This window comes from Camelus dromedarius, chromosome 9 (assembly GCF_036321535.1).
Source record: "Camelus dromedarius isolate mCamDro1 chromosome 9, mCamDro1.pat, whole genome shotgun sequence".
Taxonomy (NCBI): Eukaryota; Metazoa; Chordata; class Mammalia; order Artiodactyla; family Camelidae; genus Camelus; species Camelus dromedarius.
This window is the reverse complement of record NC_087444.1, coordinates 14,641,429-14,782,507: the sequence shown is the minus strand read 5'-3', so window position 1 is coordinate 14,782,507 and position 141,079 is coordinate 14,641,429. Positions and strand designations below refer to the sequence as shown.

At 46.8% G+C, this 141,079-nt stretch overlaps 6 protein-coding genes, 1 long non-coding RNA gene and 1 other non-coding gene across 13 annotated transcripts; 4 read left to right on the top strand and 4 right to left on the bottom strand.

Moving 5' to 3' along the window:
• Positions 1 to 26,105: 26,105 nt before the first annotated feature.
• EPS8L3 (EPS8 signaling adaptor L3) lies at positions 26,106 to 36,605 on the top strand. Its single transcript, XM_064489969.1, has 18 exons — positions 26,106 to 26,235; positions 26,391 to 26,455; positions 28,194 to 28,352; positions 28,617 to 28,766; positions 28,863 to 28,918; positions 29,313 to 29,455; positions 29,543 to 29,658; positions 29,903 to 30,020; positions 30,102 to 30,163; positions 30,437 to 30,511; positions 30,852 to 31,000; positions 33,693 to 33,774; positions 34,009 to 34,043; positions 34,501 to 34,714; positions 34,928 to 35,056; positions 35,354 to 35,427; positions 35,926 to 36,058; positions 36,312 to 36,605. Exons 1-18 carry the CDS (start codon positions 26,205 to 26,207, stop codon positions 36,321 to 36,323), a joined length of 1,803 nt encoding a protein of 600 aa, XP_064346039.1. The 5' UTR covers positions 26,106 to 26,204; the 3' UTR covers positions 36,324 to 36,605.
• Positions 36,606 to 38,713: 2,108 nt separating this feature from the next.
• On the top strand, positions 38,714 to 41,798 carry GSTM3 (glutathione S-transferase mu 3). Of its 2 annotated transcripts, XM_010975924.3 has the most exons (8): positions 38,714 to 38,843; positions 39,220 to 39,295; positions 39,639 to 39,703; positions 40,420 to 40,501; positions 40,589 to 40,689; positions 41,024 to 41,119; positions 41,210 to 41,320; positions 41,602 to 41,798. In XM_010975924.3, exons 1-8 carry the CDS (start codon positions 38,793 to 38,795, stop codon positions 41,698 to 41,700), a joined length of 681 nt encoding a protein of 226 aa, XP_010974226.1. In that variant the 5' UTR covers positions 38,714 to 38,792; the 3' UTR covers positions 41,701 to 41,798. The 2 variants fall into 2 exon arrangements, with proteins under 2 accessions (XP_010974226.1, XP_064344873.1); XM_064488803.1 differs by lacking the exon at positions 39,220 to 39,295 and having other exon boundaries at positions 38,783 to 38,843.
• Positions 41,799 to 47,189: 5,391 nt separating this feature from the next.
• Positions 47,190 to 64,364, top strand: LOC105085650 (uncharacterized). Of its 2 annotated transcripts, none has more exons than XR_010382220.1 (4): positions 47,190 to 47,827; positions 55,527 to 55,697; positions 57,777 to 57,920; positions 63,107 to 64,364. It is a non-coding gene; the product is annotated as an uncharacterized LOC105085650 (long non-coding RNA). The 2 variants fall into 2 exon arrangements; XR_836844.3 differs by having other exon boundaries at positions 63,059 to 64,364.
• LOC105085651 (glutathione S-transferase Mu 1) lies at positions 56,318 to 68,542 on the bottom strand. Of its 2 annotated transcripts, XM_010975918.3 has the most exons (8): positions 68,398 to 68,493; positions 68,043 to 68,118; positions 67,548 to 67,612; positions 67,165 to 67,246; positions 66,966 to 67,066; positions 66,225 to 66,320; positions 66,027 to 66,137; positions 56,318 to 56,868 (listed from the first exon to the last, which is right to left on the bottom strand). In XM_010975918.3, the coding sequence occupies exons 1-8, from the start codon at positions 68,431 to 68,433 to the stop codon at positions 56,779 to 56,781; spliced, it is 657 nt and encodes a 218-aa protein (XP_010974220.1). In that variant the 5' UTR covers positions 68,434 to 68,493; the 3' UTR covers positions 56,318 to 56,778. The 2 variants fall into 2 exon arrangements, with proteins under 2 accessions (XP_010974220.1, XP_031313624.1); XM_031457764.1 differs by lacking the exon at positions 68,043 to 68,118 and having other exon boundaries at positions 68,398 to 68,542.
• Positions 68,543 to 72,835: 4,293 nt separating this feature from the next.
• Positions 72,836 to 78,608, bottom strand: LOC105085652 (glutathione S-transferase Mu 1). Its single transcript, XM_010975919.3, has 8 exons — positions 78,457 to 78,608; positions 78,120 to 78,195; positions 77,620 to 77,684; positions 77,236 to 77,317; positions 77,035 to 77,135; positions 76,143 to 76,238; positions 75,945 to 76,055; positions 72,836 to 73,366 (listed from the first exon to the last, which is right to left on the bottom strand). Exons 1-8 carry the CDS (start codon positions 78,490 to 78,492, stop codon positions 73,277 to 73,279), a joined length of 657 nt encoding a protein of 218 aa, XP_010974221.2. The 5' UTR covers positions 78,493 to 78,608; the 3' UTR covers positions 72,836 to 73,276.
• A 7,252-nt stretch (positions 78,609 to 85,860) lies between these two features.
• On the bottom strand, positions 85,861 to 107,124 carry LOC105085653 (glutathione S-transferase Mu 1). 3 transcript variants are annotated; one of them, XM_064488801.1, is made up of 11 exons: positions 106,935 to 107,124; positions 99,597 to 99,726; positions 97,893 to 98,210; positions 96,870 to 97,063; positions 96,532 to 96,607; positions 96,039 to 96,103; positions 95,656 to 95,737; positions 95,457 to 95,557; positions 94,583 to 94,678; positions 94,385 to 94,495; positions 85,861 to 86,392 (listed from the first exon to the last, which is right to left on the bottom strand). In XM_064488801.1, the coding sequence occupies exons 1-11, from the start codon at positions 106,986 to 106,988 to the stop codon at positions 86,303 to 86,305; spliced, it is 1,317 nt and encodes a 438-aa protein (XP_064344871.1). In that variant the 5' UTR covers positions 106,989 to 107,124; the 3' UTR covers positions 85,861 to 86,302. The 3 variants fall into 3 exon arrangements, with proteins under 3 accessions (XP_064344871.1, XP_031313622.1, XP_064344872.1); XM_031457762.2 differs by lacking the exon at positions 106,935 to 107,124 and having other exon boundaries at positions 98,135 to 98,210; positions 99,597 to 99,898; XM_064488802.1 differs by lacking the exon at positions 106,935 to 107,124 and having other exon boundaries at positions 98,135 to 98,242; positions 99,597 to 99,880.
• GSTM4 (glutathione S-transferase mu 4) lies at positions 106,609 to 112,241 on the bottom strand. The gene is given in 9 exon segments (XM_010975923.3): positions 106,609 to 107,131; positions 109,662 to 109,770; positions 109,850 to 109,953; positions 110,739 to 110,839; positions 110,939 to 111,020; positions 111,322 to 111,386; positions 111,820 to 111,857; positions 111,859 to 111,890; positions 112,157 to 112,241. Coding segments are annotated over 9 exon segments (657 nt in total). The 5' UTR covers positions 112,193 to 112,241; the 3' UTR covers positions 106,609 to 107,041.
• An 8,913-nt stretch (positions 112,242 to 121,154) lies between these two features.
• On the top strand, positions 121,155 to 121,227 carry TRNAD-AUC (transfer RNA aspartic acid (anticodon AUC)). The gene has a single exon. It is a non-coding gene; the product is annotated as a tRNA-Asp (tRNA).
• The last annotated feature ends 19,852 nt before the right edge of the window (positions 121,228 to 141,079 follow it).

The following is a 141,079-nucleotide window of genomic DNA, read 5'->3' as shown; positions in this document are numbered from 1 at the left end:
CTGCTGCCCCAGGACATGCCTGGACAGGGACCAAATCTCAAGCCAAAGAAGTGATGAGACCATCTAAGCTTCAGCTCTGGGCCCAAGCTGTCCCCCACCCAGCAAGCCCAGCATCCCCCACTGGTGTGAAACTTCAGTGTCACCAGACGAGCAAGCCAGCCACACCTTCTGCAGAGCTCAGGTTTCAGGAACACCTTTGAGCACCTACTGTGTGCCAGGCACTGTACTAGGCACTGGCCTCACCGCAGTGGACAAGGCAGATGTGGCCAAATCCCAGTGTCTCTCCAGGCCCACTGCCCTTGCCTTCACTCATGTTTTCATCACAGACTGCTTGGATTACACTCTTGGTTCCCCTCTCCCAGCTGTGTGATCTTGAGCAAGTTTCCTTACCTCTCTGGGCCTCCATTGCTTCACCTATAAAATGGGGGCAAGCTAATACCTACTCTATTGGGATATTAAGAGAGGTAAATGAGTTCAGGTATATAAAATGTTTAAGACAGTTCCTGGCACAAAGAATTCAATGTGTGTGTGTGTGTGTGTGTGTGTGTGTGTGTGTGTCCCTGACTCCTGACTCTGTTTGCTCAGGCTGTCCTCTACCTGGAATGCCTTTCCCTTTTTCTGCAGAAACCTGTAATTTCAGACTTGGTAGTTTCTGCAAGGGAGACCAACAAGGAGCAGGCGTAGGTATTAGTGAGGACCACCAACACCTGCGGGGCATTTGCCTGTTTGACGAGGGTTTTACACAACCCTGTGAGGCAGATTAGGGGAGAGGGCTCAGGGAGGTAAGACACCTGCCCAAGATCGAAGCTCTAGTCAGTGTAAGAACTGAGCGTGGAGCCTGGGTCTTCTGACATCAGGTAGCACTGTGCCTGCCCCTCCGCTCAGTGTGGTCCCTGGGAAACTTCACATACCCCAAGGCTATCTCCAGGATCTCAAAGCTCCTCCAAGGCTCAGTGTCCAGAGGACAGGGTCCTCCTGTCCCTTCAGAGACACTGGAGTCAGTAGGCTTTGTCCTTCGAGCCAGAGGGGGCCAAGGAAGGCCTCAGGACCGGAGATGCCAGCTTCAGGACAGGGGGTGCTGGCCTGGCAGAGCCCTAAAGAGGGCCCTGCAGGAAGAGCTCAGCCCAGGAAACTCTGAGCAACGCAGGCAGACCACAGGGCCCCCAGGCTTCCTGCCCTCTCCACACAGGCTGTCCTGTCAACGTCAACGGGTTTGTGAAACTCTGCCGGGCGGGCAGTGGGAACTCAAGGGGCCCCAGGGTTCACTGGCTGTGGTCACCCTGTTCCTTTGCAGCCCAGGAAAAGGTGGCTTTCTAAAGATGGCCGTCCACGCTGTAATGGGATCCAGCTGCTGTGGGAGACAGGCACCTGACAGTGGCCCCATCATGTTAGGCCCTGGGCCTCCAGACCTCAGGGCTCCTCCCTGCAGGCCCAGATCTCCTGGGCCCCCGCAGATTCAGGGAACCCCTGGACATATCTGTAGGGTGGGATCTGTGGTTGAAGGACTTTGGAGCGAGAGATAATGTGGGTTACAAGCCCAATTCATAGCTTTGCTAGCTGTGTGACTTCAGGCAAGTTGGTTAACCTCTCTGTGCCTCAGTTTCCTCACATGCAAAATGGTGATAAAAAAAGTACCTACCTTGTCAATCAATCAATCAATCAATCAATCAATCAATATAAAGGACTCTCTGGTCAACTCGGAAAAAAAGCACCTACCTATTTTGAATATTAAATAGAACCATGTATGTAGAAGTTTTGGCACAGTGTCTGGCCCATAGTAAGCTCTTGAAAGATAGAAGTTGTTGTTTTAGTAACCACTACGAGTGGCAACAGAAAATTGAGGTGCAAATACTATTGCATTTCTTTGATTTGGGAATTTTAATTAAAACCATCCAGACCCAAACTGCTATACTTGAAGGAAGTCTATTCCTTCCTCTTGAAGCTTCCTCTCACTTTGAAATGCCCCAGAATCCCAAGTCTTGCCTGCTCCAAAGGGGGAGGTAGAGGGTCCAGCTCCCCAAAGAGGGGCAGAAGAGCTGTGACTCTGAACAGTCCCTCTGCCTGGCGACATTATTCCCACGTGGTCAGGAGGAGAAGCTGGTCCTGTGCCACCTAGATCCCTGCAGGGCCACATAGATCTTCCGGGGGGGGGGTGACTCCAGGTACGGCCCAGGGTGCCCTCAGTCCTGCTCCCAGAATTACTACCGACACTCTTGCTGTTCACATCCACATGTGGCCATTCCTAGTGCTGAGTCCGTGGGGCTCCTGGCTCCACTCCCCGCACACCAGATTGGAGTTTAGTTCCTTTCCCTTCCTTAGGATCCCCAGTGGGGCTGGGGCTGCTTTTCCTTTCCAGACGCTAAAACATAAACTATCTCATTACTCCTCTGTGTCTGCACACCTCGGCCACCCTCCACGGTTAGCCTCAGTGCTGATTCACCTGCCCGCAGACCACCAAGGTAACCCTCCAACAGAACAGAGAGAAAGTGTTCTCCCTGGGGCATCCTGCCAGATCACTCCTCTTCTCGGTGACTAGACAGCAGGGAGAAGCCAAAGTTGAGGCCAGGGCAGCAATGGAGCCCTTTTCTCTTTATGCTCCAGGAGCACCAGATGTGAGCGCCTGAAACAGGACAAGAGGGCTGCGATCTGGTGTCCCCTCGGCATCTGGCTCCAGAGCCTGAGCTCTTGCCAGTATGTCCATGAGTGCTTGTTGACTGACTGACTGACCAACTGAGAGCCAAAAGACCTATCTGAAGGAGGGGGATGAAGCAGAGATGCTGGGTTGGACAGAGGAGGGGAAAATGGACCAGGGAAACCAGGGCAATGGGGAAGTGGATGGGTCTGCACAGGGAGGTGGGCAACCTTGTGGGAGCAGAGGAAAGAGGATGCGTTTCTCAGGCAGCCTAAGAGTGAAGGGCAGTCAGGGTGGCCCCAGGTTTACTGAAAGGCCCAGGAGGCATCTCTGGGAGATCCCTGGACTCCTCCAGGGGTGTAGTGGGGTTGGGGAGCCTGATGGCAGCACCTAGTGGAGGCAGCAACCCCAGAAGGGGAGGTGTGTGTGAACTACTCCCAGGCAAACATCAAAATTATAACTCCTCTCTCTGAGAGGACCGTTGGGCACGGTTCAAACTGTGACTCAGCAACAAGCATAGTGCCCCTGACAGTGTCTGGAGCTCAGGCTGTTCAAGAGAGGGGCTACCACTGCCCAGAGGCCACTCCAACATGCTCTGGGTCCGCTCCGTACCCTGTGCTAAGATGCAGGCCTCCCGAGGCCTCTGGGCCTTGAGCAGCCTGGAACTGAGCTGGGGTCCCCCAGAAGCAGCAGACACAGGGAGCATCTGAGGGGAGCAGGAGCAACAGCCAGGGCCCACTGGACCACTGGAGTCACAGCCTTTAGAGCCCAATAACCTGGGTCCAGAAGCCAGCTCTGCCACCTACCAGCCGTGCGATGCGGTACTCTCTCTGAGCCTCAGTCGTGCACGGTATCAACAGCATGGACCTCATGGAGCTCTCTGTGAGGATTTAGCACAAAGTCTAGCCCAGGGCACATTGGATGATGGTGCCCTCACTTGGTAGGGTGCTGGTACAGGTAAGGGGGATGGGGACTTCTCCCAGCCTCATGCCTTTCTAAGAACCTACTTGGCATCTCTCCCTCCACCAGTTGGGGCTCCAGGCCCAACTGGAGGAGGCTGGGCCTTGGCCCAGGAGCACGGGAGGTTTCTCACCGTGGCAGGGAAATTGCTGGGTTGGGGGTGTGGGCAGCCACAGTGACCGGCTCTGTGCAGGACGGATGCGGCTTTGCTGACAGAGAGTCTGCGGCCTGGACATGCCAGCGGTGCAGGTTTGAGGTCAGCAGTGGGGAGCCGGCTTTGCCGCTCCCGCCAGGGCCCCACCAGGTCAAGGCATCTGCTTTCAATCAACTGCCCCTTGGCCCAGGGAGGGGGCAGGGGGCTGAGAGCTCTTCCCCAGGCCCAGTTTCTCACCACACACAATGGACACTGAGGGCAAAGGCAGGGAGAAGCTCCAGGGACCCAGGACAAGGAGAAAGGATGGGAGATGAGGTTTAGCGTTAGGTTACTTTAACAAAATGCTTCGCTAGCTCCTTTTTGCAAGGCGGTGCCTAATCCAGCCTGTTGGTACCCCCCACCCCTCCCCCTCCCCCTCCCCTTGCCCTGTTGCAGCCCTTTGGCTCCTTCCCTACTCCAGGGCTTTGCACTCACGTCCTATACCTGAGGGCCCTTCCCTGCCTGTATACGGCTGACACCCTCATACTTCAGCTTAAATCCCATTTCCTTAGGAAAACCTCTCTGACCCCCCACCCCATTTGGTCCCTATTACACAGTCTCGCAGGACACAATCCATTTTGTACATATGTATTTATCTGTGTGGCTGCTTCACACCCACCTCCCTCTAGACTGTGAGCCCCATGCAGGTCGGCACTGTGCCTGTCTTCCTTGGGACTGTATCCTAAAATCCAGTGCATGGCCTGGCCCAGAGTAGGTGCCAATAAATACTTGTTGAATGAATGAAGGAATCATGCCTGGTAACTTTTCTAGCTATTTCCTTCTTTAGTTTTCAATTTTTGATCTCTTCTAAGTCCCTGCAGGATAGTCAGTGGTTATGCCCATTTTATAGGCCCAGAGTCAAGGTCACAGGTGAGTTACTGGACCGTGGCTCCTAATCCAGTGCTCAGCCCTCGTCTAGGAGGAGAAGGTGGGGGAGGGGGAGTGCCATGGACTCAGAGACGGGAGAGAGGGCTGGGTGAGGGCCTGAGGAGGGTGGGGGCACTGTTGGACCCCTCCAGCAGCCAGGTTCTCCCACAAATAATGCATCAGTTGACCTGAAGCACTCCTCATTTCCAGAGGGAGTCCAGGTAGGTGCCACCAGGGCATGTGTCTCAGCAGCCTCCCAGCTCTCACACCCCACCCCCCTGAAATGACCACACCATAAGGAGGAGCAGGGGGAGGGGAATGGCCACCTCCACCACCACCTCAGACTGGCCCTCAGCCGACCCCCAAGCCCCCAAGGCCTCAACTCCATGAAGAAAGTGGGCTTTGCGTTCAACCACCCTGGGGTCAAAACTAAGTTCTAAAAGATGCAGTGAGAAACTCCAGAGGAGAAGGGGGCTTACGACCAGAATCGGGGCACAATCCAGAAAAGACCCTGCATTGGAGGCCCCGTGGAGGGCAGAGGACTGGCCCAGGGCTGGAAGGGTAGCCCCAGGGCCCACAGAGCCAGGAAAGGATGCCTGGGAGGGAACTGGAAAGTTAGCTGGACCTCAGCCAGGAGGTGGGGATGGAGGCGGAAGGAGGCTTAGGAACTGGGAAAAAAAGACACAAGCGTGCAACTTTGAAGGCCGGAGCCCTCAGGGTGCCTGTAGGGCTCTCAACTAGGACGGAGCCCCACCTCTGGGTGTCCTCTTAGCAGCAGCGCCCAGAACACAGCCTGCTTGGAACATGTGTCCAATCAACATTCAGCAAATGAATGAATAAAGAAGAGGGAGATTTTTCTATCAGCTTCTTAGTGTCTCTGCTTCCCTGCACCCTGCCTTCCTTACAGCCATCTCCAAAATGCCACCACAGTGGGCAGGCTCTGACCTGTCACGCCCACTCGGAACCGGCAGCCCCCACCCCCACACCGCAGACAGGCATTGTACCCCCGTGGCCCCTGAGCCAAATCAGGATCACAAACCTTTCCTGTTTTTGTTTTGTTATGTGTTAAATTTGAATTATGGCTAACATCTAAAAATAAAAGTGTCCACATAAAAATCTGGGTTTCTAGCTTCTCTGAAGACTTAGTTGGGTGGCATATCAGCTGGGTCTGCTGGCCCACCGGGGGGAGAAGTCCTGCCCTCCGCAGAACAACCTCTTGCCCCGGCGTCTTCACACCCTCCCCTCCCACCCTGGCCCTGCAGATGGCTGAGTGTGCGTGACCCCTGCCATAAGCTAAAATCCAAACTCCTCTGCCAGGCCCCTGAGAACTCAGTGATGTGACCCTCAAGATGAGCATCTCCATCTGTCTGTCCCCGCTGTCTTTGTCCCCAGGATCTGGCTGCAGTATGCTACCTCTAGCCCTCTGGCAGACCAGGCTCTTTCACACCCCTGGCACAAGTGGGACCTCAGGCCACGGTGCCTGTTGCCCATCCCCACCGCGGGGACCGACCACGCTGATGCCCATCCGGTCTTCAGTGCAGGCCCAAGGCCACTTTGGTAGTAGCACCTCCTGCTGCCCATCCCAGGCAGAGCAAGCAGCCCCCCTGTGCCACCACAGCCAGAGTACCCAAGCTATCCCAGCACGGGCCCCGTTCTCTGCGTCGCACCACTGGCTGCGGGCTCAGGGGCCGTAGGAATCACATCTTATTCTCCCTTTATCTCTGGGCTCCACAGGGCCAGCCTCTGACCTAGAGTATGTCTCCAGGGCCCAGCTTGCTACACTCCTTGAGGAAATGAATTAAATAGAAGTCCTTGAGTTCAGAAGTGGCAGGGGCATAAAAAGATCCCACAGAAATTGGGAGGCCTTTGTCGTGGCCTTATCAAGAGCTGCATTTTATCACATCTACCCTAATGTACACACGCTGCCCTGGCAGTGCCGGAACAGACCCTGCCCCAATCAGGCCCACTCTAGAAAAACAAGAAAATGGGACAAATGTAATTTTTAAAGACAGATACACACAAACACACACACACACACACACACACACATACACACGTGCACACACATCCATGTCAACTACCCGCCGGCACCTCCTCTCTCACCGCCAGCTGAGGGCTCCATGTTCTAAGCCTTTCCTGACACCCCAAAGGACCCACCTTTCTTCCCCCAAGAATGGCTGTGTCCTGAGTTCTCAGCCTAGGCCAACTCCTTGGACCCAGCCTGCTAAACTGATCATGGAGTTGGACAGCCCAGGCGGGGAGCTAGTGGTAGACACAAGTATGAGGCTTGAGAACTGAAAGGAACTTCAAGACAAGCCCATGTTCTGGATGAGACCAGCCAACCTACGGTCAGACTCAGAGGGGCCTGGTGGGCAGGGCCTGGCTGAGAGAGAGAGCTCACCCCCCAGCCCTCCGCTGAGCACTGCACACCGGGAGATGGAGCGGGGCATCCTGCCCGGCCCCACTGGCAGGTGTGAACCCAGCCCCACAAAGCCAGCCCTGTGAGGCAGGCCTGGCTCCTCATCTGTCTGGTTCTGGCTCTGAAGCTGCCATCTTCACCACCATGTTCCCAGGGTCACTGGTACCTGAAAACTGGATTCGCCTCTTGGTAGGTGTCAAACCAAAAGACACAACCAAGCCAAAGATTGGGAGAAGGAAGGATTTATTACAACTTGCCGTAAGCAAGGAGAACACCAGGGGTCTGCCCCCAACGCAGTGCTTCCCCAAGAGCAAAATCGAGGAGGTTTTAAGCTAATACTACATGCATATTCACAAAGGGGCCTCAGCACAGGAGAATTCAGCATAGCACTGGGGCAAAGGTCGACAGGGTCCACACCTGAGCTGATTGAAGTCAGGAGAGTCACCAATCATCCTTCCATCCTCCACCTGCGCGAGGGCCTTAGTCCCTGCAGATCTCAAAAATTTGCATCAGGTTGTCATGTGTATCCTTGAGGAGGAACTGGGACTCTGTATTATTACTGAACTACTGTTTCTTGATGGCTTTTCCTTTGTTCCTGCTGTCCCTTAATTCCCTGAGGAGCATTCATTACTAAGACCTGTTCAAGGGCAAGGATTGCAGCCAAGCTTAGGTCACAAAATGGCTTAGGTCAAAAATGGCTTCCCTGTGTCAAGAAAGCCATGCCTGGTTCTCTTCCTTTGGGGACCCCTGTCTTGTAAGCTGACGTCATCCCTGGCTGTGCCAGGCATGACAGGGAACCAGAAGCTCACACACCTACCGAGCTGTGCTGTGCACGGGAGCAGCATTCTAACTTGTCGTCATGGCAGTTTTGTGTATTTATTCAGTGAGATAATCTTCTGCAGATCAAAGTAAACTGTGTGGAAGAAGGGGCGGGGCTTTCCCACTGCCTCCTCAGAGACTCCATGGGGGCCCAGGCCTCATTGGCCAAGACAGCCCACGAGATAAGGAGGTTTAAGGAGAGTGGAGCCAGGCACTATCTGTAAGCCACCTCCTGGTCCTGTTTTCAAGAGGAAGCTGAGGCTACAAGGGGTGAGTCACATGCCCCAGGCGCATTTCCAGGACAGAACCGGGGTAGGCCTGGCTCTGGCCCTGCCCTGGCTCTGTCCCCTCCTAGTCCTGGGTCTGCTCGCCAGACAGACAGCAGGGCCAAGCCCTCATGCCCTGGCAGAGGCAGGGGAACTTCTCCTCCACCTTGGTGCAGATTTCCGGGGCTGGGTGCTGGCTTCCTCAGAAATGCCCATCCCCCCAAGGCACTGGGAATCTGGGGCTTTGGGGTGTCAACTCCGTTCTTCTTGGCTTCCTCAGCCTCTGTCTCCTACCGCTCCCGCTACCATAGCCAACCCCATTAATCACCTTCCCTCGCCAGTCCCCCAGGAATGTGGCGGTCTCATTAAAGTCAGCCCTGGGTTAAACAAACTAACCAATCTGGAGGCTTCTAAGTCAGCTGCAAGGCTCCACCAGGTCTCTCCTCCTCTGCTCTGCCTGCAGCCCCCTCCCCTCTCCCTGCACTCAGCTCCCATTGGGATCTCAGAGCCACCCTCCCACACACACCCCAGGACTAGGAGGGAACAGTGTCACCCAGTAAAACCACCTTGAGATTGGAGGGTGGGTGAAGCCTGAAAACCATGTCCCCCTGCCCAGAGCCTCCCCTCCCCACCCCAACCTGTGTCCCCGGCTCCTCCACAGGGCACACCGGTCCATATGTGGTGTCTAGCACCCCACTCCCCAATCTTAGGCTGTGCAAACCACCTCTCATTCTCCCAGGGCTCTACACCCACCCTCAAGGGAGCAGGACGTGGCTTTGGGGAGATTTCCTAAAGGAAGCAAAGAGGCCAGAGGGGGTGGGCCAGCTGGAAGCCTCTTCCTGCCCTCCTCCATCTCCTCCTCCATCCCCAGGACTCAGCAACAGTAAACGTTCCGTTGGGTCTGGCCTGGGGCAGGCTCAGTCCCACCTCAGGGACCTTCTGCTGAAGGGAAGAGGGACCCACACCCCTAAGTGCTGATAAACAAAGGGGAAAATATGCAAACACTCAGCCTACTCATCAGAACAGAAGAATCCACAGCTGGACCGAGGGAGGCGCACAGGTGCAGACCACACTGCTGCTAAGGGGGCTGCAGCTCCCACGCCAGGGTCCCAGATCCTAGGGTTCCTCAGGCCACTAAAATGTTTCAGGAAGCCAACCATTTAGCTGCAGTGAGGCTTCTGGGATTAACAAAAAGTCTAAGGCTTTGCTTTTGGCTGGAATTACATTAACTCAATGCAGACCCTGCTGATAAACATTCTGAGGGTCTGTATACCAGAATTAGATTGAGAAAATGGAGAAAAAACTAATAACAAACATTCTTTAACACGTTTTTTCCAAACATGGAGTTTATAGCAGAGGAGATAATAAAATGGATCTTAGATGCTTTTTCCTTAATATACAAATAGCTTCTAAAAATCAATGACAAAAAGATGAATAGCCCTCCCTCAAAATGGTCAAAGGCCAATAACATAGGATTCACAAAGAGAGAAGAAAGAAATTCAAATAGCCAACAAATACAGTAAAATATGCTCAACCTCACTCTTAAAGACATTTCAAAATTTTTAATGAGATATCATTTTCACCTGTCAAATCAGCAGAGATTTAAAGGTTTGATAATACCTGTGTTGGTGCTGATGCAAGAAAATGGGCATTCTCGTACACTGTTGGTGGAACCGTAAATTGTTACAGTGGTTTTAGAAGGCAATTTGGGAACGTATATTCAAATTTTAATCGGCTGGCAATTAATCTTCAAATACAGTTGTTCATCTCAGCACTGTTCGTAATAGTAAAAACTGAAAGCAGCTTAAATGTCCAAAAAAGGAACTGGTTACTCAAGTCTTTACAAAGGACTTTGCAGTCATTGCAAAGAATGGGTAGGTCTATGGATGTCGACATGAAAAAGATGCCTGAGATATGACATTAAATGGGGAAAAAAAGTAAGCTGAAAAACAATATGGCTATGATATGATTCATTTGTATTTTTTAAAAAACCATATATAGTTATGTGTAGCTATATATGCTTGTCTATAAGGAACATATCTTAGGGATAAATAAGAAATTAAGAGTGGTTCCCTGGGGAATAGGAGGGGGCAAGGAGGAAGGGTGAATAGAATGCTGTTAATTTTTATATGCCTTCCTCTGATCTGATTTATCATAAATTTTATAATTTTACAAAGTATAAATTTTATGAAGTATAATTGACATATAACAAATTAGTTTCAGGTATACAACATAATGATTCCATATACATATATAAATTGATTTTTTCAAGGGGCCTCTGGCAAGAAAAAGACAAGAGAGACCCCAGTTTAGAAGCCCTGGGGGATTACAAAGGAGGGGTCATGGGAGGATGTGAGGGCAGCTGTCCTGAGGCCCAGAGCGGAGCCCTGTAGGAGCAGACCTCTCTTTCATCTGGCAGAGGAGGGAGGTCTGTGGACGGAAGTCTGCCCTCTCAGCACCTCCATGCCACTTAGGCAGGGGAGACAGAGGCAGCCTGGGGAGAGAAGCCAGCCCTCAGGCAGCAGTATGAACCTCGTGGGGGCAGGCTGACTTGCCCTGGGGTCTGGCCCAGCCCCTGCTCCTATCACTCCACCCCAGGGCTCCTCCTTTATTTTCTATCTGACCAAGGCCTGGACAAAATCTCTGACCCACCAGAACAGAATTTGCATAAGAACTTTTCTGAAAGAGAAAGTGGAAAGGCCAACAAATTGTTGGTTGTTTGAGAACAGATCTCTGCCCGGAAGATCTCACAGCCTGGCCAGAGACGCTGGGGCAAGACGGTGGGGTCCTCTGGGGGAGGAGGACTTTCCTGGTCTTTGTGGGATTCCTCTGACCCACCCACCCCCAACTCCAGTCCTGTGGGGGCAGGGTGGGTCACGTGGTCCTTGACTGGGATGTCACCTTGCTTCCTTGACCCTCAGTCTCTTCATCTGTGAAGTGGGGATCATAGCACCTTGAGGATTGATGTGAGAATTAGAAACATAATATAAATAAATATTATAACACAATGATTGCCATACAAGAAACACACAGTTAACTAACCTTATTGTGGTAATCATTTTTCGATATATCCATATACCAATTCATTATGTCATACATCTTAAATTTACATAGTGTTAAGTAGCAATTATATCTCAGTAAGGCTGGGGAGGTGGGGAGCATATGTAACCATATCTGTTCATCAGTATTCTCTAAACACAGCCTTACCTCTTGTGCCTTTGCTCTGCTGGTTCCCCCATCCCAGATGTCCCCCCCCTTTTCTCCATCTGGCAAAATCTTGCTCGTGTTTCAAGGCTTAGCTCCAGTATCACCTCCCTCATCAAAACTTCTGCAGTCCTTGCTGAGCAGAAGCACCCTCTCCTCCTCAGGGCTTCTGGGCACTTTGTTCCTAGCCCCTCAGCCTTCACCCACTAAGTCATGGGAGCCTTTGGCCCCATGCCCTGGGGGCTCTGGGCTGCGATGCTACCTTGCCTTTGTGTCCCTGTCTTTGACACGAGGCCACTGGATAAATCTTTGTCAAATGCCCATGCGAATGACTTCTGCTAATCCTGACCACCTTCTCTGGTCCTTTTTAGGGAAGGGAGTGAGCAGAGGAATGGGACTTCTTTCTTCCTCATTGCTTCTCTGGATTTGTTTGATTCCAAAGGAGCTGGGCTGCCCTGAAGAGCTCAGTGCAGAGACCTCATGATGCTGGGACTCCCTCACTGGGAGGGAAGGGCCAGGGAAACCAAGGGGCACAGCCGGGAGCTGGACTGGGCTGGGACATATGCCCAGGAAATGTGGGTGCCTAATCCAGGGCTGTCCCGTCAGGTCACCAGACCTAGCAGCTTCAGTGGCCACACACTGGCCTTTTGAGTAAAGGAGCCCGCCTCCCTCTGTCACCCCCACCACGCACACCACACGCACATACACAGAGCTGTGCACAGCTGGGCTGTTCCTTCTGGGCCTGCTGCTCCTCCCTACTCCCAGGAGGGCCAGAACTGTGCTAAGGAAAAGTTGTGGGTTGGTCCTGCCCCCTGCTGGCCTCAGAGGGAATGGCTCCTCAACTGACAGCCAGGAGGAAGTGCCCAGGGCTGCACAGCCACCCCACGTGATATTGTTCCGGAAAACAAAGACCACCCCAGCCTCGGGTCCTTCCCATTGTCCTGTGGGTCTCACCATACGTCCCTACTGTTCAACTCCGAACCCCCTTGGCCCGGCAAGGTCCTTCAGGACCCTTCCAAAGGTCCTGATGTCCCTTTCCAAACTGATTTCCAACCAGACCCTCCCAAAACCCTGGCCCCAGGTAAAGCATCTATTCTTTGTCCCTAGAACACACTTGCCAGTGTGTCCTGATCCCCAGCCTCGACACAGGCTATCCCCTTCTCCATCAAAGCTCTTACCTTTTCTCTCTGCTTCAAGATCAAGTTCAAGTCTGCTGACTGCCTCAGCTCCTGGCACCCTCGCTCTGCCGAATTTGTCCTCTAGTGCTCAGCTGGAGCTCATTCCTGTCCCCTGCGGCTTGTGCTTGCCTTAGTCTCATCTGCAACTAGACCAAAGGATGGTCACATTGGAACGTGCACAAGCTCAGGCGTTCAGCAAAGGGCCTTGCACACAGTTGGCGCATAATCAGTGCTGGGTGGGGAAGGTGATCAATCCAGTACCTCATGCTTCCTCCTACCAGCCCCAAGGACTTTGGGGAGGCTGGCAGGGTCCCTTGGGAAGGAGAAGGTTGGTCTCAGTTTAATGTGTAGGTCCCTGATCATTTTTCAAGTCCGTTGCCCTCACAGAACTAGTGTCCCGGCGACACCAGCTGTCGGGAAGATAGGAAAGAGGGGGAGGCCCCCTCATATGCAGCTGAATGTGGGAGAAATTTGTGTCCAAGGGGCGCCTTCATTCATTCACTCATTCATTCACTCAGTGATCCTCTATTAGATGTGTTGTGGGTATTACACAGAAAAGACACAAAATCCTGTCCTCAAGCATTTCATCATCTAGTGGGAGGGAAAATCAAGATGTTCACCAATACCTTGCATTAAGGTTTCTGACAGAGATATAAGACAAGGCATGTCTTCTCAGATCACAAACCCTGAACCAGCTGAGAGGCAAGGAGAATCCAGGGAGCCTTCCGGGAGGAGGGCATGTTGAAGGTGAGACAGGGAGGAGGGGTAGGTGTGAGGTAAGAAAGGAGGGGAGGCAGAAGGTACAGCAATGTCTGGAGCTCAGGGTACTTCTTTGCAGATGGGTTTGGGGTGGGAAGAGTATGAACTGGAGAGAAGGCAAATCTCAAAGCTAAGGAGTTTGATCTTTTTCCTTAAAGCAATGGGAGTAACCGATGGATTTATAGGCAGGGAAGTGAGGTGTATAGATCTGAATTTTAGAAAGATCTGTTGGGCAAAGGTGGGGAAGCGTCAGAATCCCTGAAGAGGAGACATCGTGTGAGAAGTGGGGGAGGCTGTGGTGGAATAAGGGGTGGAGGGGGAGGATATCTGAATTAAGTCAGTAACAGCAGGATTGGAAGACCATGAGCAGATTCTGGAGATTTAAAGAAACCACAGGACTCAGTGCCTGGATGTGGGGAGTGTATGGTGGGAGCACAGACGGAGATGAGGACACAGCAGGAGGAGCAGGTGGGGGCTGTGGAGAGAGCGAGCTCAGTTTGGAGCATGGTGAACTCAAAATGTTTGGGGACACTGGCCAAAGCTGACCAAGAGATGGACATCTAGCTGGGGCAAAGGTGCAGAGAGACCAGAGTCTGAGCCATCGATGGAGGTATTTCCCAGACTGGGAGTGGCTGCACTCGCCCAGGGACAGTGGGTTAAGAGAGAAGAGGTGGAGATGGGAGGTCCCGCTCATTTTAGAGGTTCTTTAGATAATCACTGAGGGACAGGGACAAGAACAAACTAGAGGCAGTGCGGTTAGTGGAAAGGCATTCACATCAGAGGACATGGATTCATATTCCAGCTCTTCCAGTTACGTGACCATTCCCTTATGTCTCCAAGCCTCCGTTTCCCCTATCATGAAATAGTCTTAATTATACTTGCTTTGTAGGGTTATTGAAAGAACAAAATAATAATACCCATAAAGCACATCACACAGCTCTTGGCACTAACAGAAAGCTAAATGTTCTGCTTTGAATGGGACATGTTTGTTTTCGTCAACAGGAGTGGCAAGAGGATGAATGAAGGAATCCCTTTTTTTTTAACTGTGTTCCTATAAGGGAGATGTCTGCCTTCTGGATGAAGGCATGCGATTGGCCATTTACCATAGTGTCCTTTAAAAAGATGTGTTCAATAAATGGAAGCCACTATCATGAAAGGCAAACACAGAGGAGCTGCAAAGCTTCCAGAATCTTCCAAGTCGGCTAGTCCTCCTGACCGGAAGCCCCTTTGGACCTCTACCTGCCAATTTTGTTACCAGGTGGATAAGCAAATCCAGGCAGGACATCTGTGTCTCTGAAGCTCCCACTTGTGTCCCTGAGGGGACAAGCTGGGACACCCAGCCCTGTGGGGCCTCTGTCCTCCCCTGGGGGTGGGGGGTGGGTTCTGGATGAACACCACAGCCCGCCACTCTTGACCCTTGCCTTGCCCTTCAGGATCTTCCCTGGAACTGCAGCTTGCTGGTGGAAGGGCACAGCAGGGGCCTCAGTCTCTGCCCTGGGTCTGATTCCAAGTCGTCACCTTTCCTGTCTGCAATTCACCTTCTTGCCAGCAGAAGGAGCCCGCACCTCTTCCCAGCCAGCCTGGAGCCAGGACCCTGGAGGAGGCTGAGTCAGGAGACACTAAATCAGGCTGTGCAGGGCATGTGACATTTTAGTGCAGTGCCTGGCCAGGGAAAGCGTTCCATAAGAAGTAGCCGTGGTTGTCTCCATTTTGCAGATGAGGAAACTGAGGTTCCAAGAGTTAAACTTGAAACCAGGTGTTCAGGTGTTGATAACTACCTAGACAGCTCCAGGAGGGCACGATTCTGGCTCTTAATCTGTGACAAGCTTGCCTTAAAAGAGGGGGCACACTGGGTGGATGTTCCAGGAATGCAGGCCTGATGCTGGCCTGGGGAAGAATGTTCTAACGGTCAGGGCTGGCTGGAACAGGGACTGCCTTGACTGTCTGAGGGAGTGTTCCAGGGAGTCAGGAATTAAGGGTGGTGGGTCTTTCTAAGGCCTCCTCCAGCCCAGGGGACCACATTCTGAGAGGACTGAAGGGCAACGCGCAGTGGGTGCCTGCCTGGAATCACAGAGGCCACTGTCGTCCTGGGGGCTCAGCTCCCCCGGGACCTTGCAGCTGTCCACACTGTCCCTGGGACGTGGTCGGCCTCAGGGCAGGAGAGGCCCCGTATCTTCTCTGCAGGCCTCTGGATCCCAATCACAGGCCAAAGGGCAGCCCCCCACTGCCTGTTCCACAGCTGGCCCCTCCCTCTGAGGCTCATTCTGGAATCCAGGGCAGGCCTCTCAGGGCAGGGTCTTTGGTGACCTGAGTTCTGCGCTCTGTTCACAGGGCTACAACCCCGCCTGCTGGGGAGGGCAGCGGAGCCACAGATCATGCCCATCAGGCTCATTCTGGGAGCCCTGCGGGGCTGTCTGCTCAGGCCTCTCTGTGGACAAATATTCTGGGTCAGAGTTGGGGAGGCAGGGGCTCCTGGCTCCAGAGTAGAGCACAGCAGGACACTCCTCTGGAAGGACATGCCTGCCTGGGCACAAGCACACCAGCGGACTGAGTGGGGAGGGCGGGAGGCAGCCTGAGGGACAGCCTCTCAGGTCCAAGCCGGCAGGGCGGCAGCCTAGCACTGGTCTCTTCTGGGTGACACGCTGAAGGCAGGACGTTGCCAGCTGGAGGGCGGTGGAGCACTGGCTCCCATCAGAACCCCTGGGGAGACTGTAAAAATTTGGATTCTGGGACTCATTCCTGGACTCCCCATGGATGGATCTAGGGCTTTGCATGTTCAACCAGGCTTCCCAGGAATCCCTGTGGAGCGGGCATTTGAGACACAGCTCTGGAGAGACCAAGATGGCAGCCTGCCTGGCACCGCGCTATCCTGGGATGGCTGAGGGAGCTGGAGAAGGCCCGCTGGGGGAGAGATGCTGTGGAGCTCTCAGGTCTACTTTGAGTGGCTCCGCAGGGAGAGCTGGGAGCGCAGGAAGGACTTACAGGGAGCTGATGATGGGGAACACACTGACGGAGCCCTCCCCTGCTCCAGACGCGTGACCTGTGTTGTCCTGAGTAACCCTTATGGTCATTGTCAGCGCTTTTGACATGCAGTGAACCTGAACGAGAACTCGGGTTCCAAGGGCACACAGCTGAGAGCCAGAGCTAGGGCTCAAACTGAGTGTTTCGACTCTGAGGCCCTTGCTCTGTCCTGTGTAGGGTCCCACACGGCTGCATTACTGGGGAGGTAACGAGGGCCTGGTCACTGAGGGTCCCAGTAGTGTCCGGGTGCTAGAGAAAGGAACCTTGCTTCGCGTGGAGGAACAGCGTGGGGTGGGCACATGTGACAGGCTTTGAGGGTCAAGAAACCAAGGAGAGGCCTCCAGACTCCTGGGCTGGCTCTGTGTTCCCCTCCACCCCACCCCCTCACACCCCTTCCCAAGGCTCAGGAAGGACCGCACAACGTGTCCCGCACCTCTCAGAGCCAACCAGGGTGTGCCCTGGCCCCAGCCCAAATGCTGGGTGGCCTCCTTGGGGGAGGCCCAAGATTCCTCAGCGGCACAGCCCAAGGCCTCTGGACCCTCAGCGGCCACGTGGCACAGAGGGCAGGCTGAGCCCTCCCGCTGGCCTTCCCAGTGAGGGGGGCGAGGGGGCCAGGCCACCCATCTCACCCTCCAGCAACCACCCCTGAGCAGGACTGAGTCCCAGGGCTGCAGGAGGCATACTTTCCTGGGATGTTTTGATCTTGTTTTGTTACTTTAAAAGTTGCCATTTATTTTGCATGGGGTGGAGGGGGAATGGAGACGCACTGATTACAAAAGTAACATGATCTGTGGGGAAAAGTTGGAAAACAGAGAAAAGCACGAAGAAGAAACCACACAGAACCCTCCCCCGCAAGAGCCCTAGAGATAACGGGCATCACTTCTTTTCATTTCTTTTCTTCAAAACAAGCTGCTAGTTTCAAAAGGCACTCCTGCCGCTTACTGGCCGCGTGACCTAGGATAAATTACCTCTCACGTCGTTGTGCCTCAGTTTCTTCATATGTAACTTGGAGATGAAAATAACAGGACCTACTTTAAAGGGTTGTTGCGAACGTTCGACAGGTGTCTGTCACAGAACACATCCTGAGCAAATGTTTAGATTCACATGGTGACTTTTTTTCTATGTTTAGATTTTCGTGATGACAATTTTATTCTATTTTATTTTTTTTTTTACAAAATTGAGCATTACCATTTGTAACAAGCCTTTTCCACCTAACACCACATCATGACTATTTTCTAGGTTTATAAAGAGTTACATGATTGCAATGTTTTCTGTTTCGATTCATGTGATCACAAGTTTTGTTTATTTTTTTTCTGTTTTCACTTACATGATTTCAATTTATGTATTTTTTTGTTTGTTTATTTTACAGAACTAGGATCTCACAGGACCTACATTTTGTAGCCTGCAATTTCCATCTAATGCTGTGCCGTGAACTTTCCCACACATCACTGAATAGACTTACACACAGTTTGAATGGCTGCATTGTGGTCACCTTGGGCAGTGGATTAAAGTGGAAACAGGAGCAGAGGGGCATGATGGAGGCCCTGATGGGGTTGGGCCACCTCCCCTGCACACCCATGGCAGTTGCTAGGCCAGGCCCAGAGGGACAGTGAGCTGGGCCTATGTCAGGACCCTCCCTTGAGACCACCAAAGGCAGGCCCTTGTTAAGAGGCTGCCCCAGCCTGGCCAATGGCTCCTCTCCACCTTGGCTTTTCTGGAAGCCTGCTCTGAACCACGGTCCGAGGTCTGGGCCTCTGGCAAAGGGCTTTCCAGACATTCCTGAGGGCCTCTCCTCCAGGGCTGTCTAGGGAGGGGAGGCTGGGTGAATCTGGGCCCCTGGGACCACCGACCTCCCTGGATGAGCGGTGGGATGCAGAGAGGAGGGGAGGAAGGAGGAGGCCTGTGTGAGAGTCGCCCAACGGATCCAAGGCTGGGCGGAGGCAGAACCAAGTGCCTGGAAGTGGGAGGAGGGACACTGAGAATGTCCTCTACAGGGACATCCTGCTGCCAGTGACAGTTAGGAGGAGGTAGGAGAAATAAGGCTCTGAATTTAGGAGACTGTGGGACTCGGGACGAGCTAGGCAAGGTGGGGCAGGCCTGAGATTCTAACCCCAGTCTCCCAGTCCCTGGATGGGGCGGTTTCCAGGAGCACCTAAGGCCCAGCCTTCTCTCCTGAAAACTCAAGCCTCCGACACCACACTGGCCCCAGAGAATTGACCGTATGTCCCCACATCACCCGCTCCCAGCCTCCTCCTGCTGCCGGACACTTTCCTTCCCCTGCCCGTATGGGGAGGGGGGACTGGGGGTACAGTGGAGTCACCCCAGGGAACGAGGCCAGAGGCAGTATGTGCAGGAGCCCCAGCTGGCTTCTGCCCTTCTCTCAGGGAGGCCAGCCCCTCCGTCTACACCCAGGACCCCACTCTGTATCTGTCTGCTTCTCCTGCCTCTGGAATGTAAGCTCCAAGTGCAAGGACGTCACCACTTTTGTTTACTCCTCTGGCCCGCAGAAGCACCCCGCGCTGGGTGCCAGGACCGGGGGCAGCAGGGGTGGGGTCTGTTTCTGTGACTCCCCAGCAGCCCTGGTGCCAGGCATCAGACCCTGGCCACGGCCACCGTGACTCAGGCCCCAGCCCTGAATCTGAGATGGAGGCCGTGGCCCATCCGTGCAAAGTACCAGTAAGAGCTCGCGCTGGACCTGCTCTGGCACACATCCCCAGTGCTCCTAGCGGGCACCTCGCCCCTGGTGGCCTTTCAGCCACAAGCAGGCCTCTCTCCCCAAATACCAGAGCCCTGCCCTGCCTCCCCCACTGCCCTTCATGAAAGCGGAGCTCTCTTTTCTCAGAGCCCTTCAGAGTGTCCCCAACACTGACCTGGGCCTGTTCTAGAGTTTCCAAGAGGCCTGGGCCTGCTTCTGGGGCCAAGCCAGGGTAGCCTAGAGGGGTTCAGCCTGAAACCTGTGCATCTCGGTCCACGCCTACACCCCATTCCTCAGCGGCCTCTCCCTGTGCTCTGAGAACCAGCAAGTGGCAGGCCGTCCCAGGAGGCAGGCACCGGCAACACCTTTGTCACAGCTTTGTGCAAAGTCATTCAGTGACTCCACTTAGAACCAAATGATAAAGATACATGTATCCTCTGTCCCCTGCCACCACCTTTCCCCCACACTGACACACACACAGGGTTCGTGCTCTGTCCATACCCAATTTCTCACCACACCGTTTCACCCACCATCCAGCAGGACTGCTACTCTCTCCACCTGGCATTCCCTTCCCGTGTCATCTTTGGGCCAGATTCCTACATGATTTTTAAGGGCTGGCCTCAGCATCCCTTCCTCTGGGAAGTCTTCCCTGATGCCCCCGGAGTATGGTCCTTTGTGCCTGGACTGCCTTGGGGCATGTATTTATCCTTAGGTCCTTCTCTCCCCTAGATTGTGGCAAAACACTATCCTGGGGCCTCAGGGAGCCTAGTCTGATGGGGACAGTCCCCTCAATGTGATACACACAGTAGTGGAGGGATGTGTGGACAAGGTGTCTGGGAGCCAGGGGTCAGAGTCCCCACAGTCCCGGGCGGTGGGAGGGCTTCCAGAGGAAGCAGAGCTTCCGGGTAGACACGGAGGAGAGGAGGCGTTTCCCACGGGCAGAGAGAATGGCAGGTAGCCAGGCACCCAGGCATGACACGTCAAGGACTCACAAATCGTTCTCTGAGCTGAGTGTAAAGTACAAGGGGCAGGGAGTTGGGGGAGATAAGGCTGGACTCAGAGGCAGAGGCCTCAAATTCCTGGGGCTCCTACTCCTTTAAGCAGGAAATATGGCGTGACTTACTACGTTCGGGTAAGAGTGAGTACGCATCTCCCATCTAGCCACGATTTCATACGATGCTGCTGACTAATTCATCAAGGCAATGGTTCCGGGGCAAAATGATGCTCAAAGTGATCCAAGTCCCAGTTAAACAAAGAATGTAATATTGAAAGCTTTTAGAAGGAATTCTTTCTAAATCCTTTGAAATCGAATTCCTGGGACTTCTAGGGTTCCTAGAGTTAACAAGAATTTATCCAATAAATTGTTAAATATCTTCAAAGTTTTAATAAATTTATGCATCTTTTTTAACTGCCAGGATAAGGCATTTGGATTTGGTCCTGAAAGCAGCGGGGAGTTAGTGACGGGTTTTCGACAGAGGAGTGGGTGTTCAAATTTCCAGTTAAGGAAGTTGCCCTCTCTGCAAGGAAGACAGAGGACTAAAAAGAACAAGACTGGAGGCAGGGAGGGTTAGAAGACTGCTGCGCAGTTACAGGTGGACAGTTTGACAAAGGGCTGAGTCCAGGCTGTAGCATTGGGCTGGCAGACGGGTCTGTAAGAACTTGCTAAGGAGGCAGGTCTGACAGGATGGGTGATGGGCCAGGTGTAGGGGCTGAGGGAGGACTTGGGATGGCCCCAGTGCCCTGCTTGGATGCTTGGCTGGTGTTGGTGCCTTTGCTGAGCTGGGAACACGGGAGGAGGGGCTGGGTGGTTTGGAGCGGGATACTGAACTCAAGCTGAGTTCCAAGGTGTCTCCCAGCATCTAGCACAGTGCCTGGCAGACAGGAAGCCCTCAGTATACAGCTATGGGGTGGATGAATAAGTGAGTAAGTGAATAAATGAATGAATGAATGAGGTCCCACAGCCTTCACAGCCTTGTAATTCAAGAAGATGCCTTTTGAGTCCCTACTTCCTTCCCCTCCCACCTGTGTCCTGGCTCCCTGTGCTCCAGCCAGGACTACTTTGCCAAAGAATTGTTTTGACACCTGGAGCTTTCTTTGTGCAGAAGGATCAGTTACGGTCCCCTAATCCCCAGGGGTGAGTGGCCTGGCCTTTCCTCTTCCCTGGGGTGGCTCACAATGCCTGGCACTGAGGAAGCCCCAGCCCCAGCCCAAGCCAAGCTGCAAAGGGCCCCTGTCTGAGGAGACCACATTGCTCCCAAGGGCACTCCTGCAGGGCCCTGCAGATACAGGATGCTAAGGAGGAAGGCGCTGCTCCTTGTTTCTCTGCCTGAAGATTTCACACAGGTCTCTGCAGTGCGCTGTGCCCCTCCCCCAGCCCCTGCCCAAGTCCTCCATCAAAGTGCCCACTGTGCTTGCCCTGGCTCGGGGAGAGGCCTGTGGGGAGGACAGGGCCCGGCCTGAGCTGGGCAGGGACATGGTATTGGCTGGGCACCCGGGCCAGAGATGGGGCTGGAATGTGGCTACAGCTTTGATGAAGTTGGGGCTGTCCTATCCTGAAAGAAGCTAATAGACCAAGAAACTGAGACCCAGGGAACAGAGCATCCTGGGAGGTCAGGAAGGCTGTATCCATGAGGCCATGGCTGGGGGCTGGCCCAGCGGGCACCTGATCCCTGGGCCTCTAAAGCTGGCTGCCCACTGGACTCTCTCAGGTGGGGAAGGCCCCTGGCCAGAATCCCACCCCTGGACTCCAGACGTTTCAGGCAGTGTGGTCTGGGGTAGGGGCAGGGGAGTAAGATGAGATCACCTGGGATGGCTCCAAGGAAGCCAAGGGTGAGGGTGCAGAACATAGGCTCCCCACCCCAGACCGCAGGACTCTCCATCACAGATCCTAACACGTATGGGGCCCGAGCCTCTGCCACCAGATCACTACCACACCCGCACTTCCCTCCCACCTCTCCCCTCCTGCCTTGCTATCTTGGTTTCTGTTTATGTCCTACCTCCCTTGTTAGACTATGAGCTCCCAGAGGGCAGGCAAACTGGGTACCAAGGGAGGTTTTTAAGTAAATTGAAGCACAAAAAATGGGTAGGTTCATGAACAGGGACAGAGGCAGGCCTGAGTTTCCCATCTTTGCTGAAGCCAGCCAGGTTCAACCAGAGGTCTGAGAGCATGGGGCAGGGTGCAGAAGGAAAGAGTGGAAGAGCAAGGATGGTGGGGGAGAGGGGTCCCCGCAGGGCGGGAGGGGACAAAAGAAAGGGCAGAATGAGGTGGCCCGCGTCAGGGAGAAATTTCTGCCCTCCACCTAATGCCCACTGGGGTCCCAGTTACCAGCGCCCATCTACTCTTACAAGATCTACGTCCTGCTCATAGGCACCACCTGGGCACACACACTCATGCACCTACATGCACACATGCACATACAGGTACACGCCAGCCCACCAAGCCACATCCAGCCACCTGTACCCTGACCACAGAAGCCAAACTGTCCCGAGGTGAGCCGTGGGTGTCTCTCCTTCTAGTCCCAGCCCTAGGGCCTGAAGCTGACCTGGGGCCTCCGAGGAGGTACCCTAAAGGCAGAGGGAGAGGGGGCCACACACTAATGCCAGAGGCCAGCAGAGGAGGAAGCTGGAAAGCGGAGGTCCCTGGCAAGGTTTGGGACGCCCATTGGCGCAGGCACTGCCATGGGTCCAGGCTTTAGTGCTGGGCAGGTGGTGGCCCAGGAGCCCTCCCCACCCACCAGAGTCCAAAGAGCACAGGTGTGGCTGCCTCATGGCCTCATCTCCATAAGGCCTGCCTGCTCTGTCGGGGCCTCTGCTGTGGCCGCGCCACTAGCAGAGAAGCCACTGCCTTCCCACCGCCAGCACCGGACCACCAGCTCAAACACTTGCCCCTTCGGGGGACCAGCCACTGAAACCCAGGTAAGGGCCTGGCCCTCGGGCAGATCAGGGCCCAGCCGAGCCGCGGGGGATCGCAGGGCAGTGGGGGCAATTCAGTTGCTTCCTGGCCAGGGTCTCTGGCCCATTCTCAGATGTCGCCAGGAGGAGAAAGCCCACGGAGGGCTTGAGACTCAGCTGTCGGCTAGCTGGTAGGAAGCGGGACAGGGGGAGGCCGGGTTCCAGCTGCATCTCTGGGCTGCTTCTCCCAGGGTCCGTGATGTAGACACGGATGCCTTCCCTGCTCTAGGCCCCAAAATTTGGGGACAAATTGGGTAACTGGGCTGTCACAGACACCCCCTCAGGGGAAAGACAGGTCAAAGCCAGGCCCCGCTCCTCCAACTCCCAATCCTTCATCCCCCCCACCCCCACCCCCACCTTGAGGATTCCCTCCCCTCTCCCCCCCTACTCTCCACCGGATTGTTGGGATCTTGAGCAGCAGGTGTTTCCCTGGACCTGCCCACAGAGACCTGCAGGGACCATCCTGAGGTAGGGGCTGGTGCATGGGGAGGGGTGCTCATTTTCCCTTCTTTGTCTTCCGGATGGAGAAGCAGGAAGTGTTGCAGCCTGAGGGGTGGAGCTGGGGAGAGGGAACAGGCTCTTAGTACCCCTTACCCTTGCAGGGGAAAGGGGTCCTCCCAAACAAGGAAAATAGAGACCCAGCTGCCTCCCTTAACTGTTTACTAGCAACTCATTTCCCCAACACTGAGTCATCTTATCAGATCCTCTGCTATTTTCGTAACAGTACTAATAACAGGGGTGTGGGCTTCTCTCTGACACTTTGCCCGGGATATTCCAGGGTTTCTGTACAACTCAGATGCACCACGCAGAGGCAAGGACACCCATGAAACTGACACCCTATTCATGATGCATACGCCCCTCATTAAAATGACACATACACTTGACCCACACGCTCAGCCAAGTCCTGCCGCACCCTGCACATACGCACACGCTGCATTTACCTCCATTCCGTTTCAACATAGATGTATTTTAGACCCCCTCTGTGCCAGGAAGGCACGGGGTGGGGGACAGCGGTGGTAAGATAAGTCTGCCTCAGGAGGCACAGCCCAGTGACAGAGACACACAATTAAACCGCTGAAGCATGGAGTTTGCAGTCAGACACAGCTGGGTTCATTCTCTGTCAAATACTTGAGACGTCAGTCCTGTTACCCTCTTTGAACCTCAGCTTCCTCATCTGGTAAATGGAACATAACAGCAGCCACCCAACAAGGTCGTTTTGAGGATTAAATGAATTGGTGGAGGTCAAGTCTGTAGAACAGTGCTGAGCACACAGAGCTAAAGAAGTATAAGCAATGGTAGGTGCAAATTAAACTCTATAATGTTTATAAGGGGCCTGGCACCAGGCTCACAGCACTAACCAGGGTAGTTGTTGTTAGAGACGAAGGTACAAGATTTGGCCTGGCACTGGGGGAGCGGGCAGGGTAGAGTGGGGTAATCAAGGAGAGCTTCACTGAGGCAGTGATCCTTGGGCTGGAATCTGTTTATTTAGATTCATTTGCTACTGAGGTAACCTTGGTTTATAACATTATGTGAGTTTAATGTGTCTACGTTTCTATTTCTGTATACCCTCCAGCGTGCTCGCCACCAAAAGTTTATAGTTTCCATCCGTCACCATATAGTTGATCCCTTTTACCCATTTTGCCCTTCCTTTCTGGTAACCACTACTTTGTTCTCTGTATCTACGTTTTTATGTGATTTGGTTTGTTCATTTATTTTAGTTTTTTGTTTGTTTTTTATATTCCACATATGAGCAGAATCATACAATATTTGTCCTTCTCTGCCTGGCTTATTTCATTTAGCATAATACCTGCACGGTCCATCCATGTTGTCAAAAATGGCAAGATTTCATCTTTTTTTTATGGCTGACTGGTATTCTATTGAATATACCACATCTTCCTTATCCATCCAACTTGGGTTGTTTCCATATTTTGGTAATTGTAAATAATGCCAAGATGAGCGTAGGGGTGGATATATCTTTCCCAATTAGTGTTTTCATATTCTTTGGACAAATAACCAAACATGGGATCGCTGGATCATATGATAGTTCAATTCTTAACTTTCTGAGGAATCTCCATACTGTTTCCCACAGTAGCGGCACCAATTTACATTCCCATCAACAGTGCACAAGGGTTCCCTTTTCTTTACGTCCTCACCAAAACTTGTTATTTCTTAACTTTTTGATGAAAGCCATTCTGACAGCTGTGAAGTGATACCTCATTGTAATTTTGACTTGCCACTTTTTTTTATTATTGAAGTATAGTCAGTTATAATGTGTCACTCTCTGATATACAGCATAATGTCCCAGTCATACATATACATACATATATTTGTTTCCATATTCTTTTCTATTAAAGGTTATTACAAGACATTGAATATAGTTTCCCGTGATAGTCAGAAAAAAATTTTTAATCTGTTTTTATACATAATGACTTGCTACTCTTGCCCTAGTAATTAGTGATGTTAAACATCTTCTTACATGCCTGTTGGCCATCTGCATGTCTTCTTTGGGAAAACGTCTGTTACTTTGAGCTGGAATTTAAAGGGTTGGGTGGGAAGGGACTCTGGGCTGAAGGTTCAGAGTATGGAAAGGGAAAGAGAGAGAAGATTTGGTAAGACATTTGGGGGAGGGCAGATCACTCACACATCCTACAGAGCCCCATCATAAATATGAATACACAAATGTGTGCAGGTGCACACACATACATCCCCTCTGAGCAGGTTCCCAGCACAAGAGCCAACATTGGCCACTTCTCAATTTGCAGAATTGAAACAGGCTTGGACAAGAGGCTTGCTTCATCAGGGAAGGCTGCCGAACTTAATACCTTCCCTCTAAAAGCTCAGCACACCCCTCTGGCATCTTTTACACTCAGGCCCAGGACAGGATCTGGTCCCAGTGCCTGTCCACACAGCTTCCCCAGGCCCATCGGAATGAGCTTTATTGGCCAAATAATGGGAGGCTGGGAGCCTGCCTGGGGGTCTCCCAGGCCCAGCCAAGATGGAGGGCTTCTCAGCGGAGGGCACAGCTGGAGATGGATCCAGAAAGACCCGTGGAGCCAGGAGCTTTGGGAGTGGTCTTGGAGGCCCCAGGTCAGCACCTGGTCCAAGCCTAGGCCGGAGTCAGGGGCAGGCTGTGATCACAGCTCTCCAGCCCGGCTCTGCCCTGGCATCCCTTGCCCCAGCCCTGACGGCTCTCTCTCCCATTCAGTCTGGGCTCTAGGGAGACATCTCAGCAGCGTCAGCATGTCCCGGCCCAGCAGCAGAGCCATTTACCGTAAGCTCTCCCTCCAGTGCCCTCTCCCCTTCCCTCCCACTGAGCTCCCGAACCCCCTGCCCTCCGATCTCCCTCCCCATGCCAACCACCCCCTACAGTTGCTTATGTCTCACCTCGTCCTTTGGCCCCCACCCGCTTGCTCTGTGCCATGGCAGTGCACCGGAAGGAGTACTTACAGAGCCTCGCCTTGGAGCCCGCCTATCTGCAGCACAGAGTGGAGGTGAGTAACCCTGAGGTCCCAGACCGTTTCCTGGTTCAACCCAAGTTCTCCCATGTGCCCACCGCCCTGACAAAAAAAACAGATGTCTTAGACAAGACTGCCACTGGAGCCAACGGCCTGACCCAAGCTAGATCAGGTGAGCTTGGGCCCCATGAGTCTAACTGAGCATCTGCTAAGTGCAGGGAGGTGTGGGTGCGGCCGGTAGGAAGACAAGGCAACTGGGCATTGGCAGAGGCCAGCCTAGAGGTTCAGCCGGGGAATGTCCTATCCCCAGACAGGGACAAGTAGCTGAGGGATGGGTCCAGAGGCACCTGCCACCACCCCCGCCTATCTCCAGGCCCACCCCCTGCCCCAGGAACTGCTCTTTGCCCAGGATCTGGCACAGCTGTAGGAAGGAATGTGTGAGGTCAGCGGTCCCTGCGAGAACTTGAAAGGACTGCTGTCTGAGAGGGGAGGTGTCTGGGCCTAAGCTCCCAGGGCAGGCTTGAGCAGCTTGGAGGCTGGAATGGAGGCTCTGGCCCTGCCTAGGAGGACAACACTGGCACTGCCAGATCGAGTTGCCTGAAGAGATGTTGACACCACGGTGAAAGCTCAGACTGGGTGTGGCAGGAAAGAGCAGTCACATGGTCAGGTTGAAGATCTTGGGTAGAAGCCACTCCTGGGCAGCAGCAGATTTAGGGCTCTTGTGGAGAAGCCAGGAGGGATGCTGGAGCAATGGTCTGGAGGCCCCAGAGGACAGCAGAGTCAGACTCCACCAGCCAGCTGGGTTGGGGCCAGGAGCACTAGGCTTCCTGGAGGAGGTGGGGGTTGGGAATCGACTTCATTTATGTCCAGCAGGCAAGAGCAAGAGCTGGCATCTTCAGGATGCCAGGTCATTTGCTCAGGATGTCAGGGGCCCCTGAACATGCCAGTTGTGTGAACTGGGAGCTTTGCAGAGGGCAGGGTGGTGGGATCAAGGGGCATGACGCAGACCACATCCTCCCAACAAGGGCCTGGAGGGGAGGGCGAGGGGCAAAACTGCGACTTGTGAAGGCAGCATTTGGATGGGAGAAGGGAAAGGTCTCCTGCAGGAGGGAGAATAGCAGCAAAACCTGCTGGAATGATCAGACTAGCAGGGGACAAGGGCCTCTAGCAGGCGACAAGGGCCTGCGTGGAGACTGAGGTCAGTATGGACCTCTCCGGGCAAGAATCAGGGAGGGGAGGGGGCTTGACTTCTTCCTGAGGGGCTGGGAGGTGATCGATTAGCAGAAGTGGGAAACGCATTCCGGGCATGGGGAACAGCATGAGCAAAGGCACGGAGACTAGAACGTAAGATTAGTGAGGACCAGGCTGGAATGGTGATTCCCAAAGAGGGCCAAGGAATTGGGGGACAGAATTTGAGCATCCCATATCCCACCCAGTTCAGACTTCATTGGTTGGGTAACTGAATCCCACATCTACCACCATGTAGCCTTCAACTGGCCTGGACTGTTAAAGACCATGACTGTCCTCCCTCCAGAGTCCTAAACCCCCTCCTGTTACAGCCCATCAGCCTCTGACTTGGAGGCCCCATCCTAGCCTGACCATCTCTGGCCCTCACATTGGCCCTAGAAGCCTGCTTTATGGGGATTGCCTGTGACCTTCCCCACAAGGGTACCAGGGACATGTCTTCCTCCTCTGCTGCCTTTCCCCCACCCCCACCTGTGATGCCCCCTTTCCAAACCTTCTCTCAGTCCTGGGTCTCCTCCTCTCCCCTCAGCACCTGATGACGTGTAAGCTGGGGACTCAGAGAGTCCAGGAACCCAAGGATGCCCTGCAGAAGCTGCAAGAGTTGGATGCTCAGGGCCGGGTGTGGAGTCAGGACTTGCTTCTGCAGGTCAGGGATGGCTGGCTTCAGCTGCTGGACATCGAGACAAAGGTCAGCCTCCCAACATTTCCCACAAAGGGTCATAGCTAACCTAGCCTGTACACCGGGCATGAATGCCATCCCCCCATGCCCCACCTGGAAGCCACCCCTCCCCATAGACAATACCCACCCCACATACCCAGGACTAAGAGGAAACCGAAACAAGAATCGGGGAGATGACACCTCACCCTGGGCCACTAGAAGGATGGGGCAACCCAGGTCAGGAGCCACCCTGGCTCTCAGTGACCTCACAGCCAAACTCTCTGCCTGGTCCAGGAGGACCTGGAGTCTTACCGCCTGGATAGCATCCAGGTCATGGATGTGGCACTCAACACCTGCTCCTACAACTCTGTCCTGTCCATCACCGTGCAGGATTCAGGCCTGCGAGGCACGAGCACTCTGCTCTTCCAGTGCCAGGAAGTGGGGGTGAGTAGCCAAGGCTGGGGCTGGGTAGAGAGTGGGTGTGGGATCCAACGACCATCACCTCACCCCCACCGCCTCCCTGATAACTGTTTCCTCCAGGCAGAGCGACTGCAGACCAGCCTGCAGAAGGCTCTGGAGGAGGAACTAGAGCAAAGGTAGGCAGCCTCTGCCTAGCCCACCCGCAGGACCTCAGAGCTCAGGCCTGGATGGGCCAGACCCTGTCCCACATCTAGGGGAGTCCAGGGCCTGTGGTCCAATAATGTAGGCATTGACCTGGGGAGGGGCCAGGCTGGAGCCAGAGCACAGATGGGCGTGGGGAAGGGCTAGGGCTGGGGCTAGGCCCAAGCAACACTGGAAACTGTCCCCAGAGACTGACATGGGACCAATGGGTCCCAGAAAGCAGTAGGTGAGACAGGGGAGAGTCAGAGAAGGGTTCAGATGGAGATCAGGGAGCAGGGCTGGTGGGGCTCCTGGGTCCTGAGTCAGAAGTGTGGGCAGAGCCTCTGTTCCAAGAACTTTATCAAGGCTGTATCCCCATCATGTGCTCAGCAGACCACAATTTGGAGCCCTTCGCCCAGGCCAGGCCAGATGGAGGGAGCCTCCTCTGGAAAGGCCACTCCCTAAGGAGCAGGTACCCACTCCAGAGCAGGTGCCCCTTCCAGAACGGCCCTACTGGATGACCCCAGAGCACAGTAAGTTTGGGCGTGGGAGCCGGTGGGAGGAGAGGGTTCTAATCAAAGAGCAAAGAGGCTCTGAGCCATGGTCCCGTTCCACTGCAGGCATCCCGCCATCCCCAAAGCCCCTGCCACACCGCTCCAGCGGCAGAGAGCTCAGCGCCTTCACTCTGCCTCCTCTGAAGCGGTCCTCATCCCCCGAGGACCCAGAATCGGATAAGGTAACTATAGATTGTCTTGGGCTTGCTGAGGCCTGGCTGAAGGACACTAGTCATCCCTCACAGCCCAAGAAACCGGGTCCCAGGACAGCCAAGGCAGGCCCCAGGCTGAGGAGGGACACAGAAGCTTGGTCAGACCCTGAGCTGGGTCTGAAGCTCAGGCCTGTGGTTGGGAGGGGCAGGGTGGGGTTGTGAGTTCCAGGGTGGGCATAACTGCCCACTCAGGCCATGGGTTGTTGGGGTCCAGGAGGTGCTGGACCATCTCCTAAGGGATATCGAGCTATTTGTGGGAAAGCTGAAGGAGGCCCAGTCAAAGACCAGTCGTAAGAAGAGACTGGGGAAAAAAAAGAAGAAGAATCAGGCAGGTGAGTGCTGAGGGCAGGGGAGGGGTGGGGGAGAGTCTTGGGATGATTTGTGACCCACCACCTTCTCTCTTTTCTCTGTAGGGATAACAGAGGCACATTACATCGACTGCTTCCAGAAGATCAAGTACAGCTTCAACCTCCTGGTATGTGGCTTCCCAGCCCCTTTGCCTGCTCTCCCCCCTCCCCAACCCTGCTCCCCGTCCCCCTCCCTCTCCCAGCAGGCCCCTCCTCTCTGGTCTCATGGACATCCCAAGCTTCTCTAGTTTCTTCCCCTGGAACCCTCCCTCCCCACTCTTGGGACTTTTTGGAGAATATTAGGCTCCCAACCAGGGCCCGGAACAATTTTGGGACCCTGGGGTCCTGGTGAAGGTTGGGTGGGAGGAAGGGTGGTGACAGGGTTCACCCTGTGTCCCTAGGGGAATCTGGCCATCAGGCTGCAGGAGACAAGTGCCCCTGAGTTCGTGCACATCCTCTTCCAAATTCTGAATTCCGTGAGTTGGGCAAGGCCAGGGTGGGAAAGAGGGACATGCTGAAACTAAGATGGGACAGAGGCTGGGGGGTAGGCAGGGGGCAGAGGGAGGCTATGGGTCTGCCCTTTGCTCACCCGAATACACACTGGTTTTTGACCCCAAGACACCGTATCCACTGTGCATAGCACCCCTTCAGCAGACTAGACAGGCCAGGGTTGGAGCCAAGGGCACCAGTGGGGAGGAGGTGTACGTGGTAACATGGCATTGCAAACGTGGGAAGCCAGGGACCCTTGGCCCTTTCCTACTCCTGTTTGGCCCTGCGGGAGCCTAGGCTTCCAGACACCTTCCATCCCTCCCCTAGATCCTGGCCCAGTGCCCTGAACCTAACTTAGCAACCCAAGTGATCTCGCCGCTCCTCACCACCAAAGCCATTGATCTGCTGCAGTCTTGTCTAAGCCCACCTGAGAGGAACCTCTGGAAGGGGCTGGGAGTGGCCTGGACCACCAGCCGGTGAGTGACGACAAGGCCTGAATGAATCGGGGGCAAGCGGCAGAGGGGCATAGGTCAGGACATCAGAGGTGGCAGGCTCTACATTGTATCGCAACACAAACAGAAGTTCTGTACCCATTAAACAGCCAAACAAAACTCAGCCCATTCCTCCCTCTCCCCAGCCCCTGGTAACTTCTAGTCTACGAAATATCTCAAAACAAGTTGGGGGACTCCACCTGGAGTTCCCAACTTTATATTAAGCTAAGTATAAACAATTTAATTCCCACCACCGAAGGAAAGCATTATCTCAGAAAAAAGAGCAATCCATCCCAAGAGGGGAGAGTTGGCAACCTTCTACTAAAATATTTTCTCATTTTGTCAAGGACAAAGTGAAAACTTTGTCTCAGTCCAGTTCAGATTTTAAGAATTACTGACGTAAGAGATGCTGCAAATATAACATCAATAAAGAGTCACAACCAACCAGCCGAGGAGCTGAGAGAGAAAGAGATATTGTTCCACGTGGGTATAACCGTGAGATGGGCAGCCGGGCAGCGAGCCCCACTGATGGGAGCTGTGGCGGGTGGAGGGGGATGAAACCAACTTGGATGTGCTGAGCTGAGACGTCAGCAGAACATTCCACAAAGACAGATAGCCTGGCCTTCAGGGGAGAGGTCCGACCTGGCTACATGGGTTTGAGAACAGTCAGTAGAGAGGTGACAGCTGGGGCCACCTGGAGGTAAGCACTGCAGTGGGAGCCCCAGAGCTCACTTTAACAAGCACACTCTGCTCTCCCCATGAGACGGGCCTGGGGAAACTTCTGCATGTAGGTGGCGAAAGGAAAAGGGGTGAAGGAGGCAAAGAGAAATTCCAGAGTTAAAAGGAGAAGAAAAAAGCAGAAGCATGAAATCCAAAAAAGGGTTTTAGAAAGAGAAATCAACTGGGAAATAAGTCACTAGTTCTAGAAGTTTTTTTTACCTAATGATTTTTTTTTCATGCAGCCCCATTAAAGGATTTTTATGTCCAATCCACCTAAAGATATGAATTATAATTTAATGTAATCTATTTCTCTTACTGTGGTAGAATATACGTAGGATAAAATTGACCATTCTAACCACTTTTAAGTGTATAATTCAATGACATTAAATACATTAACAAGGTTGTGCAACTATTACCACTGTTCATTTCCAGAACTTCTCAGCATCCTAAATAGAAACTCTATATCCATTAAAAAATTAACCAAAACTCTGTCCCCATTCCTCTCTTTTCCCAGCCCCTGGTCACCTCTATTCTATTTTCTGTCTCTATTTATTATTTTAAATACAAAATTAAGTCTGATGTACCCTAAGATGTTTTCTAATTTCTTAAAATAACCAAAAAATGAATGAATGAAAAGAAAGACAGAAACAGGAAATAAAATAACTAAAGAGATGGAAAAAACCTCGAGAGTTGAATTTCAGGCAAATTAAATTCAGGTGATGATTTTAGGCAAATTGACCCAAGGCTACAAATAACACTAAATTCTGTGGTAATCCAGAGGCGTGTAGACCATACAAGGCCATTGGGTTTGGCAATCAGGAGATTATATCAGAACTTTGTGTTTTTTTCAGTGGAGGTACTGGGACTGAATCCAGGACCTCACGCAGGCATACACACTGGGCACACGCTCTATTACTGACCTATACTCCCCCCTGCCCCAATTAGGACTTCAGAAGAACTAGTTTCAATAGAGAAACGGCAGAGGTAAAAATCAGGTTGCAAGGCATAATGAAAGAACTAGAATTAAGAAAATATAGGCAGGGCATATGGACATATTCTCAAAAAATCTGACAGAGAAGGTAACAAAACAACAGCTTCAAAGGAGTAGTAACAAGGTCAAGGGGAGACTTGAGCACGTTTTTAGGGCAAAGAAAAGGAGCCAATTAAAAAGATTCAGAAGGGGGAATAATTTCTTTGTCCCCACTGCTACATGCTTATTAGCTGCCTCCTCTGTACCATGCACTGTAGTCAGGATACAGCGCTCAAGGAGTTCAACAGAGTAAGAAACGCAGACGTGTGAGAATCACGTGAGAAGAGCAGTAATCCAGGGTGTCTGGAGATCAGCAGCCAGGGGGGGAGGGGACTTCCTCAAGGAGGGGAGTTGGTGTTCCCCAGGCTGGAAGGGCAGGATAACCCAAGCAGAACAGGGAGGCCACAAATAGCACCACTCCTCCTGGGTCCTGGGCAATGAGGAGGCAGGGAGGCTGAGAGGCAAGAAACAGCCTGCACGCTAGAGGCAGCCAGAGGGCTCTGCTGTGATCACAAGGCAGAGTTCCCCACACTAGCTGGCTAGAAAGAGATCTGCTGCTGGGAAACTAAAAACAAGTTTAGAAAAATACCGCACGGGACCCCAGGGTGGGGTCTTTCAGTCCTACCACTCTGTGGTTCTACCGCTTTAATTCAAACCGCCTGGCTCAGTGAGATCCAGTACCCAGCGTGTTTTTATGGTGTTGATATATCTGCACTCTCACGGGCAGAAGTGAGGCTGGCCCACAGGTCCCTGCACCATGGGATTTGTTCATGCTTGGCTCTTCGCTCCTATGTGGGTGTCCCGGAGCCTTTCCTTTGTGCAGGGGGGCCATGTCCTCCATTCTCTAGAAGACCCCTGGGGCTAAGCCCCATCATCTCCCTCTCCACAGCCTGGCACAGAGTGGACTCAGTTTTGTTCTCTCCCCAGGGCCAACTGGACAGGCAGTGAGCCCCTGCCCTACAAACCCACATTCTATGATGGTTGGCAGCTTCCAGAACCTTCCTACCAGGTAAGGGGAGCTTAGCACAGAGCCCTATTCAAAACCCTAGTCTCTGGCTAGTTTCTGCCCTCTCAGTCCGAACCATAGTCACATGACAACTACGTGGTAGGTGGGTATGTGCGGTGGGCAGACAGGAGAGGGGATATGAGGCAGCCATGTGCAAGTGGGTCTGGGGTCTCACACCTCACCTCCCGATCACCACGCTGGCTGACATCCTGCTCTTCCTCTATTTTGCCCCTGCAGGCACATTCGAGATACCAGGACCCTGATTCCCTCCGGTATGCCCTGGCTTATTCAGGACTGTGTGGTTCTGGGCAGGGAGGGACAGGGCTGATCCTGTGGATCTGTGGATTTGACATCTCACTGCCCCCCGGGCTCTCTTTCGATCCAACACATACATATACAAGTACATCCCTCCCCTACTTTGGATGAAAAGGCAGTTTTTTTACCTTCCCAGGCTCCAATCCCTTCTTCTCTCAATACTCCCCATACACACCTCTGATTTCCCAGAGTTTGGGTATAAAATGCTCAAATGTGAACTCAGATACAGAAAATCCCACTCCCGGAAGAGTCTTCAGAAATCCACATTATTTCAGATCCCTTCTGCCTATAGAAACTCACACTCCAAGCCCAACTAACAATGACCTTCCATTAAACTCTGTGGAATCCCAAAGTCATCGCCAGACTCCGGGTGGAAGATAGCTGGGGCTCTGGGGCTGAGGCCCCACTCTCCAGCCATCCTGACTCTGACTCTGGGGGTGGCGGGATGGGAAGCCCTAGGTTAGGGAGCACCTCACACTTTGCTCAAGAGGAGACAAACAACCATGGCCCCGACCTTGTGCCATCCAGACCCGGATCTGTCAAGCCAACCCTGAAAATGCAGGTCCTATATGAGTTTGAAGCTAGGAACCCACAGGAATTGACTGTGGTCCAGGGAGAGGTGCTTGAGGTGAGGCTGGGGCTTGAGCCGAGAAAAGGACATGGTGGTTGGTGGGAGCTACCGGGAGCCTGGGGTGGGTGCCCGGGTATGGGGCTGCTGGGGTGGGTGGCCTAGAGGGGGAAAAGGACTACAGGGAAGGGCCAGGAGGGAGAAAGCCTGGTGGGGGAGGGGGAAGGCTGACTGGACAGAGGCTCAGGTGACTGATGTAGTGACTCTCGGCAGATTCTGGACCAGAGCAAGCGGTGGTGGCTGGTGAAGAATGAGATGGGGCAGAGTGGCTACATCCCCAGCAATATCCTGGAGCCCCTACAATCGGGGACCCCCAGGAGCCAGAGCGAGTCACCCCTTCAGGTACTACCCGGCAGAGACTATTCAGAAGCTACAAGGCCCAAGTCAAAATTAGGGGCAGGGAGGATTCAGTGACAAGTGGAGGAGATGGTCCTTGTTCAATTTAATCAGTATTATCGCATGCTTACTGTTTGCCAAGCTTATCATGGGGCCAGGGCAGAGAAAAAGCCTGCCAGACAAGCAAACCATGGAGTGAGAAAAGGGATTTGATGGAAGCCCAGAGAAGGGACCCAGATGACAGGGGGTTGTGGGTGGCTCTGAGATGAGATGGCCTCTGACCCCCAGTTCCCCTGATTCTAGGCTCCAGTGCTTCGACTTAACTCAAGGCCTGAGGAGGTCACTGCCTGGCTGCAGGCAGAGAACTTCTCCACTGTGTGAGTGCCTAGACCCACGGGGTGCAACGGGAGAACCTCTGTAAAGGGCTCAGATAATGGCCCAGGAACCCCGGAGACCCAGAACATACAACCTGGTCTACACGGTGCAAGAAAGACCCACAGGTGCTACCGTGTGGCAATGCTACCTCGGCTGAGTTAAAGAGAGTAGAAGAGGGGACGATCCATGCCTCCATCAGTGCACTAAATTAGGAGCCCAAGCTGTGGGGAAGGGAGCAGGGTTGGAGCCAACCCCAGCTGCCAACCACTCTTCCCCACCACAAGAGTCTCTTCCAGGGCACCTATGTCTTCAACCCTAGGAGTTCTGAAATTGGTTTAAGCCAATTTGTGTATCTTACTCCCTCACCTCCAAATACCCTATTCCACGAATTCTCCTATAACCCCAGCCCCAAGCCCAAACAGCCCCTTCTCCACCCAGATACCCAGGCCTGGGTCCTCCTACCCTACCACTGACAGTTTCTGCTGGGTTTTTGCCCCCAGCACGGTGAAGACCCTCGGGTCCCTGATGGGGAGCCAGCTGCTTCACATGAGACCCGGGGAGCTACAGATGCTGTGTCCACAGGAGGCCCCACGGGTCCTGGCACGGTTGGAGGCTGTCAGAAGGACGCTGGGGGTGAGGACACCCTGGGGTCCTGACCCCCCACTGGAAATGTGGGGTACTCTCTGAATGAGAGTGCCAGGCACACAAGCCAGCAGGCCCAACCCTGGGGTGGCACTCAGTGTGGCAGGTCTGGGCACAGGAAAGTCCCCCAGAGGCTTGACTTCATGTGCTCAGGCACACCTTGAAGCTCGCAGCTGATTGTTAGCATGAGCTCTGGGGTCCCTCAACCGGCACCAGCCTCATCCCAATCCTTTTCTTTCCTCAGATGAGCCCTTAAGCACCACCTCAGGCACCTCAAAGACCAAGGCTCTCTCACAAGCAAGATGGTGGATCTGATACTCTTTAGAGCTCTACGAATTCCTCTTTCAGGTCCCCAGGTTGCAGCAAACCCCATACTCCAGCTCATACAGCAAAGAGGATGAGAGCCTAGATGTTGAGACAAATGGTGCCCCTTCTCATTGTTGAGAGCTCTCTCCAGTTACCACCTATTTATTGCATCTTTTTTCTGAGCCTGGAGCACTTATGCCTAGATTTGTCAGGATTCTGTTTAGTCCCTCTCCTCCCCAATAAAAGTATCTTCAAGTTTGTCGTGTGCTTCTCTTGCAGCCTCTTCTGGCCCTAATGGAGGCCAGAGGCAGGGAGTCAGGAGGAGCTGGGACATTGGGCATGAAGAGCAGCAGTCCCACATCCACCACTGGGCCAGAATGTTTGAATGTGAGTGGGAATTCACTGGAGCTGAGAGTCAGAATCTGAGAATTATGGCCCAAACACTCCAGACTTTCTAAACTTCAACATAAGGCTATACTCCACATCTTTATCCTCCTTTGTACGTGTCTCCCAGTATATTCCATGGCACCCACCACAGCTGAAGGCACCACCCTTCACAGGAGCAAAGAGTACTGGGACTGACAGTGGTCAATTTTGATCAGCTGTACCGGCTAATGATCCACAGAAGCACTAAAAAGCACAACATGTGGTCCAAGATCTACTTGCCAACTTTCTCTTTTAATCCTTTTGTCCCCTCCTATTAGGTGAGCTAACTTTGAGCCCTTTCCCCATCTTGTCTCTTTAGTGGCAGAGCATAGAAAATATTGGACTGAAAGTTGACCGTCCACCAATCTGACAAGCTGTTTCACTCTCCGGGTCCGTTTTTTCAGAGGTTAAGTGACAAGTGTGGACTGTCTGTGGCTTCAAATATTTGGCATACATAGCCTTCTTTAACCTCATAACTGTCGGAGACTCCCCTCCCCACATAACAGAGACTACTTTCATTGATTTAATCTATAGATAAGGCTTAATGTACCTATGGATTGAGGGCCTCTTGAGGATTCTCAAGATGTTCCCCTAAGTCTCTCTTAGCTGAATTTGTCCATGACCGTAACACTGTCATGGGCCCTAGAATATCCTATTTTTCCACTACCTATCATTCCCTCAAGTTCCTGCTCTCAGAAAAATCACCTCTCCTAGCTGGTAACACTAAACAGGAAAGTAAACATTTTTCCTTACAAAACAGAACAAAGGTGAGACCCTTAGCATCTGACTGTCAAGGGCAAAAATTAACCAGAAAAGTTAATTTGGGGGGATGGAGAGAAGAGATATAGACATATTGCCTTCTGGGGCTTCATGGAGGTGAAGCAGTCCTAGAAACAGGGAAACCTTCCAGGACCAGAAAAACAAAATGTTTTAGCCACGTGCTTGCTCCTCAGGGTTCCCAGTAAAGACTGAGATGATATGAGGCTGCCTGGATATCCAAGTGCAGGGGAACCAGCACAAATTGTGCCATTAGACAGACCTAGGTTTGAATCCTAGACCACCCATGGGAACTTGAGATTAGAAAGACAACTCACCCAACCTCCTGACAGGCTTCGCTAATCCTCTATAAAATAGGCATAAAGCCTACTTCACAAAGTTGTTGTTAAGCTTAAATTGGAATAAACTTGCTAACATATATGAAATACCTAGACTAATTGCCCAGTATACTGCTTATATATCAGAGTTGTTCAGTAAGTGTTAGTCTCATATTCCAAGTTAACTCATGACTGGACTGTTGTTATCCTGGGAGAAATCCAGGCATTATAGATTCACTTGTCCTTATGGGTTTGTACTTTTTTCCCCTTTCTTCTCTACATGAAAAGTCCTTTTAAAAAGTTTCATCTTTGCTCCAGCCAAAATAAAGGGGAAATGTAATTTCCCAAATCTAGGAGAGGGGGCCTAGGGGCTCCGTGTCCTAAATGGCCATGCTGTGGAGGCCAGGCCAGAAATCTACTAAGTACTGCAGACTCCTCCCCCATCCACCCTCCGCACACACGCCGAAGATAGAGATTCCCTGGTGGTCAGTCTCAGTAGATCCCAGTGCTTGTTCACCTCCCCCAAATCCCCTCACCCACGATCCATAAATACATATGCCTGAATCCCACTTTTCTCACCACCTGGGCTGTTAGCGCTCACCCTACCCTAATTGGCACTATTAACAAACAGTGCGGCTTCACGTGTGGAGAATGCAAAGCCCCAGACGCAGGCCTTAGGCTCACCAGCCTCTCTCCTCCCGCCTCGGGATCGCCCATCCCAACCCCAGGGCCTACAGAAGTCGCGCCCGTACCTGCCGGGGCGGACACGCAGAAGGAGCCACGAGGACGTGGGGGCGGAGTCAGGAGCATACGTTGTCCCCGCCTACTTACGTTGGTTATAAAGCTCTGCCCGTGGGGGTTCTACTGCCAGTTCTCGCCGGGACCCAAGCGACCTAGGCATGTCGTCGTGCAAGTCGGCTGTGGTTTTGGGTTACTGGGATATTCGCGGGGTGAGTGAGGTCCCAACCGTTGAGCCGCCTGTCGGGAGACGGCCGCGGAGGTGGTCGAGGCCTATGGTCAGCGGTCTCAGAGAAGCGGCGCCACTCGGGAGCCAAGCCTCTTTCGCCGCGATGCGCTACGCTGTGCGGCCGGTCCCAACCAAGTTAGCTCCCGAGAGACGGAGGCCGACCCCTGCCCCGCCTCTGGGATCGCAGGGCCCGCGGGCAGCAAGCCGCCGGTCGGTCTCGGGGGGCCGCTTAACGACCGCTTAGATGGGCAAGATGCAGCCCTGGGCCGGAGGGGGGCGGGGACGTTGGCGGCCGGGCGTTGTGGGGACGGTAGGAGCCGCGCTGGCGCTGACGAGGGGCGGGGGCTTTTCTCCCCAAGCTGGCTCATGCCATCCGCATGCTCCTGGAGTTCACGGATACATCTTATGAAGAGAAACGTTACACGTGCGGGGAAGGTAATGCCGCTCTGGCTGCCCGTGCGACGCCGAGCTAAGCCAGGCAGGCCCTCCAACTGACCCTATCTTTTGTGCCCTGAGGGTGGCGTCACCCTGGTCTGGTGGGACTTTTGCCACAGTCACCTGGGAGCTCACTGCTGTGTCCTGTGTGTCAGCATCCTTTATCTGGAGATGGGGATTCTCCGTCTGCCGTAGCCCAACCTTGTCTTAATACTTAATGGATAATGGTTAAGCTTTTAGGGCCTGGGTATGTGAGGTATTGGAATTAGGTTGTGTCTTCATATCTTTTCACTCTCCTCAGGTGGGATATTGAGGTTGGACCTCATTTCATTCTTTCTTACAGCTCCTGACTATGATAAAAGCCAGTGGCTGGATGTGAAATTCAAACTAGACCTGGACTTTCCTAACGTAAGTGGCTTTAGGAGAAGAGGGGGTGGAAGGGAAGGCCTTCAAGTATATCCTTGCTTCTTTTCTCTCTACTCTTGGTGGAAATCTAGAAAAGGGGCTCTTAACCTGAGTAGAATAGATAGAATTCAGGAGTCCTTGAACTTGGATGGAGAAAAAAGTGACATTTTCATTTCCACCAACTGCTAACTAAAAGTTAACGGTTCCTTCTGCTGTGAATATAGTCAGTAAGTGACATTGATTATTAGCCATACCTATGACTTTGTCACTAGTAGAAATTGGATATTTTCCTATTGTATTACATGTGTTGCAGATACTATAAATGTTATTTACATTTATCATACTTTGAAATTATGGCAGTTATTACATCTTGTTATTTAATGTATTCATAGTCATTTATTATGCTTAAAATTTTGTTCCTTTAATGTTTTATAGGTTGTGTAAAGATATGTAACTTGCTTTATGCATTTAGAAACTTTATGCTGAGAAAGAGTCCTTAGCATGCACATACCCATACACACACGCAGATTAAGCACCCCTGTCTAGAATTAATGGGGATTCAGTTGCTACCTTCTGCTTATTTTCTTCTTTCTCCTAACACAGCATCTTTTCTCTACTGTTCACTTCCCTACAAGTCTTGTCTTCCCCTGGAGAGAGAGGCAGGGAGGCAAGAGAGAGCCAGGTGGTTTTCTCTCCTTTTCTTGTCCTTTTCCTTCCAGCTGCCCTATCTCATGGATGGAAAGAACAAGATCACCCAGAGCAATGCCATCTTGCGCTACATTGCTCGCAAGCACAATATGTGTGAGTGGGGGTGGGGCTGGTGAGGTGAGGGCTGCTCACCTGGGTGTGGGTAATGCCAAGGGTGATTTCTTGTCCTTTGGCCTATAGGTGGTGACACTGAAGAAGAAAAGATTCGAGTGGACATCATGGAGAACCAAATAATGGATTTTCGCATGCAACTGGCACGAATCTGCTACAGCCCTGACCATGTCAGTTTCCTTAGCAGGAAGGCATCAAGAAAAAGGAACATTTAGGGACCTATTAATTCTGCTCCATTCTGCTGCTGCTCCCTTCCCACCAAGTGTGTCAGAATAGGAAACAAAACTCTTATTTGGGGGGGGGGGGGATTTGTTTGTCATATAACCTTGGTGTTAGCCCCTTTTCCTTTCCAAACCCCTCCTTTCCATCCTGCCACCCCTACCTGAATCAGTGAGAGGAAAGCACCTAGAGAAGGGGCCACTAAGTGTCTATCACTAACTCATGCCCTGATTCACGTGTAGATGCTGGCAGCTGTTCTCACTTTCTCTTTTACCTCTCTCCCAGGAAAAACTGAAGCCTTCATACTTGGAACAGCTTCCTGGACAACTGAAACAATTCTCCTTGTTCCTGGGGAAATACTCATGGTTTGCAGGGGAAAAGGTAGGAAGAAAGGGAAGGGAGGGGAATCCCTTTTTATCTCTGCAGGTGTTAATGAACTCCCCCCACCTAACCATCTTCTTGTCCCTCTAGCTCACCTTTGTGGATTTCCTCACCTATGATGTCTTAGATCAGAACCGTATCTTTGAGCCCAGGTGCCTGGATGAATTTCCAAATCTGAAGGCTTTCATGTGTCGTTTTGAGGTGATGCTCCCTGCACCTTGGTCTTACAAAAGGGGACCCCATTGTGGTAGATTCTTGCCCAATACTAGCTTTTGCCTAAAGGGATCAATAATTGGGCACCTCTAAACCTTGACGTCCTGGGAAGGTCCTGGCTTCTATACCCTGAAGGCACTGTCTACAAGAAATGGCGAAGATGGGGGATATGGAGGGGGAGTCAGGCAGCATGTGAGTGTGGCTGTTTTGTAATGGGTCTGTTAGACTGGGTTAGAGTCTTTGTATGGTTTGGTGTGCTTTCCCTTCAGGCTTTGGAAAAAATAGCTGCCTACATGCAGTCTGACCGCTTCCTCAAGATGCCCATCAACAACAAGATGGCCCAGTGGGGCAACAAGAGAATATGCTGAGCAGGAGGCCGACTTGCACTGCTTGTTTTTGTTCCATCCTGTCCCTAGGGGACCTGTACTCTCTCCTCTGCTCTTTTCAATAAATAGCACTTAGGCTACTGGTGTCCAGCTGGATTTCTGTTGGGAGTAAAGGCTAAAGGAGAATAAGGACATATGAATTCAATCACTGCAGTACTGATATTTCCCCATCCCACAGCTGGGTTCAAGGGTTAGAGGTTCTCGCCCAGACCTGGAGAGTGAGCACTAGAAGTAGAGGTGAGATTGCACAGCTGTAGAGAACGGGTGTGTTAAATGAGACTGGAGCCCCTGTGAAGACCTGGTGAAGATAAGCAAGTGAAACGGTGTGGTACTGTGGACGTAGCAGAACTGGAGTTCAGAAACAGATTCTTACGTATGTGGGAATTTAGTGTGGTAACGATGACATTTCAAACTGGTGGACTAACAGTAAACAGGATTGGGATAATTACTTAGCAATTAAAAATACATCCCTACCTCATACCATTCGTTGAAATTAGTTCATCTAGAGTTTAAGGCCCAATTTTTTTGTTAATTTTTTGTTTTTTCATCTTTTTTTAATTGAAGTATATTTGATTTATAACATTGTGTTAGTTTCAGGTGTACAGCAAAGTAATTCATTTATATACTTTTTCAAATTCTTTTCCATTATAATTACCAGATATTGAATATAATTCCATGTGTTATACAGTAGGTCCTTGTTCATTTTATTAAGGCCCAATGTTAAACACAAAGCCGTATAAGTATTAGTGAAAATGTAAGACTGTAATCGTAAGGTAGGAAAAGTTTCAGACATTTTAAAAAGCTATAAAAGGAAAGATTTATAAATTGAACTATCAAATTCTAAAAATGTTATATGACAAGGGACAATTAAGCAAAATTAAGTATCAAGTGTGATAAAGGACCAGTACAGACTATATAAAGAACACTTGTAAACTATTAAGGCAATTCAGTTTTTTTTTTTTAATGGACAAAAAAACCTATGAACAAATGATTTTTGGAAGTAGAAATATTGATGGTCAAAAGAAAAAAGTTAAAAAGATGTTTATAATCCAAAAAAATGCAAATTATACCATAATTTGCTGCAGTAAGAAGTCATTTTTCCATGTATCAGACGAACAAATTTAAAGTTTAGGAAGTGTTGGCAAAGCTTGGGAAAGTGATAAGGGTTTCTTGATGGTGAACTTATAAATTGGTATAGCTACTTTGAAGGACGATTTGTTAACATTGTCTAAAATTCAAATTACATCTTGCGACCCAGCAATGATGAGCTTGCTTCCTCGAACCCAGTGAGGGAGAGAGTCTTCTGGAAAGAAGGACACTATAGTCCTATGTAATATAATCATGGAAATGACATCCCATCCTCTTTGCTGTATTTTGACAGCAGCAAATCACAAGTCCTGCCCACACTCAAGGCAAGAGGATTTCACAAGAGCGTGAGTACCAGAAGGTGGGATTATGGGGGCCATTTTAGAGTCTGTTCACCTCAGGGAAGAGGCAAGGAAATGGGAAATAGGCCCTGCAGTCCTCTGCAAAAAGAATCCGGGGATAGACAGATGACACCATGGCAACTGGAAGGAAGAGGTTTAAAAAGCATAGGTCTGTATTTCACATGAATTCCAGATAGATTATAGAAAAATCATGTTCCAACTTTTTCTATTATGTTTGTTAGAGAAAATCCATATAGCAGTTAACCTAAAACCAAGAAAGCAGTGAAGGCCACTGAGGAACAGATCAATTCCATAGGAGATGTGGCTCCCCGGGTCCCAACTGCCCCTAACTCTAAGATGGGTGGAAGAGAATGTTGACACAAGGGCTACCTTCAAGCAAAGGAGGGACGTGGATGCCCTATCATCCCAGAGACACAAAGGCTTCACAGATGTTGAGAAACTAGTATACTAGATGGGTTTGGGCGAGTAACATCAGTAAGATGCTAACAAAAAATCTGTGATAGGTGCATTAAATTTGGTGGAGCAGTTCCCCAAAAAGTATTAGGGAAACTCAACTGCATTCATTGTTGAAGGCTGAACAACTGGATTAAGGCATTTCTGCGTCAGAAGGTTCAGAACTTCCGTGATTCAAGAAAAATATGTTGTAGAGTTATTTCATTGATGGGATGGGTGAAGTAGGGGACCCTGATGTGTTTAGGATATGGATCTGCCTTTAAAACCAGTTTAAGGGCTTATGAAACACGTGGGTCATACAGAGAGTTCACATTCCTTATCCTTCCACAATGAGCCACACGGATACTGAAGGATTTAGGGAGTTCAGTTGGATGGTAGGGGAGAGGGAAGGAAGTGACATTTAGCCAGTGATTTATCTACTGTTTAAGTTTGTTCATGTCGCTCCCCTGCTTAAATATGATAAATGGCTTCTTAGACCTCAAGAGAAAGACAATCTCCTCCAAATCCTTCATAATCTGACCTCCATTTCCTTTCCAGCTGCATCTCTTGACAGGTTCCCCACCCCCTGCCAACCCTTGCCCTGGAGCATTGGGTTCCAGCCTTTCTGAATTCCCTACTCTAGAGTCAGGCTGCTTAGTGAATGATCCTGGCTCTGCCACAGTCAACTCCGTCCTTCTGTGCCTCCGTGCCTTCTCTGACAAATGAACACCCTCTCACTGCGACCTCATGAGGAGTAAGCCAGTATTTCTCCAGCACTTTAAACAGACCAATGTTATATAAATTTATAAGCATAAATTATCGAAAAGCACCATGTTCTCTTTTACCTTCATGCTTTCGGACTTTCTGTTTCCTCTCCTGGAATGCTTTTGCCTCAACCAGCTAAGCTGCCTAATGCATGCTCATCTCCTCAGGTAAGCTGAGCTGTCCCTACCTGCAGATGGTCGCAACAGATAACCCCTGTGGAAACTGTCAGTGATGCTCACCAAAGCTTTCTGATTGTTTTCCTTTTGGGAAAGCTTCACTACCCTTGTGAACTTACATGTAGCCTTCTGACTTGCTTTGGCCAATTAATGCAACTAGAAATTACACATGTTTTCCAAACAGAAGCTTTAAGAACCAGTGTGGGAGTAGCCATATCCACTTTGGACCGCTGTCATGACACAGAGCGGGTGCCAAGTGGAAGTCTGCATCAGACCACGAAAACCAGGGCCTGTTGACCACGGCAGACATGAAGCACGAGTAAGAAATAAATGTGCATTAAGCCACTGAGGTTTGGTTTATCCCAACAGACATTCCTCCACCTCCCCCTTGCTAATTGAAATGCACTGATTTTAAACCTTTGTTCCTATAGGATTCCATGTTTTCCTCCATCAGCACTTACAACACTGAACTCTAATTACTTGTTTAAATGTCTGTCTCTGCCACTAAACTATACATTGCCTGAGAGCAGGGACTGTCTTAAACCAATGTTTATATTTAGAGCTTGTTTGTGTACGTCTGAATTTCCAGTAAATAGGTGCTGCTGTGGAAAGGACACTTGGAAGCAGACGGCCAATGTGAGGTTACTGTCATTAGAGGGGGTGTTTACAGTGGTGCAGAGGGATGGGAAAAGAACAAACAGGATAATGTTCATGGTGTGAGAGGAGTTTGAAGGAAAATTAGAATAGGTCTGTATTTTATCCTCTGTGGTGTAGTGTTTCCAATTGTACTAACAGATAATCTTTTTGTACTGTGATTGAAACCCTATCTGCTTCCTTCCAAAATTGTGTTTCACATGGGAAGAGAAGTAGAATATGTAGGAAATGCAGAGTGGCTGTTGGGCCTTTTGGACAGGACTATGCTTTACCTGGGGACTGGGGGGCTACCCGACCAAGCAGAGTCTGTTGGGAAAAGCCAGATCTGATTAAGTAGGAACATGACAGTGGGCATGTTCAGGAAGACTTGTTCTGGAATCTACCAGGACTGGACCCTCTTCTCTGCTTTCAAGTCTTGAGTTACCATATAGGGCAGGCTGGTCTCTGTGTGTCTGTCATCAATCAAGTGGTAGGCTAACAAAGTGGGATGACAGTGAACCTGAGAGTAGGGTCACTAGAGACGTGGAGACAAGAAGCGATCCAGGGAGTAACTTTAGTTACTAGGTATCAATGTTTGTAGATATCAATGTTTAGTATAAAAGCCTTATTATGCAGGACCTCTTTAGAATCCTCTGACCAAAGAAGGAAATCCTGTAAGCATTGTAGATAAATGTAAAATAGCTTATGTGCAAATCTGAGTGCAGGCTGTTTTCTATTACATTTTAGAGCTCACCTAATTTTCCCCCTTTTCCACCTCCCATTCCCTTACTATTTCACGTAGGGTAAATTGGGAGTCCCTGACGTTATGCTTTTTGTCTGTCATTTTCAAAATATTAATCTGAATGTTACCCAGAGATGCCAAACTTGGAACTAGATGCAGTAGTTGATGACACTTTGGGTTGTTCCTGTTTTGGAAGAAAGAAGGTAGATGTGTTTTTGTTTGTACAGGGATAGTTGCATTATGTTAGGCAGGAGCTTCTTGTGGTGGCGGCTGTAGTGATGACTGTTTGGAAATGCACACATGGAAAAGAGTATGTATCTGTTATACATCTATACTCTGCATCTTTTTTTTTAAACAGTTTCGGTATTCATTTTTTTTTCTGTGACATAAATTTAAAAACAATTTTTTTTACTTGAAGTATGGTTGATTTACGTATCCTCTGCATCTTTTTAAATAGCCTTCTTATACATGAGGAATTTCTCACATTATGAGCCCCACCTCCCCAAAGTAGAAGAGTTGACTCTCAATATCCATCTCCCCTGTTATCACAGAATCTCCACTTCTGCTAGGCATGTTACTTCCCAGTCAAAAGATGTCATTTCAAAAACAATTTCCGTTCTAGCAATGAAATATAAATAGAAGTGTTATATGTTACTTACAGGAAGTTTCTGTAAGAGGGAAAGAGCAATCCTCATTCTTCTTTCTCCCTCCTGTTGTTTACCAGGGCCTGTTTTGTGGCCTAATGTAATCTATCCTGGAGAATGTTCCCTGTGCACTGGAGAAGAATGTGTATTCTGCTGCTTTGGGATAGAATGCTCTATATTTGTCAATTAAATCCATTTAGTAATATGTTACTTAAAGCCTGTGTTTCCTTATTGAGTCTCTATCTGGATGATCTGTCCATTGATGTAAGTTGGGTGTTAAAGTCCCATACTGTAATTGTTTCTCCCTTTATTTCTGTTAATATTTGCCTTATATATTGAGGCACTCCTATGTTGGGTACATAAATATTTACAATTGTTATAGCTTCTCCTTGGATTGATCCCTTGATTATTATGTTGTGTCCTTCTTTGTCTCTTCTAACAGTCTTTATTTTAAAAGTCTTCTTTGTCTGATATAAGTATTGCTACTCCAGCTTCCTTTTAATTTCCATTTGCATGGAATAAATTTTTCCATCCCCTCACTTTCAGTCTGTATGTGTCTCTAGATTGAAGTGAGACTCTTGAAGGCAAAATATATACAGGTCTTGTGTTTGTACCCATTCAGCTATTCTGTGTCTTTTGGTTGGAGCATTGAGTCCATTTACATTTAAGACAATTATTGACATGTATGTACTTATTGCCATTTTGTTAATTGACACGGTTGGGTTTGGGGTCTGGGGTGCCCTGAAGGTTGCATTGGCCTGCTGGTCCTGCTGGGCAGGACCAGGGCTCAGCTGGCCCCAGGGTAGGGATTGTCCTGCTCTTGGTGGACTTGGTGTGCAGGCTGCAGGATCAGTTTTCTTCCTTTTAGTGTCTGTCCCCTGGCGGGTGAGGTTAACGGAGACTTCCTGGTAGGAAGGGTCAGTACCTGCCCACTGGGTGGGGCTGGAACTTGGCCCTCTGGAGGGCAGAGCTGTATTTATGGGCATGTCTAGAAGTGGCTATGGGTTCAAGAAGTCTTTAGGCAGCTGTCTGCTGATGGGTGGGGCTGTGACCCACCAAGTTAGTTATTTGACCTGAGGCATCTCAGCACTGGTACCTACAGGCTGTTGGGTGGGGCCAGATCTTGGCACTAATAAGCCACAATGGCAGCCACCAGCAGAAGTGTTAATTCAGTTGAATGTTTCCAAATAGGTCTGTCACTACTGTCTATGTCCCCAGAGGGAGCCACAGCCACTCCCCAGTCTCCAGGTGGCTCACCAAGACCAGCAGGTAGGTATGGCCAAGGATCTTATCATATTACTGTTTTTCCCCTGGTTCCGGGTGTGCATGAGATTTTGTGTACGCCCTTTAAGAGTGAAATCTCTATTTCCCCCAGTCTTGTGGGGCTGCTGCAATTAAACCCCACTGGCCTTCAAAGCCAGATGCTCTGGGGGCTCATGTTCTTGGTGCCAGACCCCAGGCTGGGGCACCTGACGTGGGGCTCAGAACTCTCACTCCTGTGGGAGAATGTCTGCAGTATAGTAACTCTTCAGTTTGTGGTCACACACCAGGAGGTTATAGGATTTCATTATATTGCAAGTCTGCCCTCCTATCCATCTCACTGTGGTTCCTTCTTTTTTTTTTTTTTTTACATTTTTTATTGATTTATAATCATTTTACAATGTTGTGTCAAATTCCAGTGTTCAGCACAATTTTTCAGTTATTCATGGACATATACACACTCATTGTCACATTTTTTTCTCTGTGAGTTATCATAACATTTTGTGTATATTTCCTTGTGCTATGCAGTGTAGTGTATTCTACAATTTTGAAATCCCAGTCTATCCCTTCCCACCCTCCACCCCCCTGGTAACCACAAGTCTGTATTCTCTGTCTGTGAGTCTATTTCTGTCCTTTATTTACGCTTTGTTTTTTGTTTGTTTTTGTTTTTGTTTTTTAGGTTCCACATATGAGCGATCTCATATGGTATTTTTCTTTCTCTTTCTGGCTTACTTCACTTAGAATGACATTCTCCAGGAGCATCCATGTTGCTGCTAATGGCATTATGTTGTCGGTTTTTATGGCTGAGTAGTATTCCATTGTATAAATATACCACATCTTCTTTATCCAGTCATCTGTTGATGGACATTTAGGCTGTTTCCATGTTTTGGCTATTGTAAATAGTGCTGCTATGAACACTGGGGTGCAGGTGTCATCCTGAAGTAGATTTCCTTCTGGATACAAGCCCAGGAGTGGGATTCCTGGGTCATATGGTAAGTCTATTCCTAGTCTTTTGAGGAATCTCCACACTGTTTTCCATAGTGGCTGCACCAAACTGCATTCCCACCAGCAGTGTAGGAGGGTTCCCCTTTCTCCACAGCCTCTCCAGCATTTGTCATTTGTGGATTTTTGAATGACAGCCATTCTGACTGGTGTGAGGTGATACCTCATTGTAGTTTTGATTTGCATTTCTCTGATAATTAGTGATATTGAGCATTTTTTCATGTGCTTTTTGATCATTTGTATGTCTTCCTTGGAGAATTGCTTGTTTAGGTCTTCTGCCCATTTGTGGATTGGGTTGTTTATTTTTTTCTTATTGAGTCGTATGAGCTGCTTATATATTCTGGAGATCAAGCCTTTGTCGGTTTCACTTGCAAAAATTTTCTCCCATTCCGTAGGTTTTCTTCTTGTTTTATTTCTGGTTTCCTTTGCTGTGCAGAAGCTTGTAAGTTTCATTAGGTCCCTTTTTTTTATTCTTGCTTTTATTTCTTCTAGGAGAAAATTTTTGAGATGTATGTCAGATAATGTTTTGCCTATGTTTTCCTCTAGGAGGTTTATTGTATCTTCTCTTATGTTTAAATCTTTAATCCATTTTGAGTTGATTTTTGTATATGGTTATATACAAATATATATATTTGTGGAGTGTTCTAGCTTCATTGTTTTACATGCTGCTGTCCAGTTTTCCCAACACCATTTGCTGAAGAGACTGTCTTTATTCCATTGTATATTCTTGCCTCCTTTGTCGAAGATGAGTTGACCAAAAGTTTGTGGGTTCATTTCTGGGCTCTCTATTCTGTTCCATTGGTCTATATGTCTGTTTTGGTACCAATACCATGCTGTCTTGATGACTGTAGCTCTATAGTATTGTCTGAAGTCTGGGAGAGTTATTCCTCCAGCCTCTTTCTTTCTCTTCAGTAATGCTTTGGCAATTCTAGGTCTTTGATGGTTCCATATGAATTTTATTATGATTTTTTCTAGTTCTGTGAAATATGTCCTGGGTAGTTGGATAGGGATTGCATTAAATCTGTAGATTGCCTTGGGCAGTGTTACCATTTTAACAATATTGATTCTTCCAATCCAAGAGCATGGGATATCTTTCCATTTTTTAAAGTCTTCTTTAATTTCCTTCATCAATGGTTTATAGTTTTCTGTGTATAATTCTTTCACCTCCTTGGTTAGATTTATTCCCAGATATTTTATTACTTTGGGTGCTATTTTAAAGGGGATTGTTTCTTTACTTTCTTCTTCTGTTGATTTATCGTTAGTGTAAAGAAATGCAACTGATTTTTGAACGTTAATTTTGTAACCTGCTACCTTGCTGAATTCTTCAATCAGCTCTAGTAGCTTTTGTGTGGACCTTTTAGGGTTTTCTATATATACTAACATGTCATCAGCATATAATGACACTTTTACCTCTTCTTTTCCAATTTGGATCCCTTTTATTTCTTTCTCTTGCCTGACTGCTGTGGCTAGGACTTCCAGGACTATGTTGAATAGGAGTGGTGATAGTGGGCATCCTTGTCTTGTCCCAGATTTTAGTGGGAAGCTTTTGAGTTTTTCACCGTTGAGTACTATGCTGGCTGTAGGTTTGTCATATATAGCTTTTATTATGTTGAGATATGTTCCCTCTATACCCACTTTGGTGAGAGTTTTTATCATAAATGGGTGTTGAATTTTATCAAATGCTTTTTCTGCATCGATTGAGATGATCATGTGGTTTTTGTCCTTTCTCTTGTTGATGTGATGTATTACACTGATTGATTTGCATATGTTGAACCAGCCTTGTGTCCCTGGGATGAACCCCACTTGGTCATGATGTATAATCTTTTTTATGTGTTGTTGGATTCTATTTGCTAAAATTTGGTGAGGATTTTGGCGTCTATGTTCATCAGTGATATTGGCCTATAATTCTCTTTTTTTGTAGTGTCTTTGTCTGGTTTTGGTATCAGGGTGATGGTGGCTTCATAGAATGAGTTTGGGAGTATTCTCTCCTTTTCAATCGTCTGGAAGAGTTTGAGAAGGACTGGTATGAGTTCTTCTTTGTATGTTTGGTAGAATTCCCCGGTGAAGCCGTCCAGTCCTGGACTTTTATTTGTAGGGAGGTTTTTAATTGCTATTTCTATTTCCTTTCTAGTGATCGGATTGTTCAAGCGTTCAGATTCTTCTTGATTCAGTTTTGGTGGACAGTATGTTTCCAGAAACTTGTCCATCTCCTCTAGGTTATCCAGTTTGGTTCCATATAGTTTTTCATAATATTCTCGTATGATATTCTGTATTTCTATTTTGTTTGTTGTAATTTCTCCATTTTCCTTTCTTATTTTGCTAACTTGTGCTCTCTCTTTTTTCTTCTTTGTGAGTTTGGCCAGAGGTTTGTCGATTTTATTTACTTTTTCAAAAAACTAGCTTTTGGTTTGGTTGATTTTTTCTATGGTCTTGTTAATCTCTATTGTATTTAATTCCTCTCTGATCTTTATTATTTCCTTCCTTCTGCTGCTTTTTGTTCTTCTTTTTCTAATTCATTCAGGTGGTGGGTTAAATTATTTATTTGAGATTGTTCTTCTTTTTTGAGGAAGGCCTGTATCGCTATAAACTTCCCTCTTAGCACTGCCTTTGCTGTGTCCCATAGGTCTTGAGTGGTTGTGCTTTCATTATCATTTGTCTCAAGGTATTTTTTAATTTCAGCTTTGATTTCCTCATTGATCCATTGTTTTTTCAATAACATATTGTTTAATCTCCATGCTTTCCTTTTTTTCTCCTTTGTTTCTCTGTTGTTGATTTCCAGTTTCATGGCATTGTGGTCAGTAAAGATGCTTGAGATAATTTCTATCTTCTTAAAATTGTTGAGGTTTCTTTTGTGCCCAAGTACATGATCAATCCTGGAAAATGTTCCATGTGCACTTGAAAAGAATGTATATCCTATTTTGGGGGGGTGTAATGCTCTGAAAATATCCACCAAATCTAGTTTTTCTATTGTAGTATTTAATTTCTCTGTTGCCTTGTTTATTTTCTGTCTGGAAGATCTGTCTAGTGATGTTAATGCAGTGTTAAAATCTCCAACTATGATTGTATTCCCATCAATATCCCCCTTTATCTCTGTTAGTAATTCTTGTATGTACTTAGGTGCTCCTATATTGGGTGCATATATATTAACGAGTGTAATATCCTCATCTTGTATCACTCCTTTAATCATTATAAAATGTCCTTCTTTATCTTTCTTTATGGCCTTTGTTTTAAAGTCTATTTTGTCTGAAATCAGTACTGCAACACCTGCTTTTTTGGCTTTTCCATTTGCATGGAATATCCTTTTCCATCCTTTCACTCTCAATCTATATGTGTCCTTCTCCCTAAAGTGGGTCTCTTGTATGCAGCATATTGAAGGTTCTTGCTTTATTATCCAGTCTGCCACTCTATGTCTTTTGACTGGAGCATTTAGTCCATTAACATTTACAGTAATTAATGATAGATGTGTGTTTATTGCCATTTTGAACTTATCTTTGCAGTTGAATTGGTATATCCTCTTTGTTCCTTTCTTCTTCCTTTTGTGGTTTGGTAATTTTCCTTTGTATTATCATGGATTTTATTTAACTTTTGTGACTCCTTTGTAAATTTTTGGCTTGTGGTTACCCTTTTTTGTAAATCTATCAACCCATTGCTATAACTGTTTTTATTAAACTGATAGTAACATGATCTCAAACCCATCCTACTGTTAAAAAATTTTTTAAAAAGAAAGAAAAAAAATTCTATATTTCCCTGCCTCCCTCTCCCACTCTCAGTGATTTGTATGTCTTCTTTTATAATTTCATGTTTACTTTATTTGTAATTCATGAGTTATCACCTTTCCAGTTGTGTGTTTCTCATTTCTGTAGCATCCTGCTGCTTTTCTATTTAGAATAGCCCTTTCAATATTTCTTTTAGCATGGGTTTAGTGTTGCTAAACTCCTGCAGGTTTTTTTGTCTGTGAAACTCTTTATTTCCCCTTCTATCCTCAAGGATGGCCTTGCTGGATAAAGGATCCTAGGCTGCATCTTTTTTTCATTCAGGGCTTTGAATGTATCTTGCCACTCCCTTCTGGCCTGTAGTGTTTGTGTAGAGAAATCAGCTGAGAGCCTTATGGGGGTTCCCTTGTAACTTACTCTTTGCCTTTCTCTTGCTGCCTTTAGAATCATTTCTTTATCCTTGACTCTGGCCATCTTGATTATGGTATGTCTTGGTGTGGGTCTATTTGGGTTCTTCCTATTTGGGACCCTCTGAGCTTCCTGTACTTGGATATCTGATTCCTTCTTTAAGTTTGGGAAGTTTTCAGTCATGATTTCTTCAAAAACCTTTTCAATCCTCTTTGATCTTTCTTCTCCTTCTGGGACCCCTATTATGCGAAGATTGGGACGCTTTATATTATCCCATAGGTCCCTTATGCTATTTTCATTATTTTTTATTTGCTTCTCTTGTAGTTCTTCTGAATGGGTACTTTCTATTGCCCTGTCTTCTAGATCACTAATTCGTTCCTCTGCAATATCTAGTTGGCTTTGCACAGCTATTAGATCATTCATCATCTCTGTCAATGAGTTTACCCATTCTACTTGGCTCTTCTTTATAGCTTCAATTTCATTTTTGACATATCTTATATCTCTAAACACTATCTCTTTTAATTCCTTCAGCAATTCGATCACTCCTTTTTTGAAATCTTGATCTAGTAGGCTATCGATGTCTATTTTGTTGATCTTTCTTTCAGGGGATTTCTCTTGTTCTTTTAATTGGGAAAGGTTTTTCTGCTTCTTCATCTTGCTCATACCTCTTTGGCACTGTGGTTTATGGAGTATCAGTTGTTTATTTTGGTCCTTAAGGATTTTATCTATCTGATGCCTATTTAGGAATAAAACTTAGGAAAAAAAGAAAAAAAATAAGAGAGAGAGAGAAAGAATTTTAAAAGAAGGGAGAAAGAGGGTTTGAAAACAGTGTATAATGACTAATAGAAGAGTGAGTTGAAGCAGAGTATTAATCGGGTTGAGACGTCCTTTTAAAACCTTTACCAAAAAAGGGGGGGAGATGAATAGATATATTTGAAACCTGTGTCTAATCAATAGCAGGACATCAAAACCCAAGAGAAATAGAAATGAATTAAGAAGTAAAGATTAAGAGAGTAATAGAAAATAGAACAGGTAAAAACATTTTTTTAAAAAGGGGGGGGGGCGGTTTGTCTGTGTTCTCCTGGAGTCTGTGTGCTTTTAATGTGAAGTCTATCTGTCTTCGTTCTGTTTTGGAAGCTCAGCTTGCTGTATTCAGAGGCCCTCTGTTGGCGCCCTCTTCTGTGCTGCTCCCAGCACCTGTCGGCAAGCAGATCGCGCCTCCTCCTAACACTGGGTCAGGTGCAGCTCTCTGCTGTGGGCGGGCAGGTCGCTGCCCCTCCGGATGCCGCAGTCAGATGTTGCAGACTGGCCGGGTAGGAGGGCGGGTCGTGCCCCCTCCCAGCATCTTGGTCAGGGGCTGTGTTCCTGCCCAAAAGGCGGGGGGCTGCTCTCGCTCTACCTGCGCCGCCGGTAGCTCCGCTGCTCTGTGCGGCTGCGCGCTCCGCCCTGGTCGGCGCTCCGCGGGTGGGCTCGGGGAAGACCGAGGGACAGCCCTGTCCCTGCTCCGAGCCAAAACCCAGCTCCTTGTTTGTCTTTGTGGAGCAAGTTCTCTGAGGGACCAGGATGGAAGGATCCTATCTGCCCCGGGCTGCAGGCCAGTCTCAGTCTGGCCTTTGAGGCTGCTAAGCCCTTCGGTGTGGATGCAGGTTTCGCCCCCGCCCCCGCCCGAGTGCTCAGCGCGAAGGATATGGCGGCTGTGCCTGAGCCCCGCCTCTCTTCCCCCGAAAACTTTCCGCGGGTTTTCAGAGATGGGGGTGTGCACCCTTCCGCCGAGAGCACATCAACTTTGCTGTTTTATGGAGGGCCCAGGTTGTTCTGCCCTGTGCACCCACAGCCACGGCGCGCAGCCCCTTGCGTTCCCCCGGGGCTGCCTCCGTGCAGCCACTTCCGCCCTCCGCCCGGCTTGTGCAGCCTGGCCCTGCCCGCCGCTGCCGGCCTGCATCTCAGGCTGGGTGTTGGGGGGATGCTCTGTGCCCGTTTAACTTCTGTTAGTCAGGGGCTGCTCTGTACAGATCCGAGCCTCGGAGGCTCCCCCTCCGTCCCGCTGGCCTCTCAGTTGGAGAGGGGAGACCCAGCGAGCGAGCGCCAGTCCTCCTTTGCCGCTCCCTCCCCGCGGGACCCATCCAGCGCTGCTTTGCCTTTTATTCTTTCTTTTTTCCTTTTCTCCTACCAGATTTTTGGCGTCTTTATCTTTTGAAGAGGGCGATGTTCTGTCAGAGTTCCTCAGGTGCTCTGGTTGGCTGAGTGGGTCTGTAGATGTGGGTCTTGGTGTATTTGTGGGAGAGGGTGACCTACGAGCGTCCTTCTACTCTGCCATCTTCTCCGTCCTCCCTCTGTGGTTCCTTCTTTATGTCTTTAGTTGTAGAAGATCTTCTATGGTAGGTTCCAGTCTTTTTCATCAATGGTTTTGCTGCAGATGGATGTGATTTTGTGTGCTTGTGAGAGGGGCTGAGCTCAGGGTCTTTGTACTCTGCCAGCTTGGCTGCTCCCCTAAGGATTTCATCTTACCAATTTTATCTTTTTAAAATAATCATTTATTTTGTAAAGACCTTTAACATTATTCCTACTGTTCCCTTTTTATTTAGTAACTGCAAGAAATGGCCATCTGGACAAATGCCCAAAAGGACTCTTCTCTAAAGTTTCTCCCTGTTTTAAGACTCAAGGCCGTGCCTTAAGGAGGCTCAACACCACTATCCGGCCACTATTTAAGTGACCTGCTAATCAGATGGCATTCTGAAGAGTGCTACAATTTGCAGGTATTCTAATATAAAATTACAGATAGAGTGTGCAGCCAGGCTACACTTTGGCCCAGCAGACTAGGCCCGCCCATTTCAGATCAAGTTATCCAGTGGCCTGCTACAGCCTACTAAATGCTTAAGTTAGAGGGAGCTAATGGCTTTCCCCCATAGCTGTAGACTTAAGTCTTCTGAACCTTGTTCTGTATCTCCAATGGCTGAGATAACTATATCCAGAGCACTTCATATAATGGCTGTAGTCCACCAGGAGCCCACACTAGCAGAGAACTCCTTGCTCACCCCTTTCGCCAGCACCCAAAAGCCCCCGGAACCATGACACAGAGTACTACAAGCCTACAGGAGGTGTCACATGATGCTGAATTAAGGAAGGAACCAGACATAGAAGCCCCCTCACCCAACCTTCTGGAGAGACCCCATGCTAAGGAACAGAGGTACATGAAGCAAAGACAGAAATGAGCAGGAAACATTATAATCCTCTGTCCCCTGTCCCCACCACACATGCATCCCCACCCATGGGGCCCATGAAATGGACAACAGAAGGAAAAATGGACATGCACACACACCCAACACAGTCAGTCATGAGTCCAGAAAGCCAGGAAGGAATAAAAAGACACAGAAAATATGAATAAGGCTTTACTGGGGTCAGACAGGGCTGGGCAGGAACTACACTGGGAAGCAGGCCCTGCACACAGGCCACTACTGGTCCTCAGGGCAGTGCCGGGAGCTGAGAGCAGGGCTCCATGGGCCTGGGGTCTGCTTGGGCTTCTCATACCAGAAACCACCGTGGAAGGGGAGGATCACGGGTTGGCTTTAGTGCAGGAGGGATAACGTGGGGGAGGGGAGGAATTTGCTGAAGAAAAGTTGGGAGCTGAAACTTTAAAGGATGGATGGAAGGGGATTGGGAGGGACATAAGGGGGCCAATAAGGCATCTAGAGTGAATAGAAGGAGAAAGAAAAAGACACCTGGTGCCGGGGATGCAGGGAGTCCAGCTGTTCTCCAGGGCACTGGCACCGCAAACACAACGCTGGCTCCGCACACACAACACTGGCTCCGCACTCCAGCTCCTGCTCTTCCAGGGCACTACTTGTTGCCCCACACAGCAGTCTTTAGAAACATAGGGCTTGGGAGGAAGCAGCTGGACTTCATGTAGGCAGAGATCTTCTTCAGCCCCTAAGGGAGGGAAAAGGAAGGCCAGACCTCAGGTCTGCTGCCCCACTGGGGCTCAAGGAGCTCTACCCAATTTGAGACCCTAGTCCAACCCTTCCACGTGGGGCCAAGTGTCGAACAGAAGACAGTCTTCTAGGGTTCCCCAGCTCTGGAAAGTCAACTCTTCTAATTTTCTGTAAGTCATGTGATAGCTTAATAAGACTGAACACATATGGAGAACCTACACACGGCTTGTTGCTGTGTATTCACTCAAGACTATGATGTAGGTTTAGAATCTCTACTTGACTACCCGACAAGAGAGGTAGTACTGTCACCATTCATCAGAAGGGAAACAGGCACACAGAGGTTAAGCACCTCCCTCCTGCTCACACTGCTCATAAGTAATACGGCTAGAATGCGGCCTGGCTCTCTCTCTCCATCTTCAGCTCTTTCAGCTGCACTCCCTTCCTGACAGCTGTCAGCAAAAAGAACAGAGAGGCTCAGTCATCGTCCAGTTATACAGAGGGTTCAGTGACAACCCAGGGCAGTTGCCCACAAACATTGTGCCCTGAGGGGAATTCAGGATGGGAAAAAAACACCAAGATGAAGCATTCTATGTTTTGGATGCAGGGCCCCTAGACAGTTAAGATACGTATCTAAGGAAGAATTCCAGTGACCCCAGATTCGTGCATCTCTCCATACATAGAAAAGCACTAAAATCATTAACTTGAGACATCTCTTTTTTGATGACTAGCAATCTTTTACCAAGACATTTACTTGACTACTCCTTTTTCACAGATCTCCACCCTTACCTCTTCAGAGCAGTTCCTCAGAGCTCTCTGAGAGGCTGTCTCCTGAGGTATAGTCTCAAGTAAGGTCCCCAGATAAAACTGAAACTCACTCCTCTGACATTGTGTGGGGTTTTTTTCCAGTTGGCAGCTTTGGCAACCAGGAGGGGACACAGAGCAGACTTCTCTTCTTCTCTTCCTCACCTGAACGTTACAAGGATGTGGAGCCTTGATGCGAGCAAGGCCCCTTGTGCTCATTCACTTCTTCAGCAAGTCTGACAAATTTGGGTGAGTCTCTCCCGATCTTAATTCTCCCATCTTGGTTGATGATGCTGAGTTTTTCTTCAATGGTGGATAAAAATTGTACCTGACTCAGCTGAGAGATACTGAGAAAGTGCCCATCTGAGAGAAACTGAGAAATTTTTGCCCAGTTGAAGACACTGGGAAGGTTGGGAGTGGTTGATTAGGAAATGGCTGTTGGCATATTTCCTTGAATTAACTACTTTAACAGAGTTTGTTGGAATAAAAGTATAGATATCTTTGGAGCTAAGAGCTCTCATATGGTAAGGAACATAGCTCCACCTGGTCAAGTATGACCTTCTCAGGCAACTGAGAAACCTGTGGGAATGGTGGAGTGCAGAGCTAGAGACACATGCAGGCTGAAAGTAAGGGAATGAAAAAAGATATTCCATGCAAACAGAAACCAAAAAAAAAAAAAAAAAAAAAAAAGCTGGCATAGCAATACTTATATCAGACAAAATAGATCTTAAAATAAAGACTGTTACAAGAGACAAAGAAGGACACTACATAATGCTTAAGGGATCAGTCCAGGAAAAGGATATAACAATTGTAAATATATATGTACCCAACATAGGAGCACCTCAATATATAAGGCAATTTTTAACAGACATAAAAGGAGAAATCAACAATAACACGGTAACACCCCACTTACATCATTGGGCAGATCATCCAGACAGAAAATCAATAAGGAAATACAGGCCCTAAATAGCACATTAGACCAGAGGGACTTAATTGATATCTATAGAGCATTCCATCTGAAAGCAACAGAATACACGTTCTTCTCAAATACACATGGAACATTCTCCAGAATCGACCACATGCTGGCCCACAAAGCTAGCCTCAGCAAATTTAAGAAAATTGAAATTGTACCAAGCATCTTTTCCGACCACAATACTATAAGGTTAGAAATCAACTACAAGAAGAAAACTGCAAAAACTGCAAACACGTGGAGGATAAACAGTATGCTACTAAACAACCAATGGATCACTGAAGAAATCAAAGAGGAAATCAAAAAAATACTTTGAGACAAATGAAAATGAAAACAATGATATACAATCTCTGGGATGCAGCAAAAGCAGTTCTCAGAGGGAAATTTATAGTGATACAAGCCTACCTCAGGAAACTAGAAACATCTCAAGTAAACAACCTAACCTTACACCTAAAGCAGCTAGAGAAAGAACAAATAAACCCCAAAGTTAGTAGAAGAAAAGAAATCATAAAGATTAGAGCAGGAATAAATGAAATAGAGACTAAAAAAAAACAATAGAAAAGATCAATGAAACTAAAAGCTGGTTCTTTGAAAAGATAAACAAAATTGATAAACCTTTAGTCGGACTCATCAAGAAAAAAAAGGGAGAGGGCCCAAATTAATAAAATCATAAATGAAAAAGAAGTTGCAGCCAACACCACAGAAATACAAGGGATCATAAGAGGCTACTATGAGCAACTACACACCAACGAAAAGAACAACCTAGAAGAAATGGATAATTTCTCCTAAAGGTACAATCTGCCAGGACCGAACCAAGAAGAAATAGACAATATGAACAGATCAATTACCAGTGCTGAAATTGAATCAGTCATTTAAAAACTCCCAACAAACAAAAGTCCAGGACAGAGGTCTTCACAGGAGAATTCTACCGAACATTTAGAGAAGAGTTAACACCTATCCCTCTGAAACTATCCCAAAAAATTGCAGAGGAAGGAACATTTCCAGACTCATTCTATGAGGCCATCATAACCCTGATACCAAAACCAGACAAAGATACCAAAAAAAAAAAAAGAAAATTACAGGCCAGTATCACTTATGAACATAGACACAAAAGTCCTCAACAAAATACTAGCAAATCGACTCCAGCAGTGCATTAAAAGGATCATACCTCATGATCAAGTGGGATTTATCCCAGAGATGCAAGGATTTTTCAATATCTGCAAATCAATCAATGTGACACATCACATTAACAAACTGAAGAATAAAAACCATGTGATCATCTCAATAGATGCAGAAAAAGCTTTTGATAAAATTCAATACCCATTTATGATAAAAGCTCTCCAGAAAGTGGGCATAGATGGAACATACATCAACATAATAAAGGCCATATTTGACAGACCCACAGAAAACATCATACTCAATGGTGAAAAGCTGAAAACCTTCCTACTAAGATCAGGAACAAGACAAGGATGCTCAGCCTCATCATTTTTATTCAACATAGTTTTGGAAGTCCTACCCACAGCAATCAGAGAAGAAAAAGAAATAAAAGGAATACAAATTGGAAAGGAAGAGATAAAACTGTCACTGTTGGCAGATACACAGGAAATCCTAAAGACACCACCAGAGAACTACTAGAGCTCATCAATAAATTTAGTGAATTTGTAGGATACAAAATTAATATACAGAAACCTGTTGCATTTCAATACACTAAAAATGAAATAACAGAAAGAGAAATTAAGGAAACGATCCCATTTACCATAAAAAATAAGATACGTAGGAATAAACCTACCCAAGGAGGGAAAAGACTTATACTCCAAAAACTATAAGACACTTTTGAAAGAAACTGAAGATGACACAAACAAGTAGAAAGGTATACTGTATTCTTGGACTGGAAGAATCAATATTGTTAAGGTGGCCATACTACCCAAAGCAATCTATAGATTCACTGCAATCCTATCAAATTACCAATGACACTTTTCACAGAGCTGGAACAAGAAATGTTAAAATTTGTATGGAAACACAAAAGGCCCCAAATAGCCAAAACAATCTTGAGAAAGAATGGTGCCGGAGGAACCAGGTTCCCTATCTTCAGACTATACTACAAAGCTATGGTAATCATAACAGTATAGTACTGGCACAAACACAGACACATATTTCAATAGAACAGGGTAGAAAGCGAAATAAACCCACATACTAATGGCCAATTAATCTACAACAAAAGAGGCAATAACATGCAATGGAGAAAAGACAGTCTCTTCAATAAGTGGTGCTAGGAAAACTGGACAGCTGCATGTAAAAGAATATTAGCACATTCTCTAACATTATGTACAAAAATAAACTCAAAATGTATTAAAGACCTAAATATAAAGTCTGGATACTATAAAACTAGAGGAAAACACAGGCAGAATATTCTTTGACATAAGTTGCAGCCATATTTTTCTAGCTCTTCCACTAGAGTAATGGAAACAAAAGCTAACATAAACAAACGGGACCTAACTGAACTTAAAACCTTTTGCACAACAAAGGAAATCATAAACAAAATTAAAAGACAACCTACAAAATGGGAGAAAATAATTGCAAACAATGCGACTGACAAGGGATTAATTTCCAGAATATACAAATGGCTCATATAGCTCAAAATCAAAATACAAACAACCCAATCAAAAAATAGGCAGAAAATAGATATTTCTCTAAAGAAGACATACAGATGGCCAACAAGCACATGAAAAGATACTCAACATCACTAATTATTAGAGAAATGCAGATTAAAAACTACAATGAGGTATCACTTCAAACCAGTCAGAATGGGCATCGTCAAAAAATCTACAAATAATAAATGCGGAGAGGGTGTGGATAAAAGGGAAACCACCTACACTTTTGGTCGGACTGTAAATGGTGCAGTCACTATGGAGAACAGTATGAAGGTTCCTTAAAAATCTAAAAATAGACTTACCATATGATCTGTCAATTCCACTGCTGTGATATATATCCACAAAAGACAAAAACTCTAATTTGAAAAGATACATGCACCCCAGTGTTCACAGCAGCACTATTTACAATAGCCAAGACATGGAAGCAACTTAAGGGTACATCTACAGATGAATGGATGAAGATGTTTATATATTACTCAGTCATAAAAAAAAATGAGATAACGTCATTTGCAGCAACATGGATGATTTGGAGATTTTCATACAAAGTGAGGTAAGTCAGACAGGGAGAGACAAATATCATATGACATCACATATGTGGAATCTAAAAAAATGATACAAATGAACTTATTTACAAAATAGAAATAGACTCAGACATAGAAAACAACTGGTTACCAAAGGAGAAAGGGCAGAGGGGGGATAAATTAGGAATTTGAGATTAACAGATACACATTACTATACAGAAAACAACTAAAGAACAAGGACCTACTACATAGCACAGGGAACTATATTCAATATTGTCTAATAAACTATAATGGAAAAAATCAGAAAAAGAATATATATGTGTATATATATGTATGCATAACTGAATCAGAACGCTGCACACCTGAAATGTAAATCAACTATACTTCAGTTTAAAAAAATGAAAGCATATTTTGTTACGGAAAAAGATCATGCTTTTGTTCCAGAGCTGGGTATTTCTAAATGGAAAGGAAAATAAGGGACAAAGTAATATGAATATAGAAAGCTGTAAAAGGTTTGTGAGAAAAAAGGAAACTTTTGAAAGTAATTCTACGTGTGGTCTGTACTGGCTAAGATTAGAATGAATGTAATTCAGCAAGTAAATTTCAACATTAAATGTGAGGTGGAGCAAAACTAGAATTTAATTTTCTCTCTGTTAAGAGAACAAAGTTTTCTTGAAATATTGATCTGCTTTTGGGAACGAAGTATAAAAAGTTTCTTTACCTTTTAAGTGATCTACTATGTATTTTGACTTCAAAATCTTTTATTGTCTCTTTGGTTAAGTGAAAACATATTGTTTCACTGGGACCTATGATCCTACTTGACAAACTGCTTTGAAAACTTTTGATATCTTTGACAAACTTTCCTAAGTCAAATTCTAAATGAAATTCTTTTGATCTCTAGCCAGCTTTGGAATGCTTCAGAGGACCCCTGAAACATCTCAAAGAGAGTTACTAAAATAATTATACTTCTTTGGCATGTTAAATTACATGAGAAATGTTGATAAGTGAGTTATAATAAACCCTCTTAGGTTATATTATATGGATAGTTATTATTATATAAAATTTGAAATGTCCTAGTATGTTATCACTCATATTTCTAGTTATTATCTTAGGTGTTGTATGGCACAGAAATAACCAAATTTCATTGACAATTATATTGTAATCCGATCTTCAACCATGCCATTTTAAGTCTTTTGCCATTTATGGAAAGTTACTGTTTTACTCTGATGCTTTTTTGAAATACAGATCTTCAAGAAGATTCATAAAAAGGACTTTTTGACAAATATGTTTCAGATGATTCCACTGAACTGGGTGAGATTATGAAACTCTAATGGAAAACCTGATGGCTTAATAAAACTACTAACAAAAAAGTCAAAGTCAACAAGAATTAATTACATGGGACTGAATGAATTGGTAAATATGACTTACAATGTTATGGCTGTTTGCCTGAAATATTACTGGCTTTCAATCTTTGTTTCCAAGATATGAGGAAACCTTTTCTCTCATGCCAACTATGATTTGCACAAGTTGATAAAGTATACCTTTGTAAACAAAGATGAAACATTTATCTTTTGCTCTCTACCTGATCCCTTCCCTCTGGACGTGGTGGCTTACTGTGATCTGCATTACAACCAGTCATACTAATCATTGTCATCATTTGTTCTCTCTTTGTTGTTTTCAAACTATTTATGCTTTATCTCCCTCATTGATGAACTATGACCTTAAAAATACTACTACCTATATTATTTATATCCTGACTATTTTATAAGATTGTTGTTTCTTGCATTACCCTCTGTGCAGCCAGTTCAATAACAAAGTGAATGATGGCTAAACCTCTTGGGGCAATCAATCACATATATAGCTCTATATTAAATTCACTGGAATGATGCGACTCTAGATGTGGGTGGAAGCAATAAGGGAAAAAGATTTCTTGGATCATTATAAACTACGTAGTAAGACATACGACCCAGAGAATTTTTTGGTTATTAACAGAGCCTAATTCAGATACAGCACAGGAATGACCTACCAGTGAAATCCTCTCCTTAAGGAGGAATGAGCCTTCCTATAACCATGAGACAAATTAGTCATCAAGTGCCTCCAAAACTTTGGTTAAATTTATGACCAAAAAGCAGGAAGCTGTAAACAAAAAGAACAGTCTCCTTCATTATCCCATTATAGAAAGGGTTAAAGTGCAACCCCCTGCAGTCACCCACTGACAGTGCCCCTGAGGGGAATTCAGGATAAAGAAAACCAGGATAAAATATTCTGGGTTTGGATATAAAGGCCCCTTAGAAACTCAGGATCGATATCTTAGAATCTCATTGACCCCAGATTCATGTTTTAGAAAAGCACCAAAATCATTAAATCAGGTATTTGTTTCCTGATGATTAGCAGTAATCTTTCACCAAAATACATGCTTAACTATATGTATTTGCCTGTCAAAAAATTCAGAATCCACTGTCTCCTTCCCTGCTTCTTCAGAGCATTCCTCAGAGCTATTTAAAAGGCTGTCTCCAAGGCTGTATTTCTCAGTGAAGTCCCCAAATAAAACGGAAACTTAATTGCAATTGAGTAGTATGGGTTTTTTTCCAGTCGACATCTCCCCACAGAAAGACTTGTTTTTCTTATTCTGCAAAAACATCCTCTTTCAGAGGGTGGCTCTGGGCTTCCCAGGCTTTGGCCACAGAATGACCTCTAGCACAATAAAGGGGCTCAGAAAGTGCCTGAGAAGCTTGCAGAACAGACTAGATCTCACCCTATGACTCAGCAAAACTTGGATGAAAGGTGATAGGAGGATAGGAACCAGCAAGGCCAGGCCAGGCTCTAATTACTCCACTTAAAGCACAGAGTTGACTTGCCTGGCCTGACAACTCAGCCGACTCACTGGGCCGCATCCTACCCTATCCCCAGTCCTGCTGCAGCCAACTTGGCAGTATGACACTCAGGTGTATCTGTGCACCATCTTCCCAAGACAGAAAGTGTCCAGTAAGTTATAAGATGCAAAGAACATGGGACTGCGTGTACGCAGCAGCTCAGGTCCCAACAGACCACACACTGCAGCTCACAGCTGTCCCCACCCTCCCAGCCAGGCAGTGATGCCAGCTCTTGCAAAATCAGAAATGCTGATCAGCCTGGACCAGATCCAGAGATGATGAGAAGTAGCTGAGAAAGCAGATTTCGTGGTGGGAAGTGGGAAGGGGAAACAGACTGTAGGCTGAAAAAACCTATTGGACTAATGGCCCAAATTCCTAAATCTGTCATAGAGCAGACTTTGTTGTTCTCCAGTGGCTGACTGAGGGTGACCGATGATGAGCTGTGAGGTGAGGTCAGGCTGTCCTCCTCCAGCACCAAGATGGTACCACACACACCACACAGCTCGGTATTCCTATAGTTCTCCAACCACACTGAGCCCCAGAGGGTGGGCGCCAGGCCTGTGTTACATCTACATCCCCCTGTGCCTGACACAGTGCCTCACAGAGAGGAGAAGATCAGATCAGTGAACATGACTCAAAATAAATGTACTATCCCATCTTCCAGGCAGAAGAAAGGAAGAAGGGAAGCGAGACAGGGAGGGAAAGAAGTGCCCACCATAAGAGATGTCAGGATAAAATCCTTCCACAGGACACCTGCATACATACTCAAATCCCAGCACCGACTACAGTCCTGGGAATGTCAGTACAACCCCAGACAGGATCCCATTGCTGCAGAGCCCTCTGGAGATGGGGAGTAAGTATTGTCTGTGTCTCTGGTACTTAATATCCATCCTACCGTGTCTCAACTCAACTCTACTAATTCCAACTACATACAAACTCCTGAAGGTTCTGCTTCATCCACACTGACAAGAGCTGTGGAACCAACTGGTAGAAGGACCAGAGCTTTTCCTTTCAGTGCAGGAAGGGAGAATCAGTGACTGCTCCCCATAGACACCAGGTGCTCTGACTGGGAGCCCAGCACAGCCTGTATTGGCTCTGTGACCTTCAGAAATTACCCTTTCAGCTTATTCCTTATCTGCAAAATGGAGTTGATACTTCTGTCATGAGGAATGTTAGAAAGGTAGAATTGGACATAATACATAAGTACTGAGCACAGACAATGCCATAAACCGAGTCCTCAATAAATGGTAGGTAGTCTCCATTTTAGCTCCAGGACAAGAAGCATCAGAGAGAAGAGGGAAGCGAAAATATACAAATATTAGGAGGATCAGGGGAATCACCTCAAAGCGGCTCATGAAGTCTTTCAGGTTTGGGAATTCATCCAGGCACTTGGGCTCAAATATGCGGTGCCAGTCAAGAGTGTCATAAGCCAAGAAATCCACAAAGGTGAGCTGCAGGAAGACAAAGGAGGAATGGGCACCAAACTCTGAACCTGGAAAAAATGACAACTCCCTGTCCCTCAAAGCCGACCCCCTTACCTTGTCTCCAGCAAACCAAGTCCTCTTCCCCAGAAACTCTGAGAAGAGCTTCATCTTTTCAGGGATCTCTTTCAAGAAACCTGGCTTAAGCTTCTCCTAAGGCACAAAACAGCTGTTACGAGTCTCAGACACAGACTTCCTGGGCAGAGAGCAGGGGTCCCGGCGCTGTACCTGACCCCATATGCCAGGTGAGCAGCCATGTCCCCCGACAGCACTCATCTCCAAACACTGCCCATGGGTCAGAGCAGCAGTGCTGGGAGACCTGGCAGAGCTCAGGATTCAGACCTCAGGCAGATGTAATAGTACAATGACCCAGGAAAGACACTGAAAGTTCTAGAAAGTGGGTGATAAAAATGGTGTGGACACCTGAGTGGTTTCTGGACAGCTGAAGACAATTTGAGAGGTTGAAAGGAAGGAGGGAGGAGAACAAAGTCTGATCCCAAAATACCTACTAGGCAAATGTGTGCCTGAGATGCCAAGGACAAGGTACTGGTCTAACACGGTAAACACCCTGTCTAGGAACTGAATTTTCACCCTGGGGAGTCTACCCTATAACTGAGTCAGAATTTTCATTTCATACACAGGGGGTTATGAGGGTCACTCTGGGGACTTTATAGGGACCAGCTTGGTGGATCAATAGCTCTAAGTTCAAATGGCAAAAAAGAAAAAACAGTGTAGATGGGACCATGTCCACCCTTTCGAACCCTGTCCAGCCCACCAGTCCAGTGGGAGGGGACTCACAAAGTCAGGGTGGTAGCAGAGCTCGCCCAAACTCAAGCGCACATCCATAGCCTGGTTCTCCAATATGTCCACACGAATCTTCTCCTCCTCTGTCTCCCCACCTGTGTCCACACAACAGAGGCTCACCCTCAGCATCCCACCCTAGCAAGCCCAGGAGCATGGTCACCTGTTCCCTGCCCCAACCCCTAGCCCCACTCACACATGTTGTGCTTGCGAGCAATGTAGCGAAGGATGGCGTTGCTCTGGGTGAGCCTGTGAGCCCCATCAATTAGGTAGGGCAGCTGCAAGAACAACAGGGCAGGTTGCTTGGGCCACCAGGCTCCCCTGCACCCCCTTCCTTGAGCAAAGGCAGAGATGAAATCTGGTACTCACAGGGCCTGTCCCATGGGAGGCACTAAACAATATACTGTACTATAACTAAATGAGCTGGGACATAGAGCATCACTGAAAGGCAGCAAGAGAACCAGGGAGCTGAGAGGCTGAGCAGAAGGCACCAGATCCTGAAACCTCTAAGCTGGGAAAGGAGACAGAGCAGTAGCACCGTCCACTTTCCCCGAGAGCACCCCCATCCCCAGCACCTACATTGGGGAAGTCCAGGCCCAGCTTGAATTTTTCATTCAGCCACTGGCTTCTGTCATAGTCAGGAGCTGTGGTTAAAAAAAAAATGCAGTGAACCAAACCTGTCCAGAGTCTGACCCTCTTTCCTGGGGAGACCTACTAAGGAGTCAGAGGCCAGTCCCCTAGACTGGTAGATCTGGAATCTGAACTCTAAGTCTCACATTCCAGCTTTATGGGGAAAGCACACTTACAAGGTGGGACCTACATGATTAAGGCTTGCATAGTGTTTGGACAAGCCCTAAGGCAACCCATGCCAATGGCTGATATAGGTGCCAATAATCAGCTCTCATGTCCTGCCTTGGAGACCAGCTGCACCCTTAAATGGTTTGGGAAGGGGCAGGCCTCTGATCCAACTGGTGGAGTGCCGCAGAGCCAAACAGCAGCAGCCAGGGCAGGGGATGCTTAGCATGAAATTAGCATGAGTTGGGCAGAAGTCAGAACACACAAGGATGCCATTACCGTCCCCCATCCTGTAAGTTTTCTCCTCATAGACTGAGTCTGTGTACTCCAGGAGCAGGCGGATGGCGTGACCCAGCTGGGAGAGATGGCCAAGGCAGAGGTCAGGTGTGAAGTCCTGACTGCCTGACTTTCTCTGTTGCAGTACACATCCCACACCCCCCAAAGCCCCCCACCCCCACCCCAAGCAGTCCGCCCCTCACCCCCTCACACACAGCCAGTAAGAAGGTCCAGCTGAGGGATGGGGTTCTGCTCCAGCAAGCCCTGTAAAGTTTCTGGTTAAACAGATCCTCAGCTGTGCAGCATTCCCCTGCTTAGCAGCCTCCATCCCACCTGCCCTAGTGAACCCCTCGCTTACCCCGCGGATGTCCCAGTAACCCAGAATCATAGGCATGGTGCCAGTTACGACACACTGAGTTGAGAGACTTCAGGGAACTGGGCTTGAAATTTATCCTCTGACCTGGGGGTGAAGGCGGGGCCGGAAGCATCCGCCCCTCTTCTCGGCCCCGCCCCCAGTGCCCTCGGGTCACACCATTACCCTTGTCAGTTGGTGCCCCAGGTGGGCGGGGTGAGAGCTATTTCAGTCTCCTAGCAGCAGCGACTCCGGAGCCAAGCTCCTACAGGACGAGGGCCACCTGGGTCGGGCTTGCCTGCTTCGCGCCCCAAGGCAGACGTCAGCTAAGTTGGGGGAGTTGGCAGCACACTCGCACTTGGGGAAACAAGCTTGAATCTTAACAAGAGCAAGGCTCCTCCCCCTCCCCTTGCCTCTGAAGTGCCTCTCAAATTTAACCCCCTCGCTGCTCAATCCCGTGGACTCAAGAAGGCTCTGACTGCCAAGTTAAGACCAAGAGTGGGGCCCCTCAAATCGAGAGGTTAGTCAAAACCTGTCACAGGAAGAAAAATAATCCTGACAGCAGCAAGTCTTCCAGACAGGCAATCAAGGAATAAGAAAAAACACTCAGACAAGGGGCAGGGAAAGAAAATGTGGTCTTGGTGTTTTCCTTTCAGGGGCTGAGGAGGACCCAGCCCTCCAGTCACGTGCCTACCAGTGTTAATAAGGACCAAATGTAAAATAATCCAGTAAGTGTATGGCCTCACTGCTGAATCCAAATCCAGACCAGGCCCAGCGGAGAGGATATCCAGGTACAGTTCAGAGATGCCCTGACAGCCAAGTTTCATGGACCTCATCTTGACTGGGACAGTGACAGGGAGTGTGGTGGTCACAGGGAGAATATGACTGAGGGGGAAGAGCTGTCCTCGGAGCAGTCAGGTGGCTCGGCTGCTGGAGAGGGTGGCCAGAGCAGTGTGACCAGCCATGAGCCTGGAGGACTGCCCTCAGGACCATAATCAGAGGGGCCCAGCACACCTTTGGTTGCCCAAGTCGTTGGATTCCAGCCCTGATCCTGGCTCCTGACCCCTGTGTGATTTTGTGTTGGAGAGGGTAGCTCAGGTGTCCTTTGAAGTCACTCTGTAATCTGTGACCTGTGGTACAGCCTGCACCAGAGCAATGTCCTACCTGCCAACCTTCTACTCTGAAGGCTGAAGATTATTTCAAAATTAAGGGAATAGCACATAAGTTGGCATGTGGTAGCCTTCCTTTCTTTAAAGGATATTACAGAACACTGGATATGTAACAACAGTTACAAGGACATTTTTTTAAATGGATTTTACAAGTTGAAACACAGAGTTATTACACTTCCAAAAAATAAGTTTAAAATTACATAACACTTTGTTAGGGTAGAAAGTTATGAACCCAGTATTAAACACGGGTTTCAAATACCCAAAATAGAGTATGAAGTTGGGGTTGAGGAGGGTAAACAGACTTCCTCTAATGCCTGTGAAATCACAGTCACAGGTCTGCACTTCTGCTAAGCTGGGGAGCTGGGAGGGTGTGTCGCCAGAGACCAGCAGAGCTCTGGCCCTGTGGCAGATGTTCCCCAGACATTCAGACCTTGTCAGGCCTCTGGGCTCCAGGTCTGGGTCCAGGCTCAGGATGCAGCTCAGGGTCAGGCAGATGCCCTTGCTGGTTTATCTACAGGGAGGCCACGGTGGCCACGCACACACAAACCTGCTGCCCCTCTTAATACTTACAATTTTCATCATATGAAGGAGCTGTCATTATGAGTTTTATACAGCTTCAAGTTGTAACAGATACATGACTAGATTCCCACTGAGAAAATGGCTTTTTTAAAATAACATTAAACAGCATAAGAACATTTAAACTACTTAGAACATATTCTGTTCTGTGAGCATTCATGCATCCAGCCATTCTATTTTTATAAAACAATCATTGAGATGCTGTCATCTGGCAGGAACCGTGAGTAAGACAAGTAACAAGTGCTAGCAATCAGCGGGGAAATACAGGGAGAGATTTTTAAAATATAGAACAGATTGTAAGTGTTCAAACTCTGAGAGGCAGTGAGAGAGAGGGACGTTGAATGCAGGAGAAAGAGGCCATGTCTGGTAGGACAAGGAACTTTGGAGACAGGGATGGGCCCAGAGCACAGGTGGCCCCACCAGAAGGAAGAGGACAGTTGTGCAGAAGGAGGAGCGGGACTGGCCCAGCAGACTCTCAAACAGTCCCACAGACGCAGAGGACCAGACTGCGTGGCAGCACGTCTGGGAAGAGCAATATGGGGCCGTGGGACCAGGGAGAGCGGAGAGTGGGCTGAAGCTTGTGACTGTAGCCAGTGGCTGCCCGGCTGAGATTCAGTGCCAGCGTTGCCACATCGGGATTTGCATGTGCTCTCTCTTGACTGTACAATGTTGACAAGTTCTCATATTTTAGAGAACTCACTGTGCAGGGCATCAAAACATACTGCGTCCAAAGTCCAGTCCCCCGGGCCTGCCTCTAGTCTGACTCTGGGCTGCATCCCCTAATTCCCTCCAGCTGCACTGCTGACCTTCTGAACTCTCAAGTAAAGCACAGAAAGTCTGTATGAAGCCTCAGTATACAAAACTGTATGTATAGAAATAAACACAAAAGGTAGAATTAAAATGTGTCCTACTTCTTAGTATTGCTTTTTTGTTTTTAACTATTTGTAAATTTTGTCTCTGTAAGTTTAGGAAATCCAGGATATAAAGAATATTTCTTTAAAAATAGGAAAATAAAAATAACCATTGACAAGATACTGCCAAATTGTACATTAGACAAAAGTTTTCTACTTGCTTATAATATTTTGAGTAAGGAAAGGCAAACTAGGGTTGCTAGAATTTAGAAAGGAATCAAGTTCAAGATGAAAAATATAGAAAACAAAAAATAGTAATAAGAAGATAATATCCCATTTAAACAAATGTGTTCAAACTTCATTTTGAACTGTCTTCATTACCATGGATTCCCTCTTTTATTAAGGATTGAGTAACTTTGTTCTTTTTTTAGAATCACCTTTTACATTACACATCTACAATTTAAGCTTTAATATAGCTCTCCCCTTTTACTTTGAGGGTCTAAATCAGGAGTCGGGACACTGAGGCCACCTGGTTATGAGGCTATGAGGGGACAGCCCCATCCACTCCTTTATGTCTATGGCTGCTTTCACACCACAATGATAAGGGTGAGCAATTCTATCAGAGACCTTATGCCCACAAAGCCAAAAATATTTACTGATTTATCAGTTTCATTAACTTTTAGCTTTACTGGACTTTTTTATGTTACCAGTTTTATACATATATAATTTTTTTTTTACTAATCTTTCTCTTTTAAAGATTTTTAACATTATTCTCACTACTCCCTTTTCATTTAATTACCAGAAGTGACTGTGTGTACAAATACCCAACAGGACTCTTCTCCAAAGCTTCTCCCTGTTTTGAACTAAGAATCGAGACTCGGCCTTAAGAAGGCCCAACTCCAAATTCCAGCCGCTGTTTGAGGAACTTGCTAATCAGATGGTCATCTAATGAGTCCTGCTGCTTTGCTGGTCCCCTAACTTAAAATGCCCACACCACCTCCTGACTGCATAGGCTGACTACGCTCTGGCCCAGCACCCTACATCTGCCCATTTCAGGTCAAGTTATTTAATGGGCAGCTACAGTCTTATTAATACTTAAGTTAGAGGGAGCTAATGACTTTGCCCCAGACCCGTAGATTTAAATTTTCTGAATTTTGTTAACTACATCCAGAGCTCAAATACCTTATAATGGCTGTAGAGTGTTCCAGGCTTTAAACTAGAAATAGTTCTTTCAAATTTTCCACCTTTCACCAAACACTTATTATGTACCAGGCAGTGTCATAGATACAAGGGATATGAAGTCGAGTAAGACATGGATTCTCTCTTCAATGAATTTGTGGTCAATTTAGAAAGGAAAACAAGTAAAACAATTATAATACAGTGGGATGGGATTCACTGAGATACATTATAAGAGCACAGAGGGAGGGTATCTAAAGCAGGGGAAGCTCTGGGAAGGGGTGAGAGAAGGTAGTCCGCCAGAATCCCACACCAGCAGTGAACTGCTCACCCCTTTCCCCAGCACCCAAAAGCCCCCTGAACCATGACACAGAGTACTACAAGCCTACAGGAGGTGTCACATGATGCTGAATTAAGGAAGGAACCAGACATAGAAGCCCCCCACCACCACCTTCTGGAGAGACCCCATGCTAAGGAACAGAGGTACATGAAGCAAAGACAGAAATGAGCAGGAAACATTATAATCCTCTGTCCCCTGTCCCCACCACACATGCATCCCCACCCATGGGGCCCATGAAATGGACAACAGAAGGAAAAATGGACATGCACACACACCCAACACAGTCAGTCATGAGTCCAGAAAGCCAGGAAGGAATAAAAAGACACAGAAAATATGAATAAGGCTTTACTGGGGTCAGACAGGGCTGGGCAGGAACTACACTGGGAAGCAGGCCCTGCACACAGGCCACTACTGGTCCTCAGGGCAGTGCCGGGAGCTGAGAGCAGGGCTCCATGGGCCTGGGGTCTGCTTGGGCTTCTCATACCAGAAACCACCGTGGAAGGGGAGGATCACGGGTTGGCTTTAGTGCAGGAGGGATAACGTGGGGGAGGGGAGGAATTTGCTGAAGAAAAGTTGGGAGCTGAAACTTTAAAGGATGGATGGAAGGGGATTGGGAGGGACATAAGGGGGCCAATAAGGCATCTAGAGTGAATAGAAGGAGAAAGAAAAAGACAGATGGTCTTGGGGGTGCAGGGAGTCCAGCTGTTCTCCAGGGCCCTGGCGCCGCAAGCACAGCGCTGGCTCCGCACTCCGGCTCCTACTCTTCCAGGGCACTACTTGTTGCCCCACATGGCCATCTTTAGAAACAGAGGGCTTCGGAGGAAGCGGCTGGACTTCATGTAGGCAGAAATCTTCTTCAGGCCCTGAGGGTGGGAAGAAGATGGTAAGACCTCAGGTCTGCTGCCCCACTGGGGCTCAAGGAGCTCTACACAAGTTTGGGACCCTAGTCCAGCCCTTCCACATGGGGTCATGTGTTGGGGCAAAAGAAAGTCTTCTAGATTCCCAGCTCAGGAAAGTTAACACCTCCAATTTCCTGTAACTGATGCAATATTGCAAAAAGACTGACCACATATGGAGACGCTACACTGTGCTAGGTGCTGTGCATCCACTGGAGATGATAATGCACATTTAGAATCTCTTCATGACTCCCCGACAAGAGAGGTTATACTGTCATCATTCATCAGAAGGGAAACTGAGGCACACAGAGCTTTAGGACCTCCCGCCTGCTCACACAGCTCATTAGTAATATGGCTAGAATGCGGCCTGACCAATTTCTCTCCATTTTGAGTTCTTTCTGCTGCACTCCCTTCCTGACCACTGTAAACAAAAAGAACAAAGAAGCTAACTCACTATCTGGTTATACAAAAGGATTAAGTCACAACCCAAGGCATTCAAACACCAATATTGTGCCCTGAGTGGAATTCAGAATGGAGATAAACAGGATGAAATACTCTGTATTTTGGATATAGGGGCCTCTAGATAATTAGGATAAATATCTAAGGAAGAATTTCAGCGACTTCAAATTAATGCATCTTCTCATACATAGAAAAGCACTAAAATCATTAACAAGACACTGGTTTTTCTATGATTAGTTGTAATTTTTATCAATGTGCATGGTTGACTATCTGTAGGCCCCAGTCAGAAATTCACATATGTGCTGTCTCTTTCCCTACCTCTTCAGAGCAGTTCCTCAGAGCTATGTGACAGGCTGTCTCCTGGGCGACATTGCTAAGTTCCCCAAATAAAACACACTCACTGCTCATAAATTCTGAGGGATTTTTGTTGTTGTTGTGTTTGTTTTGTTTTGTTTTTTAGCCAGTTGACACCTCACCCCAGGAGGAACTGTTCTGCTCATTCTGCAAAAATATTCTCTTTTTCGGAAGAAGGCTTCCGGGGTTTCCACGGATTTTCCCACAGAGAGACGCCTAGCTCAACAAAGGGGCTCGGCAGCTGGCCGAAGAGACCAGGTCTCACCCAGTGACTCAGCAAATCCTGGATGAAAGGTGATAGGAGAGTGTGGAGCAGCAAAGGCAGGCCTACTTATTCCACTAAAAGGACAGAGTCCAACTGCCTGGCCTAGTACCTGAGTCCAGTCTCACTGGGCCCAAACCTACCCTATCCCCAGTCCTGCTGCTGCCAACACGGCAGTATGACACTCAGGTGTATCTGTGCACCATCTTCCCAAGACTGAGAGTGTCCAATAAGTTATAATATGCAAAGAACATGGGACTGTGTGTACCCAACAGCTCAGGCCTCAACAGGCCACACACTGCAGCTCACAGCTGTCCCCACCCTCCCAGCCAGGCAATCATCTCAGCTCTTGCAAAGCCCCTGAGGCTGATCAGCCTGGACCAGACCCAGAGCTGTGGAGAAGTAGCTGAGAAAGCAGATTTTGTGGTGGGAAGTGGGAATGGGAAACAAATCGTAGGCTGAAAAAACCTATTGGACTAATGACCCAAATTCCCAGATCTGTCATAGAGCAGACTTTGTTGCTCTCCAGTTGGTTAACTGAGGCTGACCATTGATGAGCTGTGAGGTGAGGTCAGGCTGTGCTCCTCCAGCACCAAGATGGTACCACACACACCACACAGCTCGGCATTCTTGTAGTTCTCCACCTGCACTGAGCCACAGAGGGTGGGCGCCAGGCCTGTGTTACGTCTGCATTCCCCTGTGCCTGATACAGTGCCTCATGCAGAGGGGAAATTAGATCAGTGAATGTGACTTAAAATGAGCGCAGTATCCCGTATCTGGGACAGAATCTTCGGTGAAGGAAAGTAAGAAGGAAAGGGAGACAAGGAGGGAAGCAAATTGCCCCACAATACGAGACACCAAGATAAAATCCCTCCACAAAGACACCTACCTATGCACTCAAATCCAACACCAACTACACTCTCGGAAATGTCAGTCCAACCCCTAACAGAGACTGATTACTACAAAGCCCTCTGGGAATCAGGAGAAAATAATGTCAGTGTCTTTGGTACTTAGTATCAATCCTACTGGGTCACAACTCTAACGCCAGCTGTATACAGACTCCTGAAGGTTCTGCTTCATTCAGAGCTGTGGAACCCAGAAAAGAAAATGACCTGAGACTTTTATTTTCAGTACAGGAAGGGACAGCCACTGACTGCTGCCCGTAGACACTGGGCGCTCTGAATGGGAGCCCAGCACAGCCTGTACTGGCTCTGTGACCTTCAGAAATTACTTACACTCTCAGCTTAATACCTTATCTGTAAAGTGGAGGTGAGACTTCTTCTACCTTGTACAAATGTTGCAAAGATTAAATCTGACACAATATATGTAAGAATTGAGGCAAAGTTCCTGGCATAAACCAAGTCCTCAGTGAATGCCAGATATTCTTCATTTTAGTTCCAGGACTAGGAAAGCATCAGGGAGAAGAGAAGAGAGAAAAGATATAAATAGTAGGAGGATCATGGGAATCACCTCAAAGCGGCTCATGAAGTCTTTCAGGTTTGGGAATTCATCCAGGCACTTGGGCTCAAATATGCGGTACACGTCAAGGACATCATAAGCCAAGAAATCCACATAGTTGAGCTGCAGGAAGGCAAAGGAGGAATGGGCACCAAACTCTGAACCTGGAAAAAATGACAACTCCCTGTCCCTCAAAGCTGACCCCCTTACCTTGTCTCCTGCAAACCAAGTCCTCTTCCCCAGAAACTCTGAGAAGAGCTTCATCTTTTCAGGGATCTCTTTCAAGAAACCTGGCTTAAGCTTCTCCTAAGGCACAAAACAGCTGTTACGAGCCTCAGACACAGACTCCCTGGGCAGAGAGCAGGCCTCCCAGGGCTGTACCTGATCCCAGCTGCCAGGCAAGCAGCCATGTCCCCCCACAGCTTCTTGGTTGGTGCCCAGGCTCCAATTTAACCCACCTGTGCTCCCTAGACTCCTACTGGGAACCACTGCCCATCTGTGAGGGATGATGGGAAGACAAAGGGCAAAACCACACTGTCCCTGAACCTATCACCACTCATCTCCAACCACAGCCCATGGGTCAGAGCAGCAGTGCTGGGAGACCTGGCAGAGCTCAGGACTCAGAACTCAGGCAGATGTAATAGTACAATGACCCAGGAAAGACACTGAAAGTTCTAGGAAGGGGGTGATAGAAATGTTGGGGGCACAAGAGCAGTCTGGACAGCTGAGGAGAATTTGAAGCTAAAAGGAAGGAGGGAGGGGAACAAAGTCTGACCTGTGCAGCCTACTGGGTAAATATGTTCATGCCTGAGATCCCAAGGAGGAGTCGCTGGAATAACAAGGTAAACACTCCATCTAGGAATTGAATTTCCACTCTGGGGAGTCTGGACTCTATCCTAAGGTTGGTGGGATCTTAGTCAGAATTTTTAGTTCATGCACAGAGGGATATGATAGGGTCACTAGGCACACACTGTAGGGACCAGCTTGTTGGATAAGGAGCTCCATGGAGTTCAAAAATTAAAAAAAAAAAAAAAAAAAGAAAGAAAGAAAGAAACAGTATAGCTGGGACCCTGTCTAGCCCAGCCCAGTGGAAGGGACTCACAAAGTCAGGGTTGTAGCAGACTCTGGCGAAATCCAAGCGCGTGTCCATAGCCTGGTTCTCCAAAACGTCCACTCGAATCTTCTCCTCCTCTGTCTCCCCACCTGTGTCCACACAACAGAGGCTCACCCTCAGCTTCCCACCCCAGCCAAGACCAGGTGTGTGGCCACTTGTTTCCCTGTCCCCACCCTCAGCCCCACTCACACAGGTTGTGCTTGCGAGCAATGTAGCGAAGGATGGCGTTGCTCTGGGTGAGCCTGTGAGCCCCATCAATTAGGTAGGGCAGCTGCAAGAACAACAGGGCAGGTTGCTTGGGCCACCAGGCTCCCCTGCACCCTCTTCCTTGAGCAAAGGCAGAGATGAAATCTGGTACTCACAGGGCCTGGCCGATAGAAGGCGCTAAATAATATACTATACAAGAACTGGATGAGCTGGGACACAGAGCATCACTGAAAGTCAGTGAGAGAACCAGGGAGCTGAGGGTCTGAGCAGAAGGCACCTGATCCTGAAACCTCTAAGCTGGGAAACAAGATGGAGGAGAGACACCGTCCACGTTCCCCCACAGCACCACCCATCCCCGGCACTTACATTGGGGAAGTCCAGGCCCAGCTTGAATTTTTCACTCAGCCACTGGCTTCTATCATAGTCAGGAGCTGTGATAAAGAAGATGAAGTGAAACAATCCTTCCGAGAGTCCAATCCTCCTTCACGGAAGGACCTACAAGGAGTCAGAGGCCACAACCCTGGACAGGTGGACCTGGAAACTGAATTACTAAATCTCACATTCCAGTTTTGTGAGGAAAATACACTTACAAGGCTCTGGAACTTACATGAGTAAGGCTTATAAAGAGTTTGGGCAAAAACTACGGGGAATCTATGCAAATAGCTGATACAGGAGCCCAGTAATCAGCTCTCATATCCTGCCTTGGAAGCCAGCTGCAGCCTCAAGGGTTTGGAAAGGGACAGGGCCATGCTCTAGCTACTGGAGAGCCGCAGAGGGGAGCAACAGGGTCCACGTAATAGTTTGCTTAGCATCAGAATCGTGTAAATTGGGCCGAAGTCACAACAGGACGACTGGGATGCCATTACCGTCCCCCATCGAGTAAATCTTCTCCTCATAGTCTGAGCCTGTGTACTCCAAGAGCAGGCGGATGGCGTGAGCCAGCTGGGAGAGAAGGCCGTGACACAGGTCAGATATAAGGGTCCCTAGAGGGTGTCTTTCTCTATCCCGGGTGCCTCCTAACCCCCAGCTCCTTCAGCACCGCCCCAACTCGGCAGCACAGGCCAACCAGATGCAGAGGAGCCAAGGGAAGGGGCTCGGCTGCAGCAAGCCCTGAAGAATCAAATTCTGGCGAAACAGTCCCCAGCTGCGCAGCATTTCCCCTCCCGACTCCATCCCATCCGCCCTGGTGGAACCCCTGCTCACCCCGCGGATGTCCCAGTAACCCAGGATCATAGGCATGATGCTGCTGAAGGCGGTCTCAGTGGAGAGGCTTCGGAGAAACTGGGCTGTAAATTTATCCTCTGACCTAGAGGCGCAGGCGGGGCCGGAAGCACGCCCCCCTCTTCTCGACTCCGCCCCCAACCCGTCCCCAGCTCAGCAATGCCTTTCCCAGGTGCAGTCACAGACAGGAGGGAATAAGATCTGTTTCTGCCTCCCACCCAGGGGGTCTCCGGAGTCAAGGTCTGAGCTCTTAGATGCCTTGAGTGGGGCTTGGACTGGTTCCGCCCCCAGGCAGATCTTGGCTAAGTTGGGGGAGTTAGCAGTGCGCTCAGGAAACTAGCCTGAACCCAAACAAAACCAAGGCTCCTCCCCCTCCCCTCCCCTCCCCTCTCAGGCGCCACTCAGCTGCGCTCCTGGGCTGCTGAGTTCCAGCAGGCTTAGTGAGGCTTCTACTACCAAGTTAAGGCCAACAGTGGTACCCCTCAAATGGGGAGTTTACAGTGCCTGTTACAGGAAGACCTGGCCGCCAGGCAATCCTAAAGCTCCCCACAGCTGTTATGATCCCTGACAGCCTCAAGTCTTCCAGAACAGACCATTATGGGCCTGGAAGAACCATCAGGTCAAAGGACAGAAAAAGGGAATGCGGTCTCAGTGGTGTCTTTCAGGGACTGCAGAGGACTCAGCCCCTCAGTCCTGTGGCTAAAAGTGATAATGATCAAATGTAAATTAATCAAGTGGTTTATGACCTCCATTGTGAATGTAAATCCAGAACCAGGCCCAGCAGAGAGGATATCCTGCAGGTGCAGCCCCAGAGATGTCCTGACAGCCAGCTAGATGTCCCTCACATGGGTACAGGGATGGGGAGTGTGGTTGGTCACAGAGGGAATGTGACAGAGGGGAGAAGGAGCTGTCGTCGGAGCAGTCAGGAGGCTCACCTGCTGGAGAGAGCGGCCACACTTGGGTGACCAGCCAGGAGGTTGGAGGACTGCCCTCAGGACCACAGTCAGAGTGGGCCCAGCACACCCTCTGCTGCCCAGGGCCACGGATTCCAGCCCCGATCCTGGCCCCTGACCCCTGTGTGATTTTCTGTATGAGAGGCTGGCTCAGGTGTCCTTTGAAATCACTCTGTGATGTTTGACTTGGGTTACAACCTCCAAAAAAGCAATATCCTACTTGCCAAATTTTCCCTTTGAAGTTTGAAGCCATTTCAACATTAGGAGAGTAGGACATAGGTTGGCCTGTGGTTCCTTTCTCTGTTCAAAGGATGTTACAAATTAGTGGACATCTGAAAACAGATGAGAAGAACTTTAAAAAACAAATGGGATTTCAAGTTAAAATGCAAGGTTGATGCACTAGAAAAATAAGTTAAAACTAGGTAACATTTCCTTGGGATAGAAAGGTATGAACCCAGTATTCAGTAAAGATTGTAAACCACCAAGATAATGTATGAAGTTGGAGTTGAGGAGACAGATTGACTTTAATTCACATTAAATCACAGACTCAAGTACTCGCCCATAAAAAAGAATAAAATAATGCCATTTGCTGCAACATGGATGAACCTGGAGATGGTCATTCTAAGTGAAGGAAGCCGGAAAGAGAAAGAAAAACACCCACATGATATCACTTATATGTGGAATCTTTTTTAAAAAACGAACTTATTTACAAAACAGAAACAGACTCCCATACAAAACAAACTTATGTTTACTGGGTGTTGGTAGGGGGTAAGAAGGGATAAATTGGGAGGTTGAAATTTGCAGATACTAACTACTGTATATAAAATACATAAACAGAAAGTTTATACTGTATATAGCACAAGGAACTATATTCAATATCTTGTAGTAACCTATAACAAACAAGAATATGAATATAACCTATAACAAACAAGAATATATGTGTCTGTGTGACTGAAACATTATGCTGTACACCAGGAACTGACATAACATTGTAAACTGACTGGACTTAAATAAAAAAAAAATTCACAGCGTCAGAGGCCTACACGTCTCTAAGTTGGGGAGCTGGGAGAGAGTGTCACCAGAGACCAGCAGAGCTCGGGCCCTGTGGCAGATGCTCCTCAGACACTCCTGGAGGGCTCCAGGCTGGGTCTATTAGATAGTTAGGTAAGTGCGGGCACTGGGCAGATGGGTAGAGGAGACGGAGGACGGTCCAAAAGATGGCGTTATGCCCGCCTCCAGCACAAAGGGACTTTACTTCTAAATGAGCTCCAGCAAGAAGCCCATTAGAACCCGACAGCTGCAACTGCTCACTAGCGAGAAGGACTGAGCGAAACATGACCTAATACTCACTGTAATATAATTTGCACTGCGGTTTAGGACCACCCGCCTTGGGTTTTTCTGTGTACATCATCGGTAAGGACATGCGCAAAGGGGTCAAACATGACTAAGCATTCCAGGGGCAAGAGCCCAGAATCAAAAGACCACCTCTGGGCGAGAGTATAAGAGAAAGGGCAAAGCAAAGACCACTGCAACTCCCCCTTAGATCAGCCTGCCCCCCATTGTGGGAGCTGTACTTTTCTTTTTCTAAATAAATCCTCTAAACACTTCCACTACACAGTTCTCTCCAGTACCTGCCTGTAATCTTGTCTTTCAGGTAAGACAAAGGCTGGGATCTTTCCTCCTTACCTTTTGGGGAAACAGGTACAGGCTGAGGATGCGGCTCAGGATGCAGCTCAGGGTCAGGCAGATGCCCTTGTCGGTCCGTCCACAGGGAGGTGAAGGCCGCCGTGCACACACAAACGTGCGGCCCTTCTGACTAGTCATGTTTTTCATAACACATTAAGGAGCTGTCATTGCGAGTTTTCTACATCTTGAACTTGGAACAGAAACATGACTAGATTCCACTGAGAAAATGGCTTTTTAAAAATAATGTTAAACAGCATAAGAACATTTAAACTACTTAGAACAGATACTGTTCTGTGAGCATTCATGCATCCAGCCATTCCTTTTTGATAAGACAGTCATTGAGATGCTGTCATCTGGCAGACACCGTGAGTAAGACAGTCCTGGGTAGCAAGTGCTGGCCATCAGCTGGGAAATACAGGGAGAGATTTTTAAAATATAAAACAGGTTTTAAGTGTTGAAACACTGAGAGGCAGTGAGAGAGAGGGACGTTGAATGCAGGAGAAACAGGAGATATCTGGTAGGACAAGGAACTTTGGAGACAAGAGCACAGGTGGCCCCACCAGAAGGAAGAGGACAGTTGTGCAGGAGGAGGAGCAGGGCTGGCCCAGCAGACACAGATGCAGGTGATCACACAGCAGGTGCAGCGGGTCTGGGAAGGGCAAGAGGGGGCAGTGGGGACCAGGGAGAGTGGAGAGTGGGCTCAAGGGGGTCACTGCAGCCAGTGGCTGCCTGGCTGAGATTCAGTGCCAGTGTTGCCACATCTTCTGGATTTGCATGTGCTCTGTCTTGACTGTACAGTGTTGACAAGTCCTAATATTTTACAGAACACTGTGCAGTACATCAAAACGTACTGTGTCCAAAAACCAGTCCAGCAGGCCTGCCTCTAATCTGACTCTGGGCTGCATTCCGTAATTCCCTCCAGCTGCACTGCAGACCTTCTGAACGCTCAAGTACAGTAACAGAAATTCTACGTGATGTAGCCTCAGAGCAAAGTACTATATGTTAGAAATAAATACAAAAAGTAGAATTAAAAGGTGTCCTACGTCTTGTCACTTTTTCAAAGACTTGTAAATATTGTCCACATAATCATAGGATATCCAGGATCAAAGAACATTTTTTAATCTGAAAATAAGAAATTAAAAATAACCAAGGAGAACTTACTGTGAAATTGTATCCTAGACAAAAATTTTTTTACTTCTTTATATTATTTTGAATAAGGAAAGGCAGACAAACTTGGGCTGAAAATATTTAGAGAAGGAACCAAGTTCAAGATAAAAAAAATATGGAAAATAAAAAACAAGAAGAAAAATTCCACATTAAAATCAGTGTGTTTTTGTGAAACCGTTTGATCCTCTGAAAACATTAGCTATGTCAATGCAAAATTAGTCTAATAACAAAAACGAAAGGCTATAAGTTAATGAAAATCAGGACTGAGAAAGAAACCTAAGAAATCAGTCAAACAAATTCTAAAACTGGGGAAACATTTCTCTCAGGTGATGGCTAATTAATGTTACAATTAAACACAACAAACAGAAAAAACACAAAATATCAAAAGATGTGTTAAAGAGCTAAAGATCTTGAATAAAGTAATAAGAGCATCTTAAAGAAAAAATAACACAAAAGGACATGGTTCTGGAATTTTTTGGAAATTTTTTCAAAACCTCAAAGCAGGAATACTTTACATAAATCGTCACACACTACAGACGAGTGTGGCCTGACGCCCTAACCCGCAAAGGACAACACAGGTGAGGATGAGTATAAATCACTGTCACTTTTGAATAAAGCCAATCGTCAGGGATAACAACTTAGAGGCCAGAATGTGCTGTTTCAGTGTCAAGGCCTCTGTGCTCAGAGAGGGGAGCATTTGAGAAACAGAGAGAAGACAAAGGGAGCAGGAGTGGGAGAGGGAGGAGGAAGCTAGTGCGGAAAGGTACCATATGGGGTCTCCGGAAGCTCTGTGTCTTACCTGAAAGTTTTCCAGAAGTCTCATCCATCAAGCCTCACAAAAATACATTTGCCACATGACCCAAGACATACATGGATATATTATTAAGTGAAATGAAAGTTTCATCAAGGAAGATTTACCTCAACGACATATGTTCCACTCTGATTTTTTTAAATTCTGTTCTTTAAAAAAAAAATGCTAGTCTCCATCCAATACTTCGGTTGTCTCAACTGGGGGCGATTTTGCCCCTCAGAGATATTTGGCACAGTCTATGAACACTTTGGATGGTCACAAGGATGGGAAGGGCTTCCGGTATCTAGGGGATGAGTGCTTAGGGATGCTGCTGACAGGGATGGGCCCAGAGCACAGGTGGCCCCACCAGAAGGAAGAGGACAGTTGTGCAGAAGGAGGAGCGGGACTGGCCCAGCAGACTCTCAAACAGTCCCACAGACGCAGAGGACCAGACTGCGTGGCAGCACGTCTGGGAAGAGCAATATGGGGCCGTGGGACCAGGGAGAGCGGAGAGTGGGCTGAAGCTTGTGACTGTAGCCAGTGGCTGCCCGGCTGAGATTCAGTGCCAGCGTTGCCACATCGGGATTTGCATGTGCTCTCTCTTGACTGTACAATGTTGACAAGTTCTCATATTTTAGAGAACTCACTGTGCAGGGCATCAAGACATACTGCGTCCAAAGTCCAGTCCCCCGGGCCTGCCTCTAGTCTGACTCTGGGCTGCATCCCCTAATTCCCTCCAGCTGCACTGCTGACCTTCTGAACTCTCAAGTAAAGCACAGAAAGTCTGTATGAAGCCTCAGTATACAAAACTGTATGTATAGAAATAAACACAAAAGGTAGAATTAAAATGTGTCCTACTTCTTAGTATTGCTTTTTTGTTTTTAACTATTTGTAAATTTTGTCTCTGTAAGTTTAGGAAATCCAGGATATAAAGAATATTTCTTTAAAAATAGGAAAATAAAAATAACCATTGACAAGATACTGCCAAATTGTACATTAGACAAAAGTTTTCTACTTGCTTATAATATTTTGAGTAAGGAAAGGCAAACTAGGGTTGCTAGAATTTAGAAAAGTAACCAAGTTCAAGATGAAAAATACAGAAAACAGGAAATACTACTAATAAGAAACATTTCCCGTTTAAACAAATGTGTTCAAACTTCATTTTGAACTGTCTTCATTACCACATATTGCCTCTTTTTTTAAGGAGTGAGCTATTTTGTTCTTCTTTTAGAATCACCTTTTACATTACACATCTACAATTCTAGCTTTAATATAGCTCTCCTCTTTTACTTTGAGGGTCTAAATCAGGAGTCGGGACACTGAGGCCACCTGGTTATGAGGTTATGAGGGGACAGCCCCATCCACTCCCTTATGTCTGTGGCTGCTTTCACACCACAATGATAAGGGTGAGCAATTGTATCGGAGACCATCGGCCCACAAAGCCAAAAATATTTACTGACTTATCAGTTTCATTAACTTTTAGCTTTACTGGACTTTTTTATGTTACCAGTTTTATACATATATAATTTTTTTAACTACTCTTTCTCTTTTAAAGACTTTTAACATTATTCCAACTGTTCCCTTTTTATTTAATTACTACAAGAAGTGACTGTGTGTGCAAATACCCAGCAGGCCTCTTCTCCAAAGCTTCTCCCTGTTTTGAGCAATAATCAAGGCTTGGCCTTAAGAAGGCCCAACTCCACATTCCAGCTACTGTTTGAGGAACCTGCTAATCACATGGTCACCTGATGAGTCCTGCTGCTTTGCTGATCCCCTAACATAAAATGCCCACACCACCTCCTGACTGCATAGGCTGACTACGCTCTGGCCCAGCACCCTACACCTGCCCATTTCAGGTCAAGTTATTTAATGGGCAGCTACAGTCTATTAATGCTTAAGTTAGAGGGAGCTAATGACTTTGCCCCAGACCTGTAGATTTAAATTTTCTGAATTTTGTTAACTACATTCAGAGCTCTGAATCCTTATAATGGCTGCAGAGTTTGCCAAGGTTTTTTGTGGGGGAGGAGGGCGTGGTGGGGGGGGAAATAGGTTTATTTAGTTATTTTGAATGTCAATACTAGGAAATGAACCCAGAACCATGTGCATGCTACGTGTGCACTCTACCACTGAGCTATACCCTACCCCCCAGGGTTTTAACTATGAATAATTCTTTCAAATTTTCCGCCTTTCATCAAAACACTTATTATGTACCAGGCAGTGTCATAGATACAAGGGATGTGAAGTCGAGTAAGACATGGATTCTCTCTTCAATGAATTTGTGGTCAATTTAGAAAGAAAAACAAGTAAAACAATTATAGTACAGTGGGATGGGATTCACTGAGATACATTATAAGAGCACAGAGGGAGGGTATCTAAAGCAGGGGAAGCTCTGGGAAGGGGTGAGAGAAGGTAGTCCGCCAGAATCCCACACCAGCAGTGAACTGCTCACCCCTTTCCCCAGCACCCAAAAGCCCCCTGAACCATGACACAGAGTACTACAAGCCTACAGGCGGTGTCACATGATGCTGAATTAAGGAAGGAACCAGACATAGAAGCCCCCCACCACCACCTTCTGGAGAGACCCCATGCTAAGGAACAGAGGTACATGAAGCAAAGACAGAAATGAGCAGGAAACATTATAATCCTCTGTCCCCTGTCCCCACCACACATGCATCCCCACCCATGGGGCCCATGAAATGGACAACAGAAGGAAAAATGGACATGCACACACACCCAACACAGTCAGTCATGAGTCCAGAAAGCCAGGAAGGAATAAAAAGACACAGAAAATATGAATAAGGCTTTACTGGGGTCAGACAGGGCTGGGCAGGAACTACACTGGGAAGCAGGCCCTGCACACAGGCCACTACTGGTCCTCAGGGCAGTGCCGGGAGCTGAGAGCAGGGCTCCATGGGCCTGGGGTCTGCTTGGGCTTCTCATACCAGAAACCACCGTGGAAGGGGAGGATCACGGGTTGGCTTTAGTGCAGGAGGGATAACGTGGGGGAGGGGAGGAATTTGCTGAAGAGAAGTTGGGAGCTGAAACTTTAAAGGATGGATGGAAGGGGATTGGGAGGGACATAAGGGGGCCAATAAGGCATCTAGAGTGAATAGAAGGAGAAAGAAAAAGACAGATGGTCTTGGGGGTGCAGGGAGGTCCAGCTGTTCTCCAGGGCCCTGGCGCTGCCAGCACAGCCCTGGCTCCGCACTCCGGCTCCTACTCTTCCAGGGCACTACTTGTTGCCCCACATGGCCATCTTTGAGAATGGAGGGTTTGGGAGGAAGCGGCTGGACTTCATGTAGGCAGAGATCTTCTTCAGCCCCTAAGGGAGGGAAAAAGAAGGCCAGACCTCAGGTCTGCTGCCCCACTGGGGCTCAAGGAGCTCTACACAAGTTTGGGACCCTGGTACAGCCCTTCCACGTGGGGTCATGTGCTGGGGCAAAAGACAGTCTTCTGGGTTCCCCAGCCCTGGAATATTAACACTTGCTATTTCCTGTAATTAATACAATGTCTTAATAAGACTGATCACATATGGAGACTCTACACTGTGCTTGGTGCTGTGCATCCACTAGAGATGACAATGTACCTTTAGAATCTCTACGTGACTACCCAACAAGAGAAGTTGTACTGTCACCATTCATTAGAAGAAAACCTGAGGCCCACAGAGCTTAAGCACCTCCCTCCTGCTCACACAGTTCATAAGTAACATGGTTAGAATGCAGCCTGGCTCTCTCACTCTCTCTCTCTCCATCCTCAGCTCTTCTGCCGCACTCCCTTCCTGACCACTGTAAACAAAAAGACCCAAGAGGCTCACCCACCATCTGGTTATTCAAAAGATTAAGTCACAACCCTTGGCAGTTCCCCACCAACATTGTGCGCAGAGGGGAATTCAGGATGGAGATAAACAGGATGAAACATTCTATTTTTTGGATGCAGGGCCCCTAGACAGTTAAGATGCAATCTAGGGAGGAATTTCAATGACTCAGATTCCTGCATCTTCCCATACATAGAAAAGCACTGACATCATTAACTTGAGATATTTGTTTTCTGATGTAGGAGTAATCTTTTACCAAGATACGTCATTAACTACATTTATTTCCCAAGCCTCCTCCCCTTCCTGTTGAGAGCAGTTCCTCAGAGCTATCTGAGAGGCTGTCTCCCAGGCTATAGTCCTTACTAAGTTCCTCCGAATAAAACTGAAACTCACTGCTCTTACACTGTGTGGGTTTTCTATCCAGCTGACTCTTTTGGCGACCACAGAGGGACCGTGGCTGACTCCTTCATTCCACCATAACTTTACAAGGATCTGGGGCCTTGGTACCAGCAAGGCTCCTTGTGCTCATTCTCTTCTCTGCATGTCCAGATGAATTTGGGTGAGTCTCTCCTGATCTCAGCTCTCCCATCTTGGTTGATAATCCTGAGTTTTATTCGTGGTGGATGAAAAAGCTGCCTGATTTCTCAGATGAGTGATGCTGAGAAAGTGCCTGGTTGACAGACTCTGGGAAGTTTCAGACTAGTAGATTAGGTAAGGGGCCACTTGGCACCTTTCCTCAAATTGACTGTTTTAACAGATTTGTTGGCATAAAAGTGAAGATACCATATGAGAGCTCTTAGTTCCAAAAATAAGGAACATATCTCCTCCTGGTCAAGTATGACCTTCTTAGGCAACTGAGAAGCCTGTGGGAGTGGTGGAGTGCAGTCCACAAGGCATGCAGCAGTCCCTTAGGGAAACGCACTCGTTCATTTAAAGAAACTCGCCCATCAGAGGACGCACACAAACATTTGGCCATCTAGTGTTCACAGTGCCCACAGTGATTTTAGACTGTCAGAGGGAGACACGTACAAGAGCTGAAATGACTCTGGGCTGACACTTCTGGGAGTTAAGCTCACAAACAGCACACTGGCCCACCACACACACTTATCAATAATAATTTTACCCTGATAAACTGACCTTGAAATGCACAACAATGTTTTCTACACAAAAGAAACAGGGGTGACACACTGCTAACCTCCAACTAACCCCTCAGCCAGGTTCAGGTACATTAGGTATGAATCTTACACTTGCAAGTACTTAATCAATTGGGGAAACATTACCAAAGGAGATTCCATCCTGAAATAGCTAAAATGGGGTTCTTTTGACATTCCAGAATTGTTTGCGTGTGTGTGTGTGCAGCTAGAGAAAGCAGGCTATAACATCAAACAGATTGAATGGGATGCTTATTTCGACTGGTATCTAGAAACTTCTAAAAGGAGAAATGATAAAATAACTTCTTTGCAGGAAACCAACAAAAAAACTGCTTGAAAGTCTATCAGACATCTAAAAAGGCCCCTGAAGCTGACCCTGCTCTCCATTGCTCCTCCCTGTTCCTCTAAATGTCCACTGCAATGTTCTGCTTCTTGGTATTTGTCTCGCTCTGAACTTCCTTTTTATGACACCAAAATGATGAAAGCAACAATAATTTAAAAGGCTTGGCAAAAATGTGATTATTTTGACCAAAATAAGATTAAAAAAAATTTTTTTTTCTAAAATTCTGAGCTTAAGAAAACAAAAGCTGTTTTAGGGGGAACTTTCGTCACCTCCCTGTGCCGTCGAGATGCAAATGTTCTACCTGCTCCTGTTAGGCATCTTCTCCTGTGCTTTGAGAGCCTGGTCTACCATCAGGTACTTAACAACCCCGTACATTGGCAGCCAGTTGAGGAGACTGGGATTCCGAGGACTTTCTTTGTCCAGCTGTGCCAGCTCTCAGGGAAATTTGTCATAAGTGGTCCCTGTTCGTAAGGGGCTTTCTTGTCTCACCTTCAATGCATCTGTCTGTACAACAAACGCCTTTACTTTCTTCGACTTCATTTGGGAAGAAACTTCCTGGATCTTTTGCAAGCTGCATCCTTTGCACTCTCCTGTGGGGATGCCTCTTGCATCTTACCAGTTTTAATCACTACGAGGATATCCTAACAATGGATCCTTTAAATTAGAAAAACTTGGAAATTGTAAATTTTTAAGAGACCTCTCATTGTAAACAGCTGTTTTATTGGTACCTATGGAAAGACTAAATTAAAAAGTAGATACAAAGAAATATAACGGCTAACCTTAAGGACTTCCTTAGTTTAAAACAAAGAAACAAACTGGGAAGCCTCATTTGCGGTATCAGCTTCCCCTCAATGGGTCTTACAGATACTAATAAAACATTAGGATAACTAACGTTAATCAGGTTGATTAACAAGGGACTAGGTAAAAGCCTAGGGGAAAGTCAACGGATCTCTTCCTAACAAGGTGGAAATTTTAAAGGGACTGGTTCCAGCAGGATGGAACCTTTAGATAGTTATTAAGGAATGGGATAAATCAAACAGTCTTTGATGGGATTAAAACAAATGTTTTGATACAATATTACCTAAGGTTGGATTGGCCAAAGGGACCCCTACTGGTCCCCTCAACATTAAGGGGCCACAAACAACTCTACTGACTCCAGTTTAAAAGAAAATTTTAAGGGAAGAAGGAAAAAAAAATTACACTGAGATACGGGACCAACAATTCCTTGGGGAACAGTTAGGTCAATTCATCCAGTTAAAGACCGATAGAATGGCTTGGGTCCCTTGGCTCAACCCCACACTGGGGACCTCAAAGCCTTTACACAGAAATGGATAAAATGCCTGGGGGATAAAAAGGAATATTTGTGGGATTCCTCATAAGACCAAGATTTGATAACAGGGTTCTAATGAAGGGTAGGGTTAAAGGTATAAGAGTTGATAGAAGTGAGATGAAGTTTATTTTAAAAATTGGTGTCTTTGAATTAGCTTTATGTAAGATGTTTACATCTCTTTTCCCTGATTATATTGCTGGGACGTACATTATGTCTCACTGGAGAAAGTTTCACCTGCCTGGTACTATAAGACAGAGCATATAAATCTGCCTCTCTGACAATGCTAATTATATGTAATAAAGGAAACTAATATGAGTTTAATCCTTGGGGCTATTATTCAGGGGCTAATTAAAGCAATAATGGAATTTTGCTTTGTTTTGCTTTTACCCCTAGGATAAATTGGTCTAGGTTTGACTTGTGCACTCAAAGAGGGCTTTTGTCAATTGTGTTGTGCAAACATTTGAAGTCATGATACATTGATCCCTAAAGCTCTAGAATGGAGAAGTCTTTTGATTTCCACTTTAGATGGAAATTTCCCTGCTGATACAAGAAGCAAATTAAAGAAAATACATTTGGACAAATCAATCTTTTGGTATCATTTCGGTGTCACCCACTGACAGTGCCCCCTGAGGCGAATTCAGGATGGAGATAAACAGGATGACACATTCTTTGTTTTGGATATAGGGCCCCCTTAGAGAGTTAGGATCCATATCTAAGAAAGAATTTCACTACTCAGATTCCTGCATCTTCCTATACATAGAAAAGCACTAAAATCATTAGATATTCGCTTTTTCAGTGATTAGCAATAATCTTTTCCCAACGGGCACACTTGAGTACACATATTTCTCAGCCAAAATTCATATACATACTATTTCCTCATCCAACCCTTCAGAGCAGTTCCTCAGAGCTATGTGACAGGCTGTCTCCTGGGCTACGGGCCTCAGTAATTTCCCCAAAGAAAACTGAAAATCATTGCTCATAAGTTTATGGGTTTCCTTTTTTTGTTCCAATCAACATCTCCCTACAGAGGGACTTGTCCTTCGCATTCTGAAAAATATTCTCTTTTTCAAAAGGAGGCTCCTGGCTTCCCAGGCTTTGGCCACAGAGGGACCTCTAGCTCACAAAGGAGCTCAGAAAGTGCCTGAGAAGCTCGCAGAACACACCAGGTCTCACCCTATGACTCAGCAAAACTTGGATGAAAGGTGATAGGAGGGTAGGAAGCAGCAAGGACAGGCCAGGCTCTAATAATTCCACTTAAAGCACAGAGTTCAACTGCCTGGCCTGACAACTGAGCCGACTCGCTGGGCCGCATCCTACCCCATCCCCAGTCTTGCTACAGCCAACTCAGCAGTATGACACTTAGGTGTATCTGTGCACCATCTTCCCAAGACTGAGAGTGTCCAATACGTTATAAGATGCAAAGAACATGGGACTGCGTGTACGCAGCAGCTCAGGTCCCAACAGACCACACACTGCAGCTCACAGCTGTCCCCACTCTCCCAGCCAGGCAGTGATCCCAGCTCTTGCAAACTTCTCAAGGCCAGTGTACCTGGAGCAGAACCAAAGTTGATAGGAAGAAGCTGGAAAGCAGATTTTATGACGGGAAATGGGAATGGGAAACAGATTGTAGGCTGAAAAACCTATTGGACTAATGCCCCAAATTCCCAATTCTGTGATAAATAGGCTTTGTTGCTCCCCAATTAGTTGAATGAGGATGACTGACGAAGAGCTGTGAGGTGAGGTCAGGCTGTGCTCCTCCAGCACCAAGATGGTACCACACACACCACACAGCTCGGTCTTCCTGTAGTTCTCCAACTGCACTGAGCCCCAGAGGGTGGGCACCAGGACTGTGTTATGTCTGCATCCCCCTGTGCCTGACACAGTGCCTCATGCAGAGGGGAAGTCAGATCAGTAAATGTGACTTAAACTAAATGTACTATCCCATCTCCCAGAGTCTTGGAAGGAAGAAGGAAAGGGAGACAAGGAGGAAAGAAAGTGCCCACCATAACAGATGTCAAGATAAAATCTTTTCCCCACGACATGCTACTATATATAGAAAACCCTAAAAGGTCCACACAAAAACTACTAGAGCTGATTGAAGAATTCAGCAAGGTAGCAGGTTACAAGATTAACATTCAAAAATCAGTTGCATTTCTTTACACTATCGATGAATCAACAGAAAAAGAAAGTAAAGAAACAATCCCCTTCAAAATAGCACCCAAAGTAATAAAATACCTAGGAATAAATCTAACCAAGGAGGTGAAAGAATTATACACAGAAAACTATAAATCACTGATGAAGGAAATTAAAGAAGACTTTAAAAAATGGACAGATATCCCATGCTCTTGGATTGGAAGAATCAATATTGTTAAAATGGTCACACTGCCAATGGCAATCTATAGATTTAATGCAATCCCTATCAAATTACCCAGGACATATTTCACAGAACTAGAACAAATCATAATAAAATTCATATGGAACCATCAAAGACCTAGAATTGCCAAAGCATTACTGAAGAGAAAGAAAGAGGCTGGAGGAATAACTCTCCCAGACTTCAGACAATACTACAGAGCTACAGTCATCAAGACAGCATGGTATTGGTACAAAAACAGACATATAGACCAATGGAACAGAATAGAGAGCCCAGAAATGAACCCACAAACTTTTGGTCAACTCATCTTCGACAAAGGAGGCAAGAATATACAATGGAATAAAGACAGTCTCTTCAGCAAATGGTGTTGGGAAAACTGGACAAAGCATGTAAAGCAATGAAGCTAGAACACTCCCTTACACCATACACAAAAATAAACTCAAAATGGATCAAAGATTTAAACATAAGACAAGATACAATAAACTTCCTAGAAGAAAATATAGGCAAAATATTATCTCACATACATCTCAAAAATGTTCTCCTAGAACAGTCTACTCAAGCAACAGAAATAAAAGCAAGAATAAAAAAATGGGACCTAATGAAACTTACAAGCTTCTGCACAGCAAAGGAAACCATAAGTAAAACAAAACGACAACCTACGGAATGGGAGAACATTTTTGCAAATGAAACCAATGAAGACTTGATTTCCAGAATATATAAGCAGCTCATACAACTTAATAGGAAACAAATAAACAATCCAATCCAAAAATGGGCAAAAGACCTAAGCAAGCAATTCTCCAAGGAAGATATACAAATGATCAATAGGCACATGAAAAAAGGCTCAATATCACTAATTATCAGAGAAATGCAAATCAAAACTACAATGAGGTATCACCTCACACCAGTCAGAATGGCTGTCATTCAAAAATCCACAAATGACAAATGCTGGAGAGGCTGTGGAGAAAGGGAAACCCTCCTGCACTGCTGGTGGGAATGCAGTTTGGTGCAGCCACTGTGGAAAACAGTATGGAGATTCCTCAAAAGACTGGGAATAGACTTATCACATGACCCAGTCATCCAGCTCCTGGGCATATATCCAGAAGGAACCCTACTTCAAAATGACACCTGCAACCCAATGTTCATAGCAGCACTATTTACAATAGCCAAGACATGGAAACAGCCTAAATGTCCATCAACAGATGACTGAATAAAGAAGATGTGGTATATATATACAATGGAATACTACTCAGCCATAGAAACCAACAACATAACGCCATTTGCAGCAACGTGGATGCTCCTGGAGAATGTCATTCTAAGTGAAGTAAGCCAGAAAGAGAAAGAAAAGTACCATATGACATTGCTCATATGTGGAATCTAAACAAACAAACAAACAAAGCATAAATACAGAACAGAAATAGACTCATAGACATAAAATACAAAGTTGTGGTTGCCAAGGGGGCAGAGGGTGGGAAGGGATAGACGGGATTTCAAAATCGTAGAATAGATAAACAAGATTATACTGTATAGCACAGGGAAATATACACAAGATCTTATGGTAGCTCACAGCGAAAAAAATATGACAATGAATATGGTCATGAATAACTGAAAAATTGTGCTTTACACTGGAATTTGACACAAAATTATAAAATGATTAGATATCAATAAAAAATGTTAAAAAAAAAAAAAGGATAAAATCTTTTCACAGAGCACCTACATATGTACTCAAATCCCAGCATTAACCTCTGTCCGGGGAATCACACTATAACCCTGGACAGGATCCCAATCCTGCAGAGCCCTCAGGGATCAAGACAAAATATTCTCTGTGTTTTTGGAGCTTAATATCAATCCCACTGTGTCTCAACTCAAAACTACTAATTCCAACTACATACAAACTCCTGAAGATTCTGCTTCATCCACACGATCCAGAGCTGTGGAACCCAGACAACAAAAGAACATAAGCCTTTTCTTTTCAGTAAAGGAAAAGAAAGCCACTGCCTGCCACCCATAGAACCAGATGCTCTGACGGGGAGCACAGGACAGCCTCTACTGGTGCCGTGACTTTCAGAAATTACCTCCCCTTTCATCCTAATTCCAGATCTGTAAAAGGAGGTGATAATTCTTCTACCCTGTAAAAATGTTGTCAACATTATATTTGACACACTATATGTAAGATGCCTAGCAGAGACCTTGGTATGAACCAATTCCTCAATAGATGGAAGATATTCTACGTTTTAGCTCCAGGACTGGGGAGGCATCAGGGATAAGACAAAAGACGTATAACTAGTAGGAGAATCAGGGGAATCACCTCAAAGCAGCTCATGAAGTCTTTCAGGTTTGGGAATTCATCCAGGCACTTGGGCTCAAATATGCGGTACACATCAAGGACGTCATAAGCCAAGAAATCCACAAAGGTGAGCTGCAGGAAGGCAAAGGAGGAATGGGTACCAAACTCTGAACCTGGAAAAAATGACAACTCCCTGTCCCTCAAAGCCGACCCCCTTACCTTGTCTCCTGCAAACCAAGTCCTCTTCCCCAGAAACTCTGAGAAGAGCTTCATTATTCCAGGGATCTCCTCCAAGAAATCAGACTTCAGTTTCTCCTGAGGCACAAAACAGCAGTCACCAGACTCAGACACAGACTCCCTGGGCAGAGAGCAGGCCTCCTAGGGCCGTGTCGGATCCCAGATGCCAGGTGAGCAGCCATGTCCCCTGACAGCACCTGGGTCGGTGCCCAGGCTCCAATTTAACCCACCTGTGCTCACTAGACTCCTACTGGGAACCACCGCCCATCTGTGACAGATGATGGGAAGGCAAAGGGCAAAGCCGCATTGTCCCTGAACCTGTCACCACACATCTCCAAACACCACGCATGGGTCAGAGCAGCAGTGCTGGGAGACCTGGCAGAGCTCGGGACTCAGACCTCAGACAGATGCTACAATAAAATGACCCAGGAAGGAAGCTGAAAGTTCTACAAAGTAGCTGACAGAAATAGTGGGGACGCAAGGGCAGTTTCTGGACAGCTGAAGACACTTTGAGAGGATGTAAGGAAGGAGGGAGGGGAACAACGTCTAACCTGTGCTGCCTACTGGATAAATGTGCTCATGCCTGAGATGCCGAGGAGGAGGTGCTGGGATAAGGAGGTAAAGAGCCTGTCTAGGAATTGCATTTCCACCCTGGGGAGTCTGGGCTCTACCCTAAAGTTGATGGGAACTTACAGAATTTCCCTTTCATGCACAGGGGGTGGTTATGAGGGTCACTCTAGGGACTTTATAAGGGCCAGCTTGGTGAATCAGTAGCTCAAAGCAGTTCAAATGGCAAAAGGACCAGTGTAGATGGGACTCTGTCCAGCCCAGCCCAGCCCAGTGGGAGGAGACTCACAAAATCAGGGCTGTAGCACAGCCTGACCATTTGGAAGCGCACATCCATAGCCTGGTTCTCGAAAACATCCACTCGAATCTTCTCCTCCTCTGTCTCCCCACCTGTGTCCACACAAAAGACTCTCCCTCAGTATCCGACCCCCAGCCAAGACCAGAGGCATGACCATCTGTTCCCTGTCCCCATCCACAGCACTACTCACACATGTTGTGCTTGCGAGCAATGTAGCGAACGATGGCGTTGCTCTGGGTGAGCCTGTGAGCCCCATCAATTAGGTAGGGCAGCTGCAAGAACAACAGGGCAGGTTGCTTAGGCGACCAGGCTCCCCTGCACCCCGTCTCTTGAGCAACGGCAGAGGTGAAATCTGGCACTCACAGAGCCTGGCCCACGGAAGGCACTAAATAATATACTGTACAAGGACCAGATGAGCTGGGACATAGAACATCACTCTAAGTCAGTGAGAGAACCAGGGAGCTGAGAAGACGACCAGAAGGCACCTGATCCTGAAAACTCTAAGCTGGGAAAGGAGATGGAAGAGAGACACCGTCCACTTTCCCCCACAGCACCCGCATCCCCTGCACCTACATTGGGGAAGTCCAGGCCCAGCTTGAATTTTTCGTTCAGCCAATGGCTTCTGTCATAGTCAGGAGCTGTGGTAAAGAAGATGCAGTGAACCAAACCTGCCCAGTATCCAACCCTCAGTCCTGGGGAGACCTACCAAGGAGTTAGAGGTAAAACCCACTGAACAGGTCAATCTGGAATCTGAACCACTTAGTCTCCCATACCAGCTTAGAAGGAAAAGCATACAGAGAAGGCTTTTTTAAGCTACTTGAGTAATGTTTACGAACAGTTTCAGCAAGACCTAAGGGGAACTAATGCCAACTGCTGAAACAGGGTCCTAGTCTTTGGCTCTCACGTCCTGCCTTGGAGGCCAGCTGCACCCTCAAAGGGATTCAGAAGGGGCAGGCCCCTGCTCCAGCTGCTGGAGGGCAGCAGAGGCAAACACGGTGTTGCTTGGTGCCAAATCAGTATGAAAAAAAATCAGGCAGAAATCAGAACATGAAGAGGATGCCATTACCGTCCCCCATTGTGTACCGCTTCTCCTCGTAGTCTGAGCCCGTGTACTCCAGGAGCAGGCGGATGGCGTGAGCCAGCTGGGAGAGAAGGCTGTGACACAGGTCACACGTGAAGGTCTTGACAGCGAGTCTTTCTCTGCTCCAGGGCACCTCCCACACCCCAACACGCTCACCCCCAGCGCACCAGCCCTCTAACGGCCCACCTGAAAAGGAGGTGCACAGGGAAGGGGCTCGGCTGCAGCAAGCCCTGGAGAATCAGATTCTGGCGAAACAGCCCCCAGCTGCGCAGCATTTCCCCTCCCGCCTCCATCCCATCCGCCCTGGTGGAACCCCTGCTCACCCCGCGGATGTCCCAGTAACCCAGGATCATAGGCATCGTGCTGCTGAAGGCGGTCTCAGTGGAGAGGCTTCGGAGAAACTGGGCTGGGAATTTATCCTCTGACCCGGAGGTGAAGGCGGGGCCAGAAGCACGCCCCCCTCTTCTGGATTCCGCCCCCAGCCGATCTGCAACTCTGTAATGCCTTTGCCAGATGCCTGCACGGGCAGGAGGGAATAAGGTCTATTTCTGCCTCCCACCCAGGGGGTCTCCGGAGTCAAGGTCTGAGCTCTTAGATGCCTTGAGTGGGGCTTGGACTGGTTCCGCCCCCAGGCAGATCTTGGCTAAGTTGGGGGAGTTAGCAGTGCGCTCAGGGAACAAGTCTCAATCTGGAATTTGACACAACACTGTAAAATGACTATAACTCAATAAAAAAAAAAATGTTTGAAAAAACAAGTCTGAATCAAAACAAGGCCAAGGCTCCTCCCCCTCCCCTCCCCTCTCAGGCGCCACTCAGCTGCGCTCCTGGGCTGCTGAGTTCCAGCAGGCTTAGTGAGGCTTCTACTACCAAGTTAAGGCCAACAGTGGTACCCCTCAAATGGGGAGTTTACAGTGCCTGTTACAGGAAGACCTGGCCGCCAGGCAATCCTAAAGCTCCCCACAGCTGTTATGATCCCTGACAGCCTCAAGTCTTCCAGAACAGACCATTATGGGCCTGGAAGAACCATCAGGTCAAAGGACAGAAAAAGGGAATGCGGTCTCAGTGGTGTCTTTCAGGGACTGCAGAGGACTCAGCCCCTCAGTCCTGTGGCTAAAAGTGATAATGATCAAATGTAAATTAATCAAGTGGTTTATGACCTCCATTGTGAATGTAAATCCAGAACCAGGCCCAGCAGAGAGGATATCCTGCAGGTGCAGCCCCAGAGATGTCCTGACAGCCAGCTAGATGTCCCTCACATGGGTACAGGGATGGGGAGTGTGGTTGGTCACAGAGGGAATGTGACAGAGGGGAGAAGGAGCTGTCGTCGGAGCAGTCAGGAGGCTCACCTGCTGGAGAGAGCGGCCACACTTGGGTGACCAGCCAGGAGGTTGGAGGACTGCCCTCAGGACCACAGTCAGAGTGGGCCCAGCACACCCTCTGCTGCCCAGGGCCACGGATTCCAGCCCCGATCCTGGCCCCTGACCCCTGTGTGATTTTCTGTATGAGAGGCTGGCTCAGGTGTCCTTTGAAATCACTCTGTGATGTTTGACTTGGGTTACAACCTCCAAAAAAGCAATATCCTACTTGCCAAATTTTCCCTTTGAAGTTTGAAGCCATTTCAACATTAGGAGAGTAGGACATAGGTTGGCCTGTGGTTCCTTTCTCTGTTCAAAGGATGTTACAAATTAGTGGACATCTGAAAACAGATGAGAAGAACTTTAAAAAACAAATGAGATTTCAAGTTAAAATGCAAGGTTGATGCACTAGAAAAATAAGTTAAAACTAGGTAACATTTCCTTGGGATAGAAAGGTATGAACCCAGTATTCAGTAAAGATTGTAAACCACCAAGATAATGTATGAAGTTGGAGTTGAGGAGACAGATTGACTTTAATTCACATTAAATCACAGACTCAAGTACTCGCCCATAAAAAAGAATAAAATAATGCCATTTGCTGCAACATGGATGAACCTGGAGATGGTCATTCTAAGTGAAGGAAGCCGGAAAGAGAAAGAAAAACACCCACATGATATCACTTATATGTGGAATCTTTTTTAAAAAACGAACTTATTTACAAAACAGAAACAGACTCCCATACAAAACAAACTTATGTTTACTGGGTGTTGGTAGGGGGTAAGAAGGGATAAATTGGGAGGTTGAAATTTGCAGATACTAACTACTGTATATAAAATACATAAACAGAAAGTTTATACTGTATATAGCACAAGGAACTATATTCAATATCTTGTAGTAACCTATAACAAACAAGAATATGAATATAACCTATAACAAACAAGAATATATGTGTCTGTGTGACTGAAACATTATGCTGTACACCAGGAACTGACATAACATTGTAAACTGACTGGACTTAAATAAAAAAAAAATTCACAGCGTCAGAGGCCTACACGTCTCTAAGTTGGGGAGCTGGGAGAGAGTGTCACCAGAGACCAGCAGAGCTCGGGCCCTGTGGCAGATGCTCCTCAGACACTCCTGGAGGGCTCCAGGCTGGGTCTATTAGATAGTTAGGTAAGTGCGGGCACTGGGCAGATGGGTAGAGGAGACGGAGGACGGTCCAAAAGATGGCGTTATGCCCGCCTCCAGCACAAAGGGACTTTACTTCTAAATGAGCTCCAGCAAGAAGCCCATTAGAACCCGACAGCTGCAACTGCTCACTAGCGAGAAGGACTGAGCGAAACATGACCTAATACTCACTGTAATATAATTTGCACTGCGGTTTAGGACCACCCGCCTTGGGTTTTTCTGTGTACATCATCGGTAAGGACATGCGCAAAGGGGTCAAACATGACTAAGCATTCCAGGGGCAAGAGCCCAGAATCAAAAGACCACCTCTGGGCGAGAGTATAAGAGAAAGGGCAAAGCAAAGACCACTGCAACTCCCCCTTAGATCAGCCCGCCCCCCATTGTGGGAGCTGTACTTTTCTTTTTCTAAATAAATCCTCTAAACACTTTCACTACACAGTTCTCTCCAGTACCTGCCTGTAATCTTGTCTTTCAGGTAAGACAAAGGCTGGGATCTTTCCTCCTTACCTTTTGGGGAAACAGGTACAGGCTGAGGATGCGGCTCAGGATGCAGCTCAGGGTCAGGCAGATGCCCTTGTCGGTCCGTCCACAGGGAGGTGAAGGCCGCCGTGCACACACAAACGTGCGGCCCTTCTGACTAGTCATGTTTTTCATAACACATTAAGGAGCTGTCATTGCGAGTTTTCTACATCTTGAACTTGGAACAGAAACATGACTAGATTCCACTGAGAAAATGGCTTTTTAAAAATAATGTTAAACAGCATAAGAACATTTAAACTACTTAGAACAGATACTGTTCTGTGAGCATTCATGCATCCAGCCATTCCTTTTTGATAAGACAGTCATTGAGATGCTGTCATCTGGCAGACACCGTGAGTAAGACAGTCCTGGGTAGCAAGTGCTGGCCATCAGCTGGGAAATACAGGGAGAGATTTTTAAAATATAAAACAGGTTTTAAGTGTTGAAACACTGAGAGGCAGTGAGAGAGAGGGACGTTGAATGCAGGAGAAACAGGAGATATCTGGTAGGACAAGGAACTTTGGAGACAAGAGCACAGGTGGCCCCACCAGAAGGAAGAGGACAGTTGTGCAGGAGGAGGAGCAGGGCTGGCCCAGCAGACACAGATGCAGGTGATCACACAGCAGGTGCAGCGGGTCTGGGAAGGGCAAGAGGGGGCAGTGGGGACCAGGGAGAGTGGAGAGTGGGCTCAAGGGGGTCACTGCAGCCAGTGGCTGCCTGGCTGAGATTCAGTGCCAGTGTTGCCACATCTTCTGGATTTGCATGTGCTCTGTCTTGACTGTACAGTGTTGACAAGTCCTAATATTTTACAGAACACTGTGCAGTACATCAAAACGTACTGTGTCCAAAAACCAGTCCAGCAGGCCTGCCTCTAATCTGACTCTGGGCTGCATTCCGTAATTCCCTCCAGCTGCACTGCAGACCTTCTGAACGCTCAAGTACAGTAACAGAAATTCTACGTGATGTAGCCTCAGAGCAAAGTACTATATGTTAGAAATAAATACAAAAAGTAGAATTAAAAGGTGTCCTACGTCTTGTCACTTTTTCAAAGACTTGTAAATATTGTCCACATAATCATAGGATATCCAGGATCAAAGAACATTTTTTAATCTGAAAATAAGAAATTAAAAATAACCAAGGAGAACTTACTGTGAAATTGTATCCTAGACAAAAATTTTTTACTTCTTTATATTATTTTGAATAAGGAAAGGCAGACAAACTTGGGCTGAAAATATTTAGAGAAGGAACCAAGTTCAAGATAAAAAAAATATGGAAAATAAAAAACAAGAAGAAAAATTCCACATTAAAATCAGTGTGTTTTTGTGAAACCGTTTGATCCTCTGAAAACATTAGCTATGTCAATGCAAAATTAGTCTAATAACAAAAACGAAAGGCTATAAGTTAATGAAAATCAGGACTGAGAAAGAAACCTAAAAAATCAGTCAAACAAATTCTAAAACTGGGGAAACATTTCTCTCAGGTGATGGCTAATTAATGTTACAATTAAACACAACAAACAGAAAAAACACAAAATATCAAAAGATGTGTTAAAGAGCTAAAGATCTTGAATAAAGTAATAAGAGCATCTTAAAGAAAAAATAACACAAAAGGACATGGTTCTGGAATTTTTTGGAAATTTTTTCAAAACCTCAAAGCAGGAATACTTTACAAATCGTCACACACTACAGACGAGTGTGGCCTGACGCCCTAACCCGCAAAGGACAACACAGGTGAGGATGAGTATAAATCACTGTCACTTTTGAACTAAAGCCAAGCGTCAGCGATAACAACTTAGAGGCCAGAATGTGCTGTTTCAGTGTCAAGGCCTCTGTGCTCAGAGAGGGGAGCATTTGAGAAACAGAGAGAAGACAGAGGGAGCGGGAGTGGGAGATGGAGGAGGAAGCTAGTGCGAAAGGTGCCATCTGGGGTCTCCAGAAGCTCTGTGTCTTACCTGAAAGTTTTCCAGAAGTCTCATACATCAAACCTCACAAAAATACATTTGCCACATGACCCAAGACATACATGGATATATTATTAAGTGAAATGAAAGTTTCATCAAGGAAGATTTACCTCAACGACATATGTTCCACTCTGATTTTTTTAAATTCTATTCTTTAAAAAAAAAATGCTAATCTCCATCCATTACTTCGGTTGTCTTCACTGGGGGCAATTTTGCCCCTCAGAGATATTTGGCAAAGTCTATGAACACTTTGGATGGTCACAAGGATGAGCAGAGCTACCGGTATCTAGGGGATGAGGGCTTGGGGATGCTGCTAACCGCTCACCGTGCAGAGGACAGCCCCCCATAACCAAGAATTATGCCGTCTGAACTGTCAGCAGTGTTGACGTGAAGAAACTAGACTGATACTGGGTCAAAAGCTGCAACTGGAAAAACACTGCCCTGCAAATTCTAGGCGGCAGGAAGGAGTCACGAGCACCCACAACCCTGGCCACCAGCCAGCAGGGAGGGCTGACTGCAGGGAGGACTGGGAAACTGTCTTGCTCTGGGGGCTGTCGCTGCAGGCACAAGGCAGCAGATCAGGACAAGAGCCTGAGAGCTGGGCAGAGACTGTGATGCATGGCCTGGCAGCCTGGCCCTCCAGGAAACAGGGTATGGACTGGGGTAACTCTGGTTGTCAGACAGCAGGCCTCCTTGGAGTCCCCCGAGCACTGTTCCAGGCCAGGCAGCACTGACCTGCACCAGGACAGCAATTGATCAGGATCTGCTGACATAGCTACACGGGATGAACTGAAGGTATTTTTTAAAAAGTATCCCCCAAGGGGCAAGTCTTGGGTCGCTCTTTGGCGAGGCTCTAACACCACCGTATATCAGGGTCCTGTTTAGCTGCCCACTTGGGCTGGGGGAGCTGGGTCAGGCAGGTGCTGGAAGACCCCGTGTCCGAAAAGCACCGGCAGCCGGGCACCGGTCCTCAGCCACTGTGACAGTCAGTCTGGAGGCCACCTTCCAGCACCTGGCCACTGTGATGGCCCTGGAACAGAGGTGAAGCAACCCCATCACACCAAAGATGAAGAGCTGGGCTGGGCTGGCCAAGCGTCTGAGGGCCCTGCTGGGAACTGCCCTGGCTCTGAGGAGGAGGGAAAAAAACATTTAAAAAACAAACAAAACAAAACAAAACAAAATTATCCACATAACTGGAAAGGGTGTACAGAAATTTCTAACAAGTCACTGCCAAAATTAGTCTAACAACAATTAGTCTAAAACAAAATTAGTCCAACAAGTCCCAGAAACTGGGACCCTCTGTTTTTATCACGCTCACAGGGAGAACAATATTTGAATATGTATGCACTTAATAACTGTCACACACATCGATGTGGGTGATGGGATTAAGCATAGTGACAGCTCCAGTGCCACAGTTTACCTGTCATTCAAGGGGTCCCAGAGATACTCATGGCATCAAATTGGCAAAACACATAGGCAGACACACGATTTGCCCTTTAAAGTTCTAAAAAAATAGTGACAATAATCAAGGAGATGGACCAGCTTTAAGAGACCCTTTAACATCTCAGCCAGTCCAGTCTGATACAGAAGAAGCCTTCCAAAAAACAGTGTGCTTTAGCTTTTTATGCTATGTTGAGTTTTACAAACATATTCGTCGATTATTCTAATCAATTTTTGTATTTATTTGCTACATGGTAAGAAGCGCAAGATCTACGATTTCTTCTACTGTGCCTATTTAAAAAAAGAAAGGGTTGACTGCCACTACCTCATCACTTAACCATGATCCGGGAACTGGATAAATTTGAGGCAAGCGTGGTCACTGTTTTACACAGGGAGATTCATTTGTTACCATGGATGACAGCAGGGCCGCCCCGACTTCGGTGCATATTGGCGCAACAAAGAATTGAGACACAACAGTAGGAGAGTACTGGCAGGGTTTACTTGGGAAAGAAACACACTTCAAGAGACAAGCGGGCCAAGCCAAGGGAGGCAATGACCCCGAAAGCAGAGGATTTTAGCTTTTTAAGCTTTGCTTTTGCCAGCGGAGACAGACACGTCATCCTGATTGACAGCCGAGACTTAAGGGTACCTGAATTGCTCGTTTTTCCCAGAATTCTCTTTGTTATAAGGAGATTAATATATGGGCAGAATATGTAACAGGAGCTAATGAATGTTTCACGGTGGTAGGATCATCTGAGGACAAGGAATCCTAGGCTTTGCGCATGCTCCGCCAGGGGACTGTAGCTCCTTCTTGGCGGTCACTCGTTTACCGGCTTTTACCTGCTTTGAATGGAGCAGAATCTCTTTTGGGTTCTCCCCAGATACTGTTTTCCGGGGTCTCACCACTTATGTCTGACTAACTACCTAACAAATGGACAGGGATTCATCACAAGTATTCATTCAGCAGGTGGAAACATGCACAGCCAACAAACAATTAACAAGAGGCAAAGGTGGAAAACTGCAAGGTATGCCTGTGATCCCATAAAACTAGCATAAGATGAAACTGTGGAGCGCCGGTGCCTGGGGTACTGGAGAAACAGGTCCACATGCCTTGCTGGGGGCACCAGCAAGTAAATTACTCTCTCTGCAGAGCAACAAAATAATCTACTCTCAAAGCATAAACCCATTCTTACTCTTTGCCTTCCAGGGTCTGCTTGGGGATCTACAAAATAAAGGAAACAAAACCAGAGGAAGACATCAACTTAAGACAATCAGAGTGTTGTCAAGAAAGTCAAAACATTAGAAAATTCCACGTGCCCAATATGTGAGACTGACTAGGCAAATTACGCTTTATCTACAGGAAGGAATGCTACATAGCCAGTAAATATTTAATAGTGTGTGCAGATGTGAATGGCCAATAGGTACAGATTTTTAAGTGAAATGTTAGGAGCAAAGGAGAAGAACTTAAGGATGTATATACACAGCTACTCCCCTACCCAAGAAGCAGGAATGAATAAAAGTCAAGTGAATATTTGAAGTAACCCCATAATATTAAATATAACTTGCTTAATAACTACTCATTGAGCACCCACTATGTTTAAGCTGCTTTTCCAGGTGTGATAAAAACATCTGTAACACCACTGAACAAGAAGAGACAGAAACCCCTGCCTTCTAGGCATTTACGTCCTATGGGGAGAGATGATAGAGAAAAACACAAGCAAAGTAACAGTAAGACAGTATCTATGTGTATCACATGCAGGAGGTGCATAACTCTTTAGTGTATGGTCTGTGAATTTTAGGTATACGCACTCTTATGGAATCGCCACCTAGATCAAGATAGAAAACATTTCCAGCAGTGCACAGTGCTCTTCAATGTGGAAGCTCACCATTCAGCTGACCTCTGTCACTTTGGATTCATTTCGCCTGTTGACTTTCAGGAAAATGGAATGATGTAGTAGGTACTTTGTTGTCTCTAAACCCTCGGTCCACAGTGTGTCTGAGAATGATCCACACTGTGTGCAGCAGTGGCCCTTTTATTTTTACTGTAGTGAACTCATTGCAATATTCTATCATATGAATGGTGGAATTATAATAACCCATCACAGTTTATCTGTCCATTGTCCCATTGATAGACGTTTGGAAAATTGCCAGTTCTTGGTTCTTTCAAATAAAGCTTCTAGAGGATGCAGTGACTGGTGTCTGGTGAATCAAGGTGGAGAAATCTCGTTTTTGAATGCTCACAGAAGGGTGTGATGGAAGACATTTCCACTTACTGAAGTATGGGGGATAAATGCTGGCTTACACATGATTTAATTTAAACTCTATGCTAACTTGAATAGCTTGCTTTGTGGTCTATCAAACATGCATTTTACACTTGCTTTAACCATTAAAGAAGAGATGCATTGAAAAATCAAAACGGAGTAACTGTGGTTCAGGCGTTCAAAATGGAGCCAGGTGGCCATTGTAGATGTGGTTTCAGACACGTTCCTAAATCACTGAGAATGTGAATTTTCCGAACTTACAAGACTCAAGGACAAGACCAGCAGTTCTCAAAACGGTATCTGCCAGCTGCAACCTTACGGTCTCAAGGTCTCCTTTGTAACTAGGCAATCATTTCAGACCCAAAACAATTCTTGCCTAACAAGCACACTTACTTCTTGCCAGCTCCAATTTGAATTCTTGACAAACAATTTATGTAATTTTGTGGCATTTGCCTTCAGAAGCCTCCCTCATTTTGTAGTCCAGATAAACACCATTCATGTGCTTCTTGAATCTGTGTCTTCCAGGGTAGAGTCTTCAATTTAGTTTAAATTAAACTTTTTTCCATTCTTACAGGCTGATTTATATATAATTTCCAGCAACAGGAGGGAAATAATGGCCCCAAGACTCCCACAGAGACTTGGGACTTGGATACCTCACCATAGCAAGAAGAACTGAAAAGCTTCTTAAGTTAAAAAGAAAAAAGGCCATCTACCAGACATTCAAGACACACTGGCACCACCCTTCTCATTGGCAATGCTGAATTCTAGAAGCCGTCAGAATGCTCAAGGTCTTCTTCCTACAAGTCCATACCTAACCAAACTAGCAAGACATTTTCAGATGTGAAAGGACTAAAAACATTTATCTCATGGGTACTAAGAAAATGAGAGCGTAAACCAAGAAAGAAGCTTCTGAATGATAGTTGTACATCAGCCTGGAGAGGGCACTTAGATGGCATCTAACATAAGAATGGAAATAGATCCTAGAACGTTGAAGATGTGATAAAGCCTAGCAATTTGAAGGGGAGAAGAATCCTGCTCTCTCCATAGGGGATTCCTACCACTCTAGGCCCTACTCACTAAGCTCTACACAAACATGACCTAATAATAAAGAAGGGATGAATGGAGGCTCAGAGAGAGGCCTCCCTTCTACAGAGAGCTCACTAAGGCTCCCTGCTCTAAGGATGTCAGAAATAGGACAAAGAAGTCCCAAAACACCTCACTACCAGACAGGATCCCCATGCACCAGCCACTGCCAGCATCACCTCTCAGTTCCTTGAAAGCAGCAGAGCCACTTGGATATTTCAGGTGGCCAGGAGGGAAAAAGATAAGACACAGCAGGTGTGATCAAGGCTTTATTGGTGATGAGACAGGGCTGGGCAGGGACCACGCTGCACACCAGGCCAATACTGGTCTTCAGGGCACTGCTGGGAGCTCAGCCCTGAGCTCTACAGGCCAGGGGTCTGGTCAGGCTACTCATGGCAGAAACAGCCATAGAAAGGAAGGACAGTCTGGCTGGCTTTCGAGCAGAAAGGAAACGTCAGGAGGTGCCTTCACGGAAGGAGAGTGGGGTGCCGTAGAGCTTTAAAGATCCTGGATGAATGGGAAGTGGGAAAGGCATAGGGGCCAAATAAAGCCTGAGTGGGGACAAGTGGAAAGAAAGGATACACAAGACATCTGGTGGTGGGGGTGCAGGGAGGTCCGGCTGTTCTCCAGGCCCATGGTGCTGCAAGCACAGCCCTGGCTCCGCACTCCGGCTCCTGCCTTCCGGGGCACTACTTGTTGCCCCACACCGCACTCTTTGTGTACAAAGGGCCTGGGAGGAAGCAGCTGGACTTCATGTAGGCAGCGATCTTCTTCAGGCCCTGAGGGCGGGAAGAAGAAGGTCAGACGAAGGTCAGCTGCCCCACTGGAGCTGAAGCAGCTCTACTCAAGTTCGGGACGTGGTACAGCCCTTCCTTGTGGGGTCAAATGTTCAGCAAAAGACAATCCTCCTGGGGTCCCAAGTTTTGGTAAGTTACCTCTTCAATTTCCTGTAACCGATGTGATCATCTTAACAAGACTTACCCCAAAAGGAGACTGTGCTGTGCTACATGCTGCACACCCACTAGATATAATGATATCCAGGCAGCCCTCATTCCACGGCACCTCACTTTATTGTGAGTCACACATATTGTGCATTTTATAACTTGAAGCTTTCTGTCAACCGTGCATCGAGCAAGTTAACCAACACCATTCTTTCAACCGTGTTTGCTCACTTTGTGCCTCTGGTAATTTTCCCAATATTTCCACCTTTTCATTATAATTGTATTTATTACGGTGATTTGTGATCAGTGACCTTTGATGTTACTATGGCAAAAAGAGTAAACTCAATGAAGTCTCAGAGGATGGTCAACATTTTTAGTAACAAAGTATTTTTAAATTAAGGTATGTACATTGTTGGGGTTTTTTTTAACATAATGTACTGGACATTTTATAGACTACAGTAGAGTGCAAACATAACTTGTACATGACCTGGGAACCCAAAAAAGGCATGTGACTTGCTTCACTGCCATATTCACTTTATTGTGGGCGTCTACAACCAAACCCTCAGTGTGCCTGAGGGTTTAGAACCTCCACATGACTAACCTACAAGGCAGGTTCTAGTATCTCTTTACTGAAACTGAGGTACACAGGGTTAAGCACCTTCCTCATGCTAATGCAACTAGTAAGACATAGGCCTGGAACACAGCCTGTCTCCCCTCCAATCCGCTGCTCCTTCTGCTGCACTCCCCTCCCCATCTGAGCACAGGAGGACTTAGCCTTCCCACCTTGCACTAGAATTCCGCTTTTTCACAGGCAGGCTGCTAGTTTTGCCCGCAGAGGGACTCCTAGCACAACAAAGAGGCTCAGAAAGTGCCTGAACAGCATGCAGAACAGACCAGATCGCACCCTGCGACTCGGGAAAACCTGGATGAAAGGCGGTGGGAGGCTTTGGAGCAGCAAGGCCAGGCCAGGCTCTAGTTATTCCACTTAAAGGGCAGAGTCCAAATGCCTGGCCTGGTCCCTGAACCCAGTCTCACTGGGCCAAAAACCTATCACATCTCCAGTCCTGCTGCAGCCAGCTCGGCAGGATGACACTCAGGTGCATCTGTGCACCATGTTCCTAAGACAGAGAATGTCCAACATGTTCCAAGGATTCAAATATCCTGAGGCTGCCTGTACCCAACAGCCCAGATCCCATCAGGCCACACATTGCTGCCCACATTCTGTCTCCATTCTCCCTGCCAGGTAGTTATCTCATCTCTTGCAAAATTCTCAAGGCCATAAGCCTGGAGCAAAACCAGAGCTGAAGAGAAGTAGCTGAGAAACCACATTTCATAATGGGAAGTGGGGATGGGAAACAAATTGTAGGCTGAAAAACCTATTGGACTAATGCCCCAAATCCCCAGTTCTGTGATAAACAGGCTTTGTTGCTCTCCAATTAGTTAAATGAGGGTGACCGACGATGAGCTGTGAGGTGAGGTCAGGCTGTGCTCCTCCAGCACCAAGATGGTACCACACACACCACACAGCTCGGTATTCCTGTAGTTCTCCAACTGCTCTGAGCCCCAGAGGGTGGGCGCCAGGCCTCTGTTACGTCTGCATCCCCCTGTGCCTGACACAGTGCCTCACGAAGAGGGGAAATCAGATCATAAATGTGACTTAAAATAAATGTACTATCCCATTTCCCAGACAGAGTCTTGGAGGGAAGAAGGGAAGGGAGACAGGGAGGGAGGGAAGTGCCCACCATAACAGATGTCAAGATAAAATCTTTTCACAGAACACCTACATACATACTCAAATCCCAGCACTAACTACAGTCCTGGGAATCTCAGTACAACCCCAGACAGGATCCCATTGCTGCAGAGCCCGCTTGAGATGGGGAGAAAATATTCTGTGTTTTTGGTACTTAATGTCAATCCTACTGTGTCTCAACTCTACTAATGCGAGCTACAAACAAATTCCTGAAGGTTCTCCTTCATCCGCACAGTCCATATGAAACCCAGACAAGGAAAAGAACTGAGTCTTTTCTTTTCAGTACAGGAAGAGACAGCCACTGACTGCTAACCACAGACACAAGGTGCTATGCTTGGGACCCCTGTAAAATCTCTGTTGGTTCTGTGACCTTCAGCAATTACTTAACTTTTAGCTTAATTCCTTATCTGTAAAATGGAGGTAATAATTCTTCTATGATGGAGGAATGTTATAAACATTAAATCTGATACAATATGTGCAAATTCTTGAGTACACATTCTGATACGGCAGTCCTCAATGAATGCTAGGTATTCTTCACCTTATCTCCACAAATAGGAAAGCATCAGGGAGAAGAGAGAAGACAAGAGATATAAATATTAGGAGGATCAGGGGAATCACCTCAAAGCGGCTCATGAAGTCTTTCAGGTTTGGGAATTCATCCAGGCACTTGGGCTCAAATATGCGGTGCAGGTCAAGGACGTCATAAGCCAAGAAATCCATAGTTGAGCTGCAGGAAGGCAAAGGAGGAATGGGCACCAAACTCTGAAACTGGGACAAATGACAGCTCATCACCCCTCAAAGCCGACCCCCTTACCTTGTCTCCTGCAAACCAAGTCCTCTTCCCCAGAAACTCTGAGAAGAGCTTCATCTTTTCAGGGATCTCCTTCAAGTACACAGGCTTCAGTTTCTCCTGAGGCAGAAACCAGCTGTCACTAGCCTCAGACACAGACTCCCTGGGCAGAGAGCAGGCCTCCCAGGGCTGTGCCTGATCCCAGATGCCAGGTGAGCAGCCATGTCCCCTGACGGCACCTGGGTCAGTGCCCACGCTCGAATTTAACCCATCTGTGCTCACTAGACTCCTACTGGGAACCACCACCCATCTGTGATGGATGATGGGAAGGCAAAGGGCAAAACCACACTGTCCCTGAACCTGTCACCACTCATCTCCAAACACCACCCATGGGTCAGAGCAGTAGTGCTAGGAGACCCGACAGAGCCTGGGACTCAGACCTCAGGCAGCACTAAATAGAATCAGAAAAGAAGTTGAATGTTCCAGTCCTGGGAGACAGAAATGGTGTGGACACCTGAGTGGTTTCTGGACAGCTGAGGAGAATTTGAGACGCTAAAAAGGAGGGAGAGGGAAAAAGTCTGATCCCGAGATGTCTACTGGGCAAACGTGTTCCTGCCTGAGTTGCCAAGGAAGAGGCACTGATCTAACAAGATAAACACCCTGTCTAGGTACTGAATTTCCACCCTGGGGAGTCTGGACTGTATCCCAACATTGGTGGGAACTGACAGAATTTCCACTTCATGCACAGTGGGGTTATGAGGCTCACTCTGGGGACACTATAGGGACTGAACTGGTGGATTAGTAGCTCCAAGAGTTTAAATAACAAAGGGATCAGTGTAGAAGGAACCAAGAATCCAGTCTCCTTTCAAACTCTGTTCAGCCCAAACCAGTAGGAGGGGACTCACAAAGTCAGAGCTGTAGCAGACTCTGGCCAAGTCATTAGAGGTGTCCATAGCCTGGTTCTCCAAAATGTCCACACGAATCTTCTCCTCCTCTGTCTCCCCACCTGTGTCCATACAACAGAGGCTCACGTTCAGCATCACATTCCAGCAAAGTCCAGGGCATGGTCACTTGTTCCCCTGTCCCCGCCCCCAGTCCCACTCACACATGTTGTGCTTGTGAGCAATGTAGCGAAGGATGGCATTGCTCTGGGTGAGCCTGTGAGCCCCATCAATTAGATACGGTAGCTGCAAGAACAACAGGGCAGGTTGGTTGGACCACCAGGCTCCCCTGCACCCCGTCTCTTGAGCAAAGGCAGAGATGAAGTCTGGCACTCAAAGGCCCTGGCCCATGGGAGGTACTAAATAATGTACTGTACTATCACTGAATGAGCTGGGACATAGAGCATCCTGGAAAGGCAGTGAGAGAACTAAGGAGCTGAGAGGTGGAGCAGAAGGCACCTGATCCTGAAACCTCTAAGCTGGGAAAGGAAAAGGAGGAGAGACACCGTCTACTTTCCCCTACAGCACCCGCATCCCCTGCACCTACATTGGGGAAGTCCAGGCCCAGCTTGAACTTTTCACTCAGCCACTGGCTTCTGTCATAGTCAGGAGCTGTGGTAAAGAAGATGCAATAAACCAAACCTCCCAAGAGAAAAATACTCCTTCCTGTGAGGTCCTACCAAGGAGTCAAGAGGCCCGACCCCCTGAACAGATGGTTTTGGAATCTGAACACTAAGTCTCACATTCCAGCTTAGGGAGGAAAGCACACTTAGGAGGCTCTGGAACCTAAATGAGTAAGGCTTGCAAAGGGTTTGTGCAAGCACTAAGGGGAATCCGTGCCAACGGCTGATACAGGGGCCCAGCAGTAGACTCTCATGTCCTGCCTTGGCGGCCAGCTGCAGCCTCAAATGGTTCCAGAAGAGGCAGGCCCCTGCTCCAGCTGGTGGAGTTTGACAGAGGCAAGGAAACGGCCAGGACAGGGGTTGCTTGGCATCAGACAGGCATGACTTGAGCGGAAGTCAGAACAGGATGAGGATGTCATTACCGTCTCCCATCGTGTAAGTCTTCTCATAGTTTGAGTCTGTACTCCAGGAGCAGGCGGATGGCATGAGCCAGCTAGAATAGATGGCCTTAACAGACGTCAGGTGTTAGGTGCTGATAACCTGACTTTCTCTGCTCCAAGTTACCCCCCAACACCATAACCCCCTCTCTGCGCGGCCCCTCCTACACGCCCACCTGAGAAGGAGGGGTGGAGGGAAGGGGCTCTGCTGCAACAAGCCGGGGAGAAAAAGATTCTGGGTGAACTGGTCCCCAGCTGCGCAGCATTTCCTCGCCCTCACGCCCGCCTCCATCCCATCCGCCCCGGTGGAACCCTCGATTACCCCGCGGATGTCCCAGTAACCCAGGGTCATGGCCATAGTCAGCGTCGGTAGATTCGGGGGTGGGGGGTGGGTCCTCCTTGGCAAGGCTGGGCTGGAAGTTCATCCGGGTGCCTGGGTCAGGCCTGGGTGTGGCCTGAGACCACGCCCCCTCGCCGCTCTCCGCTCCGCCCGGCCCCCAACTACTACCCAATCTCCTAGACCTCCTGAGGCCGAGGGCACCCGGGGCTCCTGGGGCTGGCGTCTGCGCCCTGGGGTAGGCAAAGTAGACCATTTCCACCTCCAGCCGCGAGGACTCCCGAACCGAGCTCGGCGCCGGGTCGCTGAGGGCCGCCTGGTTCCCGCCCCCAGTCAGATCTGGACTAAGTCGGGGAAGGTAGCCGTGCGCTCGCGAAACAAGCCTGAATCTTAGCAAAAGCAAGACTCCTCCCCCTCCCCGTCCCGGTCAGGCACCGCTCAGCTTCGCCCCTCGGCTGCCGAGTTCCCGCGAGCTCTGGGAGGCTCTTGACTGCGAAGTTAAGGCCAAAGTGGTGCTCCTCAAATTGAGAGATGAAATCAGACCCTGTCACAGGAAGATCAGGCCTCCCAGGCATCCTAACGCTCCCCCGCCCCTTGCTTTATAATCCATGACAGCAGCAAGTGTTCCAAAACAGACTATCACTGGGATAGGAAGAACCACTCAGGGGAAGAGGCAGAAAAGGAAATATGGTCTCAGTGCTTTTTTTCAGGGGCTGTGGAGGACCTAGCCCTCAGTCATGTGGCTAAAAGTGATAATGATCGAATATAAATTAATCAAGTGGTTTATGGCCTAAATAGTGACTCTGTTAACATAACCAGGCCCAGCAAAGAAGATATCTTGGAGCAGTCCAGAGATATCTCGAAAGCCAACTAAATGTCCCTCACATTGACCGGCTCAGTGACCTGGAGTGTGGTGGTCTCGGAGTGAATGTGACTGAGGGGGAAGAGCTGTCTTCTGAGGGGTGAGGTGCCTCTCCTACAGTAGAGGGTGGCCAGCCAGGAGTCTGGAGGACCGCCCTCAGGACCACAGTCAGCGTGGGTCCAGGAGACTCTCAGCCGCCCAGGTCCACGAATTCTAGCCCCGATCCTGGCTCCTGTCCCAAGTGTGATTTTGTGGAGAGGGTGGCTCAGGTGGTCTTTGATGACACTCTGTGATCTGTGACCTGTGTTACAACCTCCACAAGAATAAATGTTCTACTTGTCAGCTTTCTGCTTTGAAGGTTGAAGACTATTTCAAAATTAGGAGAATAGGACATAGGTTGGCCTGTGTCTCCTTTTCTTTTGTTTAAAGGATATTACGAGGAAATGGATATATGAAAGAGATGAAAGGAACTTTAAAAAACAAATGGGTTTTACAAGTTAGAATGCAAGGTTGGTACACTACAGAAAAATAAGTTTAAGGTTAACTAATACTTTATAAGGATAGAAAGGTATAAACACAGTATTCAATAAAGGTTTCAGACCTCAAGATGTAGTATGGAGTGGGGATTGAGGAGGACAGGTAGACTTTATCTAATGCCTGTGAAATCACAGAGTCAGAGGTCTGCACATCTCTGCTAAGTTGGGGAGCTGGGAGAGTGTGTCACCAGAGACCAGCAAAGCCCCTTCCCTGTGTCAGACACTCCCCAAATATTCAGATCTTGTCAGTCGTCGGGGCTTGAGGTCTGGATCCAGGCTCAGGATGCAGCTCGAGGTCAGGAGGATTCCCTTGTCAGTTTGTCCACAGGGAGGTGATGGTGGCCATGCACACACAAAAGTGCTGCCCCTCTTAAAAGTTATAATTTTCATAATAAAGGAGTTATTCTAAGATTTATACATCCTGAGCTTGGAAGAAAAACATGACCAGATTCCACTGAGAAAACGTCTTTCTTAAACTAACATTAAACAGAATAATAATATTTTAAATGAGTAGAACAGATATTGATACGTTAGCATTCACCCATCCATTCTTTTTTTGGGAAAAAAAAAAAAAAAAAAAAGAGCTGCGATCCTGTCATATAGAAGGAACGAAGAATAAGAAAATCCTGGGTCTTTTGCACCACAAAGGAAATCGCAAACAAAATGAAAATACAACCTACACAATGGGAGAAAATATTTGCAAACAATGTGACAGACAAGGGCTTAATTTCCAAAATATACAAACAGTTCATACAACTCAACAACAACAACAACAAAAATCCCATTCAAAAATAGGCAGAAGACCTAAACAGACATTTCTCCAATGAGGATATACAGGTAGCCAACAGGCACATAAAAACATGCTCAACATTGCTAATTATTAGAGAAATGCAAATCAAAACTACAGTGAAGTATCAACTCACACTAGTCAAAACAGCCATTATCAAAAATAATAAAGCTGGAGAGGGTGTGGAGAAAAGGGAGCCCTCCTACTCTGTTGGTGGGACTGTAAATTACTGCAGCCACTATCTAGAACAGTATGGAAGTTCCTTAGAAAACTAAAAATAGAGTTACTATATGATCCAGCAATCCCACTCCTGGGCATATATCCAGAGAATATCCTAATTCAAAAGATACATGCACTTCAATGTTCATAGCAGCACTTTTTACAATAGCCAAGACATGGAAGCAACCTAAGTGTCCATCAACAGACGACTGGATAAAGAAGATAAGGTATATTTAATGGAATATTACTCAGCTATAAAAAAGAAGGAAATAATGTCATTTGCAGCAACATGGATGGACCTAGAGATTATTACACTAAGCGAAATAAGTCAGAGAAAGACAAATATTCATATGATATCACTTACATGTGGAATCTCAAAAAATAATACAAATGAACTTACAAGACAGAAACAGACTCATAGACATAGAAAACAATGGGATGATAACTAAAGGGAAAGTGGGGAAGGGATAAATTAAGAGTTTGTGATTAACAGATACATACCAATAGGTATAAAATAGATAAACAACAAGAACCCACTGCATAATACAGGGCCCTATATTCAATATCTTGTAATAACATATAATGGAAAAGAATGTGACAAAGAATATATACATATACATGTACATATAACTGAATCACTTTGCTGTACACCTGAAATTAACACAACATTGTAAACCAACTATACTTCAATAAAAATTTTTTTAAAAATAGAAAAAGTAAAGTGTGTCTCTTGTAGATATCATAGAGTTTAATCATTTTTAATGCATTCAGCCAATCTCTGTCCTTTGATTGGAGAGCTTAATTCATTTACATTTAAATAAATTATTAATGAGAGACTTACTTCTATCATTTTGCTATTTGTCTTCTATTTACCTTATAATTTTTTCTGCCTCATTTCCTACATTACTGTCTTTTGTGTGTAGCTGATTTTTTGCCATGAAACTTGTTCTTTACCTTCTCATTTTTATTTGTGTATATTCTATAGCTATCTTCCTTTGTAGTTACCGTTGGGGATTACATTTAACATCCAATAATATAACACTAATTTGAATTGATATCAACTTAATTTGAATAGCATTCGAATCCTTTGCTCTTACACATCTCTGTCCCTTTTGTTTGATTATTGATGTCACAAAATTGCATCTTTATGCATGTGTGTCTAAAGCCATAGACTAATAATTTTTAAATGAACTAGTCCCTTAAATTATGTAGAAAACAAAAAGAGTTATAAAACAAAGTTACTATAGTACTAGCTTTTATCATTATCCATGTATTTACCTTTACTAGAAGTCTTTATTTCTTCACTTGGCTTCATATACTCTCCAGTGTCCTTCATTGCAACCTGAAAGACTCCTTTTAACATTTCTTGCAGGGAAGGTCTAGTGTTAACAAACTCTCTCAGCTTTCATTTATCTGGGAATAATTAATTTCGTATTTTCTACCTAATAGTTGAAGGACAGTTTTGTCAGATATAGGATTCTTGGTTGATAGGTTTTTCTTTCCTTTATCACTTTGAATATATCAACCCACTGGCTTCCAAGGTGTCTAAGAGAAATCTGATGATAATCTGTTTGGAGCTCTCTTCCATGTGACGAGTTGCTTCTTTCTTGCTGCTTTTAAGATATTCTCTTTGTCTTTCAATAGTTTGATTATAATGTGTTTTTGTGTGAGTCTCTTTGAATTTATTCTAAGTAGTGTTTGATGAGTTTCTTGAATGTTTATATTCATGTATTTCATCAAATTTGGTAAGCTTTCAGCCATTATTTCTTCAAAACTCTTTCTGTCCCTTTTTCTTGTCTCCTTCTGGAACTCACACAATGTGTATGTTGGTCTACTCAGTGGTGTCCCACAGGTCCCATAGGTTCTGTTCACTTTTCTTCTATCTTTTTTCTTTCTGTTTTCAGACTCAATAATTTCAATTATCCTGTCTTCAGATTCCCTGACTCTTTCTTCTTCACACTTGAATCTTCCTTTGAATCCTTCCAGTGAATTTTTCATTTCAGTTATTGTACTTTTCAGCTCCAAGACTTATTTTTGGTTCATTTTGATACTTCCTATATCCTTCTTGACATTTTAATTTTGTTCATACATTGTTTTCTTAACTTTGGCCACATCTTCTTTTAGCTCTCTGCTCTGGGCTGGAAGGAGCAGCTGACTTTCTGTAGGTAGAGATTCTTCTTTAGGTCCTGAGTGTGGGGAAGAGCCTGACTCACGATCTGGAACCCATTAGAGCACTGGCACTGAAGGCAAGACACTGCCCAGGGAGACAAGTGACAGCTGTGCTCTGTGGAGTGAGTTAACAGTAACAAAGAAGACTGCATCTGTGAACTGAATCTGGGCTTTTCTCCCAACCTCTTTGCAACAGAAAGGGGAAACTGAGGTTAAGTAACTTTCTCATGCTCAGATGACTAGGAAAGACTGGATGCAGCCTGGCTCTTCTCTCCCCAATGACTATGCTCTTTCCATTGTGCTCCCCTCAATGCCCCTAACCACTCCCATCCCTCAGGAAGCCTTGTCATTCACTCCAACTTAACAATATTCTTCTGTTTCGGAAGGAGGCTCACAGCTCCTCAACAGCTGCAAAGGAGGGAACCTAGAAGAACAAAGGGGCTCAGAACATGCCTGTGCAACTTGCAAGAGAAGCTGAATGACTCAGCAAAACCTGGATTAAGGTGGATGAGGGAGATGGATCAGCAAAACTGGGCTGGTCCACGCTCTAATTATTCCTGTTAGAGGAGAGAGAGAAACTCTTTAGCCTGGTTTTGGGACTGTCTCAAATTTCCCAGCTTGTCCCTATCACTTTGTCTCCTGGTCTCTGAGGCGGGGTGGCACTCAGGTGCGCAATGTGAGTAGCCGCCTCAAAGATTAGTAATTCCCCCAGAAGCTGCAGGGATTACTGTGACCTCATCTTCTAACACTAAAACTTTCACATCACTTTCTCCCACACTGACCTTGATGGAGTTAACAATCCTCCCAGCTTCAACCCTCCTCCACCCACCTTCCAAGAAGAACCTTCTGGCTTGGAAGAAAGGACCTAAATACCCCCTGGGCTTCCCTCTGCAGAGACTGACCCAAGAACATGTTCCCTTAGTCTTCTCTGCTCCCTTGTCCCTGAGGGGCCATCGTTGACAGGATGGAAGTGTCCACTGGCCTGAGCTGTGGTTGGAGCACAGAATTCTTCCTGGACAGCTCCCTTCCAGTGGCTGAGAGGGTGGCTCCAGCCACTCCTGCCCACCTGGCCTGCCAGGTGCTCTGAGACCCGGGAAATGCAGAGCCTCTAGCTGGAACCATTTGGGGAAGAAGTGAAGTCTGTTCCTACCTCTTAACTCCAGGGATCTGAAAAACCAAGCTCTGGAAGCTCTTCAAAGACAAATGAGGGGGTAGAAACAAGAGCTTGGTTGGTGTTGGGGAGAAGGTTCTCTAAAATCTGAAAGGATTTAGGTGAAAAGTGCCCGGTGAGCTGTACAGATCCAATCTCTACCCTCAAGAAGCCTCTGGTTCAGATCTGCCCTGTGCAATATGGGGTCCACCAGCCACATGTGGCAACTGAGAGCTTGAAGTGTGGCTACTGCAACTGAGAAACTCAAATCTTAATTTTATTTAATTTTAATTAGTTTAATTTTAAAAGCTGATACTCAGTTCAGTCATTGGAAAACTTATAGGTATATTTGGGATGATTTGGGTATGTGACTCAATTTTTTTCAATTTGTAAATGTTTTGAAATCTACATATAGGTTAAGTATTTCCAGTGAAAATTTAGGATCTGAATTGAGACATGCTCTAAGTATAAAATATACATCAGATTTCAAAGACTTAGTAGGGACAAAAGAACTTGTAAAATATCTCATTAATCATTTTAAGTTGATTTACACATTGAAATTATATTTGGGATATATTGGGTTAAATAAAATATATTATTAAAGTTACTTTTTTTCTCTTTTTAAGGACAACTAGAATACTTAAAATTAGACTGGTAGCTCCCATCATTACAAACTTTCTTCACCCTAGGATAGGTTATCTCCCTCCCCATAAACCCCTTGTAAGTTGAAAATGCACTTAATACACCTAGCCTACCTCAAATGTGCTCAGAGCACTTACATTAGCCTACATTTGGGCAAAATCATCTAATACAAAGTCTATTTTATAATAAAATGTTGAATATCTCATGTGATTTATTGAGTGTTGTACTGAAAGTGAAAAACAGAATGGTTGTCCTGCACAGAATAATGGTAAATGCACGGGTTGTTTAGCCCTGAGGTGGGGTGGCTGGCTGGGAGCTGCCCAGCATAACCCAGAAGGTATCATACCATGTGTCATTAGACCAGGAAGAGATCCAAATTCAAAATTCCAAGCACAGTTTCCACTGAATACATTTGGCTTTTGCACCATCATAAAGTCTAATCATCATTAAATCAGGACCATCTGTATTTCCAATGGCTGGCACTGGTCGGGAGCAGAAGGAACGCCACAAAGAAGGGCCACCTGGGATGGAAGTGTCTGGAGGACAGTCTGAACATGCACAGGACACAGGAGGGAAAGGTCAGGGAAGCCTAAGGGAGTGAAGCTTGAGCAGGACCTTGGAAGGTACACTCGGATGTGGGTGTCATCACTCTGGACAAAGGGAGGAAGAACACAGAAACAGGAAGCAATAGGCACTTTCCAGGCACAGCATGGGGGTGAGGGTTATGGTCAGAGAAGAGGCAAGTGTCTTCAGCTCACCCTACGTGGCAGCCACAGCCCATGATCACAGAGGTGGTTGAGGACAGCAGAGTCAGCGCAGGTGCTGGGAGGGGGCACCCTGCTGCCCCCACACGTAGGCCTCCTTCCATTTGAGGATGTGTTTGCACTGCTTTCCTTGGGCTCCAAAACCCAGAGAGATGACTGGGTCCTGCAGTCCATCTATACATTTCAACATGCGCTTAATGATCTGAGTTCTACCCTATGTCTAAAGGGAGTGCAGAGATCTTGGCATCTGAGATAAAGTCCCAAAACTTGCCTTAGTCAACATAGCGATGTACCTTCTTACTGTTGTTGACAATGAGGAGGGGGAGCGAGGGTGAAGTCCACTTCTCAGGTGTGGAGTTTGAAATGAGCCCAGGAAAGTCCACTGGTGGAGCCTTCCTGGACGGCCGGCAAGCTCAGCTAATGTGCTTTCAGAGGCAACCTGGGGTGCGGGTCGGGGGCTGTCCCAAAGAATCGCCAGCAGCCTCACAGAAGGGGCAGCAACTGAGCCAAGTGGGAATGCAGAGGTGCTGTGGAGACTCCCAGGAATAACGGGGTTGGGGAGGGAACAGGACTCATAAAGTGAACATGCTTGGAGCCCTGGCAACCCCGTTTTAACTCTGGGCTATTGGGCCCTGGGAAAATATGGATCACATTCCTTATGGAGCATAAAAAAAGGACATGGTGAGAAGTACCCATTTTATTGATTCCAAGATGTACCTTTTACCCCCCATATTGTAACTTCTCTAAAATTAGGATGTCTTACAGTCAACAGCACGTTGTCGTTTACATGGTTGTGCTTTGTAAATTTCTTATTTGTCCATAAAATAACAATGCATCTCACAACTGATGAAATGGAGTCTGCATGGTTTTTTCGTCCATTCTGACTTTTTTGTTATCATCTGTTTCCCAGAGCAGATGGGTGTAATCTGTTAATATTTTGTTATACAAAGTGTGTGGAAGGTCTAAAATGACACTCTAGCACAGTCACAGAATGCCACTGTTTCCTTTATTGAACCAAAGGCCAAGGGCCACAGAAGTGTGGGGAACATCTATCCAAGGTGACGGTGGGCTGTGTCACAGGGTTTTCAGACATGGACCATCAGTGGGGCATTTCTACCTCACCCCTCGCCCATACCAGGTGGCTAGTTGGTTAATCAGTGCCTTCAGGCTGAACAAAGTAGATTTTCCTCACCTGGAAAATAAGGATTATAATACCCACCTCACAAAGTGACTATGAGGATCAAGTGTCAGTGATCTGCAAACTTGAAAGGGTTATAGCCAATTACAGTATAAAGAAAGAAATAAACTTGTCATTTAGATGGTTTAGACTAAGAACAAGAAGATGGAAACTGTCTTACAAAGACACAGGCAATCCCTGCTCCTCTAAATAGGCACACGCCCTGGCTGTGTTGCTTAACTTCTATGTTAAAAGATCAGACATTCCTCAAGCTCTATTGACTTAAAAGCAGTAATTCTCAACCTTATCTGCACATAAGAATCAACTGAAGAACTTTTAAAACAATACTGGGCCCCGTCACAGACAAATGAAATAAAAATTCCCAAATGTGGTAGCATCCGTAGTTTTAAAAGCTCCCTGGGTGAATCTCTCATGGGCTGAGGTTGAACAGCTGCTTCACAGAACATGCTGTCTCCTTTTCAGAAACACAGAACACCCGCATTCCAGGATTTTGTCCGAAGACGTCAAGTCTGAACTCTCTGCCACTTGATAATTATCAAACACTCTGCTGTGAGAAATAATATTCTGTATATTATTTCAGCAGTTCATTCTTCCCTTTAGATACTTTAGGCTGTAACCTTGGATTAAAATGGACTTCCAAGAAAGTGAATCTTGGGGGAGGGTGTAGCTCAGTGGTAGAGTGCATGCCTATCATGCACAAGGTCCTGGGTTCAATCCCCAGTACCTCCATTAAATAAATAAACCTAATTACCCACCCACCCACCCCAAGAAAACAACAGAAGGTGAGACTTTAGGTAAAATAGACATAATAAAACTCGTCGTCTTAGCCGAGACCACACTTTGGAGACCCTTCACAGAGTGGCTTTTAGCAGAACAGAGCTTTGCTATTTTGACATCTGCCTGCTGTTAGGGGGGCCTCCGGGGGAAATCCCCTTTTATGAGACAGGAGACCCTCTGACATCACCACGAGACAGTGTTCCTGCTGAGGGAGCAGAAGGGGTTAACAGCCCATGGATATGATTTATTCTTACAAAGGTCCTCAAAGACCTGTGTGTCCTTTCCAGGATTGCTTATTTTAGGTCTTAGGCAAAGAAAGAGACTGAAGTGTTTCAAGTCCTGCTTTGTTTGTGTTTCCATCAGAGAAGAGGGACGAAGTTGTGGCTCAGAGCCCAGGAAGACATAAGAGACATGTGACTGACTGTCACCTCCCGCTCACAGCACCTGCTAAGGAATCAACAGTCCTTGGTCTCAGTGAGCTGCCCTGGGGGTGTCCTGAACACTGACAGGTAACAGGCGCTCCTCAAAGCTGGGTAGGTGGAGCAGGCCCTGGATCGTCCAGATGGTGAAAGGACTGCACCTCCCAGTGAGGGGAGGGTGGGCAGAGGCTGGGTAGGAGTTAGAGAGGCCGAGCCCTTGGGACAGGAGCCCTGTGATGCCCCTTACATTGAAATTATGAGAGGCCAGGTACAGCCTGGCCAGGAGGGGGAGGCGATCCTCACCTTGGTGGATCCTAAAATCTTCCCTATAGAGATATTGTAAGAAATAGCCTCCTGAAACCTGTCATTGGGTTTTGCCTTGTAAAGAACATGACAGTATCTGCTATATCGAGATCCTGCAGGAAACATTCCTCTAAGGGGTCATTACTGGAACAGGGGCACCGTCCCCAAGCCACTTGTTCACGTTTTTTACTTTATAGACACAGAATTGCATAACAAATTGTACTTTACCCTTTGTCTTATCTTTTAGGAAAGTTATAGCCAGATTTTGTCATCTGGAAAGACTACAAAGTCTCACATTGTTCATTTGTGTAAATCTGGCCTCTGACTCAGCACTATTTCTCCTCCTTTTTTTTTTTGTACTTTTTCCCCAACTATCTCACTTTTTAAAATTATGTATGTCTTTTACACTTGATCTTAGCCAAAAGGCCAAGAAGCGATGGTAATGTCTTTTTATGTTTCTCGAAATGCTTTTTGGAAAAAGAGAGAGGCCAGAGTGGGAGAGAGAGAGACACAGGCACCTGAGAAGTACCACTGTTATAAAGGAAAGCAACACTCTGCAAAACGTATCTCATCAGACACAGAGTTGTTTTGATATATGAGCCAAGAATTTTAAATGGTGGAGACTGTCACTGCCATCCAGCCAAAGACCACCAGGAACACAGCCATGGTTGGGTTTATTCGTCTTTGTAGCCAAGGGGAACACTCAGGGAACCACAGAGTGTCTCAAGAAGAGAGTGTTACAAAAACCCTATTAGGGGATTTGGGTTCTGGTGGGGTAATTTGGGAGAGGTCCAAAGAAGCAGAAGCTTCCTCTAAATTTAATGCTGTCAGAAAGCTGGGGTGGGAGGATGTGCTGTGATTGGGTATTTTGTGAGTAACAGTGATTTTGTTTCTGTCTGTAATTAGGTAAAATTATGGTCTTATTTTCTTTCATTTTATCATGGTCTCAGAGTAACTGTGAGGTTGTTGTTCTGTGGGGTTAGTTGTCCAAAAGGAGAACAGAGTCTGCTGTGAGCACCAGAACAGCTTGTGATGACATTAAGGTCTCCCTCTGAATGTCAAGATCAGTTCCAGACACCAAGGACTGCTTTCTTTCTTTCTCAGCCCATAACACCCACCCTTTGGGCCAAGAACAAAGTCAGACCACAGGACATTAATTCAGGAAATCCAGGTGTCCTCCAAAGTTGAGATTTTGCTAAGAGCAGAAGAGTGTGCATTGAGTTTAGTCTGTAGTTAAACTGAAGTTAATATTTTCCTCTCTTTCTGTTGCAGGATGAATGGTTGAACAATTTGATGTGATAATGGCTGTGCAGTAACATTTAAGACTCCGGACATGATATATCAGCCAACTGTAAAATAGGCAATTATCAGAAACAAAATGACCATCAGTCCTTGTAATAGGTCTACAAGCCAAAAGGTAAAGTACTACTTTCCTTTTCAGGAAAACAAAGTAATTAAATTATCATCTTTTAAATACAATAGATGCTGTTAGTTTTTAAATGGATATAAATTGAATCAGAATGTTAATCTTAATCCAAAGTCTTGAGCAGAAGCTGTCCACTTCTGAAGTCAGCATTCTCTGGAAGATACGTTAAGAATCTCAGTTTAAAATTTCCAGTGGAATGGACATCCGATAGTCAGAAGGAAGTGTTTATCTTTTGAGCTGGGAAATATTAACCTAAGGACCAACACTTTGGAGTTTCGTTGGTGAGTCAGTTAATAGTACCTTAACAAGTCCTTTTTAACGAAGTTCAAGGGCAGTTTATCTCAGGTATCTTTTCCAGAACAATTAATATTTTGTTGTAAATGATAAGAGAGTCGTTTGGAAATGCAACTGGTAACTGTTGACAAATCTAGAGGTATCGTATGACTCCCTTGATCATATTTCATTGCAATAGGATAGAACTTACATTGCAGGTGAAATTTTCAAAGACCTGGACTAGACTTTTATTAATTCATAAGGAGATAAACTGTGATAAACTTATACACCTTAAAGCCACTGGCAATATTTTAATCCATGGAAGTTTAAGGGTGCTTGTTAATTTCAGTATTTAGAATTCCATTAGTTCTCCCTACTTTTCTTAAGGACTGTGGATGATAAGAACAGTAAGATGTAGGGGTAAAAGGCAAACATTACAGAGTTCCTTAAAAACAGCACCAGTAAAATGAATGTCATTGTAAGAGAGATAAGTGGAAATTCCCCGAGGTCAGAAAACAAAATGAAGCAAAAAAAAGTTTTATTTTATTTTTTTTTTTTTACAACATTTAGAGCCAGGAAGGAAGAGTTTTAATTTACTCTGAGAAGACAGAAAATAACCAGAACATAGTGTTTGTAATCCATTGTAAGAGGCAACGGATTTACTTGTCGAAAGTCCATCTGGAGGACTGAAGGGCTCTCAAGACTTCGATCCTTGTCCATAGCCTATCTTTACATTTGACCAGGATCATCACATTGTTGGCAGCAGGACATGTTTTACAACATCTTTGGCAATATCTCTAGAGTTAACCACACCAATGTTTGTTTAGTATTGTTGTCAGTGTATCTCTGCTATTATGAGTAATATTACGAGGCATTTGTGCTAAGTTCCATTTTAAATTATTTGGGGTTATGAATCAGCCATTCTGAGAACACCAAAAGTTATCCTTTGCAACTTTCCCCACTTCTAAATTTTTCCACTTTCCACTTTTCTAAATTAGGGGTTTGTCTCTGACAATTAAGAATAGCCTCTCTGAATTCCTCCGAGGCCTCTCTTTTCTGTACAATTACAGGAGCAACTGTCTTGGCTACAGCTGCTTGTGTAGCACAATGGTCAGCTAAAGCATTGCCATGAGGTTCTGGGTCTTGGTGCTTTGAATGAAGTTCTACTTTTATTATAGCTGTTTCCTTGGGTAACAGCTTATCAGCTAAAGGTTGTTTTTTTTTTTTTAACTTGTCATCTAATTTTTATGTTTCAAGAAAACCCTTTATTTCTAAAATATTCCAAATTTGCAGGCTACCCCAAGAGCAAATCTACACGCTCGTTCCTTTCCTTTTTACCAGCTGGCAGGCCCGGATGAGGGCAATTATTTTAGTCTTCGAAGCCAATTTAATTTCTGGACTGGTCTATATTTTAAGAGTGAATTTAGGTCTGTGGTAGCACTTTAAAATATAAGCAAATAAAATTAGGTTAGGGCTAACCAAGGGAATTTCTAACAAAATGATTTGACTATGAGAAGAGCACTGAAAGTTATGAGAATCGTTTGGTAAAGAAAAGGAACCTCTACTAATCTGGGCATAAAATAATTTAGTTATTTTACATGAAAGATCCAAATTCTAATTTTACTCCTTTCGTACATTATTTTTGTAACAAATTGTAGTAAAAGGGTCTATTAATATTCCTTTATTTGTGTGTATTTAGGCAAACATAGATATATAAATATAAAATAGATGATAATTTAAAGCTTTTAACTATAGCTTTAAAATATAAACTTCTCAGTATATTAAATAAAACAATATGTATCATATTAAATTTCTCATTTGAATAAATTATAATAATTTTTCCAAATAAACAGAAAATTACCTCTTATTCTGTATAGATACTCTCTGCAATTAGTGTATCTGGTACAACTTACCATCTTCATTAATTATTATCTTTAATTAGAGTAACCAATATTTTCTCTTTTTTTCAGACACAGGAGAAACCCAGAGGAAAGAAAGTTTAGAAACCATCCAGCTATTTTTTTATGAGCATTTATCTTACCGTATGTAAACATTTCGAGAAGCCCAAAACAGATATACATGCATCATCATCCAAAGACATTTGCATATTTTACTGGTATTTTAAGAAACAAGGGCAAATTAAAATTATGTTTAGTGACCAGTGTTTTTGTATCTTTCTTCTCCTCTTGGGAACTGCCTTGATTCCGTCTGCCTGGAATCAGGAGGGCTCGTCTGGCCCCTGATAGGTGATTCTTGCTCTTTGACTAAGTCCCAGAGATGCAGGTCACACTGACCATTCTTACGGGTGGTCACACCACAGTTCTCATTGGAGCTTTCCCATCTGGAACAGCGCCCTGCTCCAAGCCAAGCATCTACCTCCTTAATTTTTTCCACTATAATGCTCACTCCTGGGTATATCTTGCTAACTGACACAGTTTCACCAATGACAGTTTGAAATTACACTGGCCGCTCTGGGGGAACTTTGAGATGAACAAAGTGTTCATTTGAGAGGTGCCCTAAAGTAAAACAAACAAAAGCCCCAACTGTTCCGAAGTCAACTTTCTTTACTTGGTATTAGGAAGCTAGCTTCTAAATGCAATTCAGTCTCAAAAGTTGCCCCCCCCCCCGAAATATTCTTCAGCTACAGCAATTACAAAACATGAGAAACTATCTTTCTAATCATCCCTTTTAGACATTAGTTGGAATTAGCTCCTGCTGTTCTAATGCCCTTTCCACTTTTCTGTTGATGGCTTAACATCAAAACATAAACTGAAACTGACTGGCAAATCATTCTATTGCATGAACTTCAGCATTTAGTTGAGCATTTTAAGGAGGTCCTGAAGACTAAAAACGTAAGAACTGTCATGAAATTTCATGAGAAGTTGTCCTACTTGTCTAAAGAGGTCATTTCATTTAATGTGGATGCATACTCTCCTTCATTTGCATATTTTGGTGATTAGTAGGTGCTTACTCTTTAATCTTATGGCTTGTTTTTGTGTCCCAGGCAGGGTGAGGGCCTCAGAGCTGGGCTGGGATGTCCCTCTTTAGTGCTTTCTTAAGCCCCCAACCCAAACCTTGAGAAAAATAATGGTGAACTGTGACACCTGTCAAATATGAATCTTTGGGGTCAAACCACACCTTGAAGGGAGGGGAAGAGGTAGGATTTCCCCAAAGTGGATATTTGACCTCACTCACACTCAGAGAGGCTTGTCTCAGGCTGGAAGAGAAGGATGGGGGAGGGATGAAATGGGGAGGGAGGCACTTTGACCTGGAGTCCCAGGTGTGGGGAGCCCTGAGGTCCATGTTGATAGAGGCTGAATTTCCAACCCCTGTTTAAAGACTTCTAGGAGTTACACGGGATCTCCGTACCATTTGCACCTGTGGTGCTACCATTAAGCCCCTCTAGGGACACGCTAGCTTCTTTAGCTCAGCTGTCTGATGTTAAGAGATTAGTTTACTGTTCTGTCCAATGAGAATAATAACAGTACCTACCTCACAGGGTCGCTGTGAAGAGGAAATTAGGTGAAGCAGTTGGAGCTGCCTGGCACACAGTGTTAGCTGTGAAGATGATGATGATGATGATGGCGAGGGTGATACTTCTTTGCATTATCCTCATGCCTGGAGGAAAGTCTCGTTAACTGATTTCCACCTGCTTTCAGTTCCAGGCTCTGGGATGGAAACACAGAGGTATCAGGATGTCACCACAGGAGCCAGCTGTGCTTGGCTCGAGGTCATCGCACTGGGGTCAGAGCAGGGGAGCAGGGGACACATACGAAACAGAGCTCTGGGAACTGAACTGAATTGAACTCAGAACTGAACTGACACTTGGGTCAAAGAGGCTCCTGCCTTTCAAAAATCAGTTGTAAAAATGAAGTGTTATCTCGGGGTAGTCAGAATGGGAACATACAGGCTCAACATCCCAAGTAGTTCTGCACAGCGAGAGAAATAAATTAATAAAGTGAAAATGCAACCCACAGAATGGGAGAAAACATTTCCAAGCCATATACCTGGTAAGAGGGTAACACCCAAAATAAACTGGGAACTCATACAACTCAATAGCAAAAAAGAAGGAAAGGAAGGAAGGAAGGAAGGAAGGAAGGAAGGAAGGAAGGAAGGGAGGAAGGAAAGGAAGGGAAGGAAGGAAGGAAAGGTAGGAAAGGAAGGAAAGAAGGAAGGAAGGAAGGAAGGAAGGAAGGAAGGAAGGAAGGAAGGAAGGAAGGAAGGAAGGAAGGAAGACTTGATCAAAAAATGGGCAAAGGACCTGAACAAACATTTTTCCAAAGACGATATACAAATGACTAACAGGTACATAAAAAGGTGTTTACATCACTAATCATCAGAGAAATGCAAATTAACACCCACTGAAATTTCACCTCACACCTGTTAAAATGGCTATTATCAAAAAGACAAGATATAACAAAAGCCGGTGAGAATGTGGAGAAAAAGGGACCCTTGTACACTGTTGGTGGGAATGTAAATTGGTGCAGCTGCCATGGAAAACAATAGGGAGGTTCCTCAAAAAGGTAACCATAGAACTACCACGTGATCCAGCTTATTACACTTCCGGGTATTTATCTGAAGGAAATGAAATCTCTGTCTCAAAGAGATACTTGCACTCCCATGTTTATTGCAGCATTATTCACAATAATCAAGACATGGAAACAACTTAAATGTCTATCAACAGATAAATAAAGAAGCTGTGTCATGTTTATATATATAGACGCACATATAATATTATCCAGCCATAAAAAGGAAGGAGATCCTGCCATTTGTGACAACATAGATGGACCTTGACCATTATGCTGAATGAAGTAAGTCAGAGAAAGACAAGTACTGTATGATCTCACCTATACGTAGAGTCTAAAAACGCCAACTCATAGAAACAAAGAATAGATTGGTGGTTGCCAGAGGCTGGGAGGTAGAGGAAATGAGCAGTTGCTGGTCCAAGGGTACAAACTTACAGCTGTAAGGGAAATAAGTTCTGGGGATCTAATGTACAGCATGATGACTGTAGTAAACAATACTGCATTGTACACTTGAAAGTTGCTAACAGAGTAGATCTTAGATGTGCTTACCACACACTGCACAGAAATGGTAACTATGTGAGGTGATGGTTGTGTTCACTAACCTTATGGTAATCACTTCACAATATATACACATATCAAATCATCACATTGCATACCTTAAACTTACCCAGTGGTATATGTCAGTTATATCTACTTCAATAAAGCTGGGGGAAAATCCCAAGTAGGCCACCTGAGCGCATCTGTTCTTTTCACAGAATCAGCACAGTAACTCTAAATACATCCTTTTATTTGCTTTTCATGTAACCTAAGTGAAGGAAACCTGGCAAACGGAAGAGCATTTTGTCAATCAAGGTCTGCATCAGGATCATTGGTAGACAGAGTCTATGAATGCAGACCTGTCAAGTCTCCCCTAGATCTGCTGAATTCAGATCTGGGGAGAGTGGTGGTACAGGGCATCTGTAGGTATTTATTTCAGACCTATAGGTGCTGATGATGGGCGGTGAGGGTTGAGAGCCCCAGACTGGTGAGAACCCCAGGCTGGGCAGGACACTGCTCAAAGCCCTCCAGGCTCCACAACCAGAGGGTGAGTGGTCCTGGAGGTGAGGCGGGAGGGGAAATGGTGAAAAGTGTGGGGAGGGGAGGAAGGAGGAGGGGGCGAAGTGGAGAGCAGAGGAGCCCCTCCAACACTGAGGCTGAGACCCAGCCATACTGCTCTCTCCCGGTCTTGTCCTTGATTTCTTTCCAAGGCTCTTCTCAAACAGGTGACCCTTCACAGGCTGCCCAGAAGGAAGGGCAGGTGCAGACACCATCACACCCATTTCTCATACCCTAACTGAATGCAGATCATGCTTGGACAGTCCAGGAGGACTTCTGACTGCATGAAAGTCCACCAGCCTTCAACCCTGGAGATCTAATTCCCTACAACACCCTCATCATCATGAAAATCTATAGTTTGAAAACTTGTAAGCCAGACCCTTTATTGAAATGTAGGAAAGTTGTATTCTGTGAAAATGGGAAATCAAGGGCAGGTGAAGCTAAGTGCCCCAGAGGTCGTCTGTCTGAGTTTACACATATCCTTAGGTAGCCAAGGGAGGGAAAGCTCCAAGTAAGCAGCTCACAAGAAGGAAAAGAAACTGGTCAGACATGCTGTGAAAACAGGCAGGGGAAGATTGGGAATCCAGAGGCTTGCAGGCAGTTTCTTAATGTGGCCGGGGTCTGAATCCTGACTTGGCCCTTTATACCAGCTGGGGAATCAGGGGCTAGTTACTTAATCTGTCTACTTGAATTTATACCTCTGATTCCAGTACTGTTTACCAACCTCCCAGGGTTTGTTCACTCACCAAATTTTTATCAAGTATCTAATATGTGGCAGGGACTCTTGTGAAATTCAGCAGTGAACAAATCAAAGTTCAGATTTCACAAAACTCATTGAATGGGGGTCTCTTTAGGGACTGAATCTGCTAACGTGTGAAGAGCACTTTGAACAATAACCATGTGTCATCCTCAGTCCACGCCCGCTTGCTGCTTCTGGGGCCTCCAGCAGCTCCCAACACTGGGGCCTGAGTTCTCATCTAAGGCCCCCTGGAGCTCTGTTATCCTCTGAGATTTGATCCCATCTTTGCTGCGAGCCTGTTGCAGAAAAATGTGTTACAGCTCAGTGTTACACCTCAACGGATCCAGTGAGAGGTCAAGCAGCACTCGGAGAATTGGAGAACTGAGGTTTATTATGCCAGCAGACCCCAAAAAGTTAAAACTCCAAACTCTGGACCCCATATTTAGGTTTACACAGGCTTTTATAGGCTGCCAGTTTACACTTTGCAATATTATATGCAAATAAGGTATAACAAAAGTTGACTAATTAGGAACAAGCTTTATAGAAATGGACCAATCAGGAGTGAGAGAAATAACCAATCAGGAGTGAGCTCCATGCAAATGAAGTACTACAAAAGGACCAATCAGGAGTTAGCTCAGGGAACCAATAGAATTTTAGGGGTAAGTTCCACTTTCCTAGAAGTAAGCCTGTTTCAGAGGCAAAGAGATAAAGCGGCTGGGCCAGGGAACCGGATGGTGCTGGCAGGAGAGTAGTGGCCATTCCCGGGGGTCCTGCTGGTCTTTTTTATGGGGCTTCCCACCTCAGGCCTTTTACCTAACTCCTCAGAACAATACTGCCTGCCTGACCCCGCCCAGACCGAGGGCTCAGCTCCTCAAACCAACAGAATTTGGAAATGATCTTTTTCCTACTTTTTTCCTAAGAGGGCAGGTCCCTAGCATCATGTGGCTGCCCCTCTCCCCTGCACCCTGGAATACCCCTTCCCCCTGGCCTCTGCTCCTGGACTTCTTAGGGAACAATAACTTATTGGCAGCCAATTTAAGTATGACAAAGGTGCTTTGGAAAGAGATGTGTTCCTTTTTTAAAAAAAAGGGGCCTGTTTGCATTTACTAATGACCCCAGCCAATATTTTTTGAGTGCCAATCACATGTCTATTACATAGACTTTCTCATCGGATTCTCAAAACACCTCTTTAAATTACATATTTCATCCCCCATTTTATGGATGAGAAAATTGAGGCTCAGAGAAATTAAGTAACTTGCCCAAGGACACACAGCTAGCAAGTCACTGCAGTGTATTTAACTCAGTCTAGTCAACCCCAAGGCCCAGCTGTTATCTACCCAGGACACCATACTGCCTGAAAAGGCTGCAGAGTAAAACCGCGAAGCTGGAAGTTCCAGCAACAATCCAAGACTGTTTCCAAACACCGTGGGAGCTGATACGAGACAAACCTGGCAGTCAGCAAGGGGTCCTCACACACCAAGCACAGTGGGTGTTTCTTAGAATGCTTTGTATCTTTTGTATTTCTTATTGGCAAGAAATAGCAGCTTCACAAGGCCAGAATATTTCATTGGAAGTAGATCTTCTAAACACTTGAAGTGGTGTAAACGAGGCAACTATTACCCAAGAGAGAGACCATAAGCCAGAAAGAATGTACTGGGAAGTCTCAGAACAGTGCACTGGGGCACAAAAACATCATTGGGCTGCAGAAGATCTGATGTATCAAAACTCTGGGCTTTTGCACACCATGATAAGATTAGTGAACCTCTAAGTACAAAGAATGTTCAGAGAAAGGGTGGGGAAGCTGTAAACAAAGAAGAACAGATTGCATCACCCAGTTCTGCAAGAATTAACTTGTTGCAGTGGCGGACTGATGGTGCGCTCTGTGCTTCAGACAGGAAATTAAGGCCAGAATAGGATGAAGCCCTGGGTGCTCCAGACAGAGAAAATGAATATAATAACAAGATGCTCTGTGCTTTGGACAAGCAGGCCCTCAGATAGTTGTATCTCAGTAAGTATTTCAATGAACCCAGATGCCTACATCTTTCTATACATGGAAAAGCACTAAAATCCTTAACTTGAAATATTTGTTCTTTGTGATTAGTAGTAATCTTTGCCATGATGGATGCTTGACTGCACATATTCCCTAGCTAAGAATCATGTAAAAACTGGCTTCTCTCTCTACCTCTTTGGAGAAATTTATTCAGAGCTACTGAAAGACTATCTCCCAGGTATAGTCCTCAGTAAGACCCTGTGTAAAACTTAAACTCACAGCTCTTACGTTATGCATTCTGCTTTCAGATTTGTGGAAGAAACCCTGAGAAAAGACTTTTGTGTGTGGTCAGAACTGGCTAAGGTTAGAATAAATTTAATTGAGTGAATGAATTTTAACATTAAAAGAAAGGTAGAGTAAAACTAGAAATTGGTTTTCTCTCTGTTAAGAAGACAAAATTTTCTTGGAATATCCATCTGTTTTTGATAATAGACTGTAAAGTTTCTTCCTCTTTTGAGTAATCTGTTGTAACTTTCTGTATTTGCTTTTGAAAACTTTATTATCATTTTGGTTAAGTGAGTAAGTGTTTCACAGGGACCTAGGATACTATTTTGCCAAGTGTTTTAAAATCTTTTGATATCTCTGACAAATATTCCAAAATCAAATTCTAAATGAAGTCCTTTTGACCTCTAGCTAACTTTGGGACATCTCTGAAACATCTCAAAGACAAATATTAAGCTAATTAGGCTTATTTGTTACATTAAATTACATGGGAAGCATTGTCGAATGATGATAAACCTTTTTAGGTTACATTGTATGGGTGAATGTTCTTCACATAAATGTGCTAGAAATATATGAAATTCTGATACGTCTTGGCATAATGTTATTAGTCATAATTCTAGATATTAGCTCAAAATGTCATATGTCCCAGAAATCAGCACATTTCTTTGTCAATTGCATGGTAATCAGATCTTCTATCATGCCATGTTAAGTCTTTTGTCATTTATAGATAGTTATTGTTTTACTTCGATGCTTTTGCAAAAATGCTTTATCTTTAAGATTCACAGAAAGGACTTTTGAACAAGTACGTGTTTCTGAGAACTTTCAGATCATACCACTGAACTGGGTAAGAAATTACAGAACTCCACTGGAGAAACTGATCGCTTCCTAAAACCATTGACAGAAGATCACGACCAACAAGAATGACATAGGGCCAAATGTTTCCATATGTTGGAAACAATTAAATCATACTAAGGATAATAACACTAGGAAATTGTGCTGAGTGCCTTATGAACAACACCAACATATCATTACCCTTCAAAGCAGCTGTTGGTATAGAACAAACTAGGTCAGGTAATCAGGGATATACTGGGCTGCACCTAATAGAAGTTCTTGACTTAAATTTTTACTTACAACCTTATTAATGCTACCAGCTATATTACTTATATTCTGCCTATTTTACAAGATTGTTTCTTGTATTTTCCAATGTGTAAGTGAGCCTCCAACAAAAAGAATGGTGACTAAGGGACTTGAAATTATTGACCAAATATATAGTTCCATATAAGATTAAAATGATTGTAATAGTGCAGCACTAGGTATGGGAAGAAGCAACAAGGGAGAATCACTTCCTGGACCCTAACAGTAAGACAAGTGGTCAGAGACTTTCACGGCTACCATTGGAAGGGGTACTGCGGTCATAGGCCATTGAGTGGCCCATCGATAGAATCTTCGCTTGACCTAGGAATGAGCCTTCCTAGCATCATGGGACAAATTCGTCATGAAATGCCTCCCCAACCTGGGTTGAATTTATGACCAAAAGGGGAGAAATTGTAAATAAAGAAGGGAGAGCATTGCTCATCGCCCCGTTCTGCAAGGATTAACCCCCTGCAGTCACTGACCAGCAGCACGCCCTGTGTTTCAGAGGAATTGAATACAACAGGATGCTCTGTGTTTCAGATAAGCAGCCCCGTTAGTTAGAGGCATATCTCAGGAAGAATTTTAACGAACCCAGATCCTTGCATCTTCTCATACATAGAAAAGCACTAAAATCATTAACTTGAGATATCTGTTCTTTGTGACTAGCAGTAATCTTTTCCCAAGCTGTATGTTTGACTGCATGTATTCCCTCCCCAGAAATTACAGATCAGCTGGCTTCTCCTCTGCTTCTTCAGAGCAGTTTACTTGGAGCTGCTGAGTGGCTGTCTCCTGAGCTATAGTTCTCAGTAAGACCCTGAACAAAAGTTAAACTCACAGTTCTTACGTTGTGCATTTTTCTTTCAGTCAACAGAAGCAACAAGTCGGTCTGACAGGAGCACAAAGCAGGTTATAGGCTTGGCCCCAGAAGACTGGGACTGGGCCTTATGCGCATTCAAGAGGTCTGATCTGTGGTGGGAGATGCAGGAATCTCCAAGCAGCGATGGTGGTGACGGTGGTGGTGGTGGTCAGGTTCAGGGATTCTGCCCTGGGTAGAGCATCAGGGTTTGGGGACGCCCCCAGAGGAGGGGCAGCGAGGGCTGCGGTCTCCGTTGGTAATCCAGGATGCCAGGCCGACTTCAGCCTGGCTGAGAACTGCCCAACTAAACATGAAGCAGGTGATGCAGGCTCAGGCAGAAGTGGCTGGAGGATGAGGAGAGGCTGTGCCTTCATGACACAAGGGGACAGACACACCTGGGATCCCTGAACCTCCAGCAAGGAGAAAAACCTCAACGCACCAGCTGCTGGGTTGGAGCCTTCTCACACGCATCCGGCCTCTCAGCATTGGCCTGGCCCTGATAGCAGAGGCAAGGCTGTCAGTGCAGTTGTTGGAGGTGGCTGGGCTTGGTCAGGGCCTGACCTCCACTCTGGGCTCACCCTCCTCCCTGTAGAAGATGCAGCAACCCCTCTACTCTAGTCAGGGTGCAGGCAAGAGAAGAAGGGGTTATTTATAAAACAGATAAAACAACAAGGTCCTACTGTACAGCACAGGGAACTAAATTCAACATCTTGTAATAATCTGTAATGAAAAAGACCCTGAAAAATGTTATATATGTGTAGCTGAATCACTTTGCTGTACACCCAAAACTAACACAACATTGCAGATCAGTTATACTTCAATTTAAAAAAAGAGAGCAAGGGATAGGGGTATCGCTCAGCGGTAGAGGATGTGCTTAGCATGTGCAAGGTCCTGGGTTCAATGCCCAGTACCTCCATAAAAATAAATAAATAAATAAATAATTTAAAAGTAAAGTTTTTTTTTTTTTTAAAAAAGCATTAAAAAGAGAGAGAGAGGAGAGAGGAGCCTAGAGGGATTTTCCCCTAATTTTCCCCTCATTCCCCTCTTAGATTTTCAGCTGGCAGTTAAAGTGACACAAGGCAGATTAACAGAAGAAAATCAAATTTATCCCTGTAAGAATTCCAAAGACAGCAAGGCAAAGGGAGGTAAGTATATATATTTTTTTTCAGCTCAAAATAATCCGCATGCCAAAGGGGCACATGTTGGCACATCCTGCGCTGAACCCCATCATCAGCAACATAAGAAGACTGCTGAGCCCGGACATATCCCACATTTAGTAGACCGCATGGTCACCAGGAGGTTTGAAGTTTAGGTTTGCAAGTTTTGATACTCTGTTTAAGTCCTGAGTCCCCGCCCCATTCCTGGGAAGAACAGCTCCAACAGCGCCCTCTGCTGGCTAAATGTGCAGGTCTCAGGCAAGACAGGCGGCGCCTTCCCTCCTGCCTGGGGAAAGCCCAGCTTCTGCCCCACCAGGCTTCCCTGAGAACCCTCGCCGGCCTCAGCTCTCCCCAGGGACTCCACATCCTGCAAGGGTCACATCTCTGTTCGCATGAGAGCGACAGCCCATTAGGCAACACCTCACAGCTAGAGGTATTTGGAGTTTTTGCCCAGGAACGTAAACCACAGTCCCCAGGGGCCAGCCGGGAGACTGGGGCGTCCCTGTTGCAACCCTATGAAGTGGCTTCAGAGAACAATGCCCAGGAGCCAGGAGGCAGTAAGGAAGTCAAAGGAAGACCCTAGAGGCCAGAAGAGGTATATGGGTGGGACATTCACAGGGAGTCCAGGGGATCGATAGGGCTTTGCCTTGGAAGATACGAGACAGAAAATGGGGACAAAGAGTTGGCTCTAATTTTGACTGGGTCACAGAGACAGGGCAGTCCCAGGAAGCCACCCCAGAGAGTAGGGGTTGCTGACCAGGTCCCAGGGCTGCAACCATATCCTACATGCGGACATTTACTGAGAGGGGCTGGCAAGGCCAGTCTTCCCTTACAATCTTAGGGACCAGCCCCACCCTGCCTAGCCATCATGAGCTCCTTGGCCGCCTCATCACAGAACCCAAAGGAAGAAGGCCATGGGGCACAACAGGTAAAGCCCTGCCTCTGGAGCCAGACCTCCTGGGTTAGCATCCTGGATCCACTACTTCCTAGTTGTGTGGCCCTGGCAAAGTTTCTTAACCACTCTGTGCCTGTCTCCTCCATAAATGGCAATAATGGTAGTACCTACTTGGTAGGGCCAATTTGAAGATTAATGAGCATACATGTCAAGTTCCTTAAACAGTGTGTGGCATACAGGAATGTGCTCTATAAATGTGAACCATCATTATCATTATCCTTGATGGCTCAATTCAGGGACCCACACTCCCTGCCAGAGGTATATTCTGAGCACAAATGGGGAGCAAAATACGGAACAAGCCTCTCATGTCAGCTGATTCAGCCCCTGTCTCCAAGAGGCAAGGAGACTCCTCCAGGTCCCACCCCAGGGAGGTATTGTCCCTGTGGTCTTGAGGTCACTGACCCCACACCAGAGGATGAGGCGGGAGATGCCCCCAACCCAGCCCCTCCTCCATGCAGGTTCTCCCCGTCCTTGCAGAGCCCAGTCAAAGCCCACCTCCTCCTTGGAGCTGTGCCCAAGTGCCCCAGACCCCAGAGCTTCCTCCCCACCCTGACCACCCCAGCCCACGTGGGCCTCTGCCTGTGCTCTTAGCAAGGAGCCTAACTCCTTGACTAGGTAGGACTGGAGTATGGCCAGTACATGGCAGGGACAAACCGGCCTTCCTCACAGCTCTGAGATTACAGAAGAATCACTCAGAGGACACGAAATGAACTCCTGCAGAAATCATCTCACAGTTAAGAGGTGTTCCAGGTGAGGAGCAGGGGCAGCCTGAAATCCAGTCAGGATCTGCTGAACGTAAAAGGAGAGGGGGCCTAACCAAATGTGGCCCCCGTGATGAGAGAAGGCAGGTGGAGGGGGTCTAGAGCAGCACAGCGAAAGGGTTAGAATCCTTGTCCGGGAGAAAGGGTGTCCGCGTCAGCCGGCCAGCTCTCCTCCTAAGGGAGCCCTGGCTTAGCCTAAGCCAAAGCTCACCAGGAGGATTCATACGTGAGCCAGCCTGCCTACTGGGCCGGTGGGTTTGGGCTCCACAGTGCCCACTGCATGAGATAGTGGCATAAGTGCCTGGAGAGGGTGCCCCAGCCTAGCCTCAGAGCCAGGAGCTGCCAGCAGAAGCGGGTGCAGTTCTCACAAGAGTCTCAGTACTGCCACCTTCTGGACAAGTTAGAAACTGCATAGGGCCACCAGTCGAGGGGCAAGTGGAGGCTGAAATCCAGCCTACACCCTGCTTGGTGAGTGTAGGCTGGGCGAGTTCCTTGAAAATGAACCCATTTCATTTTCAAGGAACTCGCCCTTGCATGGTTGCCTGTGGTTACCTGGAGCTGGGGACACTTTTTTCTCTACCCTGAAATGCCATCCATTCTGTGAGCTATCAGGACTACGTCTGCCCAGAGGGCATACATTTTCCTATCTCATGCAGAGGTGACAAGCGGGTGAGCATCAGCCCTCGGTTTGTGCATGACCCAGGCACCCAAGCAGCACTGCAAAACACCTGCTGCTCTGGGACAGGATGTGGTAGAGCGGGAAGAAGGCAGCCATGAACCTGGATTCTCCAGCACCCAAGACCGACTGCCCTGGGGAAACCGTGGCAGGAATATGTGCACTCCCATGGCAGCACCAAGGCACCCAGGCAGCAATGTGGGCACTGAGCCTTGTTTAGCTACAGGACAGGATGGGATGGAGCAGAGGTGACAGCAGCTTCATGCTGCTGTCACATAGTTCATGGAGGAGGCTGCCAGGAACTCCCAGACCCATCTGGGTGACATCCTCCAAGAGCAGGTGCAAGAGCCAGTGGCATCAGTGATAATGCACCTGCAAACACACCCTCGGGCTGCAGGTGCCAAGGGGCCCCCCAGGGCCAGTCTGCCACCAACATCCTGCACTGATGAGAGCCGCTGGGTGATCATGGACCACAAGCCAGCCCATTCTCTGCTCAACAAGCTGTGCTCCTCAGCATGAGGCCATGTCTCCTCAAGAAGGGGCATCTTTCTCTAAATACATGAAGGCCCTTTGTGAGCTAGCGTGGCTCTGCCCGGGGGCCCGTGAGTGCATTGAAGAAGGAGGCCCAGGGTCAACAGAGGCCGTTCAGAACCCTAGCTCCATCTCACTACTCACCAAGCCTCTGCTGGGTGACTTTTGAGAAAATCCACTGCTCGGTGTTTTGGCTCCCTGTTGTAAGCTGGTGAGTAGCTTGCCTGGTCTGCTGCACATCTCCTGTGAGCTGGGTCAGAGGGAGTCAGGTCCTGTATACTGGTCTTTTCCAGCCGTGACAGATCAAGGATCTGGCCTGCAGGGCCGCCTCCCCGAGCAGCCTTTTGAAGTCTCCATCTCCATCTTGACCTCTGCTGTGGCGTTCACCCACCAAGACCCTCAGTGAGTACCGCCAAGGGGCCTCTCCTCCCTTCTGCTCCCCTCCCCCTACCTCTGCCCCAGCGCATGCCTCGTGCCCAGCAAATGTCTTCCCTGACTCTAGGATGTGAGCAAAGAGCAGCAGCAGGATGCTCTGCTGGTGAGAAGGAGGGCTGGGTAGAAAGAGACGGTGAGGAAGCAAGAAGGGCATTAAGGTTTCGTAAGTTTCACATGTGCGCTGAGGGTTTTCTGTGTGCTGATCACTCTGCATAGAGCTTTATACACGGTATTTAATGTCCACCACAAAACAGTGCAGGAGACCTGGGTATCCCCATTTTATAGATAACAGAACTAAAGCTCAGAGTTCATACAATTTGCCCACAATCACAGCTAATAAAGTGAAAGAGCTGAGAGGGGAGGGTAGATGGTAATAGCTCACTGGTAGAGTACATGCTTAGCATGCTTGAAGGCCTGGGTTCAATTCTCAGCACTTCCATCAAAAAAAAAAATTAAATTAGAAAAAAAAAGAAGTGAAAGAGCTGTACCATGAAACAGTGATTTTTTTGTTAACCCTGGGATCACAAAGTCAGATACTTCCCTGGCAACTTATGGATTGGGCCAAGTGAAAGGCAGCAGGGAGGGGTGGGGCTTGGAGCCCACTGGAGTCCACCCCTGCCTCAGGGCATTCACATTCTCAGGCTTTTATCAGGCTGTGCCAACCACAACACTGTGGCCAGTTCTGCTACCCCTGCCTTAACCACTGGTCTTTGCTTCCCCACAAAAACTCTCTCCATCCCTGTGGCCACCACCCGAGTCTTCATCATTCACACCTGGTATGCTACAGGAGCCTCCTCCATAGCCTTTCTGCCGCTAGCCTTACCCATGCTGGTCCATCTGCTTTCCAGAGCCAGACATTGTCCCTTCCCTGAGCACCCAGTCCTCAGAGACCCACCCCAGGGGTCATCACAGAGTAGGAGGAACAAGGACTTTGCAGCTAGACAGCTCGAGATTCAAATCCTAGCTCTGCCGTTTGCAAGCTGGGTCACCTTGGATAAGTCACTTAACTTCCCTGATCCTCAATTTTCTCTCTCTAAGAGGGGCATCAGGATGAACGCTAGCCCGAAGAGTCCTCAGGGACACAAAATGCACTCACACTTATAAAGTACTCAGCCCAGGACCAGGTGCCCAGCCGGTATTTACATGGAAAACACAGGCTGGGGACGGGTTGGTACTCTCTCCCCTTTGCATGTCACCCTCAAACCTGGGTAGTCAGGGAGAAGGGGGGACTTGTCCAACTAGTAAGTGTGACACTTAGGTTTCCAATCCAGGTCAGCTTCTCATCTGCAAAATGGAGACAAACTCTAGGCACACGTGGTCTTGCCCAGATATAGAGAAGATGCCCGTGGCGGGAGTGGGTGCTCTGAATCTGTCCAGCTTGCTTAGGGAGGCGGGAGGGCAGAAGGGGCCAGGTTGGACCAGAGCTGAGCAGATCCTTGCCCAGATCAGGACTGCAGGGCAGGGTCCTTTCAGAACCTTTGCAGACCCTGTATCTGATTCTTGGAGGCCCCACCCTCACCACAACAAACATTAAAACTGCACCTACATCCTTCATTAAATATAACCCTTCTTTGCTTAAAATGTAAAAACGTTTTCATGAATTTTCTTTTGAAGTTACTTGACTCTGAGTAACTCATTCAGTTTACTACTGGCTATGATTTCTCCTCAATCATCCTGAATATTCTGGAACTCTTGCCAAAAATCCAACTTACAAATTGTTTTCAAATATAATGACATTTGTCTGGATACCAAACTTAACAAATATTAAAGTTGACATGTTACTCTCTGAAGGCATTTAGTTGAACATTTATTGATTTTGACACTGTCTTATTCAGATTTTGCAGCCCCTAAAGCTTTTCCTTAGAGTTTCCAACATTTCCTGAGCGTTGGAAGTCCTCCCTGGCCCTTGGATGGGACAGATTTGCTCATAAAGCCAGAACACTTGGCTCCTCCCTGTCTCCTGGTCCAGCTGCAAAAGCATTCACCCCAGGGGGTCCAGGGCATCCTAATTTGGGCAACTTTATTCTCATTTTCAAAACAAAGTGATTTGCCAAATGTTGGATTAAATGTGACTTAATGCTTAAACCTTTATTGGAGTTTTATATAAATAAATTTACAAATGAGGCAATGCTTTGATGGGGTGAATGTTCTGATGTAGGGTTTGGAAATGAGGATCACTGTCATCCTAACCAAACCCTACCACCCCTCCCATCTGAGGGCACAGCCAGCTCCCCCCTGGTCCCCTC

Bases quoted from the DNA above. Each gene is read 5' to 3' on its own strand.
- EPS8L3 (XM_064489969.1), top strand. From the start codon at position 26,205: ATGTCCCGGCCCAGCAGCAGAGCCATTTACC. The intron at 28,919-29,312 runs GTAGGCAGCCTC...TCATGTGCTCAG, and splicing joins GAGGAGGAACTAGAGCAAAG to CAGACCACAATTTGGAGCCC. The intron at 35,428-35,925 runs GTGAGTGCCTAG...TTTTGCCCCCAG, and splicing joins GCAGAGAACTTCTCCACTGT to CACGGTGAAGACCCTCGGGT.
- GSTM3 (XM_010975924.3), top strand. From the start codon at position 38,793: ATGTCGTCGTGCAAGTCGGCTGTGGTTTTGGGTTACTGGGATATTCGC. The intron at 40,502-40,588 runs GTGAGTGGGGGT...TTTGGCCTATAG, and splicing joins TGCTCGCAAGCACAATATGT to GTGGTGACACTGAAGAAGAA. The intron at 41,321-41,601 runs GTGATGCTCCCT...CTTTCCCTTCAG, and splicing joins CTTTCATGTGTCGTTTTGAG to GCTTTGGAAAAAATAGCTGC.
- LOC105085651 (XM_031457764.1), bottom strand. From the start codon at position 68,527: ATGCTTCCGGCCCCGCCTTCACCCCCAGGTCAGAGGATAAATTTCAAG. The intron at 67,613-68,397 runs GTAAGCGAGGGG...TTTTAACCACAG, and splicing joins GTTACTGGGACATCCGCGGG to CTCCTGACTATGACAGAAGC. The intron at 56,869-66,026 runs GTGATTCCCCTG...TCCCTCCCTTAG, and splicing joins ACTTCATGAGCCGCTTTGAG to GGGCTGAAGAAGATCTCTGC.
- LOC105085652 (XM_010975919.3), bottom strand. From the start codon at position 78,492: ATGCCTATGATCCTGGGTTACTGGGACATCCGCGGG. The intron at 77,318-77,619 runs GTAAGTGCCGGG...TTGTTCTTGCAG, and splicing joins TGGGCCTGGACTTCCCCAAT to CTGCCCTACCTAATTGATGG. The intron at 76,056-76,142 runs GTAAGGGGGTCA...GCCTTCCTGCAG, and splicing joins CTTGGTTTGCAGGAGACAAG to CTCAACTATGTGGATTTCTT.
- LOC105085653 (XM_064488801.1), bottom strand. From the start codon at position 106,988: ATGGGCCTGGAGAACAGCCGGACCTCCCTGCACCCCCACCACCAGATG. The intron at 96,608-96,869 runs GTGAGCAGGGGT...CTTCTCTCCCAG, and splicing joins GTTACTGGGACATCCGCGGG to CTGGCTCACGCCATCCGCCT. The intron at 86,393-94,384 runs GTGATTCCCCTG...TCCCTCCCTTAG, and splicing joins ACTTCATGAGCTGCTTTGAG to GGGCTGAAGAAGATCTCTGC.